This window comes from Bombus vancouverensis, chromosome 6 (assembly GCF_051014615.1).
Source record: "Bombus vancouverensis nearcticus chromosome 6, iyBomVanc1_principal, whole genome shotgun sequence".
In the NCBI taxonomy this organism is placed as follows: Eukaryota; Metazoa; Arthropoda; class Insecta; order Hymenoptera; family Apidae; genus Bombus; species Bombus vancouverensis.
The window spans coordinates 2,249,575-2,393,753 of NC_134916.1; the positions used below are offsets into that span (position 1 = coordinate 2,249,575).

A 144,179-nucleotide genomic window follows, 5' to 3' on the forward strand; every position below is an offset into this window, starting at 1 on the left:
ATTCTACTCTAGCGACCCATGCGAAAAGAATGGCATAACAAAAGTTATCATCGGTTATTTTCGCCCTTTATGATACCATCTTTGTTCATATCTCTCTTTTTCTTCATATGTTCTACGTTTCCCTATCGTAATGTCCACGTTAACATGTAATACGTCATAAAATTTTGTTTCGATGCTTGTAGTTGTCTAAGTATAGCTCTATTTAAACTATCTATTTGTTGAAATGAAGTCCTAACGCTTATCTTAAAAGATTGGTCTCTTTTTTATTTCATAAATTATTACAATTAATAATTATAAATTGTTAAGAAATTACAGTTATAGAATCATCGGTAAAAACGGAGAGAATACTGCGCATGCGCAGGAATCTTTAGTAGGTCGTGTCGACGGCTTGAACGAACTCGTCCCGCGCCGTTCGTTCAGACCAGTCATACCAAAGGTGACTCGAGATATGCCACGCGTATAAATCGCTATAATCGACTGAACAAGTACCTTCACCTACCTCGAATTCGTGTAATTGTCGTATAACATAAGTGTGATTTGAAGAAATTTGAAAATCAAGTGATATGTGAGTTGACAGAACCTCAAAAACACGTGAATATGTCAAGTGAATGTACTGTACTCGCTACTTTCTCGAGGTTATCACGTTGAAATTGACGGTTGGACGGAAGGGATGGGATATAAGAAAGGAAGAGGAAACTTCTAAAGATAATCGTTCAAGTGACCCAGAGGAATAGATCGGCTCCGCAGAGGGTGCCAATACGTAAGGATTGTCGGAAGTTTTGCGAGGAAGGCGCGCGAGAGAGGCGCGCGCACGATAGTAGGTCGAGTCGTGTTCGATGAAACTCGGCTAGGCTCGGCTAAGTTCGATACGCTCGAATTCGAAGTTCGTTCGCGGCGACCGCGCGTTCGCTGTTCGGTCAGTCAGTCAGTCGCACGCGGCAAACGAAGTCCTCAAGAAGTCGAGGAGGTTAGTAAACGCGCGAGGAAACATAGCGAACGAGACATAACAGAGAAAGAGATAGAGACTGAACAAGGTGAAGAGAAGAAACGATAAGTGACTCGAAGAAAACAAAACATTGGGTGAGAAGACGATACAGCGAATCTTACATAGCGCGTTACATTCACGTGAAGACTGGAGCCACTCTAGCGAGTGAGTCGATCTCTCTGTTCGATTCGAGAGATCGACTGCTACCCTTCAAGGCAGCGTCAATAGGCAGACGGAGAAAAAATCGTCAAAAGTGTAATAGCACAAAGAGAATCACCGACGAATACGACGATGGTATACAGTGGTGGCTTCGACATGGTGGAGACGGTGAGCTATTTGTTTTTGTTTACTTGCTGCGAGCTATAAAATGTGGATAGATACGTTCAATAACAGTTTGATCGTGTGTATATTGCGTTTGAATAGCTATTTCAAATCGAATAAATCTTAATTATACAATTGCTTCCTGTTATTTATCTAACTTTTGGAGGAGTGTAGAATTGTATTTCATTTATAAGATATTTCTTAGGTTAGTGAATGTAAATATCATATTGATTTTTCAAGAAAGTCAAATTTTATCAGACTATAATATTACTCAGTCAGAAAAAAACGCTAATATACTGTCAAATTTTAAATAAAAATATCGTAAATGTAAACCCTTTCCTAAAATAGATTTAAGAAATTGTATTGTACGCGAAGTAATGTTTTGAATTAGATGTCGTGTTCTGAATACGTACGTAATAGTAGGGAGAGAATTCGCGCCAAAGCTGACACTGTTTAAACGTACAGTACCCTCGCCATGAATACAATTATAATTAAGTGCAAATTTTGTAACCGCTACCATACTACATGCTATAACATTAACTGATACATTAACTCGATACTCAAGATGTACAACAATATATTTTCATTATATAAAATAAAATAAAGTATAATAAAATAGAACAAAAGATAAAATTTCAACTGAAATATAATTATAAGCTACAATTCAGTAGAACAATAAACACAACATTAAAATTTTTTACTAGAAGAAGAAGTCACGATATTCATTTTCTTTCTATCTATTTTAATTAATCTAGGATAATGAAACATTATTCAAAATTAATAAAACGTTACAAAATATATTATAGTTTACTGACTAATGATTGTTCTCAAAAATTAGCTATTCTCAGAAAACAATAGGGTAACGGACTAACGCGATTTTTAATAGTGAATTCTGACAAAACTCTCGAGGCTCTTTGAGGTAAAACTTATTTGCATGCAAGTCGTACGCACGGCAATTAGAATTAATTTAAGCGAGCCACTTTAAAGGCAACGGGTGTTTTATAAGTGAAATGCCATTCTAAGCCGGCTGGTTGACGATAATGAGCAAAAACGTCGTCGACCTGTCAACGAGGACCCGGATAATTTTTCCGCGAAGATTAAAGTTGTGTCCGTACGTAACATCTGTCCTTTCGTTAGTTGTCTCTAAAATTGCTGCTTCTCGAGATGTATTTGCAAATCAGCGAGATAAATTTATCTGACTGGAATATCTACACCGATGGATAAAAGCCAGGATTCTAGGAAACACCTTGCATAATATTTTTGTTCCTCGAACGTTTTCGTGCTCATACAGACATGTGTATTGTAAATAATATATAGCAGCATATAAAGTACAAACACGTAATTTTTATCATCATTTGTTTTGCTATATGCGTTAGAAATTTTACGATTAATGTAGCATTTTCATACAACTGCAGTTTCATTACTCAAATCGAATTTCCATACTCGTACTTCTCTTTTTAAAGTGTTCTTTTATTAGTATTTCTACTAGTGTACTTCTTTCTAAAGTAATTGTACACATATTTTATGATTCAATTGAGCTTCATTTAAACGACTAACATAATTCATTATCAATGCTGTTACGAATTGAAGATATTTGTAAACCTATACTCCATTTAATATTATATAATTCATAAATTTTATTTTAGTAAAAAATAGACTTTTATTAACAAAAGCTACACGTAAATTCATATTAATTATTTTGAATAATATGTCACTCAAAATACATCCGGTGTCTTTTGAATTTTATGCAAATGAACGTCGCGTTCTTCTTTCATAATTTCCTACGAGTCAAAATAGACCTGTTTGTTCTACAATTTAATCAAGGTTGAGTATAATTGAAATTATTCAATACAACTATCTTTCGCGTAGATTGATGAAAATGCAGTTTCGCTGTTATGAACGCATTGTCCCAGTTTGTTTAACTAGATACGGCCCTGTTGTAGAAAGACACAAACAGTCGGAGACGGTCGCGCGGAAGGCTAACTTTCGAATCTACTACAACTAAACAGATGATAGTCAGATACGAGAAATTCACTCAACTGGTACGTAATGGAAAATTTTGCAGTAAAAAGGAAGCAAAATGTGCTGTTTCTCTATCTCGAAATTTCATTAGAAGATGCATTTTTTGTTTTACGACTGTACTAATTACCGGTCATAATATAATCACATAATTAGATGTTTCTCGATCAACTAGGGTCAAGTTTTCCCTACTGTTATACTTTTGTAATTGCAATATTTAATTCGGTTAATTTGTTATTTCATTCGATCAGGATAAAGCAGAGTAAACAGATAATTCATTTCGATAAAAAATTTAATTATTAATTTAAAACTTCCTCGGGATACTCGATATAAAAGTTGCCATTTTCTTTCAGTTATAATATTCTGGTTGACATGACATTCGGATTATTTTCAAAGCATACAGAATTTTTATCTGGTTATGTACACAAAATCGAGGTAAAGCGGTAGGTGAGAATTGATAGGGGAGAACGGTTAATCCATTCCTTTTTATCTGGTTCCTTTCATTCTTGATAACTTGACGATAAACTTGTCGTGTAATGTAGTCGCTAAAATTGTTTGTTGCTCGTCGGTGTTTTTCTTTTTTTCTTTGTAAATAGCAGATAATAGTATAGTATATATAGCAGATAATAATAAATAAGAAGCGGTCAGGAATTTCGCTTTCACAACTTATTTTTATTTCGCTCGAAAAAGACGTAATTGCAGTTCTTCTTTGAAGTTTCTTCCTCGAGCTGTGCGTAACTGTTCGACCTATTTCTGTTTTACAGTTCTCTATATGTCACTCATAGGAAATTTGTATCGTAGTTCCGCTTTTATATCGCGGACAATTATTTCGCATGTGGGCTTGCTTTATCTCGCCTCTCAAATCATTTTTTTCTCCATTTCATCGAGTGGTTAATGCGTATATTCTGTAATAGAATTATGTATTCATGAAAGAGGTCTGTAAAGCCCGACGACATGAATTTTACATTACCATATTCACGTATTAGATATATCTAAAATTTCGCTATTCTGCATTGCCACCTTCGTCTTTCAATTGTACACATAAAGTTTTCTTTTAAGACAGGCTAGTTGTACGTTATCGATGTTTTCAGCCTTCTTAAAGTCATTTAACGAACTGTTAGAACGGAGTGTTGTTCCTATTAAAATATTCCCTCTTCTTGAATACGATACTTCATTCCGTATTCACTTCGACATTTGCACTCGATCAATCATTGGCAAAGTTAATGTGGAAATTTTAAGAATAATAAAGTATCTACTCTGTTTGTGTTTATGTTAATGGATTTATCGATTTAGTGTGTATCGAGTTTTGTCGGTCTCTTTTACGCGATATTTTACCATGGTAGTTATAATTACATTTGCGTTTATACATTAATATTTAACGTTAGTACATTCAGTGATCCATTTTGCATGTACATCTAACGGTGATGATTCCTATAACTTATTCATCTTTTCCTAACCCTATTTTAGACTTTTGGTAATGTTGCGTGATAGCATTGAAGCGTTTACGTCATAATACGCACTATTAAGCTTTCTCAATATCCGCTATTATAATTTAATTCGAGACACATCACTTATTATTTTATTTTTTAATTTATTATCATTTATTATTTTACGTGTTACCTTCTACAGTTTTAAATAGATATACAATCCTAACACTTTTACAATATCCGTACAAGTTTCTTTCGCGTATCTTTTTTGCCTATAATGAAAATTGTATCTTATTGTGCTCATAAAATTACTCATAAAACAGCGACACAACACAGGTGCGTACGTTGTTCGCTACGATTTTTAGGAGCATAAATACTTTCCTGATTCATACGACCTTCGTCCGATATACCTTTTATTTAAACACCGTATTTATAAATAAGATCCTGAATTTGAAAAATGAATATTTTCAGACTACGCATGATATATGTTTGCAACATCACGAATGTCCATAGAATACAAAACGATCTAACACGATCATGGTTCATCGCAACCATTTGTAAAACTTTTTCTCACACCTAAAGTATACGTCAAAAAGAAGTCTATTTCATCATACCGTGATTCACCATATCCATACCCAACTTTTTCTATGTAACACAAATCTTTTGCGGAATTCTATGTTCACGAACAACCGCGAAACACCCGGATAATTATCCGAAAAGGAGATCGTTGAAACTTGAGTTAAGCATGGTGAATAGCGTTCATGCATCATAAATCGGTTGGTCGGAGAAGAGACGGTTAGAGCTGGCCAGACATACAAACAGGCAGTCAGACATACGGCTGACCACGTAAACAGGGTGTAATTAAAAATCTCACTAGCCGGTCTTTGTGTCGGATGTTGTATATAGTTGATGTCCTTGCCGAGGCAATTCGAAATCCTGTCCCGGTCTCGCATTAGCGAGGGCGTGGTTGGTCGTTCGTTCCTGGTCCGAGGATAGCAGGCCTCGTAGTAATTGCACCAGACTCGTTTCCATGACGCGACTTTTGCGGATTCGACTTCGTTTTTTTTTCTTCATCGTTTATTTTTGATCGCGCTTTCACGATGCGTACCGCGTCACCACGAGATGCGAAGAACGCCATCCGCGTAGCTTGTTTTCGCGTGTTGACCTTTGTCTAACATTTTAGTTAGTGTCAAACAGACGCATAGTACGTAATGGAGGAACAAAAGAGATACGCAACATCGAAACGTTAGACGCGTTTGTTATATAACTGGACTCGCGAGATTGTAATTACGATCTTGCTCGTCTTAGTGTAGAGGAGTACCGTTGTCGAGGCACGGGGAAAAGAAAATCGCGGTGTTTATTAATAGAGTTCTCTTAGACCGTATTGATAAACGATATAACCGGAGTCCTTGAATGAGTTGCACGTAGCTGAGCGTGACCGAATTCGAACGGCGATTCGAACGATTTGGATCCTGAGTAGACGATGTACGAGCTCAGGGAATGGTAAATGTTATGTTTTATCACGGAAATCTGTATTTTCAGAAATATGAGGACTAGGGAAATTTTCATAAGAATAGCAAATATATTCGTAATAATTCATTTGTTGATATTTAGAAAAATAATTTATATCTTATAGTTAGAAAGAACCGCTTGGTAATATGAGGAAAAACAGATAGAAGTCAGCGATGAAAGAAGTAGTGGATTTTCTATGGTATTCAGAGGACGCAACGTGAAGAAGCTGAGGTATAAGTGTTGTCCGTGATAATTGTAGCTGCTGGCTGTAGATGTCGCTGCTGGGGTTACTGCTGCATTTTCTTCTTATTTACCTAGATGTTGTGGAAGAAAAATCGGACTATGGGCGCCAGGATTTGAACCTAGGTCCTGAACGTTCGTAAGCCGCTAACCACTGCGCTGCCGTTGTCCAGTGTTAGTTAGTGTTGAGTGGTGGTATTTGCGCTGTCGAGTGCCGCCACAAAGGTATTGTCAGACTCTGAAGACACGCGGTGCTGTATAAACAGGAAAGACCAAGTAGGCGTTCTGAATAAGACGCTGGAGCCTAGTTATTTCTCATCTCTAAATCAGAAGATGCTTCTTCGAATTAAATGTTTTGTTTAATGTATGTCATTTAAAATTTTATTTGCCTCACGAAATACCAATGATTTATCTAAATCCGGTCTTTGCTGCTTTATACACAAAAGATAATTATCCCTATAATAAAATGTTTTTTAGTCGAATTTTATAGAGAACAGATACGAAATTGGATTAAAAGACTTACAGATAATAGGAAACTTGGCATATATAGATTTAACTAATCAGTATCTTAATATCAAAATAAAAATATCAAACCGTTTTTTTTTTTTTTTTAAGAAATTGGCACAGTTGTGTGATCGTTGTTTTTAGTTATTTTTAAACCATCTGTTCGAGTAAAATAATAGTAAGAACGAAAGTTCGAGTGGATTTTTTCGGTAGATTCATTGTTTCATTGGTTTCTGGTAGTCGAGAAAGAGTTCGCGGTGACCTTCTCGACTTTCCTGGAACCGCATCGCGCCTGTCCCCTTTCGCCCTTTTGCTCGTTCTTCACCCTCCGTTCTTTACGCTGCTTCGGGGCCAAACGGACCAAAGAATTCGCCGGTATTATTCCAACGAAAAAATGTTTAAGTGCACCGACGGAACCGCATTTCCCCGCGTGCTACTCAGGTGTCTACCCCCTTTGTTCTCCGGCGAACGTTGCGAACTTTTCAGTTGGGTTGCACGGATTTACACGCATACGGCACAATACAGCGATCATTGCAACGTCCTGCGAACAATGCCGATTTACATACGTGAGATTTGTCGATTTTTCGTTCTACCAACGCTAGATTCATTGATATATGTACATACATCGATATACGTATACCACTGATCAGAATATTTACCAGAGTCGTTATACTTGCTTCGAATATGATTGTTAAAAGATACGAAACAATGCTGTTTCGTTTGATACTTTATAAGTAAATGAAAGAATGAGGGATCAGTTTTCAATAAATAGCAGTCTTGCAATCTAGGCGTATTTAAAGATTTTTTTAGCGCGCGTAGGGTCTATGTAGAAAGTAAAAGAAATGTGTTCATAACGAATCGAGAACATAGTATAGAATTGTTCGCTTCCTAACACTCCTTTTTTCGTATCTAATTTTGCTTGGAAATACATATTTGGGAAATTAACGCTCGCGAGAATCATTTCAGTAGTTATTATCACCGACGTAATCTAGCGTGTACCTTGGAATTATATCATTTTGACCCGAGAAAGTATAATAGTCGAGGCTTTATTATCGTTTGAGTTTTACACAAATACCGCCTTTCAATTTTCATAGTCAAACATCATTAATTTCTTAAACTTAAATGAAATTGTTTTTATTGGAAGTAATGAAATTGGAAAAAAATTTATTATCCATTATTCCATACGAAATTCGCAAATCATGGCTTCGATTTCAAGACAAAACGAAAAGTCGTATCGATTTACATGATATTAATAAATCCACTCGAATGCTGGCTGAGTTTGTGGTATTAACCACACCGAAGATCAATGGTATCTCTAGACACCAATAAGAAGGTCATTTGACCAAGGTCTGAAAAGTGATCACGTGATATTTAGTACTGGCATATTTTTCAAATTTTAAAAATATTGCTTGTCATAATACTATAATGCCTACTGAAAGATTATGATAAACTATGGACGATATTAAAATATTGTTCGCTTTAATAGCTGTATTTTAGGTTTCTTTTTTACAAAAATTTGTTAATTTGTAAATTACTTTTAACGGGCTTATATCTTCTCTCATTTTCAATTCAGTTCAGACTATTTCTTAATTATAAAATAACATTAAGATGAGAAAATCAACAAAACTGGATTTATCATATTTATTTATATTTATTATGTTTGTCGTGTCATATGCTAACATAATTATCAGACCCGATTAAAAAAATTGTGCTAAAATTCCCTGTTCTCTCGTCAAATGAAATGAGGTAAGGTAATTTGTCGTTATTCGTATAAATTAAATCGGCTAACGCCCGATTTTATTGCTGACTGACGAATATCAATGGCATCTTTAAATACCAGTAGAAAGGCCGTATCGCGGAGGCCTGAAAAGTGGTTGCGCGAGGCCTTGCACAACCGTTACGATCGAGCGGTACGTCGGTACGTGTAGCAAAAGTGACGCCAGCTCGCGTGTCGGCCCGCCGCGATCTACAACGATCTAGCAACGATCTGGAGCCCGAAATCGGAGGCATTAATCAGCGTTCGGTGCGTGCACGTGGGTGGTCAGCATTGACGCAAATAGTAGTAATGATCAATACACAGGCGTTTTATATGCCGCGGAGTAGAGAGATAAATCGAGCGAGGTCGAGGCTTTGCCGAGGCTAGAGAGCGCCGATTTTCGAAAGGCAACTTTTCAAAGGTCGATCGCCCCTTGATATTTCTCCGGTTCGCATCGAGAAAGTTACGCGCGGCGATCGGCTCGACCGCGAGAGGAGGAGGGAACGATAAAAAGAAAGAAAGCAGCAAGTAGCTTCTAAGGAACTTGAAAACACGCGAGTTCTCACGACTCTCCGTGTGTGAAATGATATTGAAACGCCAGTTGCATAAATACGAGCGATATACCTGGATATTGGCTGTAAGAAAATCGTGATAAAGATACGATGAGATAGTTTGGCGAATTGAATGTGTGCTAGCAACGATTGATTTATTTTTGACGTTAATTTATGATAAACGCAATTACGATTTCGATATTTAGCAATATTGTTGCAGAGTACCTATGTATTTTTTTATTAAAATTTAATTCATTCATTTAAATCTTATTCATTAATTTACTCATCTTATATATTCTAGTTCGGCTGTTTAAACGCCTATAACGCATATACGTTAACGCATATAATTGAATATTTGCATGTAATATATTAAGTGCCGAGTAAAAAATTATTGAAATAATATTCATACTATGTTTTAATCGGTATTTGGGATCTTCAGATATATTTTATTCAGAAATAAAATGATTTAAATGGGCAATTTATCAAGTTCCGAACACGGTCAGTCAAGGAACCATTAACCAAAATACCACCAATTTTAATTTCTTAAATAAATATGGAACATGGACCATCATAATGCTAATTTTCTGTAATTACACATAATTACAGTAATCAAGATTCCATTATTCAAAAGCTCAATTGATCCGCCCATCATTTCCTCCTTATATTAAACATATCGTTACCATACGTTGACGCTAACATTAAACGTCGTTCGAAAAACTCACAAAACCCAATATCTTCGCCATGTATCGATAATACACGTCACAGACAAACCGCATTGCGTCCAGTGACACTTGTTCGCAAAAAGACGCCCAAGAAGCCGGCTCTCGAGGGTGTCCTTCGCCGTGGAATTATCGCGGTCCGTGCAACGCCTTCGGGGAATTATTCCTACTTAATCCTGTTATGGTGGTTGGAATTTCTTCCATCCAACCGCCTTCTTGTTCCACGAGAAAAGCATTTTTGAATTTTATAGAAAACGAAACTTTCCTTATCATTTTATTCCTTAAATATCACTTCTAGCATGTAATAGGAGAGGCTACGTTAATGATAACTTACTATTTCTTTGAAAAATAGAGAATCCTTTAACAAAAGAAAAACAGGAATGACTAAAAATGATCCAAGGGCCATGGTAGAGTTAACGAATCGAGATATATCCTTGATGGTCGATGGATTTCGGCAGAAAGTAGAGATTACGAGAAGATGGTCCTCAGTTTGCGTTTTTCACAATCTCTTCCCCACTGCATTGGGACCGAACGCGTCCCTTTACGCGTTGTGTCGTACGTGAACGTCCATCCGTCTGTCTGTCGGCCGGTGTATCGTTTCGGCCTCGGTAACGCGAAATTTACAGCGGCCATTACGAGCTGATATTCTTTGTCTTGTCGCTCAACCTCGTCCGTTCTTCTCCTCTCGGCTCGTGGTACCGCCTTTAAAATATACTTTGTTGCCGCGGCGAGCAGCGCACCAACAACGCTCTTACCTCCCGGGGATTCCCGTCCTGCAGAACGATTTGCTCGCTTCGTGTGTGCACATGCTCTTAATACCCGATCCGCGAGAATAGACCGTTGTTCCACTTTATTTTCTGCGATGCTTATGTCCTAAGCGACGATAAATCGCGATAGCTTCTTCGAGCTACGTGGAATGTCTGTGTTCTAGTGGACGATCATTTTTCGTTGACCCTTACTACTGGGAATCAATGGAGGTGGTAAAGTGGATAGTTAGGGACTTTGCACGGACACGATGCAGTGTTCTAGATATTGGTAATTTGGGTATCTGTCGATTCAAAATGTCGAATATTGAAAACTAGTTAAAAAATATGAAAAGTTTAATAATAATTTCGCATTATCAAAGGAGTATAAGGGGATAATTCGTACTCTCCATTTGTGTGTTTATTCAGTCATTCAGTAGATTCGTGTCTGTCAGCGTCGTATGTAGTGAGATAACAGAGTTATTAATTAAGGAATTGCAGGAATCAACGACGATAAGATACCGTCTAATACCGCGTGTGATCATTTACGAAACGTTGTTGCTCGTCGAATCGTGATACACTCAAGGTTTCGTTGTCTCGATCTAGACTACGTTGGCGCCCGTCTCTTACTTTCACCTCGTTTATTACACGTACACCTTTTCATCTTATACGATTACACGGAATTCTTGCCGACAATTGACCCCAGCAAAACGCTCGCGTACGCGTGGATGCATCTCATAAACGGATTTCAGACGCTAATTCGATGTTAACAAATCCATTCCTAGTTACTTGGAAGCTAGCATCGTTGCTTTATCCCTTTCACGTGATCCTCGTATACCAGAATTAATGAATGCTTCATATAAGTTTCAGTTTGTAAAATATGCTTCGTTGGTTAGTTATTTATTGCGCTGAAAATTTTCCCATTTTCGATGGAATATCACTATATGTAGTGTTTAATAGATGTCATGATTTTAGAAAACTATCAGTTGATTAAAATATCTTATAAACATATACTGTGGACATTATTCCTTTAATGAAATTTTTAGGTTAGAAGAAAGAATTACAAGAAAGCCACTAAACAGTTAGTATCTAACTTTCGTTTAGCTTTGGTTTTATAATTTTCTGTGTTTTCTGTAGCGGTTTCTATGTTAGAAAAGTTGTTTGATGGCTTTATGCATAATTTCGAACTTTTATAACGGCGAATTTCTCGGTGGAGAAACTATATTTTATACATAACTGAATAATTTCTTTCCTAGGAACAGTTCGCTATTACTTAGTAAGTACATATAATTACGTGAGATGACTATTTACTTGTTATCTTAAGTATAGTTTTGCTTAATTTACCAGATATTCTATATAACAATGCCTACATCCGTTGCTACTAGTAACAATTTATTGACTGGAAAGAAATATGAAGAAATATGTATAATACAAGATAATATTAGAAAATTTCGTGTCTAGATGCTTTAGAATTTTCATTCGATATTTAATTAACATAATAGGTATAACTTTCATTATCTGCCAGCAAATCTTCTGAAATAACGTTTCTCTCTTCCAATTTAGATTGTATTTCCCTAAATATGTATGTATTTCAAATAGAATAATTCCAACTTACATCGTTACAACTAAAATTTCATAAATCCATTGCAATTACTGTTAGCTTGTGTGATTGTGCTACTAATTGTAGGATGCTTCGTCGAACCGAGTGAATTCTCTCACAGTTTAACTAAGCTAATTAAACTAGAAACAATGGTCGCAACATATTTTAATGAACCTTCTACACAGCTTGTCTGCCGTATTCATTTTTCCAAACATAATTGCATCACATCGTCGTGTAATGTTCTCAAGTTCCATTTCAAAACTCAAGCAATCGATTACCACAATCGCTTTAATCGCAAACCTTACACTTCGCCACTGAAAATTAATTTACCTATCGATATGCGTCGTTTGACCATCAAACATAATTATATCACGTGAAAAAAGATATTCGCAGAACACGTGTGCGAAATATACGAGATACACCAGTCGATCGAGGTTAATGAGCAGCTCTCGTACGTTTCAAGCGTCAGGAAAGGACCATTAATAACGTTGGAAAATCAATTAATTGATCGAATGAATAGTTTCATGATGCAAGACGCGCGCGCGGCTCTTGCAGCCTGTATCATCTTTAGAAAGCATATAGGTAAATAGCCAGACCTCAAATATGCGCGTGCGAATAGGTCGGTGAGTAATACTTACGGTTAATGTTCTGTGACGTTCGAACGTAAGACGTCCAAGTGCGACCGGATTCCGCGATAGCAGCGACCGTTTCACGCACATCCGGATGAGGAAGATAGAAGGAGCAAAAGTGCATGCACCAACAAGGAACAATAAGCAGCTGTTACACCGCGTTACGCGGGTGCATTTCAATTACCCAAGTCTGCCCTAACATTATCCGTAACTACTCACGTGTCATGCAAACATAATTAAGAATCGTCGCGGGACCGCTCGTCCATTCATGCTTTTGTCCCGTACCTGCTACAAAACTAACATTCTTTTCTTTTTCCTTTTTTTTCATTCCTCCGTATACCTTTTCCTCTTCTCCTTTTTCTCTTCTTTTTCTTCCCTTCCCTGTTTTCTTTGCTTCTCTGATTTTGTTTTTACGTCTTCGTACTCGAACTGAGAGACGAAGGTTCAAGCCACGACCTGAACGGAATAGTAATGGGCGGCATTATTAGTTGAATGCCAGTACGTAATCGACGAACAACGTTTAGTTTGAAATTAGCGTACGTGAGTAGAAAGGACAAGGTTTTTCTATTAACTCTTAGTTGGTAGGTGGACTACAGAGATTGTATGAAAGTCGACTTTCTAAATTTCGAAAAAACATCCAGTTTTTTTTGTGCACAAATATTATAGGGGGAAAGCACTAGAAAAAGTATTTGGAAAACATTTTTAATGACGATCGAGTTCACGCGTAAATTTTAATTGTAGTTGCATTCTTTCGTTCTTCAATTTTACAATTTTGTTAGATTTATTTTCTTAGTGAAATTGGACGATAATGTGGATGATTAAAAGCAAATAGATATTGTTGCACTTGCTTCTCTTATTCTCATAACAGCCTTAAATGCAAAATAGTTACCACGTCATAGTTACCACAGTGTGTTGTGGTTTTACCATTTTATGACGACGCGCTGTTTTTGTTAGAACGGTTCTCCTTGCGCGAGTAGGTACCGTTTTCATGAAAGAAAGTTCAGCAAAATCTCCATGCTATGATGGAATTTCTTCACTCGTTGACGAATGCCATACATACTTCACCGTGTTTCGTCATTCTACTCGGTAACATGTTTTTAGCATTTCGTCGATATCATTTTTTCGTTGCATACATTTAAGATTGTTGATTTTGTTTATAAAGTAATAGTTGCAAACACCGAGAAAACAGAAATCTTCGAATGGTTTAATAACATTACTATCAAGAAAAATATACAACTACTCGGCTGTGCATGTTGGTAAATTGCTTATTGCGGAAGAACAAAATTAATTACATAAATACTGGCAGTTTGGGAAATATCAAACTTTAATAACATCGAATCAGCAGTATCCAAAGGTTAACGTCTTAAGCAAATTATGTGAATCTAAGAAAACACATGCAACGTGGTTGTTCAGAAAAATTAATTATCGCTCATGTCCTTTTAGGCGCGATAAAATATTTTCAGAGTTTGCAAATTCTTGGAAGAATCATCATTTTATCGCGGCCTGAAGGTGTTCATTTAACACTACTGCGCTTATACCGTAGAGATTATATTTTCTCTTACACTGTAAAACCCTCTAATAATAATCATAATCAGCCTTTCTTTTTCACGTGCGATCGTGCGAAACGTTTGACGCGCTCGCAAGTTGTCCATAAATCCTATTTTCGCGTACGACTCGATGGTAAGGCAAAGAATAATCGGTGAAAAATTTGCTAACGTCTGTGGAAACTCATAACCTTCGTTTACGATCGTCGTGAGCGTTACAGCCGTGTCACGTCCTCGATGGTTTCGTAATTACAAGGGTCTTTGTCGTTGAATTTTTCTCTTCTAGTATTAAACGTAACGGGTTTCGTGGACGCGTGACAAGAGTAATTAATAAGGATTATGATAATCGCTCGTTAATTTTCTCTCAATCGTTCTGTTTACTATGACTACATGGTAAAATTGATTTTATCTAGGACAATCTAATAAGAATGTGTTATTATAAAAATTAAATGTCATTTATGATTAATACGCGAGTTAAATATTATATATTAGAATATAACTTTTACGTACAATTATTAACGGTTGCACAAATTTTACATTAAAATTAGATCAAATCATATATTTTATTGTACAAAATGGGATTTCATTTCTGCTAAAATCTAATTTTTCAAAATGTTTCGGCAGAGTTGTTCCGTAAAAATAATCAATACGTCATCTGCGTCGATTGTTGCTTTCAACTCTTATTACCTTGATTCCTGTTAATCGTATTATATCGGGCGTCGGATATCGAATCAACCGATCAAATTGTTTGTTAACTTTCATGATAGTGCAACTAACGCGAGAAGGATGTTCACGCTTGTACGAATGAAACGCTTGCGGTAATTGGCTTTCCCCTCGTTCTACTTTTATAATCGCGAATGCATGCGTTTTCGAGTTAGACGTGAAACTGCAAACATCAAGAGCTTGTTAATCACGTAACGCGTGCCAGGGATATCAATGTCTGCAATTTTTTCAAACGTTCAAGATTGCATTGTACCTATCGTTTCCTCTCTTGCGTACTCTCTGGTTTATACAGTATAAAAATCGTGAAAATTACAATGGATGAATACAAACGCAGACAAAGAACATTTTTATAAATTCCTGTTACGACATTTGTGATTATTATCCCATTATTAATCAGAAAATTATCAGAAAACTCTTCTGTTGTTACGGAAGTTGGTAATGGAGCTTCTTTTTTTCATGTCACTAAGTTCTACGTATTTTCTATGATATAAATAATATGATATAAATATATATGTATATATATACTATTAACGTGTTCGTAATGATAGAGATTGATGACGATATTACTTACACGGTACAGTGTTAGGTTTCGTAAGAATTATTTTTCTCATCCTGAAAAATCGTATAGTTATTAAAATGTGATAATTATTTTTATGCGTCGTTTTGCCAAACTGTTTGGTCGAAGATAATAACGTTAATAATTATGTAGATGTATGTATCTTAAGATTAGTTTCAGCGAATGAAAATTCGTCGAGTAAATAAACTTTAATTACTGTACTATATATGATAAAAATACGAATATTTAACGACATAATGTGTCATCGACGATTAAAAATCATATAAATAGTCTCTGTAAACTGCAACATTTTACATTTTACACTATATTACAAATTTCGCTGAAAACAAAGTAGGTCAACACGCAAATCACATTTCAAGAATTTTACGAATTTCCAGAACAATCAAAGCGAGCTGCTGATGATAGCAATGTTAACTGGTATGCATATATTTGTATGTATAAATGTTAGTCCAGTTATACCTTCACATTATTTTACTAAGATCGTAAAATATGTACGGTAGCCGGTCATTCGCGAAGATTTAACGTTCGTGCTAATTAGCTTTTTTTCTTGTTTGGTTGAATTTTCTACGCGTAAGTGACCGTGCTCACGCACCCGAGCACGCACATTAATGCAAAGGTATATACGTAATACGTACGTGTCTCTGGTAGGTAAGTACGTAGGCAGTCGTGCAGCAACCGAGTTTCTTCGATACATGGCTTTACCGTTAGGCCGCTTGATACTCTTGTCCGCGAGTCGCCTACATACGGGCCGGCCTTTACGTACGTTTAATGGACGGATTCTCAAAGCTTTTTCTTCGTTCTTTTCGTTTTTTCGTGCTCACGCTCCAACGATCCGGCGGTGGTGGTAATTTGAATACGCGCGCAGAACGCGTTTCCTCGATTTAAGACGATCGAAATCACGGACGCTTTTGGCTTAGCTAGAAAGTCTTCCTTGGATGATTTCTCTCAGTCCTAGAATCAGCCTTTATTATACCGCTGCGTTTCTGCTCTCGTTTTTCTCTTATCGGTTCTAGTCGATCCTTCTCATACTATGTAACTAGCATTTTGATTACATGAATGTGTTTAATATATATTATATTTATATATATGTATGTCTTGTGCTTTCTATGTCTTTTTATTATTCGTGTAATATCTAAAACTAGGATTATACGTGTATCTTACAAAATATTCCTAAGATAATTTTAACAAACAAAAAAGCTTGTACTGTTTTACAAAGATCTTCCTTAATAGTAAGAAATTTTTTAATAGTAGAAAATGACGAAAATATCCTAAAGAACGTAACGAGGTCAACTAACAGGCGACACCGCAATGAATTATATATGATACATTAAAACTTGTTCATAGGTTATTTTGTTACATGAACCATGAAAGGGTTATGCGATTTCATTAGTAGTGCCCCAACATAGTTTAGTCCTCTCCCTTTTAATGAAAACAAATGGCTCCAATTTAATCGCAAATGTAATCGGCTTGCTCGGAATATCAGATAAGTCCCTAATACTTTCGTTAACGCAGGAATTCCAAGTAAAACAAAATCCATGGATACATTGTACGAACAGAGAAAGAAATAACGGTAGGGGGGAGTAAAAGACGTTGCACAGAGGGAGAACACGAGTTTCATTTGAATAGAATAGGTCGATAGTGATTTACGATACCTGAGGCTCGTCCGCTCGTGACTGTTTTCCACTTCTTCTTTATTTTTTTTTTCTTCCATGCTACACCTCTCGCCGCGACCTCTGTTTTTAATGACATTACAAAATTCGTGTGCTTCTGTCTTCCCGCACTTCATTCTCTATTTCTCTTCATTCGTTCTGGGTACAGAAACAATGCCCTCCCATGATAATCAATGTTAGATATCTACGAATGAGTCTATTAGTTAACCCCTTAACCTACAACTACGGGCATAGCCCGTAGTACGATGATCGGGCCAAACGTAAATATTACGGGCGTAGCCCGTAGTACAATGATCGGGCCAAATATAATATATAATATTATATATAATAGCTTGTTTACGTCTTCGGCCCAAAATTCTCGAACGTAAATCGTAGGTTAAGGGGTTAATAGACTATAAATCTTTTAAAGATCTACAACACTTTTCACGGGGTTCAAGATATTCAATAAAGAAAGGATTTTGCTTCGTCGCAACATGTACTTCCTGCCTCTGAATTGCAGTGGTTACAGAGAGTGTTGGCACACCCTTATTTTCCAATGAAGCATTTTTTGAAATCAAATATTGTATTATATTTTCAGAGTATTACGTTTTTATAATCATATGAAAGTAGCAAAGTTGATACGAAATTTAATATACTTGAACGTAAATGCTATAATAGACAAATTGGTGTGTTGATACTACTTCTAGCAGTTGTATCTGAAAACGTGAATCTTTTATTCTTTTAAATAGATATCAGTATTTTCTGCCAAATATTTTTCTACGTTCAAACCCACTAATCTTGATTACATTTTTCTAGTGTTCCACAAATGATTCTTCTCATAAACTTCTCGCAAATTCTCACAAATCCACACAAACTCGAGCAATTCTGACTCACATGACTCAGAATAATCCCGATTCCGACCATTCGCACGATCTCTTAACGCGATCGTTCTCCAGCAACCCTAATAAATTCCGGTGAAATTCATTTCCTTGATCCAGCAGCACCGCCAGTCCGTCTGTTGAATCCCTCTGGTCGACGTCTTCCGCCTGGCAAGATTTAATGCATCCTGAAAGAGTTCACACCTGTAGCCTAGCATTGCGCGAGCTCCAACTCATATTTATCAAGGTTGAGTCAAACGGCGGGCCGACGCGTAAACGTCAGATCCGTCGGTGGAAAAAGAAAAATCTGTCGAGGAGTTATAGTATCGAGTTTTAATTCTACACGTTCACGTACACGGCGTCGCGGCCAGAATTTACGGCACCACGCTCTCCCTCTCACCTTTTCGTTCATGAATGCAAGTTTATAAGTTATGATGCCGAGATAGAGACCGATGCAGCGTATCAGAAGCGAGAAGGGCACGCGAGCCGCGCTACATGAACGGCTTCTGAGAATCAAGGCCCACCATTGCCGCAGTCACCCACTGATATCTCAATAAGGATCCGCGATTTCGATCTAGTCTAATCCTGGATTCCACGCGACATCTATGAAATGTGAGACTTTAGGAACGTAGCGTCGACTGTAGATCTTCCCTTTCATTTTTGTTCATTTTTGTAAAATGTGATTAATGTTTGAAATTTGCCGAAGATAGTATCATCTTTTTTAATTATTCGAAGGCGCGATCTGGATACCTTGCGAACGAAAATTGTGTTCCAAGAGTAAAGATACAGGGAAATTTAGCTACGAATTGCCCGAATAATACTACAGAAACAGTAGTATAAACTATTAAATGTAGGAAGAATAAAGTTCGTCTAAATTCGAGGTGATTTCGGAATGATTCAATTATAATGTTCTGCGGTGTTTCCCATAAACGACATTAAAATTCATTTTGCATCGTTAGAAAGGAAAAGAGGGGGTGAAATCTGAGATTACAGCTACACGGTTACATATATAGATAGTTATACACCACATTGCACATGCGGAAAGAGAGAGTACCGTGCATATTCTATCTGCTCTGGATACACAGGAGGCGGGTTCTTAGAACAGGAGGCCATTACCGGTGCCCGGCCACATACTGATATCTCAATACAAACCCTTAGTTTGAATCCATTATAATGCCGGACTACGCGAGCACAATCGTCGCGTCGTGTACTCGTCTACGTATGCGGCTATACAGTATTATCTTCCGAGGATGCCATCCATACCACGTTCCAGGAACGCCTGCTGGAACCCTTTCTCTTTCCTAGACATGAATTCTCTCGTGTTTGCCTTTTCGTTTCTTTCATGCATGGCTCGCTTTCGTTGCGTTGACACTCGATTAATTAAACTTTATAGCCAATAGAAATATATCGATTCTCTGTGTATTAGATATTTTAGATATTATATTAGATCTTTTGTTTCAGCATTGTTTGAAATATCAGGAAGTATCAGAATATTTTGATACAGACGGATAAATCGATGGGTGAAAAAATATGTAGGAAAAATTAGTAAATGTGAATTATCTTTTCTAGGAATTTGTGTAATTTTTAATATACATATATTCATATCTTACCGACGCTTTTATGTTTTTAATTCGTTAAACCTTTCTCCCTATTTACAAACCTCATATACATCAGCTTTTACACAACTCCTTTTTCCGTACATCTTTTATCGCATGCTAATATGATTTAAATATAAATGTTAATTGTAAATAACGAATCTATACAAATATATGCGAAAAAGTAAAATGTAAATCATTTATATCACTTACTGGTTATGCCACATCTAGTTCAATAATTTCACTCCAACTTTTACATTTATCTTTTTGCTGCTACTCCCCGTCTATTTATAGCACACGACAGTACCAAAATATGTAATGTTATGGCATTCGATTATTTTCGAACGGTATACGGAAAATATCAAATTGCCGGAGGATTTTCTATTTTTACTTCTTTCGATTCTCTGGTACAAATTTTCGCATTGACCTTTCGCGAAACCTTTCTCTCGTTTAACTCGTACTTTACACAGAGAATAGAAACCGCAAATATCCAATTCAAAGATATATTATTAGCCTATCATATTTCAGGAACACTTTTTCTGGCCTTTATTGTTTCTTCACACTCTTATCGCGTTTGCCGTATCATTTATCTTCTTTGCCTTTCCCTGCTACTTTGTTGCCAGTCTACATCTCGTTTGAATCGTGAAAAACGAGAGCAATTAATATTACTTTCCAATGTGAGCTAGAAATATCATATTTCAAGAGAGTTCCGGAGAATGTTGCATTGTGCTACCGATTCTAAAGACATTCTTCCTGGCCACTTTCATCAAATATTCTATAGGCTTTCAAGTTTCCTTTGTCTGTCTAACTCTTATGAATAATGCGCCATTACTAATTACGAATAATTTCTTCTACTAAAATCTATTCATGATGGAATGTTCGTGGTACATGGATAACGCCTTTTATCTAATTTTCGTAATGCAAAGATTAAATCTTCTCAAAAGTCTTAGAATAAAACAATTGAGATCCAGCTATATCCGAGTCAAAATACTAGCTCGCACCGAATATACGATTCTTCTACGTATTGTCTTCATAATTCTCGGTCGATACCTCGTTTGACCTTTCGATCACGAATCCAAAGATCAACTCATTCTCAACCTCCGAGGAATCGCACGCGCGTGAACAAAATCGAGACTTAAACGAGTGTGAAATTTTGCGAAGGCGCATACACACACGTAACACCTTTGCCATGGATTGTTCGATGTTCGTAAAAACCGTATCAGCACGGTGAATAAGGCCGCGCCTGTCGCGCGAGCATATTCTTGCGAACAAACTGCGAATAATACGTTCGCGCGGCTACGTACGCCCTTACCCAGCGAATTATCGTCGCGGCCAGGTATCGTAAACATGAGAACGTTATGTCTTTAGCAGCCTCGCAGGAAACATCGATCGGTGCCCTCGATTGCATCGTTGTCGGTGGAACGATAGTCCAGTCGCGGAGACATTCGCCTCCGCAATGTCGATGCAATCGTAGAGCGGAGCTCTTGTTCTGCTCTAAGTATCGCGGCTGTTTCGAACGAGACCGTTCTTGCGACAGTGTTCGCAGCGATTTTACGATAGAAAATACGACGGTGAACGTCTCTTCGGGCCGTATTCGATGCATATACGCGCGTACTTTCGTAAGACGGTACAACGAGCACCCGGTAAAAAAATATCAAACGAGAATGACGGTCCTCGTAGAACCCTCTTGGTGATTTTATCGTTCAAAACGTTCTTTTATATTTCTCTTGGATGATCTCGCAATTTTATATTTAAATTTAGGGATGTTTTCCTTTCTCCGTGGGAGATTAGGGTGATTCAAAGTGGGATCAGTGTTCTGTTTTATTGTTTAACAATAAAATAGTTTGATACGCATAGATAAGGTAGTTGCATTTGCAAACTATGATTTCTCTTGGTAATTTATAATTGCGAATAAAATTACAGATAGGAATTGTTTCTGATTGAGATTCATGCATATGCCGCAATTAAGATTCGAGCATAATTGCACCAACAAAACTTCTCAATTATCGAACCCATATCGACTTGTAAATCGACGATAACACGAAGAAAGAAGTAATAACGTAACACAGATAATATTATTGGCGCAAAGATTAGGTTTCATGGGCTTTATAAATTTCATATGTGCCGATGATTATAAAAGTGACTTATCAAGAATCTAAAAAAGATGGATTTAACGGTTACTTTGCGTTGCGTCTATTTGTTATAATCTGAAACTATTTTTCTAAAGTAATAGAAATTGAACAGCTGCAGTTGTTTGAATTCAGTTCATGAGTCAGACGCAAAACCGTGGATATCTCGAAACGAAAAATATATAGCTTAGGTCATTTTTATAATCACCTATACATATAATACTAGCTATTGATATAAGACCACACCAACCCGTTATCTTATTGATTGTCTTTCAAGAGATAGCACAGTCTACATTTTCAGAACTCGTATACGATATAATAAAATGAGTATATACATAAAATATTGATGATAAGTTTCAGAAAAACCAATACAGATTATCAAATAAATCGCTACGTCGATCAATTACAACTTTTCCAAAGTCGTTTGAAATATTAGGGACGTAAATCATCATGCCGCAGCGCACCGATCTACCTCAATTTCTCGAAAAGCCTCACACGTCTATGGAACCTATCCGACCAATTATAATTTCCACAACATCTATTCTCTGGCTCTACAATACCGTCCCGCGGTAAGATGGATCTCGATCCGAAGGAAACAGTGCCGACGAGTCGCACGAAGTACCGTCGCGCAGCGTCATCAATTCATCATCCGGACTTTTCGAGCGAACGTCACTATATCATCCGAGCATGAATTCACGCTACGACAACACATCGTGTGTCCCGCGAGCGTGTAACGTGCGTTATATTTAAAGCAGTACGCACCGCACGATGTAGCAAATACTACAGTCCACCCACCGGTGTTTTGTGAAGCGCGGGTGTGACGACAGTCGGCGGAACGTGGGACGAACAGGAGAAAATTGTGACCAGAGAACCTCCTACACCAGCTCGCAATTTTCTGCGACAGTCAGACGTTTCCGAGAGCGTATCTTGTCATCCCCTTTTCCTGCGAATCGCTCTTTCTCAACCGTCGACTCTTTATCGGGCGCGAGAGCGTTGGTCGACCGCAAATATGGCAAAGCCCCGACCAGAACCTCTCCAATAAAAACGTCATAAACCAAGAGTCGCGAATGTGTTGTAGATTTTACCTGTCGAATTGTTGACCGATCTTTTAGGTGAAGTCGCTCGGGATAGGGCAAGACGTTTTTGGGAATCTCACTGTCAGTGAAAAGACACGAGACATACCTCGTGAAAGGATTAATCTCAGTCAGTCCCCTTTAAATCAATTAAGAACAAATCACATACAATACAATTAATGCTTTCATCCATCTAGAATCTTTTCTCCGTTGAGCATTTTTTCTACAGATTCTTCGTCTAATCCGAACGTAGAAGGAGGAAATACATGGGGGTAGGTGAGAGAAGTCAGAGGGGCGAGAAGACCAAAGGCGATCGCGCATCGAAATGCTCGAGGCGTGGAGCGGGTCGACATGGAAGGCGCGCTCGGATGTTAGCGAAAATAAATTATTGCCGCGTTTTCAATTTTTAACCCGTTCCGGCCGTTCTTTTTTCACGACGTTTGCTCCCTCGACCCGGCCAATCTACGCTCAATCTTCCCGCATTCGCCGATCCCTCTGTCCGTATGCGAGCTACGGAGCCACGGTGTTCCGCTGAATTAAACATAAGTCAGCGAGTATAAAATATGCCGCGAACGTTACCGGCAGATATAAAACGCGACTCGTTGGTAGGTGTACGTGCCACGTGCACCGCCGGAATGCGCGGGATACCACCTTTTCTTCCCTAGCCCGGGAAAAGCTTTACGTACCACCGAAAACCGATCGATCTACCTGTCCAATGTCGTAAGCTATGTCGCGATGAAAATCCCAGATCCTCCGCAGTCTAGCGTCCGTTTCCTGCAATATGTCGATTGTTATCAACTGAAAACCTAGTGGACGTGCTTTTGAGGAAACGCTGATCGAAAACGTCACGATTTCATGGTTTATCAGCGCAGAGATTGAAGAGATTGTTTAGCATAATACGTTCACTGATTTAATAATACATTCGCGTATGTATATTATACCTATGATGCATCTATGATACTCCAAATGCAATTTCTCTTTACGCGTAATTTGTTGTCAATTAACATGGTATTTTTGCGTGTATTATGAAAAAATTACTTAGGAGTTTCCAGTAAGTAATATCACGATGTCAAGTTAATAAGTATATGTAGTAAATTAACACCAACGAAAGATTCCGATAGTAGTCTGATAAGTAGTTAAAAAAAGAAATTTGTTTTATTCACGATGACAGGTTTGTAATTTTTCGTTATTAAGGGTGATAGTTATCAGTAGTAAAATATCCTAAAATACATGTTAAATTTGTAGAGTGTAACCATGGAAACACGTTCCGCGAATAAAAATATGTAAAACAGTTGCCAGTTTGCATAAACGTATGCTTCAAGCTTCTTTATTACCATGATATTAAACGCTATACATGGGTACAAAGCTCGCCACAAATTGAACTCATATCTGTATAAACAATGAATAAAAGACCTATCGGTGGACGCAATGATGATAGCGTCAGTTTATATCAACTAGTTGTTACCCTGTAAGATATTCCATTATTTCAGGAGACAAATATTTTCGAGAAATTTAATTGTCGAAATATTTTTGAGAACGAGTATTCAAATAAGAAATTTTAAATATATGTGCATTTATAAGTACTGATTTACACGAAGCTTGCGTTTTACCTAGAAGCAAAGTAGAAGTTAATGAAATGTAAAAGGATAAAAACTACTTTAAAATTGACACCGTTAGCGGATAAGAAATTCTAGATTTCCTTAGAATTCAATATTAACCTAAAATTCTATCCCACATTTACGAAGCTCTCGGATTAATTTGTAGAATATATAATAGAGTACATATAATTTAAGCACAGGAAATATGCTTTTCATCGATCTTTGACCTGCAAAACACAAATTCCTCGAATTATTCTATCGTACGTCGTATTTAATGCACTGCTCCTTTGTATTTGATTCATAGATCCTTCGTTTCATAAATTTTACGTATCGTAACATCTTCGATTCTCGATCTGTAGAATTGTGGTGATGAACTCGCACAAAACAAGAAAAAGCATTTAGATCATTTGTACCGAAGGGGAAGAAACGATCCTCAAAGTAGAAGATTGAAAATATATTTGTAGCAATATCTTAACCGGAAGATAGGGAAAATGCTAAAGTAGTCAGAAGGTTGACGCTTAAGGTCCTACATAGTGTCAAACGTGCATAGAAAATATCCAAATCGGAAGTACCATCAATCAACTGGATCGAGCACGAACTGACGATCTTCAGTCGAAACGTATGTATAACCTAATTACGTATGTTCGGTCGAAGAAGGAGCGGATCGTCCGAATGCACGACGAATACCGAGTGTTGCTTCGCATGCAAAAAGTTCGGTATTCATTGAACGGCAGCGTTTCGAGATCAGGCCGCCTATACCTGTTTCTTTCGTTGGTTTCACCGTTGTTCACGGTATCCTCAATTAAAGGCGCGACTTAACAACACGACTTAACAACGTGACTTAACAGTGCGGCTCGTTGTTAATGCACGGCGTGTAACGCGCGTCAACATTCTCCGGCGTTTTCCCCGAGTTTTCCCTCGCCTTTCGTTCATGGCGAATCGTCAGCCGTTGCGACTAGCTTATTAACGAATAAATTATGTCATAACGGTCTGATCGGTACCCGTTGCGTAAATGGTAATAGATGGGGGGCTTTGTGAACACTCTCAGCGTGTTACGTGCCGCTCCACGGTGTGCGGTTATGTTAATTAGATACGGGAAACGCAGCGATAACACGACAGGTAATCCGTCCAGCAATTATATGTGGTTCTTAGTCGTTTTCTTTTCAGTGTTTTTGTAATTAATTTGTCTGAAAAAGGGTTATTAAACACGGAAGAGAATAAATCATATAGTTTGTATTCACAAATTGGTTTTCATTGTATCTCTTTAGTTATGCAAAGACAACAAATAGTTACATATAACATAGTTATATATTACATATAATAGGAACAAATAGTTCATTGATCCTCTCTACTATATAGAATGATTGTAAACAGTATTGACACATACCTTTATTTTCCAATGTAGTCATACTAGATTTTGCATTTCATTTTCATAGTATCAAAGCTTTCTAGTCATATGAAAGCATTGTAATACTAAATGATATTATACGATTTTTTTTAATGTTAATTCGTTCTCCCTATTTAATAAGTTAATAGAGAGAGAGAGAGAGAGAGAGAGAGAGAAAGAGAGAGAGAAAGAGAGAGAAAAAGAGAGGGGGATTTTCGTTCGAATGTATTCCTTCGTCGAATTAACTCCTTCTTTATATCGCGATACAAATTTCACATATCAGTCGGTGCTCGGACATTTTTAACGCGCAGCCCAGCGTAAAATCACGTAATTCGCGCGGCTTGTTAAGTAGAAGCGTCCGTACGCTACTTACTCACCCTCTTGCACGCATACATGTCCATGTGCACCCACCCAAATCTACTTGCCTACATTCGAGACTGGCGCTGCGCGACGAAGCACGAAGCGAAGCTTCATAAGAAAAGTCTCTCTCGTCCTGTTCGCAATGCGCGATCCCGTTCTTAATTAACCATATTTCCAGCACGATGTACCGGTCGTGTGCGAGAGTAGTGAACCCCGATTTGACAAATGCGCTCTGAAACGCGTGTTTCATCGTGTTGTACCAGCATCGTGCTGCTTGAGCACAATGCGCGTAAACGAGCACAGTTTAAGAAACGTAAAAGCAATGAATTTCATACGGCTAATAGAGTAGAGCGGCCGCGATCCTTTAATTAAATCCATTTACGAGCACTACTAATCGAAGGCGGCCCTGACTCAATGTCGGAGCAACGAGTCGGTTATAATTCATATGTCAGATTCGCAGACGAAGCCACGCGTTGTAACACGCAAAGGCGGATTTATACATTCGCCATTCAACAATAAATAAATAACGAATATTCGTCATTCATAGTGGGACCATATGCGTCGAATGTGACTTCTAGATCGAACCTGGATTGATGCAGTAGCTCATATAGACGTGAAAGGGGTCAAGAGTAAGCTTGAATTCATGATAGAGTTAAGATTGGGTTACAATTTTTTATGTCCAAATAAGTTGCTCGTTATGAGATTAGGGTGTAAAACAATCTATTCATGTTGTGTATACAAACATGAATTCGAATGAATATTAGCAACCTACTTACGGAAGGAAAACAATACCAACCTAAACACTAATTGTCGTTCATCGAATGTCATTTATCAAATAAACACTATATACGTACATACATATGCTACATGCTATTCCACTGATGAACAATTCTCCGAATCCAGTATATATAAAACTGACTTTATACCAACTACTTGTTAGCCGTGATATCGAATTATTCTGTTTCTCGTGAACCAAATCTCGTTGACCTTAATTAGTTCTACTGTTTTAGTTTGATCTTGGTTCGAGTTAATTATTATCGTTATTATAGTTGCGAACGCGAAGTGAGTCTGACAGTGATTGATTTGTGAGTAGATGATAGCTTTTTCGTGTTACACGGATTGAATTTAATCTAATTAAGGATCGTTTGTTTCTATTTAAAGCACAAACAAACTTGTTAAAATACGATGTTTCGTCAATATTATTCTTTCATTATAAAATATTCAGTTCCTTCGAAGAATTAAACGGGAATGTAAATTTAACATGTAATAACGAAGTGTAATAACGAAAAATGAAATTACCTATTCCTTATTGCTGTTAAACTTTGCAAAAACTATTAAAGAATTGAGGAACGTGTATTTTCTTGCGGTGTACATGCGTAATTGCTTGATGTTACGATTTATCGTGCCACTCTGAAAACTGGCGCGAAACGAGTCGGCACGATCAACACATCGCGTAAAATAGTGTTCTCAAGTGAAATATGTATCCTCGGGTGATTGCGCCTCCGACAGTTTATTCTCGCTTCAATAATAACAGTGAAGCATAAAATAGCGATGCGATTTATGTCCATGCACGATGTACTTATAGATTTTCGAAATGGCCACAAAGAAACTTAACTTTTACGTGTAAGTTTTTATTTCAGTTTAATCCTAAAATAATTACCTTGAAATATACTTTTGCTTACTTATAATACTTAAAATATACTTTTTCGTAAAAGATGTCTTTCAAACCTTTCATGTTCGACAAAATAACAAGGTGCATTTTATGGTCTTCGAATCTACAACATATCATTGAACCTTGATCAATCGAAAATCGAGAAACAAAGAAAGACTTCGTATTACTGTTTGCACTTTGCTCGTTCACGTCGCAATATACCTTATGACATTATCCTGAATCTTCGTGACAACAATATTCGATGGTCAATCACTCGACAACATTTAATTATGTTTTACCATTTCCACATCGGCTAATCGACAACAACGATCGGTTCACTTTATCTTCGGACAAGTATTCTTGAGTCTGCGCTGGCCGTTTCGATTCTTTCACATTTCTAAATCTTTCGGATTGCTGTCGTTAAATCAACAGAGTGATTAAATTGGAAAGTATGAAACTTTGACCATTTAAACCGAGTCGAAAGGCTCGAAGAGAAAGTCGTGCGTTAAATAAATATTTCAATCGGTCAAGTCGCTTGGAAATTAACGTAAATGATGCATTTTAATTTTCCGGAGGAGCGAAGCAGTGCGGATGTAACGCGTGTTCTGGCCGAACTATGGATAATTAATGAGCGTATCTTTCAGGCGTTTATTAGGAAATCGATAAAATTGTACGAAACAATCTACGCGGTGATTCACGGGATTCAACGCTTTGCCACGTTGCTTAACGATCATTTATCGCAATACGATTTTTTATGTGACGCCCGATGGTTTAAACATCGCGATCATGTTGGACAATTAACTGTTTATCATTTGTAAATTGATTTAAAACACTCGCGGAAAAATTGTTAATTATTTGGACTGCCGGTGGCTGGATCGAACGTGAGGTTTTTCAATCGAGATTAACCAGATACGGTTCACGGGGCGAAATAAATTATTCAAGTATGTAGTTCGACATTTACCTGCTTAGCAAATCCTATTAAACCTTTTTCTCAGCGATACGTGAAGCATCGACTGGCTTTTGTTGTCTGGAAATGGAACGGTTGCGCAAAGAGAAAGGCGCCGCACGATGCCTCCTTGAATAAAGGAAAAGAAACTACTCTGTCTAATCTTTTATACAAGTTCTGCTGGCCGGTTAACTGCCTTTGGAATTATTTTAGACAGTCGTGCTCGTTCGCAATTGGAAATTAAAATGTTCGATGTTTTTCGAACGATAACGAAATGTTCATTGTGTGAAAATTCGCCTAGACCTTATTTACTCTGATTAGAATTTTAATCGTGGATTGTGTGGTGACGAATCCCCGTATGGGTAATAGTAGCATGATATATTATTTGCTTAGTATAACACGCGATTAAAATATCCGATTAAAAATATTTTTTAGAAATTTTAAGTATAGAAGATAGCAATCTTGCGAAACAACTATGGATTACTAAATCAAGGTTCAAGACGAAACATATTACGAAGCAACAATTTTAAAGTTAAAGATGTAACTGATTCGTCACGGTAAAGTATCGAGATATTAAAAGTTATACGTATCTTATACGCGGAATACAAAGAAATTCGACGCAAATAAGAGGTCTCCATCCCCTCCTCGCCACTTTCACCCTGTCAACGTTTCAATCGGTACATATATTGCGCAAGCCACAGCGTGAAGAACCGTAAGTCATAACATTCTTCGCTACGTAGCGCTCGAAATAGTTGAACGACTTCGTTATTCGTTGTTTTGAATGTCGTTTTGAATGAGGCGGAAGAACAGTCCAAGAAAATGATGGATCAAAATATCCTATCCTCTTACTCGTTGTACGGTTTAGAAAAGAATTAAGAAGAACAAACGAGCAACAAACAAGCAACACGAATGTACACAAGTTCGCGGGATAGAAAAAAAAATATAAAAATAGTAGCGCTATAGAAGAACTAAGATAGACACGGTACGAACAAATAGAAAGAAAAAAAATGAGAAAAGAGCGATGGAAGGAACCATAAAGGCAAGGAAGAAGAATAAATTATAGAAAGAAGAAAACGAAGACGGACGATCATGGTGCAATAAAAAAGATCGAGAGAGACTCCAAGACGATACTGTAGAATAGGGAGACAAGAAACGAGGTAAGGGAAAGGAAAAAATAAGGCAGCAAGAAAGAGCTAGAGAGAAGCTCAAGAAGAGGAAAAGAGAAAGAAGGTTGGAGATTGTCCTTCTCCCGCGTGGAGAACGGCCTGGCACCTCCAAGGTCGGCCACTTCGGGTTTTCCAAATCGCGGTCCCACATGACGAGACCGACTTCCTAACTCTGTCTTTCTTCCTCCCATCGAAAATACTATCTAACGTGAACGAGATAGAATGTCTTTGTATACTGAGAACGGGGTGCAAAAAAAAAAAAGAAAAAAACAGAAGAAGGAGGAAACGAGCGAGTGCGTGCGTGCCAACGTAACCGAACAGAAAGAAAAAAAACGCGCATGTTTGATGTACAGGGTGAGTCAGAAAGAGTGACTAACTCACCTGTGATTGCGATTTACGCATGCACTTTTTTACCGTGAATATGGAAGCCCGCGACGTTACGATGACACGAGTTAGCGATCTTGTAGCACGCGGGAATCTAGACAGTTGCACGCTCAACTGGCGTGGATTGATGGGAACATAAAATTGAAACCGCTCGTCAACGTGCATTTTAATGGTAATACGACACGTTGTGACGGACACTGATACAAATATTAAATGAAAAATGCGATAGTTCTGAATCAACGGAATATGTAATGTTTCCGTGACTCTGATCGTATCGGGGTTGAGTGACGAATGTGAACTTATTCATCGTGTTTTATGGGTGTTAATATTAATGTTTAACAAGGGATCAGAGTTGGGTGGCGAACGTTTTATCTCGACACGGTATCATGGTTAGATAGATGAAAGTGACGTGTGATAAAAAATTCAATTCGATTTCATGGAAATTTAATTTTTCTTTGGGGTGATTTGGGTAAGGTTGATCACTTGATGATTTCAATTGCTGAATTAAAATTAGTGGACGAATTGAAATTTCAACTCGAAAGGTAAACGAGACAGCAAGAAGACACAATTTTGACTTGAACTACGAAAGTCGAAACAGTCCGTCTGCTTTAAAGTTTTTCGATTTGTAGAAACACGGTATATCTTTCTCCAGTAGAAATACGTCACGAATAACATACTACTCGCCGAACTGAAAAAAGAAAAAAAAGGAAAGATCGTAGACTAGAAACAGTAGTCACTTTTCGAATACCGAAACATCCATGGACTATTCTTTCTTTTTTCCTGATCAAGAATCAATAATCGTTTAGTAAACGCGCTCGTTTGATGTGTATCGATTGTATCGATCGTTATACGTTCGATTCCCCGGGTTTTTTCTACCGCGGACGTGGGTGATCGGCATTCTTCCGTGTAGTTAATTTAAAAGCAGAGCAAGGTTTTATCTTATCGTAAACAACGATTTGTGCTCCTATATCCGGAACTCGGCGAGCATCGAAGCAACTCGTTTAATATGTATACACATTATTATGTATACACATCTTTTTCTTTCGCTCTCGAGTCTTGCTCCTTTTTTTCTATTGAAGTTATGATCTCCGAACGGCAGAAGACAGAAGGATAGATAAAGAAGGTAAGAAACGAAGAAAAAGAGAACAAAGCAAAGTCAATCAGGCGGAACAATTTTCAAGAATTATATTTATATTTGTTCGCCTGGAAAAAACCGCGTATCACGTTGGGGAATGCATAAAAAGTCGTAGATTGTATCGGCGTCGTGGCTCGTGATTCTTTAACAATAGATATACGACTCATGACTTCATGAGACGGTTTTTCCCGATACAAATCTTTATTCACTGATTTTCTTATTTAACGATCGTTACGATCGATACGTATCGCAAACTTAGTCGCGATTTACAGTCGATCACGATCGACCAACTACGCGATACAAACTACTGCTCCATTTAAGAAAATTAATGATCGTATTCGTTTATTTATATACGCGCGCGGTGAACAAGATTACCGGACGATGTTTAAGTAGCTATTGTTTCATACGATTGGGTGAAAATGAGAAAATTTATAGATAATGAACGAAGACTGCATCGTGGAAAACCGCAAAATCTCGTGAAATTGCACATAGTAGATCGAGAGGATACTGGGTTTAGGTAAGTTATCGATGATTGCAAAATTATATCTTATTCGTTTAAATATGGTGAGCTCATCTCGTATTAATCTGTAAGAGCTAATTAGGGAAATTTGAATGAATGTTTTCCTCATTTGACACCTTGCTAAGAAAGATATAAAATCTTGGTGTTCTTAGATTTAGTGTTTTTCAATTACAATAAAAAGGTATATGCTAAAAGCTCTTTCGTGAATACCCACGCAGTTATGGATGCCTTCAAATCTAAATTTCAAATATCTTAAAACATAAATTTACGAACAATACTTCCTCAATAAAATACGATACACTATGATGCCATTACAATATACACATAACATTATGCTCGCAAAAATCCATAGCATCTATGCGGAAACTTGAATCGTCAGAACGATCCTGCATATTCAATTATCAAAACACAGCAATTTCGACTCGTTACATTATTCTCACGATTGTTAATTCGAGTGGTGACGTTCCTCGGCCCCCTTTCCGCTGATTTGTGGCATTCCTTGGCGATCGGTTCGATTGCTGAACGAGCGAAGAAATAGAAAGAAAGGCCCGCGGCGCGGCAGATGAATACGGTCTGGATCGGAGGCCCCTGCACAGCATCGGTAGAATTGAATCGTTGGATTATGCGGAACGCGAGCTTTTCGCGCCTTTGTTGGACCGCTGTGTGCATCCTCGACGCTGGATCGCAATGTATGCACCGTGATCGCGGCGTTGCACACGTGTAACGCGCGGGACCCACTCGCAACAATGGCGATGCGTGGGCGGCTAAGTGTTATTAATAGCGAACACTGCCAATATCTCGGCTACAAGCGATGCGGCGCAACGGTGCGCAATAATGAGGCAATTATTAACGAGACTCGATTATGCGGTCGAGGTAGCGTGCGCAGAACCGCGTTTTAGCGGCAGAAAGCTTACGTTCAAGCTGATTCGCGTAAAGTAATAGCGGCACTGGTGCCGTTTAGTTTGTTCACGCGTCTTTTACCAAGATTTATCTCCCACCTTGTATCTTGTCCTTTCTCATTTCTTTCGAACGATGAATGCAGAAAATAAAGTTCCCAGGAAAGTAACAGAGTTGATGAAATTGATTGACGGTAGGCGCTAAATTTCCAGAAAAGTAGAAGATTGAGTACAGAGAAAAAAGACTTATTTTCCTGTTAAGAGAAAGTGTAATGTAAATTTTCTAGAAAGGTGGAAACTTATATATAATGTTTGAAAAATTCAATGGAAGAAGTTTTCTATTTTTCCGAGATAAGATTTTAATATATTGACTTCTTAGGTTTTCGTCTTCCTTTCTCTCTTTCTCTCTTTCTCTCCATGACAATGTACACATATTGTCTCAAATATGCTCGAGTTATCCGGAACGAGGTACTCGATCATCTTGAGTAGCTTCTACATTATTTTGCTTTGTTGTTTTTTTTTTTGAGATTTTACGATCACTCAAGAGAAGTACTTTTCTACTTTTGGTTTTAAATACAAACTGGCTGGAGAGTGCGTTATTGTGCGTCTTACATACCGTTTTTCGAATATGGTTTCAAATACGTTTCAGTTTCAATGGTTCCTATAAAATCTTGTAACATATAGCGTGGTTGCACTCTCCTCGTTATACCGTCTTCAACCATATTGAAGAGAAACATGTTTCGTTTGAAAGGATTTAAGTGCCTTTAAAATCTTACAGTTTTCTATTATTCTTTGTAAGACGTTTCTTGTTCAAATCATAAAATCTGTATGTACAGTAATTTTTCTTTTTAACTTGCAAAGTATTAATTAAATGTAAAGGATAACAGTTAAAATTGTATTCCATATGTAAACGGAAGAAGCGTATCATTTCTTGAGCTTTGAAGTTTAGGCAGCATCCTGTTTCTTGAGAAAATATATACCTAATTCCGGTGGGCGATAGGCAGTTCGTTTGCTTAAATTCTAATGCCAGGTATTCTCCATTCGGATAATTTATTTTTGTAGGTAGTATACGGTGCAGTAAATGTTTGAGTTTTCTTAAAGTTGTAATGTCTTATGACTCATTGTTTCGATACATATGTGCATGTGGAAATGTTATTTTCGGACATACATGCGGCGATCTTTCCTATCCACGCATCAAAGTCTCCGCAAGCCAAGTATCACTACAATCTCAGACAATCTTAATATTACTGTAATATCGTTTCAAACAACTAAAGCTTAAATTTGAACAGGCGAAATAATTTCCATTAAAATAATACAACTTATTTAACGTAGGTAAACTTTTAAAATATCATTTATAATTCTCCAATATTCAAACATAAATGAAAATATCTATTCTATTTCTTCAAAACTTCTTTTTAATCACAGCACTGTGGTAAATCGTGTATAAAAACGATAGAAACGCAAAATCATCATACAAACGAGGTATATTATCGTTTTCCCATGGCAAAAACACGAGAGGATCGTTTGCGATATCGGGTTGAGCCGGTACGAACACCTGGATGTTCGTACTGGCAACAGGTCAAATTTATAACGTCCACATAGCCGTTCTAGGACAAGGGCCTTGCGAAGATCCGACGAGCTCCATAAAACGCTTAATAACGCGGCCTTAAGGGCTGCTCATGGCGGACAAAGCCAGACCTGCCGTAACTTGTTCATGGTGATGCACCGACGGCATTACGAAGCTGCGTTATGCCCCCATTATGCGGTATTATGTTACTATTTACGCTATTACAAGTCCCTAATTATTTGTCTTCTCTCGCCGACCACGTTTCCCGCTTCATCTTCTTCCCGATTCCGCCATTTTTCGACGTGCCGCGCCGCCTAACTTGTATTTACAAATTACAGGTCAAGGTGCCCTTCTAACGAGATCAAATTTGTAAAATAAAAAAGATCCTTCCTGAAACGCGGACAACTCGAATACTTTGAAATATTCGATCGTTGTTTTAGAACCTTTTTTAGACTATATACTATATGTTTATAATATATATGATATGATCTAAAAAATTAAGCAATGAAACTTTATGAATCGAAAGATGTGCAGAACATTAAATATTAAAAACGTTATGTCTTTAGATAAGAAGTAAAACGACGTGAGATATAACATTGTTCAACAAAACGAATTCACGTTATCTGTGAAATAGCTCTGAAACTGAAGAACATCTCGAATATCTTCTTTAATAATGTATACGACCGATATCCATATAAAATTATTTCTTTCAAGTGACGTTTATATCTACTCTCTGAGATATTATTATGCCTTATCTAGCGGTTTATTTTATTACCCCGCGCTATTGTTTATATTATAAATTAGAAATATCTCAATAATGTATTTTACATATCGGGAAGAATTTCTATCCCACTATCTTGATCGGCTTGAAATTGTATGATCTTTTTGCTATTTTGTTCTATGCAGCGAAGTAGCATTGTAATGAAGTCTCGCTGGTGAACTCGACGAAAGACAAGCGTGAGAATAAGGAACTGCAATAGGCTCACAGTTACGTTTGATTATTTAATGTCTGCAACTACGTCGTTTAACTATGCAGAGAACTTGAAAGGGTTTACGGTTCTTAGCGCGAATATCGCCTTGTTAGTCCGTATTTTTCAATCACCAGGCGGGTATTTCGTTTTATATTGTTACACAACTTTGTCGATGTGATCCTTGTTCTGCTACATCGAATACGTGTAATCTAAATTCGAGTTTTCGGCATCATTATCCTGTTTCAATGGATTCAGTATCGAATCTTAAATTAATTATGCACTTATCAAGTTAACTAATAACATTCGTCTGTTAAACTGACTTTAAATTATTCAGTTTTTTCAATTTTCTCACTGTCTCATTCCAAAATTTTACTCATTTTAGAACTCATAAAATTAGCCTTACTTTGACAAAAGAAGAATTCTTTTATACAAATTATAAAGCGAACCGTTAAGAATTGCCTGTACTAAAACCGTCTATATTCCAAAGTTCGAAAGAACATTGATAGCCACCAGATGTGTAGGTGTGGATTCCTTCTTGAGCGAAGAAAGATGCAGGAATAAGGAGACCCGTTCCCGCGACCGTGTTTAGTCAACATTATTACCATTCGGAATCTTTAGTTAGTTTACCGTGGCGGCATTCCATATAGCAATGCCACGAAGGTGCAACGCTACGATGCGATGGTTCGCGCGGCATACTCGCATTATATGCGCATAAGTTATGCACATTATCGTTATGCGCCAGTTCGAGCATAATTTCACCTCTCAAGAGGTTCGTATACACGCAACTCCGTACAAGTTACTTAGGAACTCTGATTTCAGATTCTGTTCCTGGCCGTTTCTTCCCTCTAGCCCTCTTTCACCTGTTTCTCTTTATTCCTGTTTTATGTGTGTCGACCAGCTTGTTTCGCCGTGTCTTTCCTTTGTACTCCATTTTTCTCGTCTACTCGCTTATTGCTCTTATTTATCGTATCCGTTGTACATACGGAATGATCTTTATTCATTTTGGTTCCTACAAACAACTTTTAAGAAGAAATGAGACAAAGTTCTGTGGATGTTTATAGTTTTGTGAATGATATGCATATCTGTATTAGTGTAACAGAATTAATATTATATTAGTATTTTATGAGTATTGTAACAAAATTTGAAGTTAATTTAGTTGGGAAACAGATAATTTTTTATTTCTAGGAAATAACATTAGAACAGTTAAGCATAGTTGGATTATATGGTTGAATTATAAATGAGATACCCGTGTATTATGTTTTTTGATTTTAGATTAATTTTATTAAGCCAGACATCCTATTGATGTGATCTAGTTAGCGGTTCGATACGAGTATCGTGAACACCAGTTTTAGGAACCTACAATTAAAAAGTGTCGAAGGTTTTGCAGTAAGGTCACCGAGGTTCGTACGTTATAGATTGTGGTGAATCGATAATCGAGACGTATCGAGGGTTTCGATCATAATTGAGTTCGTACGGTATGCTGGGGGCAGTTGAAAATAATTAAGGTAACATCTATGTGATTCTCATAAAGCTCTTGCTAGGGAAAAGAATTTTTTCGTCCTTGTAATCGAGGAAGAGAAAAGGGATAGCTGCGAAGAATAAAAGACAAATATGCGTTTCTTTTTTTTTTTTTTTTTTGATGTCATAGTATTCTAGTCCTTTCAGAAAAGCCTGGAAAGGTGAGCAAGAGCATTGTAGAAGTTAACATGAAAATTGAAATAAACTTGGAATATTAATAGTCATTTATTGCAAATTCGAAGGAACATGAATGAAAAATTTATATAAAAATCTATGCAAATCCGACTTCAAAGAATTTTGAATTTATTCTTTGCTATTGTTCATAACTTCGAGTCATGTTGTGTGCATAAATTATGCGCTTAAGTTCAAGGTAGATATTACTGGTGATACTCAAATAGATAGGGATTCATTGTAAAAATTAACAATCACATAGTCTGTAGTATAGAATCTAGGAATAAATATCGTTTCTAAGAAAAGATGCAAGTGAAGTAGAAAAAATATTTCTCGGAAACAGAAAATAAACGTACTTATGTATGTATATATGTAAATCGATGACTTATTGTCAGGCTCGAGAAATATTGTTGTTTAAAATATCCATAAACTACAAAATGCTTATCGAAACTCGATGTAGAAATTCACTGATTCAATACCATAGAAATACCACCGTATAAATTAATTGTAAAAGAGACGAAGAAATTCTAAAATTAATCGAGAGAAATGTATGTGGGAATTATCGCTTTTCAATTCCTTACTTAAGTCGAGGACCAGACCGTTCATAGACGCAAAAAATTCTGCTCCTCCTTCTAAGAGAAATGGGAGGTAGAATGATCGTGAGGGACGATGATCTTAGATAGTACGCAACTGTCATGGATGGTACACGTGTTTCAGAGCGACGGTCGTTCACGTCCGTTTCAGGTACTCGACCGCCCGCGTAGTCACGTGAGATTTCTAAGACAATATTCAGTTTTCAAGCAGTGTTTTCGTCATTCAGCACTTCAGAAAAACATTGGCATTCACGATGCTGGTCAACCCTTTATGATAAATAATAATTCAAATCTTAAAATTCTAGTGAGTAAAATTCAGTGATTTCTATAACGTGACAAATTAAAACAATGCAGACCTTCATTAAATTTTTTGTATAATGAAAATTGAATTCACTTAAAATGCTTCGTTCAACGATTATTTCAGTGATGTGAAATTGGAAAAAAGTATGTTCTACGAGTGCTTCTGATTGATAGAAAATTAAAAGATATTTATATGACTGTGTATAATTTATAAGAAATTACGAATCCGTGTTTTTTGAAGTGGATTCTCAATGTCGATGATATAACATTTCTTTCGATGCTGCGAGAATTTTTAAGAAACGGACTACGTGATTTAATATTATTATTTAAATTTACGATCGATTATCAAGGCTAAAATAATTGAATCTCGCATGGAACATTATTTCTTGATTCTCGCCGTGTCTACAGATAATCGATTTGATTCAAAGACATAATTCATTCCATCGGTTACGTGACTTCAGAAAAATATCTTTGTAATCGACGATTCCTATTTACATCGTTTTCTATCATTTCTTCGTAGCAAGATTTACATCAGCCTCTTTGACGTTCGCTTTATTTTCCATTAATTATCTGACTACTAACATCACATTTCATACACGCCAGTACTTGGAGCTTCAGTGAAAAGCATACTCTGAAATTATTTTTAAAATTTCTCAAGTTGTTTGACAATGTTCTAAAAATTCGTGAGGATAGTGTTATTCGTGTCATTTATAAGTTTACTTAAACAATTGCAATTGGTTAATTCTGTCCACTAGTTTAATATCCATTGCATAATTGTTTTTATATTAAAATGCTACGTTGTTTTTCATCAATGTTTCTCCTCTACTTTCAAAGTTTAGGTAGAAATGGTTAATTCTCCCGATTATCAGAAAGGAGAAGTCTCGATAACCCGAATCAAAAGCACAGTATGAAGATTACGATTTAACTTATTAATTTTTGCTTCTCATTAAATCTAATTCCCCAGCTGATTGAAACCGCAGAGCAAGTCGGTTTCCGTTATCGATTTCTCAAAGAACAAACATCAATTAAATCCTTTAATTCCGACTATTCAGTTTTCTATTCATCTAATTCCACGTAATTCATCACTGCCCTGTAGATAAACTCCTGATAATCGCGTTACATAATAGAATACACATAATTGCTCCGAAGAAAGAAGATTAATCGATCGTTCTTCTACTTTTTTCTTCTTTTTGCATCAAGTATTATACAATTATCTGTGCTGTCGTCGTGATTGTCATCAACGTGTTGCCATGCGATTACAAACAATATACTCGCAGATTAAACGTTCCAAATGAAAAACTACTTCTCTACCGTTATTCGATGGGCTATCGTTTCAGGAACAAAAAGAAAGCAAAGGTTAATTGAGACCGGACCTTCTTTTCTACATTGTCGATCGACCAAACGGTGTCGAATGAGATTCGATTGGCTTCGTTAAGTTGGCCCCGATGAGTTCTATGCTCGCGGCTCGTTCCACGTCGCCTCGGATGGTAATTATCTGAACGAGAAGTATGCGGATCGGCGCAGAATGTCATGACAGGTAACGGTATAATCTTGTGACATTCGAGCGTATTAATATTGCCGCGCGTTTCGTTCGTTCATGGAAGTGTATCGAACTGGATTCCTGAATACGAAATCGTCTTTCTGCCGTTTCCACGTGGAGGGCGGTTACCATTTAAAAAGAAACACGCGAAGGAAGTTGAAAACAATTTCGATCGACTCGCCCATTACCGAGTACCTATCGCATTTTCAACCGTAGTTCGTAAATTTCTTTCAAAAGAAAATTCTTCCAAAATTAAAAAATATATAAGTACTTTTAACATGATTGTCCTTGGTTTTCATTGATAGGGAAACATATTTAGATATATGTATTTATTTTCATTATAAAACATTAATTATAACCATCATATGTACATACACGTTGCAAATTTATTTATTTTTTGAATTTGGTGATTAACCCTTTCGCAATAAGTTACGTCGTTCATTGATTCGATCCATATCCGCAGAAATAATACTTCCAATTGACAAAGCGCCAGGCAACGATCTGAAAATGACATTTCCGGAGTTATGTTCAATTATGTGATACAGTCGAAGTATGATTTACGCATACACCAGGGTAGCTGACACCGATTATCCGTATGTATTGTAACTGGAATTAATTACGCAGAACACCGGCAAACGACACACACATGGCTGAATTGGCGAGAATAGACGATTACGATCGACTCGTGTGTTGTCACAGCAACGATAATTCGCAAGGGAAATCCCTGGCATAAATATTCTCGAACGATAAAACGATCGCGATCGAGACCCTGTCTCTGCAACTGTATTACGACAAAAAGTTACGATCACCGATTTTTTGCTTGTTCGTAACCTTGTACAGTGGCTTCCTATCGAATGAGTATAATCGAGAGAACCATAATGGTCTAGACGATTTTTATGATTTTAACGCTTTAGTTCCTTTAATCGAATACTACTTCTTTATTTAACATTTGGAAGTGAAATAAATATAAACTAGATTTATAAATACCCGTCACATAAAAATTGGATTCCAAAATCTTTGGACATGAAAAATTATTAACTTAAAATTCTTAATTGGAAGTATATGCATCCTGCATAGATACTAATACCAATTGACCCATAAGAAACATTCGGAGCCATAAAATCGCGCGAAGATAAAATGTAATAAGCCTATCATTGACGGAACATAAAGCTAAGAAATGAATGGTTCACAGTCAGATTTGTTGAAAAATTAAAAACCCGGAAATCGTTTTCTAATTATAACTTAAAAATATCAGGCTCGAATAGATTAAACAAATCCAGCCTATTAGTGGCTGAAGAATTAAATTGTGCGAATAATGGTCATTTACTTATTTATATCCGAGCTTGCCTCATTGAGACTGCTTCTTTAGGAAAGAAAAAGATGCGCGAAGTTGGTTTTCCTTTGTGCTTGACTCAAGGCAAGTAGCCAGACGAGAGGTATAATTGTTTATAACTTCACTTGACTGGTTGTTTAAAGATAAAGTGACGGTGGGGAGTTTGCAACTGATGCGCGTGAATGAGCGAATGAATGAACTCGATGAAAACAACGTGAGAAGTTCTCGCGATGGAATTCTTGTGGTTCCCCTCGTCCATTTTTCGTTGTTTCACACATCATATTGAAATTATTTGCACTGGTTTAAATAAAAAATAGAACAATTTTTATATTCAACAGATATTTATAATAGAAAAACTTTACTTAAATGGAAATGTTGCACTAGCTATAAAACAATATCGTCATCGCTTCATACTCGAGAAGACAATTTGCCAGTAATTTATACTTTTACGTCAGTATATAAAAAATAAGATTATTGCAAAGTCAATAGATACTTTATACCAAGTAATACATATTATAATAACCCGAGTGTAAGATAAATCAGAACATTGGGAATATAATACGATGATAATTACATACTACGTATAATATTTTGTTTCAATTAAATATTTCACAAAAAGCTCGATATACGATATTTAAATTTCTTCATTCACAAGGTTTTTTACCATCAATATTTTTAAACAGCGTGTAGATATTCTTTATCTTCGTGCAAGAACTTTTACCATACCTTAAAACTTCATGAATACAGATCTATTTTTATGGAGTCATCCATTCTCGAATATAAGTATTATCTTTCCTTTCTTCTGTTCATCACTGTATAACACAGTGGATACGCAGACTGACAACAACCGTCAATGCCAACTACGAACGACTAAACGATTAATGAAAGATTAATGTACGCGCGTCTCGCAAGAAACGATTAGAATTTCAATGAAAACGATTACAAATACACCTGGAGAAAAAAACACGTGCATAATAACAAGCACCAAAAATATCGTTAGATCGTTATCTATTATATAACAGATATCATAATATCAAAAGAAATTGCTTTGATTCCTCTGAAAAAAAACGTATTTGAGAAAACGATCCAATTCGTACAATTGATTGCCAGACTAATCAAGCCACCGTATCGACCGAATAAAAGTAGCAAAAAGATTTATTGGAGCTTGGTAAGGCACAATTTCGCCGTGGCCATCGAAAAATCATGGTAAAAAGAAGTTGAAAAAGAATTATTGTTAAAGCTGACGTCATTCTCCTTTCTAATTTCGTTACGTCACGATGGATTAGAGATCATCCAAGGCGTATAATCCTATGAACCATAAAATTATCGTCCTTGAACCTGGCTGTTGTTCTCTTGCCGGGTCAAAAACCCCCCTTGAACCCTATCTTGGAATTTTAGATATAATTCGGTCTCGGTTTAAAGTACATGGATTATATTGGTAGGTGAAAATAAAATGAAATGTCGTATAATGTCATATCTTAATTACAAGTCTTGACGAAAAACTTGCAATAAAAGTGAATGACCGATCATGAGATATGGATTTCCGCTCAAAATAAATTCGCCGCCACATATGAACACAAATCCAAATGCTCGCACGGAAATCAATTGAATGCCACGCCGAGAGAGTTTAACGGAATTCGACAAGAGACTTCCTTCGATGAACGCTATCGAAGGTCAAGATTTTTTAACTGAGGATATTATCGATCACGCGCAAATTTAATTTGGCTCAGACGTTGTTCGTTATGAAATCCCAACTGTGATAATCCCTTAGTTATCATAAAACGTTGGTAACTGGTATCCTCTGGAAACTGTTTCTTCGAAGGTGCATATCACCGTGAAACCGATAATTTCTTATCGATCTTCTTCAAATTCGACACTGGACTTTGATATCTGCATTTTATCTACGTTTATTTTGGAGCTGGACTGGAAGTTTAAATATAAACAGCTGTTTAAGGGTAAAATTTAGGGCGTCGCATGAAAAATTTTTTAAGATTTATCTATTAACAACATAATGTGTCTTTTCTTTAACATTTTGTTATTTCAATTGTGTAACTTAGTTGAATACGAACTTCTAGCTGACAATAAAAAGATTGATTATTTCGCAATGATTGCGAAACGCCAGAAATTTTAGGTTTTCTATTAAATTAATGATTCAGCGCGAATCAATGAGTTACTACCGTCTTATCAGAGTTGTCACGAATTATAAATATAAACGAATCACGAAAAAGTGTCGAAAAATTGTATCGCTTATGTAATATGAAACATAGATACGATACGAGTATAACGAAGTCGTAAATTTAAGTTGAGTTAGAAAAATCGTCTCTCTATCTCGATGCAATAGAAAAGCATCGTGATCTATGAAAATAATATTTTCCCTCTAGAATTACGAATATTTTATTATGAAAAGAATAAAAATTGGATTTATAAACATATTTAACAAGAACAGTATCAATTTCAAATCGTTACGTTTCCAGATATTATCAGAAGCAAAAAAATGACAAGTAATATATTCTCTGTTCTTTTTGCCCAATTATATCAAACGCTTCAACCATCCCAATTAATATCCCCAATGAGTTCCGCAAAAAACACAGCTACAAGTCGATTCATGGCCAAGCACGAGCCATTAAAATGACATTTTATCGTGGCTCTTCGCGGAGATACTCGTTTGTCGCGCAAAAAGTAGCCTTTTAAGCAAAATTAATTACGACGAGAAAACCGTACATCGATCTATCGAGCACTTAAATCGCGGCTCGTCGAAGCTGGTTTTTCTGAACAGAGCAATCGAACTAAGAGGTGTTGATTTCTCCAAAATGATGAGGTCGGATCCGTAACTCGGCTAAAATTTCGCGTTTAATGTACTAAAGGAAAGATCGCAGTTGCACCGTTGGCCAGTGATGTCAATCTCTAGTCCCTAGGAAAGGCCAAACAGGAAACTGTGGAAATCTTAAAAACTCGTCATTACGGAGAAGATTTTGTGATACCTAACATCCTATCACGTAAAAACCAGACTTTCGTTCGAACGGGTATATGTCGCAACCCATGTTGTCAGTTAATTAACCAAAAATCAGACGATACCGTCTGTTTTTATGTCGTTTGACTTAAGTTTCTTAATTGTAACGAACTTATATCGTGTGCAAAAGGTATCGGTGGATTTCAAGGAAGCGTGGATTGATCAGTAATTAATCGATGATCGTGTAAATATTTAAAATCTGTTAAATAACATTGGATTTAATTTTCTTAAACAAGATGTTATAAAAAAGGAATTGTAGTGCCAAACATCAGTCATTCGTCTAGGATACTCTTAATTATAAACCTGTTCTAATCTACATCGCAAAAGTAAAACTCAACGAAAACATTTAAAATTTCATTCCAACAAGTTGATCAGTTTCCGGAATACCAATCTCTCCGTGTCCTGCTTGTGCGGCAGAGGGGTTAAAGCAACCCATTCTTTTGCGCAGGCGATTCAGGAAAGCTCGGCCGAGGATTCCATAGTCCATAGATCCCATCAGCATAGATAAACATTCTCTTTCTTGCCGGGACCTTTCGCGGGAGGCTAGAGAGAAGTCGAGAAATACGCGGTCCTCTTTTGTGGCTCGGCCTTCCCGTATCTCTTCTCCTAGAGCTGTCCTCTCTTTCTTCCTTCTACTCTTCTCTATCCTCGTTTCTCTAGCCATGACGGTATACGCGATGTTACACGGTTCCAGATGGAGAAGGAATGGTATTGTGTCTCTACGTTGGTATATACACTGTAAGCGTGCAAATCCGCGGCCTCGTGTATGGGTATAATCGTTTATTTCGCGTCGACCTTTGCGGGGCACTACGTCAAAATGTCAGACGCGACCCCGCCTGAGCGTAGGGAAGATGCACTGGGAACGTTGTAATGGGCTTACAAAGCGTAACAAACTGATGCGAGGTCAAACACACGACGGGCAATAAACACACGGAAAGATAAATGGGCCCTTAAGGTGCACAGGCATACCACGTCGGGGAAAGTGTTTCGTTTCGTTTCGGCTCAAACCACTGGGACTTCCTTTACTCGCCCACTTTTACCTTTATTTTTTACCTTTCTTTCGACCCTAGACTCGAGATAATAGCGAGTCGTTAACGATTATTTACAAGGAAACCAAGGCAGATATTTATTATTACAGCGAGGATCGCGAGACCAGATAGCAAAGCCGCGCTATTTTCACGCCACAATATCCTGCGACTGATCCTATCGAATCCTTTGATCCCGTGAACACGTACTCGGTGGACCGACCGAATGAAGTTTTAATTACCGCGTGCTCTTCCTTTCACCAATGATGAAGAGGAATTTTTATTGTATATTTCGCTGAATTAATGACGCTGTAAGACGTAGCGTACATAATTATAAATAATTAAAAAGTATTTATAAAATATACCAAGAGTCTCATATCATTTATGAAAATGATTTTTCCAGCACTCGCTAGTAGGTTAATTTAATGTTATTGTGCATTCTGTATCTATAACGCTCGTTTTTATCGCAAGATACATTGAATTTAATCTTATGCAACTTCATGTAACTTAGAAGCTTTTATATCATATGTCTAGATTTCTTAAAATTTTGTTTTACTTGTTCTCATTTTACTGTTGTTTACTCATTTCAGTAGTATATTCTTCGGTACTCTTTCAAGTCTAATTTTACTCGCTTACCACTGTATTAGTTTATTACGTCACTATACCTTCATACTGATACCAAACAGTCTATGTATATGTAGCCATTATTGATTCTTAATTTACAGATCAAAATGAAATAATAGTCGACTATAATTTCTTGTAAAATAAAATTATGTATAATAAAATTCCGATTACGCTTAGATAGTGTAAAATTTCTATTTATCAATTTTCTCAAAGCAGTATGAAAATTTCCAGTGAAAGACGAGAGATAAAGTGCTTGTGAACGCAATTACACGTTCATATCGAAATGATCATGACGTTAACGTTCGAATTAGACAGTTGACAGAACGATATCGCGACCTCGGCCGGTTCGCAAGTTTCAGAGATGAGTAGGAAGATCGCCTTAAGCCATAAGTGACTTACGAAGCGTAACAAACTGACACGAGTTTAAGCACGGGACGGGCAATAAACACGCGGAAAGATAAATGGACCCTTGGTCTGTCGTTGTACTCTCGAAGAAAGTGTAACATTTCGACTAGATTTTTTTTTCACTTGTATGCGCCGAAATAAATCGTGAGTCGTCGGGGGTGGAAAGTAAAAACATTATAACCTCCGGTGAGTTTCTGTACAGTTCGTTTTCTTCTCGTCAAATCATTAAAGTTATTGATCATTCGATATAAAGTATTGAATTATATTCTCCTGCCTCTTTCTTATGCACACGTGCATTATAATGATATGGGAATGCATAGGTATTGTATTTTATTAACCTAATTTCAACTGCCACATTCAACAAAATTCGAAAATACAGAAGGTTATCTTGCAAAAAATATAGAACATTCTTCGCAACAAATTCTTCTACAAACGTAAAACTCGTAAAATCTATCATAAAATGTTTGTTTCAGATGCCACAGACAGTACCTACTGCAGCCGGCTATTCGCCGTCGTTCGATTACAGTACATTCCAGTTCGATTTGTCCCTTCTGTCGGACGATTATGCCGCTACGAACACGCAGAGTACACTGAAAGCAACGCAAATCAAACAGGAAGCACAATCGCCTCGCCCCAGTTCGCCGACCGCTTACTCGAGTTCACCTTACCCCGGTGCTGGTGGTGAACTATCCCCTAACTACTCGCATGAAGGTTCACCAGGATACCCAACGAGTCCATACTACGTGCCTAGGAGTCCTCAGAGTGCTCAATTCTATCCGACCAGTCCAGAACCTCCCGCGAAGCAGCCGGTTAAGAGAGAAAAGAGCCTCGATCTTCTTGCTATTTTGCAGGAGTCCAGGTAAATCATGTTCTGCCTATTTTATTAGTTTTTTAAGTTAAACGAATTTACGAAACTCTATTTTGACATTTTTCGATAAAATACTAATTTGTCTTAAAGTTGCAGTTGCAAGTTAAAGTTGCAATTTGAATCGTATATTATATTAACAAACGGTCTCCACAATCCTAATTTCAGACTCCTAGCCGAGAGTCTAGGTTACCGGGAGGATTCTACTGACTGTACAGTGCCGTGCACACCACCCAGGACAGAGGAGGATATTTACAACAGCCTTGACGCGGACTTCTTCGCGAAGAAAGAGGATACCGCAGTGCAAGGACACCCGTTGCTGAAGGAAATCCTGTTCAAGGAAGAGCCTCGATCCAGCTGTAGCAGCAGCAATAGCAATACCAGTGGCAACACCAGCAATTCCTCCTCCCCGTTGTCGTCCTCCTCATCGAGTACTTCTTCCTCACCAGATCCTGTGGAACTCGAGAACAGTTCTCCTTTGAGAAACTTGCTGTTTAAAGGTACCAGAAAGGATTTCGCGGATGCCGCGAGAACAAATGTTCTGAAACTTGAGAGAATACAGGACGAGGTCCGAAATCCTCTGCAAAAGGAGGAGGAGCTGTTCAAGGACGGACAAAAGAGCGATCATCAGTTGCTCAGAGAGGTTTTGAGGGATACCAGCTTTCAAAGAAAGTACAATTTGAGACCCGTGGATCTGGGTAGCGTCGGGACAGGGTTCGTGGAAGACATGGAAGCCGGCGAATGTGTCGGTGATCTGACCAGAGAACAGATCGAACCTGTCCTCAGTCTGGCCATCCAGCAGCTCCAGAAGGACTTCGACAATACCTGCGTGGCTCTTGGTATTCATCCCGGTGAGTGATTTCTTTGATTAATCAATTAATATTCAAAAAATTTACGTGTCTGCATACAGTACACGATACTTCGTTGTTACATAATGACTGGTCACGTTCTTTGAATATTAAAAGATAAAATATGAAGTATGTGGCGATAGCTGACTCGGATTATGACTTCTGAACTTCTGTTTTTAATTCTTTATAACATGATTCTTCTTCGTATAATTATTAAATTGCGCAAGACCTATGCCTTATTAAATGGCATTATTAGAACATACTTCCAACAAAACAGAGTCGAAAAATTATCATCGCGAACTAACGCAACGTAATGAATAAGTGAACCACGGATAGATGTAACCTCGATAAGCAATAAGAAGATGCGTGAGCGTCCATTAGACTCAGACCTTCTTGCTACCTTGCCGCGGGCAAACGTTCGACGTTATCTTCGTGAACGTAGGAGCGACCGGTTCGACTATTAGTTGGTCGCATGATGTCATGCTCGGAATAAGTTACGGAGTCACACCGTGCTTTCACGGTTACGAAATTTTGAGGGCTTCACTCAAGGTCATCTACGGTTCTTCCGCACCTTCTCTAACTAATTGAAAAATTTTCGATATCTGTGATCGCGTTGCAATGGGATGACACGATTTTAGTGCGAATGACCGTAATTTCGTTTGCAACCAACGAACAAGAGTTCGCGAGATAGATCGGCGAAATAGAATGAGCTTCGCGATGGAACGTAGAAAGTTCGGTAGTGAAATCGAAAGTAACTGTATCGATCGCGTGTCGTGAAACTTCGATACGTGTGTTCCAAAGCTAAAAGTTGTCTCGACTATATGAGAAATGAGTGTACGCAATGGCATAAGTGTCGAATAGAAGTGACAATAGATGTCGTAAGTATGACAAAAGTGTATTGTATCGAGTACGTAAATAAAATCTATGTCGACGTTTCGAGTAGTAAAACTATAACATGGAATTGGAAACTAAAGAGAACAAAAATACATGGAAAATTGTATTGTTTGAAACTAATGAAAACGAAATTTATTTATTTTGCACTATTTATATTAGTCAAACCTAGCGCCGTAATTATTATGCTTCGTCAAACGTGTTTTCCTCTTCGCAAATAAATTAACAGTGTGACGAAGTAAAAAGTTTAATATCGAAATAATATCTAATAATGAATGTGCATCGATAATTATTGGAAACAATTGGAATAATTGCAGAGCCACGACGCTGGAGTGCTGCGGACGTAGCAGCCTGGATCCAGTGGGCCAGAAGGCAGCTGCAATTGCCCTCGGTGCCACTGGAGAGCTTCAACGTGGACGGTGCTACGTTAGCTTCCCTGACGGAAGAGGAATTCTGTCAGCGTGCCCCTCAGGTAAGTCGAGAATAATCTTACGAAAGATTGATTACGGCTCTGCTGGTTCTGTCGTTCGCCGACTCGTCTGCTTTTAAATCGGCCAGTGCATAAGTCGCACTTTCAACGGGTACCGTTACGCAATGCCGTTCTTGAGACAGCAACCAACGATGATTATTCGCAGACCGTTTTAACGAAGCAATTAGTCAATGGAATTTCGTGGTGTTTCGATAAATTGCCGGTGCAAAATGTTTGGTTGAACGTCATGGTCGGTGATTGCCGGCAACGATAAACGCGCGTCATCCTGCTGGTGACGTTCAGGAGTTGAATAAGAGAATCGTGCCGGCAGATGAGGAAGTTCCATCGTTGTTACCCACTGGTTACATATAATTGCGTCAATTACTAGAATTGGTTATTAGCGACTCCCATGAAAGTATTAATTTGAGTTTCGTTTTGAAAACAGTTCGGTCATCTATCCCAAAGATATCGATTAATGTAATTGGAGATTATTGGAAAATTTGATTTGAAAGATTTTCTGGTGTTTCTTCAAAAGGAAATTATATTTATTAAGAGGAAAAATTCATTTCGATTCGGAATAAAATTATGATAAATCTAGCATCAAAATATCTTTTGTTTCCTTAGAAATTGAATGAGCGATCGTTTTATCTTTAATTGCATCCTAGTTGCACAACGTACAAAATAATAATGTAACAAGTTTAAAATATGACGTAACATTTCAATTAATAAACCATTCGTTCTTTTAATCGTTTCTGAATTCTTTTATCGGTTTACTAGAATGACTAAAGAATACTTGTTTATAATTAAAAAGAAAAACACATAATCTCGATAGCGAAATGCTTCAATGAATTACGATTGCTACGCATAGGCAATATTCTCGTTCGTTATCTGTCGACAATGTCGTTTGCGTCGATATTTTTAAAAAAAGGTTATCTAGTGTCGGTCCAAGAATTTACAACGGATTTCATTTCTGGCGTTATCGCTGTCGGAATTTCTTTTTAACAGACAATGCACGTGGTTGTGTTATTTTAAATGCTACTAATACAATTTAACTTAACTTAACTTACTAAATCAAATGCAGCAAAGTGTTTTAATTGTACAGAAAGTGTGTACGCTTTCAAAAACAATGCTGTTTAATATCACACAAATTCCAATCAATCAAGGTAAAAATGTAAAAGTAGTTTCAAAAAGTCGTCAAATCCATAACCAGATAGCTTCCCCGATCGATACATAAAAAATTCTTCAACTACATTGCTACAAAGAACGACTTTTATATGAATAAAGCATTTTCAATGTTCGACAGAAAGTGCCCAAAAATTCCGATACACGCCCGTGGAAGCTAATATACGAAACTACGTTTTATCGAACACCATTTTGTACGCACAATATTGCGGTTTGGTGGCTCTCGCTGCGAAAAGCAGGGAAACATAACGAAATAAAAAGTCTGACCTGACCACATTCGATGAAGAAACTAATGGCGCGAGTCACTCGAGAAACACTCATGGACAAGGTCCGGTGAAAGTGAATTTCCTGGGAATCGATGTGCGTCCACGTTTTTTCCTCGTAATCCATGCTGGACGGGCTAGAAGGAACGGCGCGACGCGACGGTATGAGTAAGCAACTGGCGTAATAATACGGTTTGTGCCGCTTAACGGAACCAGAATTCTCCAGATACACCTTTTGTACGTCGCTGGAATACGTGCTTTTAGCATCACACAGATTGCAGATTTCTGTACTCAGCTCGATAGACCGTTATTGAGTAGAGTCGACGAGCCTTAAAGCGAGAATTCTCCGACTTGACGTACGAATTAAAATAGTTGAACTTCGCGATTTTTCGTCTAGGAGAGTGTTAGCAAGATCGACCACGAATTTAAAAAGTGTCTACTATAAAGAAATTTTTCAAAAAGGGAGAAAGAAACTATATTTGTATTTTCGTAGTGTATATGAAATTTTATGAGAAAGTTTCCTGCTTTATTTTCCTATCTTGACGAAGAATAATACGTAATCTCGTTTTCTTGTTTAGCGTGGTTCTATAGGTATATAGATGCGGATTTATGTCTGGTCAGTTTTCAACTAGCACCACTTAAATAACCACGATGAAGACAAATTAACTCCTGTTAACATGAATGTAAAATGTCTTCGTCTTGATTTACTGATTATTGCTTGAGTTGTCACGTTCACGTGATATGTCCTTTCAGATAGTATGTTACCATCTAGTCATGTTTTATGATTTCGAGGAGACAGAATATTCATTAGACATATACGTAGAACGTTCTGTAAATTATTGGATATGAATGATTTTAAAAAATGTCACGCTTCGCTAACGGTGTCCTTAGATAAACGAAAGGGGGAAATAACTCCCGGTTAACGTCTCGAACGAGTGTCCGAAGCTGAACTCGATGATGATCACGATCCGCGATGAGACGTAGCGTAATTTCGAAGAGTGAACGAAGGTTAACGTTCTGACTCGTAGCACGGAAACCGGTGATCTCGATACGTCGGCAGCCCTCCTGTCCCTTAAAATCATATCTCGAGAACGCAATGGAAATTAATAGCGGGCAGACTGGATATACCTGCATTAGCAGAGGGAGATAGAAGTGGTCATGCATAATGGATTCAGCTTTATATCTTGTAATTGGATAATTGTACCGTACGGCATCCACCGCTGACTTCTTAACATAGAATCATGATCGAACTCACGGTCATGTACTATTCCTAATTTCGTGAATTCTTTCGTCGGTTGCGTACCCTTTGGTCTCGATGTGAAAATCGCTATTAATCAGATGCTAACAGGAAATTTTTAATATTTATCTGACATACGAAAGCCAATAATCTAATATATAGAGCTAGTAGATACATTGTCAAGTAGCGTGTGCACTCTTACAATCTTTCTTTCATCGTATAACTCTTCAACTCCTTTCGTACAAAAGTGCTTTCTTATCCAGTCACGCACCGTTACAGGCAGAAATTTCACACCCTGCTTCGATCAAAGTGTGCTCGCACGAATTCTTCGATAATGATCTTCACGCGGTAGCGTGGCCGCTCATTGTTCGTCCATTATGGTTTGCGATGCGGCTAGAGTAAGAAGATGGTGGGTTGGCAAGCAAACTGTTTTACCTTTGACCTGAAATTGAACGCGATTCCCGCGGGTTAAATAATTCATACGGCGCCGCAGCGAATCCTGAAGAAGTTATTAACGTAATATTCCGCATTCGTTATGGATATTCGTTCGGCGTGCGAGCCCGGCCTGGTATGTATAATCGACCGCTGAGAATTCGATTCTTCGAACGTTTCGTGAATCGAACATCGTGCCGAGTTCCCATTGCTCGCGTCGCGATCTCACTGCTTGAAAATTACACAGAGCCAGCTCGCGTGCGCCATTCGAGCCTCTGGCCAGACCACGTAACATAGTTCTAACCGATTTAAAAATCTGCGACCACTCTATTACCAACGAGCATTTGCATTTAACGAATATGTAATTTATCCAGTCCCCTCTTCCTCTCTCTTAGTGTTTCCTGCCTTTCTCTGACTAGCTCTGATGTTCCAATGGATGAGTTCATCCGTAGTTTAGCGATCAGAAACGATCATGTGGTATTACTTTACTATTTTCGTGTCTCATGTACTTCTTAAAAATTCCTAACGAAAGAAATATGTCTTTCACCAGCACGAATTATTCTAATGACTCTAAGTAGACATTTAAAAGAAGTATGGAAATAAAGTTACTTAATCGATGATAAAATCGCAAATTTAAAACCTTACTGAACATGATACGGTGCCATAAGAACACACAACCCTCAAATACTACTCTCAATACCTGCACTGACACGCTATGTTTTTAATTCTGATTCAAATTACAAACTTTTAAGAGATCCAAAGAATCACCCTAAAAACAACCCCAAACTTATTCGAATTCCATATTTCATCCAACTACCTCAAGTGCAACCGTTCCAACGCGTCATTCTATTGCCCAAAGTGCAACGACTTCGACGCACGCAACCTATCGCCGTCGCCATCTCTAAATGGTAGAGGTCCGTTGACGTCGCGCATAGAGTCCCTACAGTATGCGTGACACATAGTCACCGTATGCTCGGTCCTCGCAGCACATAAATGCATCCAGGTGCGTTGAATATCCCCGTGATTCCCCTCGTGGGATCCTATGTTCCAGCTTCCAGCGAGTCGAGCAACAGGACTGGTGATCGCGCGTGTACGTCTATAGGACGCGCTATTTGGTCAGCAGAAACGAACGAAAAGTGGGTCAACGGCTGGCTGAATGCCTGGCTCTTTTGCCTGGCTCGCTCGACTGCCTATTGCGTCTCAGCGGAGCCGCTTTCTCTTCTCTTGCGGCTCAACGACATCGTCGCGTCGCAGGAATTCTAACGCTTACGTATTCCAACCTCCCACTCCAAACTCTTCTTCTTTCTCTTCTTCTTCTTCTTTCTTGTCTTCTGTTATTTACGATTTCTTCGTTGTTAAAGTTCATTGCTAGTTGATTAGCAGATAACTATTAGTTGGTTATCGCTCTTTCGAACGTACTACCTCGTTTTGGATGGTCTTGGGTTAGGTTGGATAATTAAGAAAGGAATGCTGCTGCGTGGACGTGCAACTTTACGGAACGTTGCTGGTCGACCTTGATAAGGTAGCGGCGGGTTCAACAGCGCGTACGTGAAGTTTAAGGTTTCCGGTGGAACCTTGAAACCGGGTCGAAGAGATACGTTACTGCTGTTTAATTAAGTATCGAAACGCGTATCGAGTCCGTTTAATAGATCGTTTCGTACATGTGTTAGGGATCATGTTCGTGCAATTTCTTTTTTCGATTTACTGTTACAAGTACGATTATTATTTGAATGATATCGAACTTTTATACAGTCACCGAAGAAAAGAATCCCGTGTGTACTTAAAAATCTCTAACATGCTTAAACGTAATTGAACGCAAAGAATAAAAAATTATTCCGAATTTTAATTACCATAATCAGTATATTATACATTTGATTGATGAAAGAATTGCTTTCTTCTGCTCCTGTATGTCTGTTAGCGGTTCTACTGTACATGGTAATCTCATAAATCCTTTTAATTACGATCTGTCGCATCTTCAAAAGTATTCACTCGTGAATTTACAGTTATCATCGGATACTCCAATTCTTTTTAGCAACTTTTATCGACTACCTTCAATTTGCATTTCTGTTCATCCACCAGGTGCTTTAGGTGCATACGGTTACCGTGAAGCTTAATTGTTTTACATTACTATAGAATTTGTGCAAGCCGCTATTAATCTTCGGCTATGATAAATTTATCTACTCGGCTCTTCTTGACTTCTCCTCTTCCCATCGTTCCTTCTTTTTCTCCCGTTCGTTCCTGCCGTTGCCAAATGGCAACCGCTAAAAGTACATTCTTGGAACACCTTACCGTACCGAGAGACAGGTATTCATGCAAATGGGCTCCATATGGAGCCATTAGAGATAACGCGATTTTTTTCAGAATGCGAGAGAAAACGACTCTTACGAGTGATTCGACAGGAAAATTCTCGGATGAGTTATAACGTGGGTAATGAAATTTCTATGAACAATTCGTTTTAAATGATGGAAAACGTGGGATAATCTTTTTGTCGAACATTTTCTATGTATGTTTTTAAACATAACATAACGAAAACAATTTTTGTTTTAACAATGTTGTTTTGTTTTTGTTAAACGACAATGTTTTTACAGTTTAGTTCCAGAAAATTGCTCCTGTCAAACAGTAAAAATTTCTATTTGAGAAATATGATTGATTAGATGGATAATATACTTCTTTGATTAAATAATTATTTAACTTTTTTATACAATCTTTTGGCTTCTTTTGTTTCAGTGTGGAAGCATTCTTCATGCGCAACTAGAAATTTGGAAAGCAACAGTCGAAGAATCTCCACGTAACACATTAGCAGCTTCCTGGGTTCCCCCAGTTGTGCAAATATCTAACAGTAACAATAACACCTCATCCCCTATTACGAATACAACTCCAGCTAGTGTTAAGGGCTCCACTTGCAGCGGAGATTTCTCCGATGGTATGTCAATCATTAAACGTTGTCTAGTATTTTATAACTGCTTTTAATATGTCAAGATTACTTTAACCTCTTTTGTCTTACAATGTCGTGTCAGCTCCAATCTAACGAAAAAGGATTTTATTTGTAATAGGATTTAGTCAATGATATTATATAATAACCAAAAAAGAAACCGCAAGGCAAAGGGTTTGGATATCTCTAGAACTTAGTTTCCATTCGTGCTAAAGATAGTGAGATTCGTGAATAATAATATACAAAAATCTCATTTGCAAACACGCGACGACTATAGAACTTCTCAAACGATGGAATCGTTTCGCTGCTTAAACATACTCATTAAAATTATAATACTCACATATGATGCTCTACTATTCTCTACATAATGTGCTCTGCAATTTTTAACGTAAAAATTTCCATCTTTATAACTATATATATATGTCCAGATTAATTAACTCCGCTAACGTTTAAAAAAGTAACGGCTATGGCAGTAAACTAACTTTAATATTCTAAACATCTTAGCTTACTACAAGAAATCAGGATGTCTGATTATGATTAATTATATACACTCCATAATTATGCATTCTGTCATAACCATTTATTAACTATACACCACAAACACAACATATCAATACGTTAAATTACCATCACAGTAGAGATAGCTTGCATCGATGTGATTAATAAATTACCTTAGACTATAATAACCCGAAGACATAGTTAGAATTCGAAGTAAATATTAATATGGTAATTGTAAAAGTAAATGGTTTCTATTCACCGACTGAACACTATAATCTTTTATCGCAACGTACTTTGCACACTTATTAACTATATCATTATAATGGATTAAGCATCCTTATCACTGTATCTTATCACTGAACCTCATCCAGTTACGAGCTATAATTGTCCGTAAATATTAATATTCTAATCAGAAATAACTTCGTGTTATATGTATATGTGTATATGTACCCACTAACCAAATACCTAACGCATGAACTTAATAAATATATCTACGTATTTAGTCAACGAAAGAATTCACTTTGCAAATTAGATACTGCTAAAGCTTTCATTCCAGTTTTTAATCTAGCAATAAATTATGTAAACAAGAACTTAGAAAGATGATTATAATGACAAACGCGCACACTTAATATCTAGAATAATTCTAAAAATGAGCATGCCCAAAGACACAACGAAATGGTTGTCCTTCTACCATGTTTCCTCCTTCGCTACATTATCTAAAATATCGTGCATACCGTTATAACGAACACTCGGTATACTTATCAATCAGCTAACAGCAAGAACGAGTTCAAAAGAACATACCCATAACTCATAACCGTATACCTATCCAATAACCAAATAAGAAAAAATAAAGCTGGTCAACCATCGCAGCGATTACCAAGAATATCAAGCTACATATACTTAATCATCACACTGCTCGGTAGAAGCACGCCAAAAGAAAATCCTCAAACTTTTAATCGCCAGGACACTATCACCGCACGAAGCACATCCGGGAAAGTCCTAGATGATTCACAAAACCGAGGCGTTTTGGCTGGACGCCGTTTCTTTTTGCAGACGAGGACGAGGACTGCGGTTCGCAAGCAGGAACGGGTGGTGGCGGCGGCGGCGGTGGTAAAATGCGTAACGGTGGCTCGCACATTCACCTCTGGCAGTTCCTGAAGGAGCTGCTGCAAAGCCCTGGCATTCACGGTTCCTGTATACGTTGGCTAGACCGTGGCAAGGGCGTGTTTAAGATCGAGGACTCGGTTCGCGTGGCCAGACTCTGGGGCAAACGAAAGAATCGGCCGGCCATGAACTACGACAAGCTTAGCCGTAGCATCAGACAGTACTACAAGAAAGGGATCATGAAGAAGACGGAACGTAGCCAGAGGCTGGTCTATCAGTTCTGCCATCCTTACTGTCTGTAAATCCCGGTTCCGTTAAGTCTTTGCGCTCACGGACATCGAACGTGTTACCTCGACGCCTTTCAAAAATGTTTCATATTTATTCCCGGCGAAACACGTGACGAATGAACGAGTCGAGTCTTGATCTCGTTCGATCGTACGATTTATAATATTATTTATTGTAAACGCGATACGTGTCGGGGTAACATCGATGAATAGCGTCGCCTATCTTTGTCGTAATTACTCGTCGATTCTCGTTTATTATTAGAATATTATATCATATGGTCAGAACATATACATCGGCGATAAATTTGTCGACATTGTGGACGATCGAATTATTCTAGTTATCGATGGTTTATCGAACGAGCGCAAAGAGTTTAACACCTTCTCGTCGGTTCGAGATTCAAGGTCGTCTAGGCTGAATACCTTGAAGCTGGCGTTCGTTTTCAAAGGGAGTTACGACGAAGGGCTTCCGACTCTTTCTGCGTGCAATCTTTCCTCACAGGGCTCGTCGCGAAGACGAACGATGGTGTGCGTGCCTGTTTCTCTCGTTGCGTGCGTGTCTGTTCGGTGTGGTTGATTTTTTGAACAAAAAAATGAGAAGATAAAGAAAAAGTAAAAGAGTGAAGAATCAGTACGGAGGTCAAAGATAAAAAAAATACGATCCACCGTGTCCGGTGTATTATCCTTCCAAGGATAACGTCGTGCCACGGGTGGGTACCACTAAGTACGCCCGTTTTGGGCGATCCTGTTTCCTTCCCCCTCCCTCGCCCCAGGTTTTCTTCCCCACTCTGTACCTCCCTTTTTTCATTTCTGCCCCGACTTTTCTCGTTGTAACATAAATGATTACCCCTTAAAAAGTAAGTTACTCCTTCGTTTCACGATCCACAATTTCCCCGTTCCGATTATCGGAGGCGTCGGGACGTATGCAGAGTCGGTTTCCAAATCTTTCGACTGGTACGCTTTCTGTAGAAATATCATCTTTCATTTTCAACTTTTCTTTTAAATTCTTTTTCTTCTGATATCAAATTTTAAATAACGTATAACTTCATAATAATATCGACGTAATCGATGATCGCGTGTTAACGTATCGATACCACTTAACCACCAACGGTATATTATGGCTCATACTAACACTAATGTTTTACTAACGTAACGATAACGATATACATAATACGATAATGCTGCTAGTATTATTACTATATTCCCAAGATATCAGTAATACTACTACAATGTTATGAGCGATGTACTAACCACAATGTTAATGTTATAACATACTGATGGTGGTATTAAATCGGTATTATATACCGTTGTATTATCATTAGCACGTTATCGATGCACTTAAACGCGACGTTACGTTAACCCGCGATATTTCTACAACTATTAAAGCGGCGATCGAAAGACGAGAAGATCGACGCGTTCGAGATCTCGTTCGGAGGTACGTCCTACGAGGTTCGAACGTGCAACATCGTGATGCCGACATTATTGTTGTTCGAGGATGGAAGAACAACAAGGAAGAAGCGAGTCAGTGGAGATTTCGTTGGAGAAAAGGGAAGAAACTCCTCTTTCCTCTCTGTTCTCACGATTGCTTACCAGCGCCGGTCGCCAAAGCCTCGAGCTGTATCCTATCCACGGATCCACGATCTATGGACGATCCAGCGCGCGGAACTATTCGCTCATACTGGATCCGTCCCGCCATTTTAATTTTTCTTTTTCATAGGAAATCGGAGTAAATAGAAAGAGAGGGAATTATTGAGTCCTTTGATAGTGTTGAGATTACCTATGCTTGGTGCTATGAATCGAATATTTTTTATCAAATATCTTTACAACATTTATATTTCACAAGGCAATGCTAGTTTATAAAACATGAATTTTTTCGTTTGTATAAAAAAGATTAACTATTTTTGATGCGAAATATTTTTAAAATTGTAGTATATATATATATAGATAGAAAGATATTTTTGATACTATAGACATATACAAAAAGAACATATTTTTCTAAACATATTTTCCGAGCCTTTACACACTCAAAAGTGCCTTCTTCGATGTTCTTAAAGAGAAAGGAAGAAAGAAAGTCCCGGCAATCTGACACGCGTCCTTTTGAGGTACGTGCAGCATCGAGCGTCGAGCGGTGCGGAAAATTTTACTCGCGCGGCGTGAAACGATCGACGCACGATCGATTCGTCCTACGATGCGCGATCACGTCTTTCTTATCTCGAAGAGAAGGCATAGAGTTTCTTCGAAAGACGGAAAGAGAAATAGGAATAAATTGAGAAAAAAGGAAAAACAAAGAAACGGCAGAAAAATGGCGGTCGTGAATAGCTCGAAGCTGATACGTTTGCGCGGCTGGTTCTGGTGATTTTGGTCCCATATATCTATGATATATTAAACATTGTATGTTCCATGAACGATCTAGCGTGTAAGTTTCACTTTAGGCGTATAGATATCATAGCGGCTCACGTGAGCCGTCTGTTAAGTTACTCGAAGAGATTTCCCTCTATATCTTCTCTCCACCATTTCCTCTTTTTCTAACCTTTATCTAAATAGCGTTTAATTCCGTTAATCGTCGTGCTAACTTATCATTAATTAACCGTACTTCTTATTAAGATTTATTTAAACCTGCTCTGAATACTTAAAATAGAATTCCTGACAATCATCGAGCTTTGATCGCATTCATTCTATATGTCTTCTTTATCCTTATTCGTTTATTTTTGTTTTTCTTTCATTCAATATCGGCTTAAATATCAAACGATGATTTATTCGAGAATTTTAGGGCTACAAAAATCAAATATAAGGATCCTCTGGAATTTAGATCAGCGCGAAGTATCGAGCTTCTTCTTCTGTTCGAGGCTTCCAGGTATAAGTCATCAGGATACAATTGCTATTACAATTCCTCACGCTTCAGGTCCTAAAGTCTGGAATAGAAACGATTTTTTTCGTTCGATATTTAAGAAAAAAGCTTAGAGATCGAAGATCGAGTGAACAGTTGGAATTCGTCTCTGTGTAATGTTTATTTAATGCGACTTTATTCTATGATTATTTAAGAACTCATCCAAACGAACCCATTGATAGGTTTTGCTAACATCCCAATTGTTTCGCTCACCGATATCGGTTGTATATAATACTCGACGTATAATCATTTTGTATGTTCGTTTTATTTTATTATTATTTTTATTATTATTATTATTATATTATATATTTTTTAATAATTATTTATTTAACTGAGTTCGTTTGTAATCGTATTAATATATTTTATATATGTACGTTACATTGTTAGAAAGTTGTTCTCTACGTAAGATGTCGAGGTCGTCGTGGCGTGGCATGCCATGGAACTGGTTTCAATTTCGCGTTTCGGCTCTGCCTCCGCGGACCATGTTAAATTGAACGATAAAGAAGAACGAGTCACTCGGGGAAGATTTTATTATTGAAAACGATGAAATTGATACGACGGCACGCGATCGAAGGACGACCTACAACGTTTGCCCCGTCCTGAACTGCCGCGCCAGATATATCGGAATCTCGAAATAGAACTTTAAGCCAAAGAACATGACGACGAGCTCGATTATGTTCTCGAAACTAGAGACAGAGGACGATATGATCGTTCTTAATTCCGCGCATTTGTGATTCGCAAATTTTAATGGATTTAAATTCTGATAAAAAGTTAATTCCACAGACTATATACGTGTATATTATCATCGAGGTCATGAAGTCGTGAACGTTGTAAACGTTCATGGAATCCTGTTGAATTTTAACCGGTGCATCGGTCGAATTTCGAGATTACAAACGTACGAGTATTTAAGCCTGTAATATTTCTATTGCCAACACGAATACTCACTGCTATTACCCATGATTCAATCACGGAATATTCCAAAATTCCAATTTCAAATAAAAATGTAAAACGAAAGCAACCTGTTAGTTTTTTATTCTAAAAATTGTTCTGAATATTAGATACTGCATCGCCCGTGCAATATCAAATTAATTTCGATATTAAATACAATAAGCTCTGATAAACGAGTAGAATTACCCTCATGGGTACCTGTGAATTTGCTCTTAATGCCAAACGCTGCAGATATCCATCGACATAAAACGTTGCACATTCAGTTTTAATGATATTGTAATTTATAAGTAGCCAATATAAAACGGAATAAACGAGTAACGTTTTAATTATTTCAATCTGAATATTTAAGTAAAAACGTTTCGGGACGAAACAATTATTAAAGCAAAAGCTTAAACGAGATTATTTACAAAAGCTACCAGGAAACGTTCCTTTTCTTTTGACGAGCTTTGTCCAGATTAAAATGTAAATTCGGTCACATTTCTTAAGCCTGCCTCACGATCCTCGTAATATCGCGAATGGAAAGAAAACGAAATCGAATTGTTTCTTCGGTCGCCACTCGAACGAGCACTTGTACGCTCGGCAATCGCCATAAAGTTGCTGTTATTAGAATCTTAAGTTGACGATACGACATACGTCGCAACCATCTTTTATCAGGATTACTTTTAAAAATAACCTGATCCTTCTCCAATGAAAAAAAAGACTGCTGTTGTCGTACGTTCGAACGCATTGAAAAGATCGCTCATAATCGTAAACCACGGCGGATTATCAGTTTCCAGTTCGGCAATGTACGTGATTTCGATCGGGCATCTCTCAGATTTATCTCCACCCCCTTTTAGCGGCGAGATCGGTGCACAAGCAGCAACATGCAGACTATTCACTTAAGAATCGATTCGTTTGTGACCAATGAAAGATAGTCAGTCTTGCGGTTTCTCTGCGGGTTTTCAAGGATTTCTGTAGAGAGATGCTTTGGTCCTTGTAAATGAAAGATTTATTGAAGTAGCAGTGTAGGTTTTAAATTGACGTTCGTTATGATGTAAAAACGATAAGGCGGTGTGGAGGTAATCGTTCAACCTGAAAGATTTGCATTCTGTTTCTCCGTTTCTTTCACTTCCCGTTGTTTAAAAAGGATCGTCAATCGAACACCATATCGTTCCTTCCTTAACAAGATCTTTTTGTTCGTTGAAATTCGATTGAGTTTTTAGCGTTCTTTGGAAGATTTCTTGTTTTTATCATGACAGAATGTTTTATTTCGAACTAGTTGCAAGATTTTATACAGAGAAAAATTTGTATGGATGATAATCTTTAAATATTCTTCCAGATTAATTTACGAATGGACAAGATCATTATCCTACATTTTTCACAAAATCATCATCTACTCCAAGTTACAATAACAATTAAGAAACAACTTCTAGTAATTAACCACGTGTAACCAAGCGACAGCGTTCAAGATTTCTAAGCAGCTTTCAGTCTGATAGTTCCTAAACATTCCATGTAGCACGTCGATTCTCTCGTGACGGTCGGAAATCGTTCGTTTTCAACCCGAGACTTTACAGAAATCGTGCACCGGTTTACTAACGCGGCCGTTCTTTCGGGGATTTTACGATAATCCATTGTGTGGCAGGCTTCGTAGCGTTTCGTAGCTTTAGCGGTAGCCGGTACTTCCGTCAGCATACGAGTTCCAAAGTACACACTGTATTTTGTGGTTCCAACACGATTATATATACGAGCGACTATTCAGAGAGAATAGCATTTCTACTTAAGAATCGTGATTAATTTTCAATCCTCCTCGATGACTTTAGGAATTACAGTGGGAAAGCGCGATGATAAAATTAATGAATGACGAATAAATATCGGTTTATTTAGGCGGATTTATGGACGATTGTGATCTTGAAAAAATGCCGAAGGAAATTTTTCTTTGAAATTCTTTTGCGAGATAAAAGTTTGGATGAAACATCTTGTGAAAAACAAACTGAGTACTTTCGGTCAATAATTTTACGAAATTTTTAAGAATGACGTTTATAGGAATAATTTATTAGACAATGCAAATTCAAAATAAAAGTACACAGTACCTCGTTCCACGTTTCGTTAGAATATAGAAGATGGAATTGCAATAGCAGAGAAGATGAAACGAAGCGTAATAGAAAAATCGTGAGCGTCATAATGGCTCCGTTATTACGTTACAAATGATCTATTGTCACCGGTGAGGGGGCAGTGTAAAAGAATATCGTTGAATTATTCCCAGAGATTAGATTAAAGAATCCAGGTAGTCGTTTGTGGTTGGGAGGAGAGCAGCTTGCTTTTCAGTTGCAGCTGCACAACGAGATTTCGTCGTTGCCGTGACTAACAGTCGAAACCAATACGAACGAAGAGAACAATGTCGATAATGCAACTGCCAGAGCACAGTTGTACGCCAACTATCCGGGGCGTGGCAATTAGATAAGTCTTGCTGCTATAAAATCGATTCTAGGACTGATAATTATAATTGGACGGTGTAAGCAGTAGACAAGTACAATAACGAATGTGCAATGTGAAAACATTCCACGAATCGAAGGTTGAAAGTTCTCGGAAGACAACTTTTTCGGATACTTCCTTGTTTTTTCTGTTGTAAAGAGACTGTGATGTTCTTAAGAGTTTTTAAGATAGTAAAAAACGTTTGTGTTTCGAATGAAAGTGAGTATGCAATATTTGAAAACTTGGCGAAAATTGGCAAAATAACCTCTGCTAAGAAAGATAAGAAGTGAAAGTAATTCTCGACTCAATTTTACATGAATTAAACTGATTGTATTTAAAGCAGCATCACACCCGAAACTATGTAAAGAGAATAAAAAAGAAAAGGGGAAGAAAGGCGTGCTTCCACTTTCTTGAACGACAATGAGTTGAATCGTTGAGTCGAGTTGTTATTAATTTGTACATAATCACGAAACGGCGCGGCGTGCGAGCGTATTATTTATCAATGGCGGTGAGACTCATTCATTCGATATGTTACTTAGCGTTAACGAGTTTATTTAATTAGGATTAAGAGTTGTTTCATCGTTACTTAAAACGATCGGTCTTGTTGTAAGGCATTTTGTTACGAGTTAAATATTTATACCATCGTCGATCATCCTGCCCTATCATTGTCCCTATTAAATAAGATTACACTAAAAATACCGCGCGCAATGATTAACAACGATCAACATCAATATCAACGATACCTAATTGCATAGAAATCAGAAATCCACAAACACACGCATGTATGTATGTATATGTATACATTATATTTTCTATTGTATGTCGATGTTCTTGCTGTCGGGATTTGAAAGCGAGATACTAACACAAAGCAAAGATAAAAAGAAAAAAAATAAAAAAAAGATTGCAAAACCTCCCAGAAAAGCATTTCATTGAGATTGTCCTTTGTAATCAACCATAGTCTATGCCTATTAGCTTTTTCTTTCTTTAGTTCAGTTAATATTTTAGATATTTCTTCAAATCTTCATAGTTTTGATAAATATAGTAATTATAAAAATGTAATTACCCAATTAACAAGCTAGAATGTTGTCTAATTAACTAATTCTTTAATTGATCGAGGAAAGCCTATTATATGCATCCTATACACAAATAGAAGTATTTAAGGAACATGTTTACGACACAAGTATTTTAAAGAGTAATAAATGACTCACTAGAAACTGCAACTAATATTTCCTAGAAACTCACGTAAGTGTTTTTTATATCTCGAAGGCAATCTTTACCTAAATGAGTATCATTAAAAGATGAAGGATAGGAAATAAATACTTTCAAAGTAATTAGCAATATCTTCCATTGTACTCGAAAGCAAGAAATCCCTACCAAGTAAAGTAAAATGTGGATTCGTTGACTCGAGGAATTCAAGAATATTCGAACGCACGATCAAAACTTTAAGTCCTACTTATTTCCATAGCCAAAAACCAATAACGTAAAAAGAAGCGAAAGCAATTCACGATTGTGGGCGAGTGAAAGTTCTGAAATTATGCGAACCTAATCGACAATAAATTCAGGTGACTCATCTCGATTAAATTTCCATTCAACGATAATATCCAAATCGCAGTAGAATTAAATCTTGGAAGAATTTCGTTTCAGTCACGAAAAGATAAAAAAGTAAAGGCAAAGCGGAAAAGAAGAAAACTACGAAGTCGTTAAGTAGAAAATAATTGTTACTGGCTTGTGATTTTCTAAAATGAAACTTCAGGAATGCAGAGGAACATGTGTATATAAATAAAAACATGTTTCATATTATTCCTGCGACGTTTTCAAAAGCAAACGAGACGAGAAATGAAATCGAAGATCGAGGAGATTTTCGAATGAATTTTCACGCACTTGTTTCATGTGTTTACGATATGGAAATTGGCATTTACTTTCGAGTCAATTAAAAAGAAGGAACTCGAGGAGAATGGCTCCCTCTTTAATGGTATTAAAAATAACAGTAACAAATAAGGCAGTAATGTGTCGCTTTAATGGTACTACGGTCTAGCAATTTCAATTACAGTGTTTTAATTGGCCCTTGCTACATCGGAGCAATTACGTCGATTAATGGGAAGATGCACGGCAACTGGAGCGCGAATTTTATACCAACGGCCAGGATTTATTGGTCGGCAAACATTTCTTAAGGGAAATGTAAACAGGTATTCATGAGCGTACTGTGTGATAAGATGCGATAAATAATTGTAACGTTCACACATATCGTAGCGTGTGAATGATTATGATAGATAGTAAGGATAATTGGAAAGTTTACATATTCTCTACTCAGTTTACTGCAAATTCGAAACATAAAGTAAAAAATTTATTGATTTTCACGCTCTTATACAAGCCTGTACGTTAAAAATAACTGCATATATCTCACAACAGATGTCTATACAAAAAATTTCTTCCTGTCATGAAAATCGAGAAAGTTTAGATCTCATAACTGAGTGTACTTTATAATAACTATAATAATTGATAAGTAGCTCAAGTAACTGTGTTTCACGAAGCGGTAAGTAGAAACAGATGTTTGAAGTCAGACATAGGTTAAATGAGCTGTAATGCTGGCACAAATTTCGAAGAACGATTAAAGGTAACCAGTGTATTGTAAAATAACAATATTCGTGAAAATTTAATAAATAAATTAAATTGTAAATCGTTCAATAAAATGTTCGTCATAAGTATTAATAAATCGGTAATATTGCGTATATCGTTAAAACAAATGTAAAATATTAATTATGTTCGATTGCATCGTGCCATCACTCCCGAGCTTCTATATATTCAAACCAGTGCAACACCAAACTAAACACCCAAAACTTAAACACTTAACATAAAACAAACATTGAACATAAACTTAAATACGCAAAAGACAGCTGTTTGATCTCCTTCAAATACGAGCATACCAATTTACGCCGTGCAATCAACGGAATAGCGAATTTGCGAACTCGGCCAAACAAACGGAGAGTAAGAGGCCGAGCGAAGGAACAACGGCAACAACAAGCAAAAACAAAAGGGTTGAACTCCGAAGGATGGCGAGAATCTCTCTGCCATAAAGATTCGTATCGCTCTCGAAACGTCGAGCTGCTCTCTTCTCTCTTCGATCTATCTCTCTTTTTCTCGTTTCCTTTTCCTTATTCACCTTTCTGCGATCATCCCTGCGCGGAGCAAAGGGGGCGGGCACGAGGGCAGTGGGCGTCCCTTTTCGAGATTTACGACGATTTAATCGTACAATTAATCTAACACCTTGTTGCAACAACACCTCGCACCGCGTATCTCCGTTACCTCCGACTCTCCACGATTCCAGGGGAAAAAATCGAGCCGTCTGCTCCAGGAAGGAAGAAAGAGTAAAGGAGGGAGGTAGGAGAACGGTGGACGGATCGACGAAGAAGCACAGGCTAGGCCTCTTCCCAACGATCTATCGTGGCTGAATCGCTGGCAGAAAAGGAGTACCGCGGCGTTAAAGGGGAGTAACTAACCAAAGCGATCGAAGCAAGGGTGTACATAGGTTAAGGAAGACGAAGAGCAGAAATAGAGGAGCGAGTGTTGAAGAAAGAGAGACGGAGAAGGATTTTTAAGGCCATAGATAGAGCAGTGGTGCGCAAAGTTCATTTTTAACGAGTTCGAGATGAGGTATTCAAGATTGAACTCGATGAGAAGGCGATTTACTTTTTCACGTAGGTGTTACGTATCTTTTGTGTTACGAATTTATGAGAATATTTCCTTTTATGTGCAGTGGCTACGAGAAGTATTTGCACCACATTGTATCCACTGTAGAATGTATACATTAATTAGGTCCAAGTGCATATCTTAAATTACAATAACATTCCGCTAGAAAACAAAGATGAAAACAAATACTTTTCGTAATTATCTTATTAATCGTGGATGAAGAAACAATCAAACGATATATTTATTTCATTCGATTATCGTCTCGAAATATTCGTCTCAAAGGTGTTAATAAAATATTTGTCATAATTAATGATTAACGCCTTGTGTATATTTAAATACAGCTACCGTTGCTATTAATAATATTTAAAATTAAGAAACACATAAGGAAGACGTTCGAAAATATTTTAAGAACTATGTCGGCTCTTTATTGTAATCTTTAGATAATCAATATTCTACCGAAGATACATCGAATTGCCTATTAATATCGTATTTAGTGTTTCGATCTCATGGTGATTATGATACTCATTAAAAGTTTAATATTGATTGGTGTCTGCAGTGTTTCAACTTAACTCGACCACCTTGAGTGCTTCTTAAAAGGTAGGAAAAATAATTAATGAAGCAACAGTTTCTTGAAACGAACCACTAATTTTACGATTAATCAGAATCTTTTTTTAGACACCTGAGGTTTTAAGTATCTTGCTTGGCATGATGCATTTTCTTGCAACCTTGAATCTAAGAATGTTTTTGGTACCTGATAAGCAACTAGCTATTACGATTTTCAATTACTTATGAAAGGAAAGAAACCTTCGTGAAAAGAGGATACTAATAATAATATTATTATATACGGAAGCAAATTTAGTAAATATCTTGAAATTACTTTCCAAATCCGAAAAAGCAAAGTTTCAAAGATTTATACAGGTCATGCGGAGCCAATGATTGCGCATCACTGATCCGTAGGGTAGTCAGTATTTTTACGAAAACGTTGGCACGTATAGTTACGTAGAATAAATGAATCCTCCAGTTATTTTATCGGGTCGCCATTGTTTTGCGATCTGAGAGTGGACCCGTAGCCGACACTCTTAAGCAGATGTAATTTAAACGTGGATGTGTTTCGCTTCGAATCGAGAAAAATTGGTATCGTGCCTGTTTTAACGCTCCCCCGAGATAACGAGTCGATAGAAAGGGCGAACCTAAAAATGATTAGCCACAGATATCATTCAAGGTATCGTGTACTGTTCCTCTTACTACACGTGTAGTCTCTTGGTTAAATTTATAGACTTCCCTTTTATTGGAGGAGACGAACGTGGAATCTTGTGAACGTAGAAACTTGTGAATGTGGAAAATTGGTATTTTCTGATATTATTTCCCTGACCGTACTTCATTATTTAGAAAACAAACAAATACATCGATTAAAGTAAACTCCTCCAAAGTAATCATACATCTTTTAAACATTCCTATACTGCATCATCTGTCATTGCCAAAAACCGTCACAAAAATCATCAGATTACTGATTCTCGGTAAGAAACTTTTCTACCTGGAAGACCCTAACCAGGAGTGGAAACAACTGAAAATTCGATTATACGTTGATTAATGCAACGATGGATCAACGGACGAAGAGAATCGAATAACGGATGCGAATCGAAGAAAATTCCAGGCACGTACGAGCGTGGAACTTCTAAGAGGTGTGCACCTGCGATTCCTGCGAGGCCGCTTTTACGGGTCTCGGAGAAGCCGCGAGTGGAAGCCGTCCACTGCGTTGTTCCGCGCCGATATAGAGACTGCCGTGTGCATGGGGACACCCCCGCAAACGAGCGAATCGCGCGTGTGTCCGTACGACCAAGGACAACAACATTCTCCGCAAAACTAATTGCCAGGTAAGTATATACGAGCGACGAACCTGGTCGAGCGCGGCCGAACACGCGCCGATACACCTTCACGTGAACCGCGAAGCTGCACGTAGCGCGGCGGAGGCGCAAACCAGAGGAACGTAGACGAACAATGAGATGCGAGCTAAGATAGAACTGCGGGGATAAAATGGGTGAAAGAGAACTGAGGAAAAACTTTACCAACGATCCGTGGAAGGTATCCTGCGGAGACGCAAGGAAAGGATTCGTTGAAAAGGGAAAATTGATGCAAAGATGGAAAAGAAGAGCAAGATATAAGGAAAAAGTTATTTCACATAGAAAAATTTGGAAAGTAATTTGAATAATAGTCAAAGAAATACAGGTAATTTTGAATGAATTCTTTACAGAAGAGGAATGAGACAGAAATTGAAACGTCGAAGACAAGATATTGGCACAAGAGGTAAGGGAAGATAGTGATAAGAGTGGCAAAATTAATAAGGAGAAGAAGTGGGAGATACGAAAGTGAAATATGGGACCACCGTGAAAGACGGATAAAAGAAAAAGCAACATAAATAAGAGATGATATTCAAAAGATAGAACACTGTAGAAAATTAAAAAATATGACAATGACAGAGAAATGATGGAGGGGTGAATATTTTTTTACACTAACAATGGAACAAGGAGATAATTAATGAAATAACAATTGTAGAAGGGTAGAAAATACAAATATATAAGAAATAAAAATGTAAAGAACAATAAGACAAATTCTAACTTTGTCAAACTAATTAATTACCAGAAAGTTTTCAAAAGCTTAGAAAGACCAGTAAAACGCAAAGGAAGGAGAAGGAAAGGAAGTCTAGATAAAGTGTAGGTGTACGGGAAAACCAAGAGCGAAAGGTACGAAGTGACTGAAAAAGAGAACGAGGAAGAACAAAGAGAGAAGGAGAATACGGAAAGAAGGGGAGGAAAGAGAAAGGCAGAGCAAAAGTATGGTCTGTATAGCATAGAATTTATTGCAGGGACCGGGTTGGATCTCGTTGAGGAGCAACACAGAGAAAAGGATACTCGTACCAGAGCGCATAATTTATGCTCTCATTATGCGACAACCAAGATTCATTACGGCCAACAAGCATTGTCGCGCCAATTCGGAGATCGATCGTGGCTCGGTAAGTAAATGCACGAACGATGATCGGACACTGGTATTATTTTGCGCAAAGTAATCTGATAGTACAAATCGAAAGAAACGAACCAAGAATATTATGTCCTTGGAAATAGAAAACCGACGAAACATATCAAAATTCCAACATTTCCCGGAGAGTTAACAGTGTGATAAAAGTAACAAAACTATTAAAATTGTATTTGCAAGATATGAAACAAAAATTTGAGTAATCAAGAAATTAGTAGAAATGCGATGCGAATATTGAATTAATCGATCGATAACAATTAATAATTAAAATTATTAAGAGTGAACCATGTGTATCGAAGTGTATAAAACGTTGAACTCGAGTGAATTTGCGGCGAAAGAAAAAGAACCTCCGTACCACCGAACCGCAATTATCGCCTTTCTTTGGATTATCCATCGGCCTTGAAACGTACACTGCGCTCTTTATAGAAGTGTACATTAGCAATTTACTTGGTCGTTGAAGCGCGGTTAATAAATTATAACTTTACGAGTAATATTTTGGGGTCGAAATATTCATCTGCATAAATTTTTTCTCATTCTCGTGTAATGTGCATGTCAGCACTGGCAATCAGCAAGCTTTTACATTTACAGCATTAGCTCCCACTTCCTCCTCTATAAAAAGAAACTTTTATCAATCGTAACTTACGTTCTTATAATCGAAGAAAAATTTGTGCAAGGTTAAAGTTGCGACAAATGGATTTTCTCATTTACGACTGCACTTAATCCTTTGTAAAATCGAAATAAACTTAAACTCTATCGTCTCCCTCGGCCGCCGTTATCTAAAAAAAAGAAGCTATGCAATATGCACTGAATCAAGAGATCCCCGATATGTTTCAGCAATGATTAAACGATTTTTCCAAGTTGCTTTTGTCCATTTTCGCGTAATGATATCTCGGAGATGCGTACAATGCCGCGGCCGACCTATCGGAACCACGATTTTCACTTATCCTTGCATTCCATCGGCACGCGTATCTGATTTATCTGCGTCTGCTCAGTGTCCCCGTTGGCCACGGAAAGAGATATTCAATTTATCCACGACCGAATCGCGAGAAGTATTCAATTATCGACTCTGAACGATCACCGTGTGTTCAACGTTTTATCTCGATGCCCGTGTGCGACCTCGGAAACGGGTCTGACGTCAGTTCGATATTGTTCCCGGTCCTCATATTCGTAAATCGATCTCGCGAAAAATACGCGTGTTACCTCCGTTTAATTCGAGAGAGAAACGATTGGATTTGCGAATTTAACTTTTGTCGCCGCTGTTCAAGGATCATGTGTCCAGGGATCTGCCTTCGTTTCGTTCGATATCGTAAATGATCGTCCCGCTAGTCGAATCTAATTATTGTTAATCCTCTGGTGATGACTTTTTACAGGTTTCCCATTACCTACAATGTCTTGACCTGATTGTGGTAATGGGATCAAAAATTATTCATGGGAAATTATTTGTTTGATAGGCTGCAGTTATGATGGGAATATATAAGATTCGCTTTTGCAAAGAGAAACAATTTCGAGAATTGAGCTTGCCACAAAAATCTAACGATAGAAAATATTTCACCCATTAAAAACCTACATTTACAGACTAGCAACGATATTAAAAAAGAAACCTTCAAAGTAAATAATTTAGCAGGATAAAAGTGAGAATGATAAATATTAAATGATGACCGGCATCAACAGCGAGTCGAGTCACTAAAACGCAGACATTGATTGAGCAATTATTAATCGAACAACGTACCAGGGAGGAGGTATTAATAATAAAATATTGTTGCGCGCACATTTCATAATATTCCAAATGAGTTTCTGCTTTCAAGATGATTATCGTAATCGTAATCATCTACAGAATGACCGAGCGACGAAGAGGGGAAGAGGGTGATGTTGAATCGCGGAGTCGTTCATATATATACGTATTCAAGACAGAAGGTAACCTCGCGCGTTTGATAGCTGCCGATAGCAAAGCCATCCGAGATGATTAATCTCCTTCGTCTTTATCCATCTCGCGATCCCGTATATCTCATCCTTCTATCGAAAGAAGGTTAATTTCCCCTCCCTGTTTCTGTCGAGATTCCTACTTATCGTCATAACCTTTAACCTCCTGTTTAATTCTTCCTGTGTGAATGCTTTAGCTTTGTTTTTCCCTCGTTTTCACTCGTTACATTCATCGTGCCAAAAAATTGTGGAAAATATCTGCAGACGATTATCCAGGTTTTAAAATATTTCGTTTAAGATGAAAGAAAGTATAATTGAAACTGAGAATTTATTGATAAACTCAAAATGATCTTTCTAACGGATCGAGGATTGAATAATTTTGGTGCTTAGAAAGTTATTTTATCCATAATAACGTAACGTTGTTACGTATTACTGTGTTATTATATTTTATGAACATATCGTTATATCGAACGGTTCATTCGTAGCAATTATATTAACCTCAAAACTTTACTATAAACGTTGTCTCATAAAATCAAAGAAAACTCGAAGTATTAGCAAGTTTCGCGAACACCTTCAACGCGTAGTATTAACGCGCGAAGTTCGTTTATTCTGTATTCCCGAGTTTCCTTTTACATATTATTACCTCGACATAGACACGTTCACCGGTCTTTCTCCTGCCCTTTCCAACAACCTTGTCCTGCAAGAATGTAATCGGTCCCAAGGATGCGGCGGAACCGAAGAGGAAGAGGTCGATTGGTTAAAGGGGTTAAGAAAGATAGAATTAATTGCTCACCGAGTAATAACTCAAAGAAATACACACGATGACAAGGGACAAATAAAAATCACCAAGCTCGTTTATCCAGAGTCATTTAATTAGAGGCTCGAGGTATATTAATTCAATCTCGTTCGCTGTCCTTTAATCGATGTTTTAATATCCGCTCTATAATGACTAAGCCTTTCAACGCACCTGGAGCAAATTATTTAATTCTGGAAGTCTGCATGTACGTGACATTACACGCACTGTTTTTTATCGTAATCTATGGGAAAATATGTCTCGTAAAGTTTGTTCGATTGAATTCCATTTTTATAGAAAATGTTTTTGATAAAAATTGCGATTTATAAAATATTTTTGGATTTTTTATCCGAATGGTTTACGACTTAAAATATATAGTATCGTATCACAGATCAAACCGATGCAGTGGAAGTTATTTGGCAACTTAAGATCTATAAAGGACGGTGTATCAAAAATCATCAGCTATTTAGAGGACTACACAAGAAAAGAATCGATATCTTATCGCGAAATGAGATTTACGGCTGTGATTCGTTGGTTTCGGAGCACCTTTTACGCGAATTAGTAAAATCAGTGAATTAACAATGCAAATTGGGCGGCTACTGTAATCGATGTGTCATTTTTAAAAATAGTATTAGGATAAATTTGACGTTCGTAGCATTCCTGATATATTTCGTAATAATTTTTAAATTGTTCAGAACGTATCCAGCTATGATCAAATATGACATTCTGTAGAAAGTAAAAATGATTCTCTTGATAAGCTCCCGCTTAAAGAGAAACAATTAATATGATAATTTAACACATTACTAATTTATCACGAGAATAATAATTAGCAATTTAGAGGATAAAATACTTGTTTACATGATAAATTAATGTATGCACGTAGAAAGTATCAGAAGCTTGGAATTTGGCAAAAACCATTTGGCAAAAAGAAAAAGAAATTTCATCAAAATTTATATTATACTTGCACGTTTGAAATTCAACGATCATCAAATGATTTCAACGGTTAAAATCAATTAGTACACACTTTTCAAATTCACTTCATATTCGCTCCCACTCCTATTACTGCAATTATTGCAATACTAACCAGAGCATTGTAGACAGATAAAAATAGCTATGACACAACTAAGAGTCCTTAATCAGGTAATAAATTCTAAAGAACTCAATAAACACTGACGAGATGAAAACAAAAACTCGTTGCTCATAAAATTTCTTCAACTATTTTCAAGACAAACCATCATCTACGACTTTTTGCAATTTCTTCCACTTTTAAAATGATGCTGTCCTAAATCGATCTTTTAACGCTGGTATATTAATGTCGAGAACCGGAAAAAGAAGGGTATGCTTATTCCCCGTGTTATGTTCGATGACTCTCTATATAAATCAAAATCGGTCAAAACGGCCACTAGCTGTGCAAATATAATTAGTCGGACCGCAATAATTCTAAGGAACTATCATAAAACTAAGCATTTTTATTTTATCGTCAAGGCCCTTAATTGTTACAAAGCATATACGAGTCGAGGCGTTCCTTAGGGTTATTATTCAATCAGGTAAAAAATGGGAATGTCGGATTTTTCCCATGTTCAACGATCATTTCCACCCGCAAGCCACTAACATCCATTAATAATTTTCCTTTGCGACAGCATCGTCACCGAACTTCACTGGTTTTTCATCCATTGATCAGGCAATATCTTGACTGGTTCTCCATCCTTAGATCAGTCATTGACTGATTTTCCGTTCATTTATCAGTCATGAGTTTAACTTACTATTTACACTTCGCTGAGAATACATCTACACGCACCACGCATAACTATTTATATTTACAAAGTTGTTGGAATAAAGTGCATATATTAATTTGTTAACCAAGTGTTATCATCAACCACCTTTATTATGCTAACCGAAATAGAGGATCGACCGACTCGTGGCATCGATTATCAAATCGTAACGGTAATTTGCGACTCTCGTTGGCGCGTTTCTTCGTGGTCGCGTCTCTCCCGAACGGTCGAACACCCCGAATAAAGAAAGAAATTTGCTTTACCTTTTTTCGCTAACAATGTCCACACAAGGTAAATTGCGTATTGCGAGATATAGGTACTTGGTTTTTTAGTCTCCATAATAGTCGACCTCCTCCTTTTTCCAATTCCTGACGTAGTCAGAGTCAAAACGAAAGGTCAATGCGTGCACGACTGTGAAACTGTTTCCAGCGCTACGATACCAACAATGTTCTGCTTCATTTTATTTCGCTAAGTACACGGAAAAATTGTATATCTCGCAAAAGTCCGGGTCATTATTGATATTTTCTGTACTTTTTGAAACTTTTGTTTTTCATATTATCGTTAAGAAAGCATTATAGTTGGGCTAGTTTGTTTAAAAACATGATTTGAGAAATTCTAAGAGCTTTTTAATTGAAGGGGTCGCTGCAAATCTTTCAAAAAAAATTCTTCACGACACTGATCAACATCCATAGAGCAGATGTTACAAATACCACAAACTTTGAAATCAGAATCTAACCCAAACAAATTCTATCCAACTCCACATTCACGGAAGACTATTCTCATTCCCTTGTGGAACACTTTAATGGAAATGATCTAGTCAACTATGCTGATTGCAGTAACGACAATCCGCGGAAAAGACGAGAACCGAAGGGGTGGAAGGTGCAAACCGCCGAGTACGTCCAAGGGGAGCTCTATCGCGGAAACTATCGGTCGTCGTTGGACGATGCCTGTAATCTACGGCCGTAACAACTTGCTCTCGGAAGAGACGGGGGAAGAAGGAAGGGAGCAAAAAACCGGCAGAAAATGAAATACGGATTACAGTGGTTGGCCGAGCCACGATAATGACGGGTAATGACGACCTCGGCCAGTACCCTCGCTACCACGCCGCTGTCCGGATCAGATTTGCCATTTTTTCGCGCCCGCCCCCGCTCTCAACTTTATCTCTCTTCCTGTCTTTCTCTTGTGTACCATTCTGTCATCAACGGATAAGCAATTTTCGTACAGAGTTACCACCCCTTGTCGTCGATGAGTCTCGATCCACCGATATAAGGTTACCATTTGTCCTCGTCGTCGATTTAATGCACATTTTCGCGCTGAATTACCCGTCGCTTAGCGATCCTACTCGATTCTTTCTTTCTCGACTGTTCAGCTTGCTTGTTGGGTTACGTGTAAGATTTTCGTATAAGGGTTTCCTTTTTATCTCGTTTTTCTTTCCTTTTTTCTTTCCTTTTTGAGAGAGAGAGAGAGAGAGAGAGAGAGAGAGAGAGAGAGGGAGAGAGAGAAAGACAGACAGACAGACAGACAGACAGAGAGATTATTTTGAAATATGTCCAGATTTTTGTGGATAGTTGGATAAATTGAGAGATTTGATTACTTTGGATTTCTGTTTTGCTAGTACTATGGTATAATGATAGAAATAATAGAGAACAAATTTGATTTGATGTAGCGATCAAAATGATACAAATTGTTTAAGAAAGTCGATAAAAAGCTTGAGGAAGCGCAACGAATAGCTGTGATTGTATATTTTCTATTAACAAGAAAAACACGCTTAAATTAGGTTTTTTATTTATCACGAGACGCCCACCACGCTACAAAATACAACGCAAATAAGAATGTAGCATTTCAAACAATTAAAGTTTTAACTTACTTCGTATTTTTATACGTATTTTTATACGGAGCAGTAGGTTCTCTTGTCGCACGAACGCAATTCACATCCTGATGAATTCAATGATCATAGTTAAACAGGGTCAATGAAGGCCATATAACATAGATAAAGATAAAGGGAAAGTAGTAATATTTCTTTAGATGTTGAAATCATTTTGAGCGATTGAATTTATTTGAATAATGAATATAGGGAATATACAGATACAAAATAGAGAAAGTGTCATTTTTGAAATTACTGGAACTTTCATTGCAAGGAACAATACGGATTTTAACTTGATCTATCAATATTTGTCCATAGTCATGAAAAATAGTGAAAAGGAATCCGTCACGTAATGATAAAAATCATGTCTAAGACAATTTTCGAACAATATTAAAACCAAATAAATCGTCGCTCGTCCAACATTCTCTCGAACTGGTTCTATGCTCTTCTTCTATCGTAACATCACGATCGAGAGACGATTCAGAGAAACTTCTACTAGAAGTGAAAAAAAGCGTTCGATCGGAGATTCTGTCGGTAGTGGCGCGAACGGTCGAGCGACGGGGCCGCGACGTGCGAATGCGAACATAAATCCAAATTAGCGGCAACATAACGCAACCATGCGCTTCTATCGGTATTACGATTCAGAGGGGAAGAAGCTCCTCTATCTATCTGGAAGCCGGTGTTCGCGCGAATGACAGTAAATCGTATCGCGATATCGGAACGTTTGATCGCTCTGACTAGTTTCGCGGATGCCACCCTCCTGCTCTTTCAACTACCGTGAAAACCGCCTTGATACCGCCGTGATCTCCTCGTGTTCCGCCGATTTCTGATTCTTCCTGGTTCGCCAGGTCCAGATATATTAGACTTCGCTCGTCATTGGTCGGACGAATCAGGTATACTTCTGGTGAAGATGTCAATATATCTGTTTGATAGGATTGCGTTAATGAAAATTTGTACAAGTTTGCTTTGTAGAGCTTTTGTTTCTTTCGTTCTATTTATGAGATACAATTTGAATATGATTCTCTAAGAGATCGTAAAATTGAACGTGCATCAAGTACCTGTTTCCAATGAAACCACCTATTCCCCTTTCACTTTCTTTTCCTTTCTTATTAACACGGTCGTATTGCTTTTACCCTATGTGACGTTGAGTCAGCAATGCTGATTCCTGTATATATTAATTACAAGTATACATAAGTATACCAGATAGTCTACCTGAGACATCTAACTGACCTACAGCGAACTGGATGGAATTGCGATTCTCTGTATCTTACCGACAGTCGAAAACTTCGATGGAATTATTTACCTCGTCGATGATTCTATTAAAACATTAATTATATACAGAATATATCCGACATTATATCATTCATTAAGGACAGGATAGACGTTACATTAAATGGGACTTCGTGTATCACGTCCTGAAATACCGACCTCGAAAAAGATCAGTATGTTTGTAACGCCCCCTACGACGTATAACATCGCAACGATTATGATCATGTAGAGCTCTGTTTATTTATACAAAACTTTACTCACTGCTCGATTAAATAAACATCTGCTCATTGAATTCATTTATGTGAACGTGAACTGCTATTATATGATCAAGAAATATTAAGAACATAAGTATTTGTCGTACGACAAGTTCAAATAAATAGAATGCTGCAGTATATTAAATATAGATTTCAGACGTTATTAAATAATATAACGTAAATAATTAAATTAATAATTCAACTAAAACGACACTTTAACATAATCTTAGATTTATATATTTAATAGTTAATTGTTGAACAACGTTGTATGTTTAGAATTAAGCTAAGAAAGTGTATAAATCGCTGTAAAACATTATGGTGGGTTGTCAAAGTTAAATATCTTGTAAAATGAATGAGTGATTATTCTTAACCACTGGTCATATTTGGCTCTATAATATAATCATTTTTGTCACAAGTGGCATTTAATGTAAATTAATACTTTTGTAAACTAATTCTAAATGAAAAACAATTATCACAAAAGTGTAAATTTAATTTTAGCTTATAAAAAATATAGAAATTATGAGAATAATTGTTGTAATAAATTGGCGAAGACTTCAATTTACAATAAAAATTTAAAAATTATTAATTAAATTTGATTGTGTTGCAATGGAAAAACTTTTCATGACCTTATCGAGGGCATGGCAACATCTGATACATATCTGATGCTGATGCATACTGACAAAAATGTATATAAAGAACATCCGACTCGCGCGCGAGTTTATATAGACTTGAAACTTTGTACAGTGCTAATCGAAAAAGAAATGTAACATTAATATAAAAGACTTATACCACTAATTTAAAACAATTTTATTGTTAATTTATAATAATATATCATTAACTAAAAATAATTACGCTGTTAATGTGTGACAATTATATCCTTAATTTAAAACAGTTAACAATTAATACCGTAACAATAAACAACCATAATAATATGATCAACTCGCAATAATTAAATTAATGAGTTATTTTATTTTGTATAATATTAACTAAACCTCTGAAATCCTTCCTGAAATGTTATTGTATTTAAACTTAATTTTGGATACAATACTTAATTTTTAATTTAACTGCTTCATATAAAATCAGTACCAATGCAAAGTGCAACTATTGACTGACTATGGATGGAATTTAACTCTTTTGTGTCCGCTCAGAGCCAAGGAATCAAACTGTGTTCAGGGATTTAAGAAACAAAATGCAATCAGATCAAAGGCAACAAAATGTAGTCGTCCAATAATGCATGCTACGATTGGTAAAACTTATGATTTAGTTGCTTTAGTGATGAATTCAATGTTCAAATATGATTATTTGAGCTGAGTATGAGATTAACTCCCACGAATTCTACCATATTCGTGCATAATTCAGTCTGCTTCAGACTACATACTAATAATATTCAATATGCTTTTATTCAACGATATTTGAAAAATATCTCTCCGCCCGTCACGTATAAACCTGACAGAGTCATTTTTAAATTTTATTTTTGTCTTAATGAATTTCAACTTGTCGTAATTCTCCGGTTTCGAAAATTTATAAAATTACCTAAGAATCAAATATAATTTAATTGAATTATATTTGGATTTAAATATCTTTAACAACTTCTTACGTGCTGTACCGTATTCCCTTTAACAAATTTTAAATATTAAGCTATAATTAATAATAAGATATGATGTTGCGTATGAAGAACACATATTTTACGAATAAATAACACTAACTTGCACACTATATTTTGCTAATAACTTGTACTCTCGCGCGCATGTAAATAAAATCATATTAAAATCAAATATTACAAATATATAACGGTAGATTACAAAACTTCTCAGTACCTTTAGACCTTCACTAATAAATTTCAGTTCTCACTATTTTGTTACTATCACGTAATTTTACAGTATCTGCTTCTGATAACATAAATAACGATTACTGCTAAACCATGAACCATAATAGAAACACAAACCTTCTACATAATCTATCCAATTCATTCCAAATTATGCATTACTTTTAAAAAAACAAAAACGTAAAATGGATATTTTATCGATAAACGTCCTCGTGCTGGGACCTAATAATTGGTATCGTTTTCCAAATATTAGTAGCTTGGAATACTGTTGTAAATATTATTATAAATTAAATTTTAATATCAGAAATACGTTATCCACTACATGTAAAACGATTCACATATTAGTATTTCTGAGTATGTACTGTTATTTGAAAAACGATAACAGCCAAAGAAATACTTTAACAAAGATTAATATAGATCACCCAAAATCTTCTTCGGAATCTTTCGGTGATCTAGGCTGCGCTTACACCTTCGTCGTGGGACACCATGGGATACGTGTGTTTTAGTTTGAATTAATTTTATGCAAAATATATCTAGGATAAGCCCATTGTGCACGCTCTTTATACAAACATACATTGTCCATCTTAGAGCGAGAAGTTCATCCACAGAGGTAATTTATTGGCGATCTCTTTGCTTCCTTCGCTGCGTTTTTTATATCTTACGACTCCCGTTGACGTCTCTCCTCGCGATTACGTCTCCTAGCAAATGGACGAATTTACACCATATGTGGTAATACATTATAACGTTATACCATACAACGTTATATCATATAACGTAATACGTTATACTGTTATACCATATAACGTAATACGTTATAACGTAATACCATATAACTTTATACCTTATAACGTAATACGTTACAACGTTATACCATATAACGTAATACGATACAACGTTATACCATAAAACGTAATACGTTATAACGTTATACCATATGACGTTATACTATATAACGTAATACGTTACAGCATATGACGTTATACCATATAACGTAATACGTTATAACGTTATACCATATAACGTAATACGTTATAACGTTATACCATATGGCGTAATACGTTATAACGTTATACCATATAACGTAATACGTTATAACGTTATACCATATAACGTAATACGTTATAACGTTATACCATATGACGTTATACCATATAACGTAATACGTTATAACGTTATACCATATAACGTAATATGTTATAACGTAATACCATATAACGTAAGAGGATATAACGTTATACCATATAACGTAATACGTTATAACGTTAAACCACATGACGTTATACCATATAACGTAATTCGTTAAAACGTATTACCATATAACGTAATACGTTATAACGTTATACCATATGACGTTATACCATATAACGTAATACGTTATAACGTTATAACATATAACGTAATATGTTATAACGTAATACCATATAACGTAATACGTTATAACGTTATACCATATAACGTAATATGTTATAACGTAATACCATATAACGTAATACGTTATAACGTTTTACCATATAACGTAATACGTTACAACGTTATACCATATGACGTTATACCATATAACGTAAAACGTTACAACGTTATACCATATAACGTAATATGTTATAACGTAATACCATATAACGTAAGAGGATATAACGTTATACAATATAACGTAATACGTTATAACGTTATAACATATAACGTAATATGTTATAACGTAATTCCATATAACGTAATACGTTATAACGTTATACCATATAACGTAATACGTTATAACGTAATACCATATAACGTAATACGTTATAACGTAATACCATATAACGTAATACGTTATAACGTTAAACCACATGACGTTATACCATATAACATAATTCGTTAAAACGTATTACCATATAACGTAATACGTTATAACGTTATACCATATGACGTTATACCATATAACGTAATACGTTATAACGATATACCATATAACGTAATACGTTATAACGTTATACCATATGACGTTATACCATATAACGTAATACGTTATAACGTTATACCATATAACGTAATACGTTATAACGTTATACCATATAACGTAATAGGTTATAACGTAATACCATATAACGTAATACGTTATAACGTTATACCATATAACGTAATACGTTATAACGTTATACCATATAACGTAATACGTTATAACGTTATACCATATGACGTTATACCATATAACGTAATACGTTATAACGTAATACCATATAACGTAATACGTTATAACGTTATACCATACGACGTTATACCATATGACGTTATACCATATAACGTAATACGTTATAACGTAATACCATATAACGTAATACGTTATAACGTAATACCATATAACGTAATACGTTATAACGTTATACCATATGACGTTATACCATATAACGTAATACGTTACAACGTTATACCATATAACGTAATATGTTATAACGTAATACCATATAACGTAAGAGGATATAACGTTATACCATATAACGTAATACGTTATAACGTTATAACATATAACGTAATATGTTATAACGTAATTCCATATAACGTAATACGTTATAACGTTATACCATATAACGTAATACGTTATAACGTAATACCATATAACGTAATACGTTATAACGTACTACCATATAACGTAATACGTTATAACGTTAAACCACATGACGTTATACCATATAACGTAATTCGTTAAAACGTATTACAATATAACGTAATACGTTATAACGTTATACCATATGACGTTATACCATATAACGTAATATGTTATAACGTAATACCATATAACGTAATACGTTATAACGTAATACCATATAACGTAATACGTTATAACGTTATACCATATAACGTAATACGTTATAACGTTATACCATATAACGTAATACGTTATAACGTTATACCATATAACGTAATATGTTATAACGCAATTCCATATAACGTAATACGTTATAACGTTATACCATATAACGTAATACGTTATAACGATATACCATATAACGTAATACGTTATAACGTTATACCATATGACGTTATACCATATAACGTAATACGTTATAACGTTATACCATATAACGTAATATGTTATAACGTAATACCATATAACGTAATACCATATAACGTAAGAGGATATAACGTTATACCATATAACGTAATACGTTATAACGTTAAACCATATAACGTAATACGTTATAACGTTATACCATATAACGTAATTCGTTAAAACGTATTACCATATAACGTAATACGTTATAACGTTATATCATATGACGTTATACCATATAACGTAATACGTTATAACGTTATACCATATAACGTAATAGGTTATAACGTAATACCATATAACGTAATACGTTATAACGTTATACCATATAACGTAATACGTTATAACGTTATACCATATAACGTAATACGTTATAACGTTATACCATATGACGTTATACCATATAACGTAATACGTTATAACGTAATACCATATAACGTAATACGTTATAACGTTATACCATATGACGTTATACCATATAACGTAATACGTTATAACGTAATACCATATAACGTAATACGTTATAACGTAATACCATATAACGTAACACGTTATAACGTTATATCATATGACGTTATACCATATAACGTAATACGTTATAACGTTATACCATATAACGTAATATGTTATAACGTAATTCCATATAACGTAATACGTTATAACGTTATACCATATAACGTAATACGTTATAACGATATACCATATAACGCAATACGTTGTAACGTTATACCATATAACGTAATACGTTATATCGATATACCATATATCGTAATACGTTATAACGTTATACCATATAACGTAATACGTTATAACGTTATACCATATGACGTCATACCATATAATGTAATACGTTATAACGTTATACCATATGACGTTATACCATATAACGTAATACGTTATAACGTTATACCATATAACGTAATATGTTATAACGTAATACCATATAACGTAAGAGGATATAACGTTATACCATATAACGTAATACGTTATAACGTTAAACCACATGACGTTATACCATATAACGTAATTCGTTAAAACGTATTACCATATAACGTAATACGTTATAACGTTATATCATATGACGTTATACCATATAACGTAATACGTTATAACGTTATACCATATAACGTAATAGGTTATAACGTAATACCATATAACGTAATACGTTATAACGTTATACCATATGACGTAATAGGTTATAACGTAATACCATATAACGTAATACGTTATAACGTTATACCATATAACGTAATACGTTATAACGTTATACCATGTAACGTAATACGTTATAACGTTATACCATATGACGTTATACCATATAACGTAATACGTTATAACGTAATACCATATAACGTAATACGTTATAACGTTATATCATATGACGTTATACCATATAACGTAATACGCTATAACGTAATACCATATAACGTAATACGTTATAACGTTATACCATATGTCGTTATACCATATAACGTTATACCATATGACGTTATACCATATAACGTAATACGTTATAACGTTATACCATATGACGTTATACCATATGACGTTATACCATATAACGTAATACGCTATAACGTAATACCATATAACGTAATACGTTATAACGTTATACCATACGACGTTATACCATATGACGTTATACCATATAACGTAATACGTTATAACGTAATACCATATAACGTAATACGTTATAACGTTATATCATATGACGTTATACCATATAACGTAATACGTTATAACGTTATACCATATAACGTAATATGTTATAACGTAATTCCATATAACGTAATACGTTATAACGTTATACCATATAACGTAATACGTTATAACGTTATACCATATAACGTAATAGGTTATAACGTAATACCATATAACGTAATAGGATATAACGTTATACCATATAACGTAATACGTTATAACGTTATACCATATGACGTTATACCATATAACGTAATACGTTATAACGTTATACCATATAACGTAATATGTTATAACGTAATACCATATAACGTAATACCATATAACGTAAGAGGATATAACGTTATACCATATAACGTAATACGTTATAACGTTAAACCACATGACGTTATACCATATAACGTAATTCGTTAAAACGTATTACCATATAACGTAATACGTTATAACGTTATATCATATGACGTTATACCATATAACGTAATACGTTATAACGTTATACCATATAACGTAATAGGTTATAACGTAATACCATATAACGTAATACGTTATAACGTTATACCATATAACGTAATACGTTATAACGTTATAGCATATAACGTAATACGTTATAACGTTATACCATATGACGTTATACCATATAACGTAATACGTTATAACGTAATACCATATAACGTAATACGTTATAACGTTATACCATATGACGTTATACCATATAACGTAATACGTTATAACGTAATACCATATAACGTAATACGTTATAACGTAATACCATATAACGTAACACGTTATAACGTTATATCATATGACGTTATACCATATAACGTAATACGTTATAACGTTATACCATATAACGTAATATGTTATAACGTAATTCCATATAACGTAATACGTTATAACGTTATACCATATAACGTAATACGTTATAACGATATACCATATAACGCAATACGTTATAACGTTATACCATATAACGTAATACGTTATATCGATATACCATATATCGTAATACGTTATAACGTTATACCATGTAACGTAATACGTTATAACGTTATACCATATGGCGTCATACCATATAATGTAATACGTTATAACGTTATACCATATGACGTTATACCATATAACGTAATACGTTATAACGTTATACCATATAACGTAATATGTTATAACGTAATACCATATAACGTAAGAGGATATAACGTTATACCATATAACGTAATACGTTATAACGTTAAACCACATGACGTTATACCATATAACGTAATTCGTTAAAACGTATTACCATATAACGTAATACGTTATAACGTTATATCATATGACGTTATACCATATAACGTAATACGTTATAACGTTATACCATTTAACGTAATAGGTTATAACGTAATACCATATAACGTAATACGTTATAACGTTATACCATATGACGTAATAGGTTATAACGTAATACCATATAACGTAATACCATATAACGTAAGAGGATATAACGTTATACCATATAACGTAATACGTTATAACGTTAAACCACATGACGTTATACCATATAACGTAATTCGTTAAAACGTATTACCATATAACTTAATACGTTATAACGTTATATCATATGACGTTATACCATATAACGTAATACGTTATAACGTTATACCATATAACGTAATAGGTTATAACGTAATACCATATAACGTAATACGTTATAACGTTATACCATATAACGTAATACGTTATAACGTTATACCATATAACGTAATACGTTATAACGTTATACCATATGACGTTATACCATATAACGTAATACGTTATAACGTAATACCATATAACGTAATACGTTATAACGTTATACCATATGACGTTATACCATATAACGTAACACGTTATAACGTAATACCATATAACGTAATACGTTATAACGTAATACCATATAACGTAACACGTTATAACGTTATATCATATGACGTTATACCATATAACGTAATACGTTATAACGTTATACCATATAACGTAATATGTTATAACGTAATTCCATATAACGTAATACGTTATAACGTTATACCATATAACGTAATACGTTATAACGATATACCATATAACGCAATACGTTATAACGTTATACCATATAACGTAATACGTTATATCGATATACCATATATCGTAATACGTTATAACGTTATACCATATAACGTAATACGTTATAACGTTATACCATATGACGTCATACCATATAATGTAATACGTTATAACGTTATACCATATGACGTTATACCATATAACGTAATACGTTATAACGTTATACCATATAACGCAATATGTTATAACGTAATACCATATAACGTAAGAGGATATAACGTTATACCATATAACGTAATACGTTATAACGTTAAACCACATGACGTTATACCATATAACGTAATTCGTTAAAACGTATTACCATATAACGTAATACGTTATAACGTTATATCATATGACGTTATACCATATAACGTAATACGTTATAACGTTATACCATATAACGTAATAGGTTATAACGTAATACCATATAACGTAATACGTTATAACGTTATACCATATGACGTAATAGGTTATAACGTAATACCATATAACGTAATACGTTATAACGTTATACCATATAACGTAATACGTTATAACGTTACCACATGACGTTACACCATGTAACGTAATACGTTATAACGTTATACCATATGACGTTATACCATATAACGTAATACGTTATAACGTAATACCATATAACGTAATACGTTATAACGTTATATCATATGACGTTATACCATATAACGTAATACGCTATAACGTAATACCATATAACGTAATACGTTATAACGTTATACCATATGTCGTTATACCATATAACGTTATACCATATGACGTTATACCATATAACGTAATACGTTATAACGTTATACCATATGACGTTATACCATATGACGTTATACCATATAACGTAATACGCTATAACGTAATACCATATAACGTAATACGTTATAACGTTATACCATACGACGTTATACCATATGACGTTATACCATATAACGTAATACGTTATAACGTAATACCATATAACGTAATACGTTATAACGTTATATCATATGACGTTATACCATATAACGTAATACGTTATAACGTTATACCATATAACGTAATATGTTATAACGTAATTCCATATAACGTAATACGTTATAACGTTATACCATATAACGTAATACGTTATAACGTTATACCATATAACGTAATAGGTTATAACGTAATACCATATAACGTAATAGGATATAACGTTATACCATATAACGTAATACGTTATAACGTTATACCATATGACGTTATACCATATAACGTAATACGTTATAACGTTATACCATATAACGTAATATGTTATAACGTAATACCATATAACGTAATACCATATAACGTAAGAGGATATAACGTTATACCATATAACGTAATACGTTATAACGTTAAACCACATGACGTTATACCATATAACGTAATTCGTTAAAACGTATTACCATATAACGTAATACGTTATAACGTTATATCATATGACGTTATACCATATAACGTAATACGTTATAACGTTATACCATATAACGTAATAGGTTATAACGTAATACCATATAACGTAATACGTTATAACGTTATACCATATAACGTAATACGTTATAACGTTATAGCATATAACGTAATACGTTATAACGTTATACCATATGACGTTATACCATATAACGTAATACGTTATAACGTAATACCATATAACGTAATACGTTATAACGTTATACCATATGACGTTATACCATATAACGTAATACGTTATAACGTAATACCATATAACGTAATACGTTATAACGTAATACCATATAACGTAACACGTTATAACGTTATATCATATGACGTTATACCATATAACGTAATACGTTATAACGTTATACCATATAACGTAATATGTTATAACGTAATTCCATATAACGTAATACGTTATAACGTTATACCATATAACGTAATACGTTATAACGATATACCACATAACGCAATACGTTATAACGTTATACCATATAACGTAATACGTTATATCGATATACCATATATCGTAATACGTTATAACGTTATACCATATAACGTAATACGTTATAACGTTATACCATATGACGTCATACCATATAATGTAATACGTTATAACGTTATACCATATGACGTTATACCATATAACGTAATACGTTATAACGTTATACCATATAACGTAATATGTTATAACGTTATACCATATGACGTTATACCATATAACGTAATACGTTATAACGTAATACCATATAACGTAAGAGGATATAACGTTATACCATATAACGTAATACGTTATAACGTTAAACCACATGACGTTATACCATATAACGTAATTCGTTAAAACGTATTACCATATAACGTAATACGTTATAACGTTATATCATATGACGTTATACCATATAACGTAATACGTTATAACGTTATACCATATAACGTAATAGGTTATAACGTAATACCATATAACGTAATACGTTATAACGTTATACCATATGACGTAATAGGTTATAACGTAATACCATATAACGTAATACGTTATAACGTTATACCATATAACGTAATACGTTATAACGTTATACCATGTAACGTAATACGTTATAACGTTATACCATATGACGTTATACCATATAACGTAATAGGTTATAACGTAATACCATATAACGTAATACGTTATAACGTTATATCATATGACGTTATACCATATAACGTAATACGCTATAACGTAATACCATATAACGTAATACGTTATAACGTTATACCATATGTCGTTATACCATATAACGTTATACCATATGACGTTATACCATATAACGTAATACGTTATAACGTTATACCATATGACGTTATACCATATGACGTTATACCATATGACGTTATACCATATAACGTAATACGTTATAACGTTATACCATATAACGTAATACGTTATAACGTTATACCATATGGCGTAATACGTTATAACGTTATACCATACAACGTAATACGTTATAACTTTATAGCATATAACGTAATACGTTATAACGTTATACCATATAACGTAATACGTAATAACGTTATACCATATGACGTTATACCATATAACGTAATACGTTATAACGTTATACCATATAACGTAATATGTTATAACGTAATACCATATAACGTAAGAGGATATAACGTTATACCATATAACGTAATACGTTATAACGTTAAACCATATGACGTTATACCATATAACGTAATTCGTTAAAACGTATTACCATATAACGTAATACGTTATAACGTAATACCATATAACGTAATACGTTATAACGTTAAACCACATGACGTTATACCATATAACATAATTCGTTAAAACGTATTACCATATAACGTAATACGTTATAACGTTATACCATATGACGTTATACCATATAACGTAATACGTTATAACGATATACCATATAACGTAATACGTTATAACGTTATACCATATGACGTTATACCATATAACGTAATACGTTATAACGTTATACCATATAACGTAATACGTTATAACGTTATACCATATAACGTAATAGGTTATAACGTAATACCATATAACGTAATACGTTATAACGTTATACCATATAACGTAATACGTTATAACGTTATACCATATAACGTAATACGTTATAACGTTATACCATATGACGTTATACCATATAACGTAATACGTTATAACGTAATACCATATAAACGTAATACGTTATAACGTTATACCATACGACGTTATACCATATGACGTTATACCATATAACGTAATACGTTATAACGTAATACCATATAACGTAATACGTTATAACGTAATACCATATAACGTAATACGTTATAACGTTATACCATATGACGTTATACCATATAACGTAATACGTTACAACGTTATACCATATAACGTAATATGTTATAAGGTAATACCATATAACGTAAGAGGATATAACGTTATACCATATAACGTAATACGTTATAACGTTATAACATATAACGTAATATGTTATAACGTAATTCCATATAACGTAATACGTTATAACGTTATACCATATAACGTAATACGTTATAACGTAATACCATATAACGTAATACGTTATAACGTAATACCATATAACGTAATACGTTATAACGTTAAACCACATGACGTTATACCATATAACGTAATTCGTTAAAACGTATTACCATATAACGTAATACGTTATAACGTTATACCATATGACGTTATACCATATAACGTAATATGTTATAACGTAATACCATATAACGTAATACGTTATAACGTAATACCATATAACGTAATACGTTATAACGTTATACCATATAACGTAATACGTTATAACGTTATACCATATAACGTAATACGTTATAACGTTATACCATATAACGTAATACGTTATAACGTTATACCATATAACGTAATATGTTATAACGCAATTCCATATAACGTAATACGTTATAACGTTATACCATATAACGTAATACGTTATAACGATATACCATATAACGTAATACGTTATAACGTTATACCATATGACGTTATACCATATAACGTAATACGTTATAACGTTATACCATATAACGTAATATGTTATAACGTAATACCATATAACGTAATACCATATAACGTAAGAGGATATAACGTTATACCATATAACGTAATACGTTATAACGTTAAACCACATGACGTTATACCATATAACGTAATTCGTTAAAACGTATTACCATATAACGTAATACGTTATAACGTTATATCATATGACGTTATACCATATGACGTAATACGTTATAACGTTATACCATATAACGTAATAGGTTATAACGTAATACCATATAACGTAATACGTTATAACGTTATACCATATAACGTAATACGTTATAACGTTATACCATATAACGTAATACGTTATAACGTTATACCATATGACGTTATACCATATAACGTAATACGTTATAACGTAATACCATATAACGTAATACGTTATAACGTTATACCATATGACGTTATACCATATAACGTAATACGTTATAACGTAATACCATATAACGTAATACGTTATCACGTAATACCATATAACGTAACACGTTATAACGTTATATCATATGACGTTATACCATATAACGTAATACGTTATAACGTTATACCATATAACGTAATATGTTATAACGTAATTCCATATAACGTAATACGTTATAACGTTATACCATATAACGTAATACGTTATAACGATATACCATATAACGCAATACGCTATAACGTTATACCATATAACGTAATACGTTATATCGATATACCATATATCGTAATACGTTATAACGTTATACCATATAACGGAATACGTTATAACGTTATACCATATGACGTCATACCATATAATGTAATACGTTATAACGTTATACCATATGACGTTATACCATATAACGTAATACGTTATAACGTTATACCATATAACGTAATATGTTATAACGTAATACCATATAACGTAAGAGGATATAACGTTATACCATATAACGTAATACGTTATAACGTTAAACCACATGACGTTATACCATATAACGTAATACGTTATAACGTTATACCATATAACGTAATATGTTATAACGTAATTCCATATAACGTAATACGTTATAACGTTATACCATATAACGTAATACGTTATAACGATATACCATATAACGCAATACGTTATAACGTTATACCATATAACGTAATACGTTATATCGATATACCATATATCGTAATACGTTATAACGTTATACCATATAACGTAATACGTTATAACGTTATACCATATGACGTCATACCATATAATGTAATACGTTATAACGTTATACCATATGACGTTATACCATATAACGTAATACGTTATAACGTTATACCATATAACGTAATACGTTATAACGTTATACCATATAACGTAATAGGTTATAACGTAATACCATATAACGTAATACGTTATAACGTTATACCATATGACGTAATAGGTTATAACGTAATACCATATAACGTAATACGTTATAACGTTATACCATATAACGTAATACGTTATAACGATATACCATGTAACGTAATACGTTATAACGTTATACCATATGACGTTATACCATATAACGTAATACGTTATAACGTAATACCATATAACGTAATACGTTATAACGTTATATCATATGACGTTATACCATATAACGTAATACGCTATAACGTAATACCATATAACGTAATACGTTATAACGTTATACCATATGTCGTTATACCATATAACGTTATACCATATGACGTTATACCATATAACGTAATACGCTATAACGTAATACCATATAACGTAATACGTTATAACGTTATACCATACGACGTTATACCATATGACGTTATACCATATAACGTAATACGTTATAACGTAATACCATATAACGTAATACGTTATAACGTTATATCATATGACGTTATACCATATAACGTAATACGTTATAACGTTATACCATATAACGTAATATGTTATAACGTAATTCCATATAACGTAATACGTTATAACGTTATACCATATAACGTAATACGTTATAACGTTATACCATATAACGTAATAGGTTATAACGTAATACCATATAACGTAATAGGATATAACGTTATACCATATAACGTAATGCGTTATAACGATATACCATATAACGTCGTACGTTATAACGTTATACGATATGACGTAATACGTTATAACGTTATATCATATGACGTTAAACCATATGACGTAATACGTTATAACAATATATCATATAACGTAATAGGTTATAACGTAATACCATATAACGTAATACGTTATGACGTTATACCATATAACGTAATACGTTATAACGATATACAATATAACGTAATACGTTATAACGCTATACCATATGACGTTATACCATATAACGTAATACGTTATAACGTTATACCATATAACGTAATATGTTATAACGTAATACCATATAACGTAAGAGGATATAACGTTATACCATATAACGTAATACGTTATAACGTTAAACCACATGACGTTATACCATATAACGTAATTCGTTAAAACGTATTACCATATAACGTAATACGTTATAACGTAATACCATATAACGTAATACGTTATAACGTTATATCATACGACGTTATACCATATAACGTAATACGTTATAACGTTATACCATATAACGTACTTGGTTATAACGTAATACCATATAACGTAATACGTTATAACGTTATACCATATAACGTAATACGTTATAACGTTATACCATATAACGTAATACGTTATAACGTTATACCATATGACGTTATACCATATAACGTAATACGTTATAACGTAATACCATATAACGTAATACGTTATAACGTTATACCATATGACGTTATACCATATAACGTAATACGTTATAACGTAATGCCATATAACGTAATACGTTATAACGTAATACCATATAACGTAATACGTTATAACGTTATATCATATGACGTTATACCATATAACGTAATACGTTATAACGTTATATCATACGACGTTATACCATATAACGTAATACGTTATAACGTTAAACCACATGACGTTATACCATATAACGTAATTCGTTAAAACGTATTACCATATAACGTAATACGTTATAACGTTATACCATATGTCGTTATACCATATAACGTTATACCATATGACGTTATACCATATAACGTAATACGTTATAACGTTATACCATATGACGTTATACCATATGACGTTATACCATATAACGTAATACGCTATAACGTAATACCATATAACGTAATACGTTATAACGTTATACCATACGACGTTATACCATATGACGTTATACCATATAACGTAATACGTTATAACGTAATACCATATAACGTAATACGTTATAACGTTATATCATATGACGTTATACCATATAACGTAATACGTTATAACGTTATACCATATAACGTAATATGTTATAACGTAATTCCATATAACGTAATACGTTATAACGTTATACCATATAACGTAATACGTTATAACGTTATACCATATAACGTAATAGGTTATAACGTAATACCATATAACGTAATAGGATATAACGTTATACCATATAACGTAATGCGTTATAACGATATACCATATAACGTCGTACGTTATAACGTTATACGATATGACGTAATACGTTATAACGTTATATCATATGACGTTAAACCATATGACGTAATACGTTATAACGTTATACCATATAACGTAATAGGTTATAACGTAATACCATATAACGTAATACGTTATGACGTTATACCATATAACGTAATACGTTATAACGATATACAATATAACGTAATACGTTATAACGCTATACCATATGACGTTATACCATATAACGTAATACGTTATAACGTTATACCATATAACGTAATATGTTATAACGTAATACCATATAACGTAAGAGGATATAACGTTATACCATATAACGTAATACGTTATAACGTTAAACCACATGACGTTATACCATATAACGTAATTCGTTAAAACGTATTACCATATAACGTAATACGTTATAACGTAATACCATATAACGTAATACGTTATAACGTTATATCATACGACGTTATACCATATAACGTAATACGTTATAACGTTATACCATATAACGTACTTGGTTATAACGTAATACCATATAACGTAATACGTTATAACGTTATACCATATAACGTAATACGTTATAACGTTATACCATATAACGTAATACGTTATAACGTTATACCATATGACGTTATACCATATAACGTAATACGTTATAACGTAATACCATATAACGTAATACGTTATAACGTTATACCATATGACGTTATACCATATAACGTAATACGTTATAACGTAATGCCATATAACGTAATACGTTATAACGTAATACCATATAACGTAATACGTTATAACGTTATATCATATGACGTTATACCATATAACGTAATACGTTATAACGTTATATCATACGACGTTATACCATATAACGTAATACGTTATAACGTTAAACCACATGACGTTATACCATATAACGTAATTCGTTAAAACGTATTACCATATAACGTAATACGTTATAACGTAATACCATATAACGTAATACGTTAGAACGTTATATCATACGACGTTATACCATATAACGTAATTCGTTAAAACGTATTACCATATAACGTAATACGTTATAACGTAATACCATATAACGTAATACGTTATAACGTTATATCATACGACGTTATACCATATAACGTAATACGTTATAACGTTATACCATATAACGTACTAGGTTATAACGTAATACCATATAACGTAATACGTTATAACGTTATACCATATAACGTAATACGTTATAACGATATACAATATAACGTAATACGTTATAACGCTATACCATATGACGTTATACCATATAACGTAATACGTTATAACGTTATACCATATAACGTAATATGCTATAACGTAATACCATATAACGTAAGAGGATATAACGTTATACCATATAACGTAATACGTTATAACGTTAAACCACATGACGTTATACCATATAACGTAATTCGTTAAAACGTATTACCATATAACGTAATACGTTATAACGTAATACCATATAACGTAATACGTTATAACGTTATATCATACGACGTTATACCATATAACGTAATACGTTATAACGTTATACCATATAACGTACTAGGTTATAACGTAATACCATATAACGTAATACGTTATAACGTTATTCCATATAACGTAATACGTTATAACGTTATTCCATATAACGTAATACGTTATAACGATATACCATATAACGTAATACGTTATAACGTTATGCCATATAACGTAATACGTTATAACGTTATACCATATAACGTAATAGGTTATAACGTAATGCCATATAACGTAATACGTTATAACGTTATTCCATATAACGTAATACGTTATAACGATATACCATATAACGTAATACGTTATAACGTTGTACCATATAACGTAATACGTTATAACGTTGTACCATATAACGTAATACGTTATAATGTTATACCATATGACGTTATACCATGTAACGTAATACGTTATAGCGTTATACCATATAACGTAATACGTTATAACGTTATACCATATAACGTAATACGTTATAACGTTATACCATATGACGTTATACCATATAACGTAATACGCTATAACGTAATACCATATAACGTAATACGTTATAACGTTATACCATATGTCGTTATACCATATAACGTTATACCATATGACGTTATACCATATAACGTAATACGTTATAACGTAATACCATATAACGTAATACGTTATAACGTTATACCATATGACGTTATACATTATAACGTAATACGTTATAACGTAATACCATATAACGTAATACGTTATAACGTTATATCATATGACGTTATACCATATAACGTAATACGTTATAACGTTATACCATATAAAGTAATAGGTTATAACGTAATACCATATAACGTAATACGTTATAACGTTATTCCATATAACGTAATACGTTATAACGATATACCATATAACGTAATACGTTATAACGTTATTCCATATAACGTAATACGTTATAATGTTATACCATATGACGTTATACCACATAACGTAATACGTTATATCGTTATACCATATAACGTAATACGTTATAACGTAATACCATATAACGTAATACGTTATAACGTTATACCATATGACGTTATACCATATAACGTAATACGTTATAACGTAATACCATATAACGTAATACGTTATGACGTTATATCATATGACGTTATACCATATAACGTAATACGTTATAACGTTATTCCATATAACGTAATACGTTATAACGATATACTATATAACGTAATACGTTATAACGTTGTACCATATAACGTAATACGTTATAATGTTATACCATATGACGTTATACCATGTAACGTAATACGTTATAACGTTATACCATATAACGTAATACGTTATAACGTTATACCATATAACGTAATACGTTATAACGTTATACCATATGACGTTATACCATATAACGTAATACGCTATAACGTAATACCATATAACGTAATACGTTATAACGTTATACCATATGTCGTTATACCATATAACGTTATGCCATATGACGTTATACCATATAACGTAATACGTTATAACGTAATACCATATAACGTAATACGTTATAACGTTATATCACATGACGTTATACCATATAACGTAATACGTTATAACGTTATACCATATAACGTAATAAGTTATAACGCAATACCATATAACGTAATACGTTATAACGTTATACCATATCACGTAATACGTTATAACGTTATGCCATATGACGTTGTCCCATATAACGTAATACGTTATAACGTTATACCATATACCGTAATACGTTATAAAGTTATACCGTATAACGTGATACGTTATAACGTAATGCCATATAACGTAATACGTTATAACGTTATACCATATGACGTTATACCATATAACGTAATACGTTATAACGTAATACCATATAACGTAATACGTTATAACGTTATATCATATGACGTTATACCATATAACGTAATACGTTATAACGCTATACCATATAAAGTAATAGGTTATAACGTAATACCATATAACGTAATACGTTATAACGTTATTCCATATAACGTAATACGTTATAACGATATACCATATAACGTAATACGTTATAACGTTATTCCATATAACGTAATACGTTATAATGTTATACCATATGACGTTATACCACATAACGTAATACGTTATATCGTTATACCATATAACGTAATACGTTATAACGTAATACCATATAACGTAATACGTTATAACGTTATACCATATGACGTTATACCATATAACGTAATACGTTATAACGTAATACCGTATAACGTAATACGTTATAACATTATACCATATGACGTAATACCATATAACGTAATACGTTATAACGTAATACCATATAACGTAATACGTTATAACGTTATATCATATGACGTTATACCATATAACGTAATACGTTATAACGTAATACCATATAACGTAATACGTTATAACGTTATATCATATGACGTTATACCATATAACGTAATACGTTATAACGTTATACCATATAACGTAATAGGTTATAACGTAATACCATATAACGTAATACGTTATAACGTTATACCATATAACGTAATATGTTATAACGTAATACCATATAACGTAATACGTTATAACGTTATACCATATAACGTAATACGTTATAACGTTATACCATATGACGTTATACCATATAACGTAATACGTTATAACGTTATACCATATAACGTAATATGTTATAACGTAATTCCATATAACGTAATACGTTATAGCGTTATACCATATGACGTTATACCATATAACGTAATACGTTATAACGTTATACCATATGACGTTATACCATATAACGTAATACGTTATAACGTTATACCATATAACGTAATATGTTATAACGTAATACCATATAACGTAAGAGGATATAACGTTATACCATATAACGTAATACGTTATAACGTTAAACCACATGACGTTATGCCATATAACGTAATTCGTTAAAACGTATTACCATATAACGTAATACGTTATAACGTTATATCATATGACGTTATACCATATAACGTAATACGTTATAACGTTATACCATATAACGTAATAGGTTATAACGTAATACCATATAACGTAATACGTTATAACGTTATACCATATAACGTAATACGTTATAACGTTATACCATATAACGTAATACGTTATAACGTTATACCATATGACGTTATACCATATAACGTAATACGTTATAACGTAATACCATATAACGTAATACGTTATAACGTTATACCATATAACGTAATACGTTATATCGATATACCATATATCGTAATACGTTATAACGTTGTACCATATAACGTAATACGTTATAACGTTATAGCATATAACGTAATACGTTATAACGTTATACCATATGACGTTATACCATATAACGTAATACGTTATAACGTAATACCATATAACGTAATACGTTATAACGTTATACCATATGACGTTATACCATATAACGTAATACGTTATAACGTAATACCATATAACGTAATACGTTATAACGTAATACCATATAACGTAACACGTTATAACGTTATATCATATGACGTTATACCATATAACGTAATACGTTATAACGTTATACCATATAACGTAATATGTTATAACGTAATTCCATATAACGTAATACGTTATAACGTTATACCATATAACGTAATACGTTATAACGATATACCACATAACGCAATACGTTATAACGTTATACCATATAACGTAATACGTTATATCGATATACCATATATCGTAATACGTTATAACGTTATACCATATAACGTAATACGTTATAACGTTATACCATATGACGTCATACCATATAATGTAATACGTTATAACGTTATACCATATGACGTTATACCATATAACGTAATACGTTATAACGTTATACCATATAACGTAATATGTTATAACGTAATACCATATAACGTAAGAGGATATAACGTTATACCATATAACGTAATACGTTATAACGTTAAACCACATGACGTTATACCATATAACGTAATTCGTTAAAACGTATTACCATATAACGTAATACGTTATAACGTTATATCATATGACGTTATACCATATAACGTAATACGTTATAACGTTATACCATATAACGTAATAGGTTATAACGTAATACCATATAACGTAATACGTTATAACGTTATACCATATGACGTAATAGGTTATAACGTAATACCATATAACGTAATACGTTATAACGTTATACCATATAACGTAATACGTTATAACGTTATACCATGTAACGTAATACGTTATAACGTTATACCATATGACGTTATACCATATAACGTAATACGTTATAACGTAATACCATATAACGTAATACGTTATAACGTTATATCATATGACGTTATACCATATAACGTAATACGCTATAACGTAATACCATATAACGTAATACGTTATAACGTTATACCATATGTCGTTATACCATATAACGTTATACCATATGACGTTATACCATATAACGTAATACGTTATAACGTTATACCATATAACGTTATACCATATGACGTTATACCATATGACGTTATACCATATAACGTAATACGTTATAACGTTATACCATATAACGTAATACGTTATAACGTTATACCATATGGCGTAATACGTTATAACGTTATACCATACAACGTAATACGTTATAACTTTATAGCATATAACGTAATACGTTATAACGTTATACCATATAACGTAATACGTAATAACGTTATACCATATGACGTTATACCATATAACGTAATACGTTATAACGTTATACCATATAACGTAATATGTTATAACGTAATACCATATAACGTAAGAGGATATAACGTTATACCATATAACGTAATACGTTATAACGTTAAACCACATGACGTTATACCATATAACGTAATTCGTTAAAACGTATTACCATATAACGTAATACGTTATAACGTAATACCATATAACGTAATACGTTATAACGTTAAACCACATGACGTTATACCATATAACATAATTCGTTAAAACGTATTACCATATAACGTAATACGTTATAACGTTATACCATATGACGTTATACCATATAACGTAATACGTTATAACGTTATACCATATAACGTAATATGTTATAACGTAATACCATATAACGTAATACCATATAACGTAAGAGGATATAACGTTATACCATATAACGTAATACGTTATAACGTTAAACCACATGACGTTATACCATATAACGTAATTCGTTAAAACGTATTACCATATAACGTAATACGTTATAACGTTATATCATATGACGTTATACCATATAACGTAATACGTTATAACGTTATACCATATAACGTAATAGGTTATAACGTAATACCATATAACGTAATACGTTATAACGTTATACCATATAACGTAATACGTTATAACGTTATACCATATAACGTAATACGTTATAACGTTATACCATATGACGTTATACCATATAACGTAATACGTTATAACGTAATACCATATAACGTAATACGTTATAACGTTATACCATATGACGTTATACCATATAACGTAATACGTTATAACGTAATACCATATAACGTAATACGTTATCACGTAATACCATATAACGTAACACGTTATAACGTTATATCATATGACGTTATACCATATAACGTAATACGTTATAACGTTATACCATATAACGTAATATGTTATAACGTAATTCCATATAACGTAATACGTTATAACGTTATACCATATAACGTAATACGTTATAACGATATACCATATAACGCAATACGTTATTACGTTATACCATATAACGTAATACGTTATATCGATATACCATATATCGTAATACGTTATAACGTTATACCATATAACGTAATACGTTATAACGTTATACCATATGACGTCATACCATATAATGTAATACGTTATAACGTTATACCATATGACGTTATACCATATAACGTAATACGTTATAACGTTATACCATATAACGTAATATGTTATAACGTAATACCATATAACGTAAGAGGATATAACGTTATACCATATAACGTAATACGTTATAACGTTAAACCACATGACGTTATACCATATAACGTAATACGTTATAACGTTATACCATATAACGTAATATGTTATAACGTAATTCCATATAACGTAATACGTTATAACGTTATACCATATAACGTAATACGTTATAACGATATACCATATAACGCAATACGTTATAACGTTATACCATATAACGTAATACGTTATATCGATATACCATATATCGTAATACGTTATAACGTTATACCATATAACGTAATACGTTATAACGTTATACCATATGACGTCATACCATATAATGTAATACGTTATAACGTTATACCATATGACGTTATACCATATAACGTAATACGTTATAACGTTATACCATATAACGTAATACGTTATAACGTTATACCATATAACGTAATAGGTTATAACGTAATACCATATAACGTAATACGTTATAACGTTATACCATATGACGTAATAGGTTATAACGTAATACCATATAACGTAATACGTTATAACGTTATACCATATAACGTAATACGTTATAACGATATACCATGTAACGTAATACGTTATAACGTTATACCATATGACGTTATACCATATAACGTAATACGTTATAACGTAATACCATATAACGTAATACGTTATAACGTTATATCATATGACGTTATACCATATAACGTAATACGCTATAACGTAATACCATATAACGTAATACGTTATAACGTTATACCATATGTCGTTATACCATATAACGTTATACCATATGACGTTATACCATATAACGTAATACGTTATAACGTTATACCATATGACGTTATACCATATGACGTTATACCATATAACGTAATACGCTATAACGTAATACCATATAACGTAATACGTTATAACGTTATACCATACGACGTTATACCATATGACGTTATACCATATAACGTAATACGTTATAACGTAATACCATATAACGTAATACGTTATAACGTTATATCATATGACGTTATACCATATAACGTAATACGTTATAACGTTATACCATATAACGTAATATGTTATAACGTAATTCCATATAACGTAATACGTTATAACGTTATACCATATAACGTAATACGTTATAACGTTATACCATATAACGTAATACGTTATAACGTAATACCATATAACGTAATACGTTATAACGTTATACCATATGACGTTATACCATATAACGTAATACGTTATAACGATATACCATATAACGTAATACGTTATAACGTTATACCATATGACGTTATACCATATAACGTAATATGTTATAACGTTATACCATATAACGTAATACGCTATAACGTAATACCATATAACGTAATACGTTATAACGTTATACCATACGACGTTATACCATATGACGTTATACCATATAACGTAATACGTTATAACGTAATACCATATAACGTAATACGTTATAACGTTATACCATATGACGTTATACCATATAACGTAATACGTTATAACGATATACCATATAACGTAATACGTTATAACGTTATACCATATGACGTTATACCATATAACGTAATACGTTATAACGTTATACCATATAACGTAATACGTTATAACGTTATACCATATAACGTAATAGGTTATAACGTAATACCATATAACGTAATACGTTATAACGTTATACCATATAACGTAATACGTTATAACGTTATACCATATAACGTAATACGTTATAACGTTATACCATATGACGTTATACCATATAACGTAATACGTTATAACGTAATACCATATAAACGTAATACGTTATAACGTTATACCATACGACGTTATACCATATGACGTTATACCATATAACGTAATACGTTATAACGTAATACCATATAACGTAATACGTTATAACGTAATACCATATAACGTAATACGTTATAACGTTATACCATATGACGTTATACCATATAACGTAATACGTTACAACGTTATACCATATAACGTAATATGTTATAACGTAATACCATATAACGTAAGAGGATATAACGTTATACCATATAACGTAATACGTTATAACGTTATAACATATAACGTAATATGTTATAACGTAATTCCATATAACGTAATACGTTATAACGTTATACCATATAACGTAATACGTTATAACGTAATACCATATAACGTAATACGTTATAACGTAATACCATATAACGTAATACGTTATAACGTTAAACCACATGACGTTATACCATATAACGTAATTCGTTAAAACGTATTACCATATAACGTAATACGTTATAACGTTATACCATATGACGTTATACCATATAACGTAATATGTTATAACGTAATACCATATAACGTAATACGTTATAACGTAATACCATATAACGTAATACGTTATAACGTTATACCATATAACGTAATACGTTATAACGTTATACCATATAACGTAACACGTTATAACGTTATACCATATAACGTAATATGTTATAACGCAATTCCATATAACGTAATACGTTATAACGTTATACCATATAACGTAATACGTTATAACGATATACCATATAACGTAATACGTTATAACGTTATACCATATGACGTTATACCATATAACGTAATACGTTATAACGTTATACCATATAACGTAATATGTTATAACGTAATACCATATAACGTAATACCATATAACGTAAGAGGATATAACGTTATACCATATAACGTAATACGTTATAACGTTAAACCACATGACGTTATACCATATAACGTAATTCGTTAAAACGTATTACCATATAACGTAATACGTTATAACGTTATATCATATGACGTTATACCATATAACGTAATACGTTATAACGTTATACCATATAACGTAATAGGTTATAACGTAATACCATATAACGTAATACGTTATAACGTTATACCATATAACGTAATACGTTATAACGTTATACCATATAACGTAATACGTTATAACGTTATACCATATGACGTTATACCATATAACGTAATACGTTATAACGTAATACCATATAACGTAATACGTTATAACGTTATACCATATGACGTTATACCATATAACGTAATACGTTATAACGTAATACCATATAACGTAATACGTTATCACGTAATACCATATAACGTAACACGTTATAACGTTATATCATATGACGTTATACCATATAACGTAATACGTTATAACGTTATACCATATAACGTAATATGTTATAACGTAATTCCATATAACGTAATACGTTATAACGTTATACCATATAACGTAATACGTTATAACGATATACCATATAACGCAATACGTTATAACGTTATACCATATAACGTAATACGTTATATCGATATACCATATATCGTAATACGTTATAACGTTATACCATATAACGTAATACGTTATAACGTTATACCATATGACGTCATACCATATAATGTAATACGTTATAACGTTATACCATATGACGTTATACCATATAACGTAATACGTTATAACGTTATACCATATAACGTAATATGTTATAACGTAATACCATATAACGTAAGAGGATATAACGTTATACCATATAACGTAATACGTTATAACGTTAAACCACATGACGTTATACCATATAACGTAATACGTTATAACGTTATACCATATAACGTAATATGTTATAACGTAATTCCATATAACGTAATACGTTATAACGTTATACCATATAACGTAATACGTTATAACGATATACCATATAACGCAATACGTTATAACGTTATACCATATAACGTAATACGTTATATCGATATACCATATATCGTAATACGTTATAACGTTATACCATATAACGTAATACGTTATAACGTTATACCATATAACGTAATACGTTATAACGTTATACCATATAACGTAATAGGTTATAACGTAATACCATATAACGTAATACGTTATAACGTTATACCATATGACGTAATAGGTTATAACGTAATACCATATAACGTAATACGTTATAACGTTATACCATATAACGTAATACGTTATAACGATATACCATGTAACGTAATACGTTATAACGTTATACCATATGACGTTATACCATATAACGTAATACGTTATAACGTAATACCATATAACGTAATACGTTATAACGTTATATCATATGACGTTATACCATATAACGTAATACGCTATAACGTAATACCATATAACGTAATACGTTATAACGTTATACCATATGTCGTTATACCATATAACGTTATACCATATGACGTTATACCATATAACGTAATACGTTATAACGTTATACCATATGACGTTATACCATATGACGTTATACCATATAACGTAATACGCTATAACGTAATACCATATAACGTAATACGTTATAACGTTATACCATACGACGTTATACCATATGACGTTATACCATATAACGTAATACGTTATAACGTAATACCATATAACGTAATACGTTATAACGTTATATCATATGACGTTATACCATATAACGTAATACGTTATAACGTTATACCATATAACGTAATATGTTATAACGTAATTCCATATAACGTAATACGTTATAACGTTATACCATATAACGTAATACGTTATAACGTTATACCATATAACGTAATACGTTATAACGTAATACCATATAACGTAATACGTTATAACGTTATACCATATGACGTTATACCATATAACGTAATACGTTATAACGATATACCATATAACGTAATACGTTATAACGTTATACCATATGACGTTATACCATATAACGTAATACGTTATAACGTTATACCATATAACGTAATACGCTATAACGTAATACCATATAACGTAATACGTTATAACGTTATACCATACGACGTTATACCATATGACGTTATACCATATAACGTAATACGTTATAACGTAATACCATATAACGTAATACGTTATAACGTTATACCATATGACGTTATACCATATAACGTAATACGTTATAACGATATACCATATAACGTAATACGTTATAACGTTATACCATATGACGTTATACCATATAACGTAATACGTTATAACGTTATACCATATAACGTAATACGTTATAACGTTATACCATATAACGTAATAGGTTATAACGTAATACCATATAACGTAATACGTTATAACGTTATACCATATAACGTAATACGTTATAACGTTATACCATATAACGTAATACGTTATAACGTTATACCATATGACGTTATACCATATAACGTAATACGTTATAACGTAATACCATATAAACGTAATACGTTATAACGTTATACCATACGACGTTATACCATATGACGTTATACCATATAACGTAATACGTTATAACGTAATACCATATAACGTAATACGTTATAACGTAATACCATATAACGTAATACGTTATAACGTTATACCATATGACGTTATACCATATAACGTAATACGTTACAACGTTATACCATATAACGTAATATGTTATAACGTAATACCATATAACGTAAGAGGATATAACGTTATACCATATAACGTAATACGTTATAACGTTATAACATATAACGTAATATGTTATAACGTAATTCCATATAACGTAATACGTTATAACGTTATACCATATAACGTAATACGTTATAACGTAATACCATATAACGTAATACGTTATAACGTAATACCATATAACGTAATACGTTATAACGTTAAACCACATGACGTTATACCATATAACGTAATTCGTTAAAACGTATTACCATATAACGTAATACGTTATAACGTTATACCATATGACGTTATACCATATAACGTAATATGTTATAACGTAATACCATATAACGTAATACGTTATAACGTAATACCATATAACGTAATACGTTATAACGTTATACCATATAACGTAATACGTTATAACGTTATACCATATAACGTAACACGTTATAACGTTATACCATATAACGTAATATGTTATAACGCAATTCCATATAACGTAATACGTTATAACGTTATACCATATAACGTAATACGTTATAACGATATACCATATAACGTAATACGTTATAACGTTATACCATATGACGTTATACCATATAACGTAATACGTTATAACGTTATACCATATAACGTAATATGTTATAACGTAATACCATATAACGTAATACCATATAACGTAAGAGGATATAACGTTATACCATATAACGTAATACGTTATAACGTTAAACCACATGACGTTATACCATATAACGTAATTCGTTAAAACGTATTACCATATAACGTAATACGTTATAACGTTATATCATATGACGTTATACCATATAACGTAATACGTTATAACGTTATACCATATAACGTAATAGGTTATAACGTAATACCATATAACGTAATACGTTATAACGTTATACCATATAACGTAATACGTTATAACGTTATACCATATAACGTAATACGTTATAACGTTATACCATATGACGTTATACCATATAACGTAATACGTTATAACGTAATACCATATAACGTAATACGTTATAACGTTATACCATATGACGTTATACCATATAACGTAATACGTTATAACGTAATACCATATAACGTAATACGTTATCACGTAATACCATATAACGTAACACGTTATAACGTTATATCATATGACGTTATACCATATAACGTAATACGTTATAACGTTATACCATATAACGTAATATGTTATAACGTAATTCCATATAACGTAATACGTTATAACGTTATACCATATAACGTAATACGTTATAACGATATACCATATAACGCAATACGTTATAACGTTATACCATATAACGTAATACGTTATATCGATATACCATATAACGTAATACGTTATAACGTTATACCATATAACGTAATACGTTATAACGTTATACCATATGACGTCATACCATATAATGTAATACGTTATAACGTTATACCATATGACGTTATACCATATAACGTAATACGTTATAACGTTATACCATATAACGTAATATGTTATAACGTAATACCATATAACGTAAGAGGATATAACGTTATACCATATAACGTAATACGTTATAACGTTAAACCACATGACGTTATACCATATAACGTAATACGTTATAACGTTATACCATATAACGTAATATGTTATAACGTAATTCCATATAACGTAATACGTTATAACGTTATACCATATAACGTAATACGTTATAACGATATACCATATAACGCAATACGTTATAACGTTATACCATATAACGTAATACGTTATATCGATATACCATATATCGTAATACGTTATAACGTTATACCATATAACGTAATACGTTATAACGTTATACCATATGACGTCATACCATATAATGTAATACGTTATAACGTTATACCATATGACGTTATACCATATAACGTAATACGTTATAACGTTATACCATATAACGTAATACGTTATAACGTTATACCATATAACGTAATAGGTTATAACGTAATACCATATAACGTAATACGTTATAACGTTATACCATATGACGTAATAGGTTATAACGTAATACCATATAACGTAATACGTTATAACGTTATACCATATAACGTAATACGTTATAACGATATACCATGTAACGTAATACGTTATAACGTTATACCATATGACGTTATACCATATAACGTAATACGTTATAACGTAATACCATATAACGTAATACGTTATAACGTTATATCATATGACGTTATACCATATAACGTAATACGCTATAACGTAATACCATATAACGTAATACGTTATAACGTTATACCATATGTCGTTATACCATATAACGTTATACCATATGACGTTATACCATATAACGTAATACGTTATAACGTTATACCATATGACGTTATACCATATGACGTTATACCATATAACGTAATACGCTATAACGTAATACCATATAACGTAATACGTTATAACGTTATACCATACGACGTTATACCATATGACGTTATACCATATAACGTAATACGTTATAACGTAATACCATATAACGTAATACGTTATAACGTTATATCATATGACGTTATACCATATAACGTAATACGTTATAACGTTATACCATATAACGTAATATGTTATAACGTAATTCCATATAACGTAATACGTTATAACGTTATACCATATAACGTAATACGTTATAACGTTATACCATATAACGTAATAGGTTATAACGTAATACCATATAACGTAATAGGATATAACGTTATACCATATAACGTAATGCGTTATAACGATATACCATATAACGTCGTACGTTATAACGTTATACGATATGACGTAATACGTTATAACGTTATATCATATGACGTTAAACCATATGACGTAATACGTTATAACGTTATACCATATAACGTAATAGGTTATAACGTAATACCATATAACGTAATACGTTATGACGTTATACCATATAACGTAATACGTTATAACGATATACAATATAACGTAATACGTTATAACGCTATACCATATGACGTTATACCATATAACGTAATACGTTATAACGTTATACCATATAACGTAATATGTTATAACGTAATACCATATAACGTAAGAGGATATAACGTTATACCATATAACGTAATACGTTATAACGTTAAACCACATGACGTTATACCATATAACGTAATTCGTTAAAACGTATTACCATATAACGTAATACGTTATAACGTAATACCATATAACGTAATACGTTATAACGTTATATCATACGACGTTATACCATATAACGTAATACGTTATAACGTTATACCATATAACGTAATACGTTATAACGTTATACCATATGTCGTTATACCATATAACGTAATACGTTATAACGTAATGCCATATAACGTAATACGTTATAACGTAATACCATATAACGTAATACGTTATAACGTTATATCATATGACGTTATACCATATAACGTAATACGTTATAACGTTATATCATACGACGTTATACCATATGACGTTATACCATATAACGTAATTCGTTAAAACGTATTACCATATAACGTAATACGTTATAACGTAATACCATATAACGTAATACGTTATAACGTTATATCATACGACGTTATACCATATAACGTAATACGTTATAACGTTATACCATATAACGTAATACGTTATAACGTTATACCATATGACGTTATACCATATAACGTAATACGTTATAACGTAATGCCATATAACGTAATACGTTATAACGTAATACCATATAACGTAATACGTTATAACGTTATATCATATGACGTTATACCATATAACGTAATACGTTATAACGTTATATCATACGACGTTATACCATATGACGTTATACCATATAACGTAATACGTTATAACGTAATACCATATAACGTAATACGTTATAACGTTATATCATATGACGTTATACCATATAACGTAATACGTTATAACGTTATACCATATAACGTAATATGTTATAACGTAATTCCATATAACGTAATACGTTATAACGTTATACCATATAACGTAATACGTTATAACGTAATACCATATAACGTAATACGTTATAACGTTATACCATACGACGTTATACCATATGACGTTATACCATATAACGTAATACGTTATAACGTAATACCATATAACGTAATACGTTATAACGTTATATCATATGACGTTATACCATATAACGTAATACGTTATAACGTTATACCATATAACGTAATATGTTATAACGTAATTCCATATAACGTAATACGTTATAACGTTAAACCACATGACGTTATACCATATAACGTAATTCGTTAAAACGTATTACCATATAACGTAATACGTTATAACGTTATACCATATGTCGTTATACCATATAACGTTATACCATATGACGTTATACCATATAACGTAATACGTTATAACGTTATACCATATGACGTTATACCATATGACGTTATACCATATAACGTAATACGCTATAACGTAATACCATATAACGTAATACGTTATAACGTTATACCATACGACGTTATACCATATGACGTTATACCATATAACGTAATACGTTATAACGTAATACCATATAACGTAATACGTTATAACGTTATATCATATGACGTTATACCATATAACGTAATACGTTATAACGTTATACCATATAACGTAATATGTTATAACGTAATTCCATATAACGTAATACGTTATAACGTTATACCATATAACGTAATACGTTATAACGTTATACCATATAACGTAATAGGTTATAACGTAATACCATATAACGTAATAGGATATAACGTTATACCATATAACGTAATGCGTTATAACGATATACCATATAACGTCGTACGTTATAACGTTATACGATATGACGTAATACGTTATAACGTTATATCATATGACGTTAAACCATATGACGTAATACGTTATAACGTTATACCATATAACGTAATAGGTTATAACGTAATACCATATAACGTAATACGTTATGACGTTATTCCATATAACGTAATACGTTATAACGATATACAATATAACGTAATACGTTATAACGCTATACCATATGACGTTATACCATATAACGTAATACGTTATAACGTTATACCATATAACGTAATATGTTATAACGTAATACCATATAACGTAAGAGGATATAACGTTATACCATATAACGTAATACGTTATAACGTTAAACCACATGACGTTATACCATATAACGTAATTCGTTAAAACGTATTACCATATAACGTAATACGTTATAACGTAATACCATATAACGTAATACGTTATAACGTTATATCATACGACGTTATACCATATAACGTAATACGTTATAACGTTATACCATATAACGTACTTGGTTATAACGTAATACCATATAACGTAATACGTTATAACGTTATACCATATAACGTAATACGTTATAACGTTATACCATATAACGTAATACGTTATAACGTTATACCATATGACGTTATACCATATAACGTAATACGTTATAACGTAATACCATATAACGTAATACGTTATAACGTTATACCATATGACGTTATACCATATAACGTAATACGTTATAACGTAATGCCATATAACGTAATACGTTATAACGTAATACCATATAACGTAATACGTTATAACGTTATACCATATGACGTTATACCATATAACGTAATACGTTATAACGTAATACCATATAACGTAATACGTTATAACGTTATATCATACGACGTTATACCATATAACGTAATACGTTATAACGTTATACCATATAACGTACTAGGTTATAACGTAATACCATATAACGTAATACGTTATAACGTTATACCATATAACGTAATACGTTATAACGATATACAATATAACGTAATACGTTATAACGCTATACCATATGACGTTATACCATATAACGTAATACGTTATAACGTTATACCATATAACGTAATATGTTATAACGTAATACCATATAACGTAAGAGGATATAACGTTATACCATATAACGTAATACGTTATAACGTTAAACCACATGACGTTATACCATATAACGTAATTCGTTAAAACGTATTACCATATAACGTAATACGTTATAACGTAATACCATATAACGTAATACGTTATAACGTTATATCATACGACGTTATACCATATAACGTAATACGTTATAACGTTATACCATATAACGTACTAGGTTATAACGTAATACCATATAACGTAATACGTTATAACGTTATTCCATATAACGTAATACGTTATAACGTTATTCCATATAACGTAATACGTTATAACGATATACCATATAACGTAATACGTTATAACGTTATGCCATATAACGTAATACGTTATAACGTTATACCATATAACGTAATAGGTTATAACGTAATGCCATATAACGTAATACGTTATAACGTTATTCCATATAACGTAATACGTTATAACGATATACCATATAACGTAATACGTTATAACGTTGTACCATATAACGTAATACGTTATAACGTTGTACCATATAACGTAATACGTTATAATGTTATACCATATGACGTTATACCATGTAACGTAATACGTTATAGCGTTATACCATATAACGTAATACGTTATAACGTTATACCATATAACGTAATACGTTATAACGTTATACCATATGACGTTATACCATATAACGTAATACGCTATAACGTAATACCATATAACGTAATACGTTATAACGTTATACCATATGTCGTTATACCATATAACGTTATACCATATGACGTTATACCATATAACGTAATACGTTATAACGTAATACCATATAACGTAATACGTTATAACGTTATATCACATGACGTTATACCATGTAACGTAATACGTTATAACGTTATACCATATAACGTAATACGTTATAACGTTATGCCATATGACGTTATCCCATATAACGTAATACGTTATAACGTTATACCATATACCGTAATACGTTATAAAGTTATACCGTATAACGTGATACGTTATAACGTAATACCATATAACGTAATACGTTATAACGTTATACCATATGACGTTATACCATATAACGTAATACGTTATAACGTAATACCATATAACGTAATACGTTATAACGTTATATCATATGACGTTATACCATATAACGTAATACGTTATAACGTTATACCATATAAAGTAATAGGTTATAACGTAATACCATATAACGTAATACGTTATAACGTTATTCCATATAACGTAATACGTTATAACGATATACCATATAACGTAATACGTTATAACGTTATTCCATATAACGTAATACGTTATAATGTTATACCATATGACGTTATACCACATAACGTAATACGTTATATCGTTATACCATATAACGTAATACGTTATAACGTAATACCATATAACGTAATACGTTATAACGTTATACCATATGACGTTATACCATATAACGTAATACGTTATAACGTAATACCATATAACGTAATACGTTATGACGTTATATCATATGACGTTATACCATATAACGTAATACGTTATAACGTTATTCCATATAACGTAATACGTTATAACGATATACTATATAACGTAATACGTTATAACGTTGTACCATATAACGTAATACGTTATAATGTTATACCATATGACGTTATACCATGTAACGTAATACGTTATAACGTTATACCATATAACGTAATACGTTATAACGTTATACCATATAACGTAATACGTTATAACGTTATACCATATGACGTTATACCATATAACGTAATACGCTATAACGTAATACCATATAACGTAATACGTTATAACGTTATACCATATGTCGTTATACCATATAACGTTATACCATATGACGTTATACCATATAACGTAATACGTTATAACGTAATACCATATAACGTAATACGTTATAACGTTATATCACATGACGTTATACCATATAACGTAATACGTTATAACGTTATACCATATAACGGAATAAGTTATAACGCAATACCATATAACGTAATACGTTATAACGTTATACCATATCACGTAATACGTTATAACGTTATGCCATATGACGTTATCCCATATAACGTAATACGTTATAACGTTATACCATATACCGTAATACGTTATAAAGTTATACCGTATAACGTGATACGTTATAACGTAATGCCATATAACGTAATACGTTATAACGTTATACCATATGACGTTATACCATATAACGTAATACGTTATAACGTAATACCATATAACGTAATACGTTATAACGTTATATCATATGACGTTATACCATATAACGTAATACGTTATAACGTTATACCATATAAAGTAATAGGTTATAACGTAATACCATATAACGTAATACGTTATAACGTTATTCCATATAACGTAATACGTTATAACGTTATATCATATGACGTTATACCATATAACGTAATACGTTATAACGTAATACCATATAACGTAATACGTTATAACGTTATATCATATGACGTTATACCATATAACGTAATACGTTATAACGTTATACCATATAACGTAATAGGTTATAACCATATAACCTATACGTTATAACGTAATACCATATAACGTAATACGTTATAACGTTATACCATATAACGTAATATGTTATAACGTAATTCCATATAACGTAATACGTTATAACGTTATACCATATGACGTTATACCATATAACGTAATACGTTATAACGTTATACCATATGACGTTATACCATATAACGTAATACGTTATAACGTTATACCATATAACGTAATATGTTATAACGTAATACCATATAACGTAAGAGGATATAACGTTATACCATATAACGTAATACGTTATAACGTTAAACCACATGACGTTATACCATATAACGTAATTCGTTAAAACGTATTACCATATAACGTAATACGTTATAACGTTATATCATATGACGTTATACCATATAACGTAATACGTTATAACGTTATACCATATAACGTAATAGGTTATAACGTAATACCATATAACGTAATACGTTATAACGTTATACCATATAACGTAATACGTTATAACGTTATACCATATAACGTAATACGTTCTAACGTTATACCATATGACGTTATACCATATAACGTAATACGTTATAACGTAATACCATATAACGTAATACGTTATAACGTTATACCATATAACGTAATACGTTATATCGATATACCATATATCGTAATACGTTATAACGTTGTACCATATAACGTAATACGTTATAACGTTATACCATATGACGTTATACCATATAACGTAATACGTTATAACGTAATACCATATAACGTAATACGTTATAACGTAATACCATATAACGTAATACGTTATAACGTTATATCATATGACGTTATACCATATAACGAAATACGTTATAACGTTATACCATATAACGTAATATGTTATAACGTAATTCCATATAACGTAATACGTTATAACGTTATACCATATAACGTAATACGTTATAACGATATACCATATAACGTAATACGTTATAACGTTATACCATATAACGTAATACGTTATATCGATATACCATATATCGTAATACGTTATAACGTTGTACCATATAACGTAATACGTTATAACGTTATACCATATGACGTTATACCATATAACGTAATACGTTATAACGTATTACCATATAACGTAATACGTTATAACGTTATATCATATGACGTTATACCATATAACGTAATACGTTATAACGTTATACCATATAACGTAATAGGTTATAAAGTAATACCATATAACGTAATACGTTATAACGTTATACCATATAACGTAATAGGTTATAACGTTATACCATATGACGTTATACCATATAACGTAATACGTTATAACGTAATACCATATAACGTAATACGTTATAACGTAATACCATATAACGTAATACGTTATAACGTTATATCATATGACGTTATACCATATAACGAAATACGTTATAACGTTATACCATATAACGTAATATGTTATAACGTAATACCATATAACGTAAGAGGATATAACGTTATACCATATAACGTAATACGTTATAACGTTAAACCACATGACGTTATACCATATAACGTAATTCGTTAAAACGTATTACCATATAACGTAATACGTTATAACGTTATATCATATGACGTTATACCATATAACGTAATACGTTATAACGTTATACCATATAACGTAATAGGTTATAAAGTAATACCATATAACGTAATACGTTATAACGTTATACCATATAACGTAATAGGTTATAACGTAATACCATATAACGTAATACGTTATAACGTTATACCATATAACGTAATGCGTTATAACGTTATACCATATAACGTAATACGTTATAACGTTATATCATATGACGTTATACCATATAACGTAATACGTTATAACGTAATACCATATAACGTAATACGTTATAACGTAATACCATATAACGTAATACGTTATAACGTAATACCATATAACGTAATACGTTATAACGTAATACCATATAACGTAATACGTTATAACGTTATATCATATGACGTTATACCATATAACGTAATACGTTATAACGTTATACCATATAACGTAATATGTTATAACGTAATTCCATATAACGTAATACGTTATAACGTTATACCATATAACGTAATACGTTATAACGTTATACCATATAACGTAATAGGTTATAACGTAATACCATATAACGTAATAGGTTATAACGTTATACCATATAACGTAATGCGTTATAACGATATACCATATAACGTAATACGTTATAACGTTATACCATATGACGTAATACGTTATAACGTTATATCATATGACGTTAAACCATATAACGTAATACGTTATAACGTTATACCATATAACGTAATAGGTTATAACGATATACCATATAACGTAATACGTTATAACGTTATGCCATATAACGTAATACGTTATAACGTAATACCATATAACGTAATACGTTATAACGTTATATCATATGACGTTAAACCATATAACGTAATACGTTATAACGTTATGCCATATAACGTAATAGGTTATAACGTAATACCATATAACGTAATACGTTATAACGTTATTCCATATAACGTAATACGTTATAACGATATACCATATAACGTAATACGTTATAACGTTGTACCATATAACGTAATACGTTATAATGTTATACCATATGACGTTATACCATGTAACGTAATACGTTATAACGTTATACCATATAACGTAATACGTTATAACGTTATACCATATAACGTAATACGTTATAACGTTATACCATATGACGTTATACCATATGACGTTATACCATATAACGTAATACGCTATAACGTTATACCATATAAAGTAATAGGTTATAACGTAATACCATATAACGTAATACGTTATAACGTTATTCCATATAACGTAATACGTTATAACGATATACCATATAACGTAATACGTTATAACGTAATTCCATATAACGTAATACGTTATAATGTTATACCATATGACGTTATACCATATAACGTAATACGTTATAACGTTATACCATATAACGTAATACGTTATAACGTAATACCATATAACGTAATACGTTATAACGTTATACCATATGACGTTATACCATATAACGTAATACGTTATAACGTAATACCGTATAACGTAATACGTTATAACATTATACCATATGACGTAATACCATATAACGTAATACGTTATAACGTACTACCATATAACGTAATACGTTATAACGTTATACCATATGACGTTATACCATATAACGTAATACGTTATAACGTAATACCATATAACGTAATACGTTATAACGTTATATCATATGACGTTATACCATATAACGTAATACGCTATAACGTTATACCATATAACGTAATAGGTTATAACGTAATACCATATAACGTAATACGTTATAACGTTATTCCATATAACGTAATACGTTATAACGATATACCATATAACGTAATACGTTATAACGTTATACCATATAACGTAATACGTCATAACGTTATACCATATAACGTAATACGTTATAACGTTATACCATATAACGTAATACGTTATAACGTTATATCATATGATGTTATACCATATAACGTAATACGTTATAACGTTATGCCATATGACGTTATCCCATATAACGTAATACGTTATAACGTTATCCCATATAACGTAATACGTTATAACGTTATACCATATGACGTTATACCATATAACGTAATACGTTATAACGTAATACCATATAACGTAATACGTTATAACATTATACCATATGACGTTATACCATATAACGTAATACGTTATAACGTAATACCATATAACGTAATACGTTATAACGTTATATCATATGACGTTATACCATATAACGTAATACGTTATAACGTAATACCATATAACGTAATACGTTATAACGTTATATCATATGACGTTATACCATATAACGTAATACGTTATAACGTTATACCATATAACTTAATAGGTTATAACGTAATACCATATAACGTAATACGTTATAACGTTATACCATATAACGTAATATGTTATAACGTAATACCATATAACGTAATACGTTATAACGTTATACCATATAACGTAATACGTTATAACGTTATACCATATGACGTTATACCATATAACGTAATACGTTATAACGTTATACCATATAACGTAATATGTTATAACGTAATTCCATATAACGTAATACGTTATAACGTTATACCATATGACGTTATACCATATAACGTAATACGTTATAACGTTATACCATATGACGTTATACCATATAACGTAATACGTTATAACGTTATACCATATAACGTAATATGTTATAACGTAATAACATATAACGTAAGAGGATATAACGTTATACCATATAACGTAATACGTTATAACGTTAAACCACATGACGTTATACCATATAACGTAATTCGTTAAAACGTATTACCATATAACGTAATACGTTATAACGTTATATCATATGACGTTATACCATATAACGTAATACGTTATAACGTTATACCATATAACGTAATAGGTTATAACGTAATACCATATAACGTAATACGTTATAACGTTATACCATATAACGTAATACGTTATAACGTTATACCATATAACGTAATACGTTATAACGTTATACCATATGACGTTATACCATATAACGTAATACGTTATAACGTAATACCATATAACGTAATACGTTATAACGTTATACCATATGACGTTATACCATATAACGTAATTCGTTATAACGTTATACTATATCGTAATAGGTTATAACGTAATACCATATAACGTAATACGTTATAACGTTATTCCATATAACGTAATACGTTATAACGATATACCATATAACGTAATACGTTATAACGTTATGCCATATAACGTAATACGTTATAACGTAATACCATATAACGTAATACGTTATAACGTTATATCATATGACGTTAAACCATATAACGTAATACGTTATAACGTTATGCCATATAACGTAATAGGTTATAACGTAATACCATATAACGTAATACGTTATAACGTTATTCCATATAACGTAATACGTTATAACGATATACCATATAACGTAATACGTTATAACGTTGTACCATATAACGTAATACGTTATAATGTTATACCATATGACGTTATACCATGTAACGTAATACGTTATAACGTTATACCATATAACGTAATACGTTATAACGTTATACCATATAACGTAATACGTTATAACGTTATACCATATGACGTTATACCATATGACGTTATACCATATAACGTAATACGCTATAACGTTATACCATATAAAGTAATAGGTTATAACGTAATACCATATAACGTAATACGTTATAACGTTATTCCATATAACGTAATACGTTATAACGATATACCATATAACGTAATACGTTATAACGTAATTCCATATAACGTAATACGTTATAATGTTATACCATATGACGTTATACCATATAACGTAATACGTTATAACGTTATACCATATAACGTAATACGTTATAACGTAATACCATATAACGTAATACGTTATAACGTTATACCATATGACGTTATACCATATAACGTAATACGTTATAACGTAATACCGTATAACGTAATACGTTATAACATTATACCATATGACGTAATACCATATAACGTAATACGTTATAACGTACTACCATATAACGTAATACGTTATAACGTTATACCATATGACGTTATACCATATAACGTAATACGTTATAACGTAATACCATATAACGTAATACGTTATAACGTTATATCATATGACGTTATACCATATAACGTAATACGCTATAACGTTATACCATATAACGTAATAGGTTATAACGTAATACCATATAACGTAATACGTTATAACGTTATTCCATATAACGTAATACGTTATAACGATATACCATATAACGTAATACGTTATAACGTTATACCATATAACGTAATACGTCATAACGTTATACCATATAACGTAATACGTTATAACGTTATACCATATAACGTAATACGTTATAACGTTATATCATATGATGTTATACCATATAACGTAATACGTTATAACGTTATGCCATATGACGTTATCCCATATAACGTAATACGTTATAACGTTATCCCATATAACGTAATACGTTATAACGTTATACCATATGACGTTATACCATATAACGTAATACGTTATAACGTAATACCATATAACGTAATACGTTATAACATTATAACATATGACGTTATACCATATAACGTAATACGTTATAACGTAATACCATATAACGTAATACGTTATAACGTTATACCATATGACGTTATACCATATAACGTAATGCGTTATAACATTATACCATATGACGTAATACCATATAACGTAATACGTTATAACGTAATACCATATAACGTAATACGTTATAACGTTATACCATATGACGTTATACCATATAACGTAATACGTTATAACGTAATACCATATAACGTAATACGTTATAACGTTATATCATATGACGTTATACCATATAACGTAATACGCTATAACGTTATACCATATAACGTAATAGGTTATAACGTAATACCATATAACGTAATACGTTATAACGTTATTCCATATAACGTAATACGTTATAACGATATACCATATAACGTAATACGTTATAACGTTATTCCATATAACGTAATACGTTATAATGTTATACCATATGACGTTATACCATATAACGTAATACGTTATAACGTTATACCATATAACGTAATACGTTATAACGTAATACCATATAACGTAATACGTTATAACGTTATACCATATGACGTTATACCATATAACGTAATACGTTATAACGTAATACCGTATAACGTAATACGTTATAACATTATACCATATGACGTAATACCATATAACGTAATACGTTATAACGTACTACCATATAACGTAATACGTTATAACGTTATACCATATGACGTTATACCATATAACGTAATACGTTATAACGTAATACCATATAACGTAATACGTTATAACGTTATATCATATGACGTTATACCATATAACGTAATACGCTATAACGTTATACCATATAACGTAATAGGTTATAACGTAATACCATATAACGTAATACGTTATAACGTTATTCCATGTAACGTAATACGTTATAACGATATACCATATAACGTAATACGTTATAACGTTATACCATATAACGTAATACGTCATAACGTTATACCATATAACGTAATACGTTATAACGTTATACCATATAACGTAATACGTTATAACGTTATATCATATGATGTTATACCATATAACGTAATACGTTATAACGTTATGCCATATGACGTTATCCCATATAACGTAATACGTTATAACGTTATCCCATATAACGTAATACGTTATAACGTTATACCATATGACGTTATACCATATAACGTAATACGTTATAACGTAATACCATATAACGTAATACGTTATAACATTATACCATATGACGTTATACCATATAACGTAATACGTTATAACGTAATACCATATAACGTAATACGTTATAACGTTATACCATATGACGTTATACCATATAACGTAATGCGTTATAACATTATACCATATGACGTAATACCATATAACGTAATACGTTATAACGTAATACCATATAGCGTAATACGTTATAACGTTATACCATATGACGTTATACCATATAACGTAATACGTTATAACGTAATACCATATAACGTAATACGTTATAACGTTATATCATATGACGTTATACCATATAACGTAATACGCTATAACGTTATACCATATAACGTAATAGGTTATAACGTAATACCATATAACGTAATACGTTATAACGTAATACCATATAACGTAATACGTTATAACGTTATACCATATGACGTCATACCATATAACGTAATACGTTATAACGATATACCATATAACGAAATATGTTATAACGTTATACCATATAACGTAATACGTTATAACGTTATACCATATGACGTTATACCATATAACGTAATTCGTTATAACGTAATACCATATGACGTTATACCATATAACGTAATACGTTATAACGTAATACCATATAACGTAATACGTTATAACGTTATACCATATGACGTTATACCATATAACGTAATACGTTATAACGTAATACCATATAACGTAATACGTTATAACGTTATATCATATGACGTTATACCATATAATGTAATACGTTATAATGTTATACCATATAACGTAATAGGTTATAACGTAATACCATACGACGTAATACGTTATAACGTTATTCCATACAACGTAATACGTTATAACGATATACCATATAACGTAATACGTTATAACGTTATACCACATAACGTAATACGTTATAATGTTATACCATATGACGTTATACCATATAACGTAATACGTTATAACGTAATAACATATAACGTAATACTTTATAACGTTATACCATATGACGTTATACCATATAACGTAATACGTTATAACGTAATACCGTATAACGTAATACGTTATAACGTTATATCATATGTCGTTATACCATGTAGCGTAATACGTTATAACGTTATACCATATAACGTAATACGTTATAACGTTATACCATATGACGTTATACCATATAACGTAATACGTTATAACGTAATACCGTATAACGTAATACGTTATAACATTATACCATATGACGTAATACCATATAACGTAATACGTTATAACGTTGTACCATATAACGTAATACGTTATAATGTTATACCATATGACGTTATACCATGTAACGTAATACGTTATAACGTTATACCATATAACGTAATACGTTATAACGTTATACCATATAACGTAATACGTTATAACGTTATACCATATGACGTTATACCATATGACGTTATACCATATAACGTAATACGCTATAACGTTATACCATATAAAGTAATAGGTTATAACGTAATACCATATAACGTAATACGTTATAACGTTATTCCATATAACGTAATACGTTATAACGATATACCATATAACGTAATACGTTATAACGTAATTCCATATAACGTAATACGTTATAATGTTATACCATATGACGTTATACCATATAACGTAATACGTTATAACGTTATACCATATAACGTAATACGTTATAACGTAATACCATATAACGTAATACGTTATAACGTTATACCATATGACGTTATACCATATAACGTAATACGTTATAACGTAATACCGTATAACGTAATACGTTATAACATTATACCATATGACGTAATACCATATAACGTAATACGTTATAACGTACTACCATATAACGTAATACGTTATAACGTTATACCATATGACGTTATACCATATAACGTAATACGTTATAACGTAATACCATATAACGTAATACGTTATAACGTTATATCATATGACGTTATACCATATAACGTAATACGCTATAACGTTATACCATATAACGTAATAGGTTATAACGTAATACCATATAACGTAATACGTTATAACGTTATTCCATATAACGTAATACGTTATAACGATATACCATATAACGTAATACGTTATAACGTTATACCATATAACGTAATACGTCATAACGTTATACCATATAACGTAATACGTTATAACGTTATACCATATAACGTAATACGTTATAACGTTATATCATATGATGTTATACCATATAACGTAATACGTTATAACGTTATGCCATATGACGTTATCCCATATAACGTAATACGTTATAACGTTATACCATATGACGTTATACCATATAACGTAATACGTTATAACGTTATACCATATAACGTAATATGTTATAACGTAATACCATATAACGTAAGAGGATATAACGTTATACCATATAACGTAATACGTTATAACGTTAAACCACATGACGTTATACCATATAACGTAATTCGTTAAAACGTATTACCATATAACGTAATACGTTATAACGTTATATCATATGACGTTATACCATATAACGTAATACGTTATAACGTTATACCATATAACGTAATAGGTTATAAAGTAATACCATATAACGTAATACGTTATAACGTTATACCATATAACGTAATAGGTTATAACGTAATACCATATAACGTAATACGTTATAACGTTATACCATGTAACGTAATGCGTTATAACGTTATACCATATAACGTAATACGTTATAACGTTATATCATATGACGTTATACCATATAACGTAATACGTTATAACGTAATACCATATAACGTAATACGTTATAACGTAATACCATATAACGTAATACGTTATAACGTAATACCATATAACGTAATACGTTATAACGTAATACCATATAACGTAATACGTTATAACGTTATATCATATGACGTTATACCATATAACGTAATACGTTATAACGTTATACCATATAACGTAATATGTTATAACGTAATTCCATATAACGTAATACGTTATAACGTTATACCATATAACGTAATACGTTATAACGTTATACCATATAACGTAATAGGTTATAACGTAATACCATATAACGTAATAGGTTATAACGTTATACCATATAACGTAATGCGTTATAACGATATACCATATAACGTAATACGTTATAACGTTATACCATATGACGTAATACGTTATAACGTTATATCATATGACGTTAAACCATATAACGTAATACGTTATAACGTTATACCATATAACGTAATAGGTTATAACGTAATACAATATAACGTAATACGTTATAACGTTATTCCATATAACGTAATACGTTATAACGATATACCATATAACGTAATACGTTATAACGTTTTACCATATGACGTTATACCATATAACGTAATTCGTTATAACGTTATACTATATCGTAATAGGTTATAACGTAATACCATATAACGTAATACGTTATAACGTTATTCCATATAACGTAATACGTTATAACGATATACCATATAACGTAATACGTTATAACGTTATGCCATATAACGTAATACGTTATAACGTAATACCATATAACGTAATACGTTATAACGTTATATCATATGACGTTAAACCATATAACGTAATACGTTATAACGTTATGCCATATAACGTAATAGGTTATAACGTAATACCATATAACGTAATACGTTATAACGTTATTCCATATAACGTAATACGTTATAACGATATACCATATAACGTAATACGTTATAACGTTGTACCATATAACGTAATACGTTATAATGTTATACCATATGACGTTATACCATGTAACGTAATACGTTATAACGTTATACCATATAACGTAATACGTTATAACGTTATACCATTTAACGTAATACGTTATAACGTTATACCATATGACGTTATACCATATGACGTTATACCATATAACGTAATACGCTATAACGTTATACCATATAAAGTAATAGGTTATAACGTAATACCATATAACGTAATACGTTATAACGTTATTCCATATAACGTAATACGTTATAACGATATACCATATAACGTAATACGTTATAACGTAATTCCATATAACGTAATACGTTATAATGTTATACCATATGACGTTATACCATATAACGTAATACGTTATAACGTTATACCATATAACGTAATACGTTATAACGTAATACCATATAACGTAATACGTTATAACGTTATACCATATGACGTTATACCATATAACGTAATACGTTATAACGTAATACCGTATAACGTAATACGTTATAACATTATACCATATGACGTAATACCATATAACGTAATACGTTATAACGTACTACCATATAACGTAATACGTTATAACGTTATACCATATGACGTTATACCATATAACGTAATACGTTATAACGTAATACCATATAACGTAATACGTTATAACGTTATATCATATGACGTTATACCATATAACGTAATACGCTATAACGTTATACCATATAACGTAATAGGTTATAACGTAATACCATATAACGTAATACGTTATAACGTTATTCCATATAACGTAATACGTTATAACGATATACCATATAACGTAATACGTTATAACGTTATACCATATAACGTAATACGTCATAACGTTATACCATATAACGTAATACGTTATAACGTTATACCATATAACGTAATACGTTATAACGTTATATCATATGATGTTATACCATATAACGTAATACGTTATAACGTTATGCCATATGACGTTATCCCATATAACGTAATACGTTATAACGTTATCCCATATAACGTAATACGTTATAACGTTATACCATATGACGTTATACCATATAACGTAATACGTTATAACGTAATACCATATAACGTAATACGTTATAACATTATACCATATGACGTTATACCATATAACGTAATACGTTATAACGTAATACCATATAACGTAATACGTTATAACGTTATACCATATGACGTTATACCATATAACGTAATGCGTTATAACATTATACCATATGACGTAATACCATATAACGTAATACGTTATAACGTAATACCATATAACGTAATACGTTATAACGTTATACCATATGACGTTATACCATATAACGTAATACGTTATAACGTAATACCATATAACGTAATACGTTATAACGTTATATCATATGACGTTATACCATATAACGTAATACGCTATAACGTTATACCATATAACGTAATAGGTTATAACGTAATACCATATAACGTAATACGTTATAACGTTATTCCATATAACGTAATACGTTATAACGATATACCATATAACGTAATACGTTATAACGTTATTCCATATAACGTAATACGTTATAATGTTATACCATATGACGTTATACCATATAACGTAATACGTTATAACGTTATACCATATAACGTAATACGTTATAACGTAATACCATATAACGTAATACGTTATAACGTTATACCATATGACGTTATACCATATAACGTAATACGTTATAACGTAATACCGTATAACGTAATACGTTATAACATTATACCATATGACGTAATACCATATAACGTAATACGTTATAACGTACTACCATATAACGTAATACGTTATAACGTTATACCATATGACGTTATACCATATAACGTAATACGTTATAACGTAATACCATATAACGTAATACGTTATACCATATAACGTAATACGTTATAACGTAATACCATATAACGTAATACGTTATAACGTTATATCATATGACGTTATACCATATAACGTAATACGCTATAACGTTATACCATATAACGTAATAGGTTATAACGTAATACCATATAACGTAATACGTTATAACGTTATTCCATGTAACGTAATACGTTATAACGATATACCATATAACGTAATACGTTATAACGTTATACCATATAACGTAATACGTCATAACGTTATACCATATAACGTAATACGTTATAACGTTATACCATATAACGTAATACGTTATAACGTTATATCATATGATGTTATACCATATAACGTAATACGTTATAACGTTATGCCATATGACGTTATCCCATATAACGTAATACGTTATAACGTTATCCCATATAACGTAATACGTTATAACGTTATACCATATGACGTTATACCATATAACGTAATACGTTATAACGTAATACCATATAACCTAATACGTTATAACATTATACCATATGACGTTATACCATATAACGTAATACGTTATAACGTAATACCATATAACGTAATACGTTATAACGTTATACCATATGACGTTATACCATATAACGTAATGCGTTATAACATTATACCATATGACGTAATACCATATAACGTAATACGTTATAACGTAATACCATATAGCGTAATACGTTATAACGTTATACCATATGACGTTATACCATATAACGTAATACGTTATAACGTAATACCATATAACGTAATACGTTATAACGTTATATCATATGACGTTATACCATATAACGTAATACGCTATAACGTTATACCATATAACGTAATAGGTTATAACGTAATACCATATAACGTAATACGTTATAACGTAATACCATATAACGTAATACGTTATAACGTTATACCATATGACGTCATACCATATAACGTAATACGTTATAACGATATACCATATAACGAAATATGTTATAACGTTATACCATATAACGTAATACGTTATAACGTTATACCATATGACGTTATACCATATAACGTAATTCGTTATGACGTAATACCATATGACGTTATACCATATAACGTAATACGTTATAACGTAATACCATATAACGTAATACGTTATAACGTTATACCATATGACGTTATACCATATAACGTAATACGTTATAACGTAATACCATATAACGTAATACGTTATAACGTTATATCATATGACGTTATACCATATAATGTAATACGTTATAATGTTATACCATATAACGTAATAGGTTATAACGTAATACCATACGACGTAATACGTTATAACGTTATTCCATACAACGTAATACGTTATAACGATATACCATATAACGTAATACGTTATAACGTTATACCACATAACGTAATACGTTATAATGTTATACCATATGACGTTATACCATATAACGTAATACGTTATAACGTAATAACATATAACGTAATACTTTATAACGTTATACCATATGACGTTATACCATATAACGTAATACGTTATAACGTAATACCGTATAACGTAATACGTTATAACGTTATGTCATATGTCGTTATACCATGTAACGTAATACGTTATAACGTTATACCATATAACGTAATACGTTATAACGTTATACCATATGACGTTATACCATATAACGTAATACGTTATAACGTAATACCGTATAACGTAATACGTTATAACATTATACCATATGACGTAATACCATATAACGTAATACGTTATAACGTTGTACCATATAACGTAATACGTTATAATGTTATACCATATGACGTTATACCATGTAACGTAATACGTTATAACGTTATACCATATAACGTAATACGTTATAACGTTATACCATATAACGTAATACGTTATAACGTTATACCATATGACGTTATACCATATGACGTTATACCATATAACGTAATACGCTATAACGTTATACCATATAAAGTAATAGGTTATAACGTAATACCATATAACGTAATACGTTATAACGTTATTCCATATAACGTAATACGTTATAACGATATACCATATAACGTAATACGTTATAACGTAATTCCATATAACGTAATACGTTATAATGTTATACCATATGACGTTATACCATATAACGTAATACGTTATAACGTTATACCATATAACGTAATACGTTATAACGTAATACCATATAACGTAATACGTTATAACGTTATACCATATGACGTTATACCATATAACGTAATACGTTATAACGTAATACCGTATAACGTAATACGTTATAACATTATACCATATGACGTAATACCATATAACGTAATACGTTATAACGTACTACCATATAACGTAATACGTTATAACGTTATACCATATGACGTTATACCATATAACGTAATACGTTATAACGTAATACCATATAACGTAATACGTTATAACGTTATATCATATGACGTTATACCATATAACGTAATACGCTATAACGTTATACCATATAACGTAATAGGTTATAACGTAATACCATATAACGTAATACGTTATAACGTTATTCCATATAACGTAATACGTTATAACGATATACCATATAACGTAATACGTTATAACGTTATACCATATAACGTAATACGTCATAACGTTATACCATATAACGTAATACGTTATAACGTTATACCATATAACGTAATACGTTATAACGTTATATCATATGATGTTATACCATATAACGTAATACGTTATAACGTTATGCCATATGACGTTATCCCATATAACGTAATACGTTATAACGTTATCCCATATAACGTAATACGTCATAACGTTATACCATATGACGTTATACCATATAACGTAATACGTTATAACGTAATACCATATAACGTAATTCGTTATAACATTATACCATATGACGTTATACCATATAACGTAATACGTTATAACGTAATACCATATAACGTAATACGTTATAACGTTATACCATATGACGTTATACCATATAACGTAATGCGTTATAACATTATACCATATGACGTAATACCATATAACGTAATACGTTATAACGTAATACCATATAACGTAATACGTTATAACGTTATACCATATGACGTTATACCATATAACGTAATACGTTATAACGTAATACCATATAACGTAATACGTTATAACGTTATATCATATGACGTTATACCATATAACGTAATACGCTATAACGTTATACCATATAACGTAATAGGTTATAACGTAATACCATATAACGTAATACGTTATAACGTTATTCCATATAACGTAATACGTTATAACGATATACCATATAACGTAATACGTTATAACGTTATTCCATATAACGTAATACGTTATAATGTTATACCATATGACGTTATACCATATAACGTAATACGTTATAACGTTATACCATATAACGTAATACGTTATAACGTAATACCATATAACGTAATACGTTATAACGTTATACCATATGACGTAATACCATATAACGTAATACGTTATAACGTACTACCATATAACGTAATACGTTATAACGTTATACCATATGACGTTATACCATATAACGTAATACGTTATAACGTAATACCATATAACGTAATACGTTATACCATATAACGTAATACGTTATAACGTAATACCATATAACGTAATACGTTATAACGTTATATCATATGACGTTATACCATATAACGTAATACGCTATAACGTTATACCATATAACGTAATAGGTTATAACGTAATACCATATAACGTAATACGTTATAACGTTATTCCATGTAACGTAATACGTTATAACGATATACCATATAACGTAATACGTTATAACGTTATACCATATAACGTAATACGTCATAACGTTATACCATATAACGTAATACGTTATAACGTTATACCATATAACGTAATACGTTATAACGTTATATCATATGATGTTATACCATATAACGTAATACGTTATAACGTTATGCCATATGACGTTATCCCATATAACGTAATACGTTATAACGTTATCCCATATAACGTAATACGTTATAACGTTATACCATATGACGTTATACCATATAACGTAATACGTTATAACGTAATACCATATAACGTAATACGTTATAACATTATACCATATGACGTTATACCATATAACGTAATACGTTATAACGTAATAACATATAACGTAATACGTTATAACGTTATACCATATGACGTTATACCATATAACGTAATGCGTTATAACATTATACCATATGACGTAATACCATATAACGTAATACGTTATAACGTAATACCATATAGCGTAATACGTTATAACGTTATACCATATGACGTTATACCATATAACGTAATACGTTATAACGTAATACCATATAACGTAATACGTTATAACGTTATACCATATGACGTTATACCATATAACGTAATACGTTATAACGTAATACCATATAACGTAATACGTTATAACGTTATATCATATGACGTTATACCATATAATGTAATACGTTATAATGTTATACCATATAACGTAATAGGTTATAACGTAATACCATACGACGTAATACGTTATAACGTTATTCCATACAACGTAATACGTTATAACGATATACCATATAACGTAATACGTTATAACGTTATACCACATAACGTAATACGTTATAATGTTATACCATATGACGTTATACCATATAACGTAATACGTTATAACGTAATAACATATAACGTAATACTTTATAACGTTATACCATATGACGTTATACCATATAACGTAATACGTTATAACGTAATACCGTATAACGTAATACGTTATAACGTTATATCATATGTCGTTATACCATGTAACGTAATACGTTATAACGTTATACCATATAACGTAATACGTTATAACGTTATACCACATAACGTAATACGTTATAACGTTATACCATATGACGTTATACCATATGACGTTATACCATATAACGTAATACGCTATAACGTTATACCATATAAAGTAATAGGTTATAACGTAATACCATATAACGTAATACGTTATAACGTTATTCCATATAACGTAATACGTTATAACGATATACCATATAACGTAATACGTTATAACGTAATTCCATATAACGTAATACGTTATAATGTTATACCATATGACGTTATACCATATAACGTAATACGTTATAACGTTATACCATATAACGTAATACGTTATAACGTAATACCATATAACGTAATACGTTATAACGTTATACCATATGACGTTATACCATATAACGTAATACGTTATAACGTAATACCGTATAACGTAATACGTTATAACATTATACCATATGACGTAATACCATATAACGTAATACGTTATAACGTACTACCATATAACGTAATACGTTATAACGTTATACCATATGACGTTATACCATATAACGTAATACGTTATAACGTAATACCATATAACGTAATACGTTATAACGTTATATCATATGACGTTATACCATATAACGTAATACGCTATAACGTTATACCATATAACGTAATAGGTTATAACGTAATACCATATAACGTAATACGTTATAACGTTATTCCATATAACGTAATACGTTATAACGATATACCATATAACGTAATACGTTATAACGTTATACCATATAACGTAATACGTCATAACGTTATACCATATAACGTAATACGTTATAACGTTATACCATATAACGTAATACGTTATAACGTTATATCATATGATGTTATACCATATAACGTAATACGTTATAACGTTATGCCATATGACGTTATCCCATATAACGTAATACGTTATAACGTTATAACGTTATACCATATGACGTTATACCATATAACGTAATACGTTATAACGTAATACCATATAACGTAATACGTTATAACATTATACCATATGACGTTATACCATATAACGTAATACGTTATAACGTAATACCATATAACGTAATACGTTATAACGTTATACCATATGACGTTATACCATATAACGTAATGCGTTATAACATTATACCATATGACGTAATACCATATAACGTAATACGTTATAACGTAATACCATATAACGTAATACGTTATAACGTTATACCATATGACGTTATACCATATAACGTAATACGTTATAACGTAATACCATATAACGTAATACGTTATAACGTTATATCATATGACGTTATACCATATAACGTAATACGCTATAACGTTATACCATATAACGTAATAGGTTATAACGTAATACCATATAACGTAATACGTTATAACGTTATTCCATATAACGTAATACGTTATAACGATATACCATATAACGTAATACGTTATAACGTTATTCCATATAACGTAATACGTTATAATGTTATACCATATGACGTTATACCATATAACGTAATACGTTATAACGTTATACCATATAACGTAATACGTTATAACGTAATACCATATAACGTAATACGTTATAACGTTATACCATATGACGTTATACCATATAACGTAATACGTTATAACGTAATACCGTATAACGTAATACGTTATAACATTATACCATATGACGTAATACCATATAACGTAATACGTTATAACGTACTACCATATAACGTAATACGTTATAACGTTATACCATATGACGTTATACCATATAACGTAATACGTTATAACGTAATACCATATAACGTAATACGTTATACCATATAACGTAATACGTTATAACGTAATACCATATAACGTAATACGTTATAACGTTATATCATATGACGTTATACCATATAACGTAATACGCTATAACGTTATACCATATAACGTAATAGGTTATAACGTAATACCATATAACGTAATACGTTATAACGTTATTCCATGTAACGTAATACGTTATAACGATATACCATATAACGTAATACGTTATAACGTTATACCATATAACGTAATACGTCATAACGTTATACCATATAACGTAATACGTTATAACGTTATACCATATAACGTAATACGTTATAACGTTATATCATATGATGTTATACCATATAACGTTATACGTTATAACGTTATGCCATATGACGTTATCCCATATAACGTAATACGTTATAACGTTATCCCATATAACGTAATACGTTATAACGTTATACCATATGACGTTATACCATATAACGTAATACGTTATAACGTAATACCATATAACGTAATACGTTATAACATTATACCATATGACGTTATACCATATAACGTAATACGTTATAACGTAATACCATATAACGTAATACGTTATAACGTTATACCATATGACGTTATACCATATAACGTAATGCGTTATAACATTATACCATATGACGTAATACCATATAACGTAATACGTTATAACGTAATACCATATAGCGTAATACGTTATAACGTTATACCATATGACGTTATACCATATAACGTAATACGTTATAACGTAATACCATATAACGTAATACGTTATAACGTTATATCATATGACGTTATACCATATAACGTAATACGCTATAACGTTATACCATATAACGTAATAGGTTATAACGTAATACCATATAACGTAATACGTTATAACGTAATACCATATAACGTAATACGTTATAACGTTATACCATATGACGTCATACCATATAACGTAATACGTTATAACGATATACCATATAACGAAATATGTTATAACGTTATACCATATAACGTAATACGTTATAACGTTATACCATATGACGTTATACCATATAACGTAATTCGTTATAACGTAATACCATATGACGTTATACCATATAACGTAATACGTTATAACGTAATACCATATAACGTAATACGTTATAACGTTATACCATATGACGTTATACCATATAACGTAATACGTTATAACGTAATACCATATAACGTAATACGTTATAACGTTATATCATATGACGTTATACCATATAATGTAATACGTTATAATGTTATACCATATAACGTAATAGGTTATAACGTAATACCATACGACGTAATACGTTATAACGTTATTCCATACAACGTAATACGTTATAACGATATACCATATAACGTAATACGTTATAACGTTATACCACATAACGTAATACGTTATAATGTTATACCATATGACGTTATACCATATAACGTAATACATTATAACGTAATAACATATAACGTAATACTTTATAACGTTATACCATATGACGTTATACCATATAACGTAATACGTTATAACGTTATACCATATGACGTTATACCATATAACGTAATACGTTATAACGTAATACCGTATAACGTAATACGTTATAACATTATACCATATGACGTAATACCATATAACGTAATACGTTATAACGTTGTACCATATAACGTAATACGTTATAATGTTATACCATATGACGTTATACCATGTAACGTAATACGTTATAACGTTATACCATATAACGTAATACGTTATAACGTTATACCATATGACGTTATACCATATGACGTTATACCATATAACGTAATACGCTATAACGTTATACCATATAAAGTAATAGGTTATAACGTAATACCATATAACGTAATACGTTATAACGTTATTCCATATAACGTAATACGTTATAACGATATACCATATAACGTAATACGTTATAACGTAATTCCATATAACGTAATACGTTATAATGTTATACCATATGACGTTATACCATATAACGTAATACGTTATAACGTTATACCATATAACGTAATACGTTATAACGTAATACCATATAACGTAATACGTTATAACGTTATACCATATGACGTTATACCATATAACGTAATACGTTATAACGTAATACCGTATAACGTAATACGTTATAACATTATACCATATGACGTAATACCATATAACGTAATACGTTATAACGTACTACCATATAACGTAATACGTTATAACGTTATACCATATGACGTTATACCATATAACGTAATACGTTATAACGTAATACCATATAACGTAATACGTTATAACGTTATATCATATGACGTTATACCATATAACGTAATACGCTATAACGTTATACCATATAACGTAATAGGTTATAACGTAATACCATATAACGTAATACGTTATAACGTAATACCATATAACGTAATACGTTATAACGTTATACCATATGACGTCATACCATATAACGTAATACGTTATAACGATATACCATATAACGAAATATGTTATAACGTTATACCATATAACGTAATACGTTATAACGTTATACCATATGACGTTATACCATATAACGTAATTCGTTATAACGTAATACCATATGACGTTATACCATATAACGTAATACGTTATAACGTAATACCATATAACGTAATACGTTATAACGTTATACCATATGACGTTATACCATATAACGTAATACGTTATAACGTAATACCATATAACGTAATACGTTATAACGTTATATCATATGACGTTATACCATATAATGTAATACGTTATAATGTTATACCATATAACGTAATAGGTTATAACGTAATACCATACGACGTAATACGTTATAACGTTATTCCATACAACGTAATACGTTATAACGATATACCATATAACGTAATACGTTATAACGTTATACCACATAACGTAATACGTTATAATGTTATACCATATGACGTTATACCATATAACGTAATACATTATAACGTAATAACATATAACGTAATACTTTATAACGTTATACCATATGACGTTATACCATATAACGTAATACGTTATAACGTTATACCATATGACGTTATACCATATAACGTAATACGTTATAACGTAATACCGTATAACGTAATACGTTATAACATTATACCATATGACGTAATACCATATAACGTAATACGTTATAACGTTGTACCATATAACGTAATACGTTATAATGTTATACCATATGACGTTATACCATGTAACGTAATACGTTATAACGTTATACCATATAACGTAATACGTTATAACGTTATACCATATGACGTTATACCATATGACGTTATACCATATAACGTAATACGCTATAACGTTATACCATATAAAGTAATAGGTTATAACGTAATACCATATAACGTAATACGTTATAACGTTATTCCATATAACGTAATACGTTATAACGATATACCATATAACGTAATACGTTATAACGTAATTCCATATAACGTAATACGTTATAATGTTATACCATATGACGTTATACCATATAACGTAATACGTTATAACGTTATACCATATAACGTAATACGTTATAACGTAATACCATATAACGTAATACGTTATAACGTTATACCATATGACGTTATACCATATAACGTAATACGTTATAACGTAATACCGTATAACGTAATACGTTATAACATTATACCATATGACGTAATACCATATAACGTAATACGTTATAACGTACTACCATATAACGTAATACGTTATAACGTTATACCATATGACGTTATACCATATAACGTAATACGTTATAACGTAATACCATATAACGTAATACGTTATAACGTTATATCATATGACGTTATACCATATAACGTAATACGCTATAACGTTATACCATATAACGTAATAGGTTATAACGTAATACCATATAACGTAATACGTTATAACGTTATTCCATATAACGTAATACGTTATAACGATATACCATATAACGTAATACGTTATAACGTTATACCATATAACGTAATACGTCATAACGTTATACCATATAACGTAATACGTTATAACGTTATACCATATAACGTAATACGTTATAACGTTATATCATATGTCGTTATACCATGTAACGTAATACGTTATAACGTTATACCATATAACGTAATACGTTATAACGTTATACCATATGACGTTATACCATATAACGTAATACGTTATAACGTAATACCGTATAACGTAATACGTTATAACATTATACCATATGACGTAATACCATATAACGTAATACGTTATAACGTTGTACCATATAACGTAATACGTTATAATGTTATACCATATGACGTTATACCATGTAACGTAATACGTTATAACGTTATACCATATAACGTAATACGTTATAACGTTATACCATATGACGTTATACCATATGACGTTATACCATATAACGTAATACGCTATAACGTTATACCATATAAAGTAATAGGTTATAACGTAATACCATATAACGTAATACGTTATAACGTTATTCCATATAACGTAATACGTTATAACGATATACCATATAACGTAATACGTTATAACGTAATTCCATATAACGTAATACGTTATAATGTTATACCATATGACGTTATACCATATAACGTAATACGTTATAACGTTATACCATATAACGTAATACGTTATAACGTAATACCATATAACGTAATACGTTATAACGTTATACCATATGACGTTATACCATATAACGTAATACGTTATAACGTAATACCGTATAACGTAATACGTTATAACATTATACCATATGACGTAATACCATATAACGTAATACGTTATAACGTACTACCATATAACGTAATACGTTATAACGTTATACCATATGACGTTATACCATATAACGTAATACGTTATAACGTAATACCATATAACGTAATACGTTATAACGTTATATCATATGACGTTATACCATATAACGTAATACGCTATAACGTTATACCATATAACGTAATAGGTTATAACGTAATACCATATAACGTAATACGTTATAACGTTATTCCATATAACGTAATACGTTATAGCGATATACCATATAACGTAATACGTTATAACGTTATACCATATAACGTAATACGTCATAACGTTATACCATATAACGTAATACGTTATAACGTTATACCATATAACGTAATACGTTATAACGTTATATCATATGATGTTATACCATATAACGTAATACGTTATAACATTATACCATATGACGTTATACCATATAACGTAATACGTTATAACGTAATACCATATAACGTAATACGTTATAACGTTATACCATATGACGTTATACCATATAACGTAATGCGTTATAACATTATACCATATGACGTAATACCATATAACGTAATACGTTATAACGTAATACCATATAACGTAATACGTTATAACGTTATACCATATGACGTTATACCATATAACGTAATACGTTATAACGTAATACCATATAACGTAATACGTTATAACGTTATATCATATGACGTTATACCATATAACGTAATACGCTATAACGTTATACCATATAACGTAATAGGTTATAACGTAATACCATATAACGTAATACGTTATAACGTTATTCCATATAACGTAATACGTTATAACGATATACCATATAACGTAATACGTTATAACGTTATTCCATATAACGTAATACGTTATAATGTTATACCATATGACGTTATACCATATAACGTAATACGTTATAACGTTATACCATATAACGTAATACGTTATAACGTAATACCATATAACGTAATACGTTATAACGTTATACCATATGACGTAATACCATATAACGTAATACGTTATAACGTACTACCATATAACGTAATACGTTATAACGTTATACCATATGACGTTATACCATATAACGTAATACGTTATAACGTAATACCATATAACGTAATACATTATACCATATAACGTAATACGTTATAACGTAATACCATATAACGTAATACGTTATAACGTTATATCATATGACGTTATACCATATAACGTAATACGCTATAACGTTATACCATATAACGTAATAGGTTATAACGTAATACCATATAACGTAATACGTTATAACGTTATTCCATGTAACGTAATACGTTATAACGATATACCATATAACGTAATACGTTATAACGTTATACCATATAACGTAATACGTCTTAACGTTATACCATATAACGTAATACGTTATAACGTTATACCATATAACGTAATACGTTATAACGTTATATCATATGATGTTATACCATATAACGTAATACGTTATAACGTTATGCCATATGACGTTATCCCATATAACGTAATACGTTATAACGTTATCCCATATAACGTAATACGTTATAACGTTATACCATATGACGTTATACCATATAACGTAATACGTTATAACGTAATACCATATAACGTAATACGTTATAACATTATACCATATGACGTTATACCATATAACGTAATACGTTATAACGTAATAACATATAACGTAATACGTTATAACGTTATACCATATGACGTTATACCATATAACGTAATGCGTTATAACATTATACCATATGACGTAATACCATATAACGTAATACGTTATAACGTAATACCATATAGCGTAATACGTTATAACGTTATACCATATGACGTTATACCATATAACGTAATACGTTATAACGTAATACCATATAACGTAATACGTTATAACGTTATATCATATGACGTTATACCATATAACGTAATACGCTATAACGTTATACCATATAACGTAATAGGTTATAACGTAATACCATATAACGTAATACGTTATAACGTAATACCATATAACGTAATACGTTATAACGTTATACCATATGACGTCATACCATATAACGTAATACGTTATAACGATATACCATATAACGAAATATGTTATAACGTTATACCATATAACGTAATACGTTATAACGTTATACCATATGACGTTATACCATATAACGTAATTCGTTATAACGTAATACCATATGACGTTATACCATATAACGTAATACGTTATAACGTAATACCATATAACGTAATACGTTATAACGTTATACCATATGACGTTATACCATATAACGTAATACGTTATAACGTAATACCATATAACGTAATACGTTATAACGTTATATCATATGACGTTATACCATATAATGTAATACGTTATAATGTTATACCATATAACGTAATAGGTTATAACGTAATACCATACGACGTAATACGTTATAACGTTATTCCATACAACGTAATACGTTATAACGATATACCATATAACGTAATACGTTATAACGTTATACCACATAACGTAATACGTTATAATGTTATACCATATGACGTTATACCATATAACGTAATTCGTTATAACGTAATAACATATAACGTAATACTTTATAACGTTATACCATATGACGTTATACCATATAACGTAATACGTTATAACGTAATACCGTATAACGTAATACGTTATAACGTTATATCATATGTCGTTATACCATGTAACGTAATACGTTATAACGTTATACCATATAACGTAATAGGTTATGAAATAATGCCATATAACGTAATACCATATAACGTAATACGTTACAACGTAACACCATATAACGTAATACGTTATAACGTTATACCATATGACGTTATACCATATAACGTAATACGTTATAACGTAATACCATATAACGTAATACGTTATAACGTTATACCATATAACGTAATACGTTATAACGTAATACCGTATAACGTAATACGTTGTAACGTTATATCATATGACGTTATACCATGTAACGTAATACGTTATAACGATATACCATATAACGTAATACGTTATTACGTTATACCATATAACGTAATACGTTATAACGTTATACCATATAACGTAATACGTTATAACGTTATATCATATGACGTTATACCATATAACGTAATACGTTATAACGTTATTCCATATAACGTAATACGTTATAACGATATACCATACAACGTAATACGTTATAACGTTATACCATATGACGTTATCCCATATAACGTAATACGTTATAACGTTATTCCATATACCGTAATACGTTATAACGTTATACCATATAACGTAATACGTTATAACATTATACCATATGACGTTATACCATATAACGTAATACGTTATAACGTAATACCATATAGCGTAATACGTTATAACGTTATAC

The 144,179-nt window shown here is 33.1% G+C and overlaps 1 protein-coding gene across 3 annotated transcripts; it reads left to right on the top strand.

The window, feature by feature from the left end:
- Window positions 1-401: 401 nt before the first annotated feature.
- Ets98B (DNA-binding protein Ets98B) lies at window positions 402-66,239 on the top strand. Of its 3 annotated transcripts, none has more exons than XM_076619085.1 (6): window positions 402-1,312; window positions 46,748-47,133; window positions 47,308-47,990; window positions 49,196-49,350; window positions 55,189-55,384; window positions 56,855-56,921. In XM_076619085.1, exons 1-6 carry the CDS (start codon window positions 1,277-1,279, stop codon window positions 56,896-56,898), a joined length of 1,500 nt encoding a protein of 499 aa, XP_076475200.1. In that variant the 5' UTR covers window positions 402-1,276; the 3' UTR covers window positions 56,899-56,921. The 3 variants fall into 3 exon arrangements, with proteins under 3 accessions (XP_076475200.1, XP_033198624.1, XP_076475199.1); XM_033342733.2 differs by lacking the exon at window positions 56,855-56,921 and adding an exon at window positions 56,945-66,239 and having other exon boundaries at window positions 403-1,312; XM_076619084.1 differs by lacking the exons at window positions 402-1,312; window positions 56,855-56,921 and adding exons at window positions 3,189-3,348; window positions 56,945-66,239.
- Window positions 66,240-144,179: the final 77,940 nt, after the last annotated feature.

What these genes read in the sequence shown, in the direction of transcription:
- Ets98B (XM_033342733.2), top strand. Translation starts at nt 1,277, where the DNA reads ATGGTATACAGTGGTGGCTTCGACATGGTGGAGACG. An exon ending in GGCTCTTGGTATTCATCCCG is followed by an intron (nt 47,991 to 49,195) that starts GTGAGTGATTTC and finishes GAATAATTGCAG; the next exon opens with AGCCACGACGCTGGAGTGCT. An exon ending in CAGCGGAGATTTCTCCGATG is followed by an intron (nt 55,385 to 56,944) that starts GTATGTCAATCA and finishes TTCTTTTTGCAG; the next exon opens with ACGAGGACGAGGACTGCGGT.